The 144,179-nt window shown below is 42.6% G+C and overlaps 4 protein-coding genes, 3 long non-coding RNA genes and 1 pseudogene across 9 annotated transcripts; 4 read left to right on the top strand and 4 right to left on the bottom strand.

The window, feature by feature from the left end:
• Positions 1-26,418: 26,418 nt before the first annotated feature.
• Positions 26,419-36,071, bottom strand: LOC115142770 (rac GTPase-activating protein 1-like). Its single transcript, XM_029682487.2, has 17 exons — positions 35,916-36,071; positions 35,545-35,632; positions 35,093-35,295; positions 34,384-34,544; positions 33,358-33,427; positions 32,389-32,436; positions 32,104-32,181; positions 31,739-31,853; positions 31,326-31,477; positions 30,951-31,118; positions 30,609-30,707; positions 30,220-30,418; positions 29,924-30,029; positions 29,545-29,680; positions 29,208-29,331; positions 28,908-29,013; positions 26,419-28,482 (listed from the first exon to the last, which is right to left on the bottom strand). Exons 2-17 carry the CDS (start codon positions 35,627-35,629, stop codon positions 28,407-28,409), a joined length of 1,926 nt encoding a protein of 641 aa, XP_029538347.2. The 5' UTR covers positions 35,630-35,632; positions 35,916-36,071; the 3' UTR covers positions 26,419-28,406.
• A 3,765-nt stretch (positions 36,072-39,836) lies between these two features.
• LOC115143610 (major intrinsically disordered Notch2-binding receptor 1-like) lies at positions 39,837-44,535 on the bottom strand (annotated as a pseudogene).
• Positions 44,536-51,121: 6,586 nt separating this feature from the next.
• Positions 51,122-52,857, top strand: LOC115143609 (uncharacterized). Its single transcript, XR_003865665.1, has 3 exons — positions 51,122-51,188; positions 51,787-51,845; positions 52,006-52,857. It is a non-coding gene; the product is annotated as an uncharacterized LOC115143609 (long non-coding RNA).
• Positions 52,858-63,953: 11,096 nt separating this feature from the next.
• On the bottom strand, positions 63,954-64,356 carry LOC115143608 (uncharacterized). The gene is made up of 2 exons (XR_003865664.2): positions 64,224-64,356; positions 63,954-64,135 (listed from the first exon to the last, which is right to left on the bottom strand). It is a non-coding gene; the product is annotated as an uncharacterized LOC115143608 (long non-coding RNA).
• A 172-nt stretch (positions 64,357-64,528) lies between these two features.
• Positions 64,529-68,207, top strand: LOC115143607 (uncharacterized). Of its 2 annotated transcripts, none has more exons than XR_003865663.2 (5): positions 64,529-64,804; positions 65,324-65,464; positions 66,156-66,227; positions 66,521-66,723; positions 67,680-68,207. It is a non-coding gene; the product is annotated as an uncharacterized LOC115143607 (long non-coding RNA). The 2 variants fall into 2 exon arrangements; XR_003865662.2 differs by having other exon boundaries at positions 66,493-66,723.
• Positions 68,208-78,207: 10,000 nt separating this feature from the next.
• LOC115142769 (evC complex member EVC) lies at positions 78,208-101,967 on the bottom strand. The gene is made up of 20 exons (XM_029682486.2): positions 101,518-101,967; positions 101,140-101,253; positions 100,690-100,776; positions 100,085-100,308; positions 99,832-99,916; positions 99,465-99,563; positions 99,206-99,343; positions 98,785-98,946; positions 98,183-98,399; positions 92,603-92,751; positions 92,268-92,366; positions 91,962-92,174; positions 86,175-86,284; positions 85,707-85,920; positions 85,129-85,344; positions 84,614-84,749; positions 84,208-84,310; positions 83,712-83,838; positions 83,145-83,235; positions 78,208-80,603 (listed from the first exon to the last, which is right to left on the bottom strand). Exons 1-20 carry the CDS (start codon positions 101,701-101,703, stop codon positions 80,503-80,505), a joined length of 2,871 nt encoding a protein of 956 aa, XP_029538346.1. The 5' UTR covers positions 101,704-101,967; the 3' UTR covers positions 78,208-80,502.
• On the top strand, positions 101,853-129,504 carry LOC115142768 (limbin). 2 transcript variants are annotated; one of them, XM_029682484.2, is made up of 23 exons: positions 101,853-102,545; positions 102,668-102,737; positions 103,083-103,273; positions 103,406-103,462; positions 103,594-103,780; positions 104,112-104,212; positions 104,370-104,435; positions 104,665-104,799; positions 105,151-105,290; positions 112,812-113,136; positions 113,472-113,711; positions 114,153-114,328; positions 114,502-114,661; positions 118,150-118,338; positions 118,802-119,094; positions 119,307-119,499; positions 122,410-122,550; positions 123,177-123,404; positions 123,611-123,843; positions 123,989-124,076; positions 124,242-124,417; positions 128,007-128,105; positions 128,523-129,504. In XM_029682484.2, exons 1-23 carry the CDS (start codon positions 102,282-102,284, stop codon positions 128,959-128,961), a joined length of 4,191 nt encoding a protein of 1,396 aa, XP_029538344.1. In that variant the 5' UTR covers positions 101,853-102,281; the 3' UTR covers positions 128,962-129,504. The 2 variants fall into 2 exon arrangements, with proteins under 2 accessions (XP_029538344.1, XP_029538343.1); XM_029682483.2 differs by having other exon boundaries at positions 122,407-122,550.
• A 918-nt stretch (positions 129,505-130,422) lies between these two features.
• LOC115143606 (cytokine-like protein 1) lies at positions 130,423-132,521 on the top strand. Its single transcript, XM_029684104.2, has 4 exons — positions 130,423-130,726; positions 130,821-130,865; positions 131,232-131,378; positions 131,746-132,521. The coding sequence occupies exons 1-4, from the start codon at positions 130,586-130,588 to the stop codon at positions 131,848-131,850; spliced, it is 438 nt and encodes a 145-aa protein (XP_029539964.1). The 5' UTR covers positions 130,423-130,585; the 3' UTR covers positions 131,851-132,521.
• The last annotated feature ends 11,658 nt before the right edge of the window (positions 132,522-144,179 follow it).

Below are 144,179 nucleotides of genomic sequence, written 5' to 3'. Positions count from 1 at the left end.
TACAGTCGGTTCAAACCTTTATGGTTGAGCTCAGCTCCATAGACGATTTGGCCTACATGTCTTTTTTTATATGTTCAACTGTTATTACTAATGACCTTCAGCAACAACCACTATGACAGCGTTTTAGAACGCGAAATGAAGGTAAACAAAACAATGGAATTGAATGGAATTATAATGTAGGCTATAGCCTACCAAATGAAAGGAATTAAAAGTACATTGGCAGCTGAATATGTGTGGATATTAGTCCCTACTGAGGGTCGATACTGATAGTGGCTCATCTTTAACGTGATAGAAATAGGAAACAGAAAGTCTATAATTAAGCCAGTCGAGTTTGCTCATCCCTGCAAGTTAAAAGGTTGTACAATCTCAATTCTGAGTAATGGAACAGCATTACATAGACATTCCTATGGGAAAGATATGTTGATTTGCTTCAGTTTGCCGCCCTATGACTGGTTTCACATTTGCCTCCTCCAGCGAGTATAACCTCAAATAGATCTGAAACAACCGTCATATTTACAATTCCCTTATCCAAACGGATTGCCCATTTACTTAGCTCTTATCAAGTTGTAAACTACCGTGCTTGTAGAATGGTGTCATTTCGATCAGAATAAGTAGATGCTTTTTCCGCTTGGAACTGGTAGGTTCGTGAGACCTTATTCATGGTTTCCTAGTAAGTAAAAGTGTTGGAATTAACAGGGAATAATTCCAGATCCGAATACAGTATATCTGTAGACACGTCTCAGCCACTTTCATTTATGAGAACTCCATCCTAAATGAAGAGTGGGTGAATAGAATGCTATTCTCATGCTTAAAGGGACATTTCAGATATATTAAAATAAATATTCATTCATCTCCAGCAGTGTTTCCAGTGACATCATTAAATTAGTAGGCAATGGCCTACTCATAATTGGTTAAAATCACGTGATACACATCGATGTCGTCATTGGAAACACTTATCTTCCTCTATCGTTTTTTTTACTACGAAACAAAGAAACGCAACATTTTCACATATGTTGATGTTGATTTCCCAGAACATGCATAGAGAGAATAGTGCAGAAAAGGTGAATTATGTTCCATTTACGTGCTCTTAACTCGGGTCGGAATTCCCCCCTAAGCCATGGAGCAGGAGGGGAGGGCCCAGACGGTCAGGAGAAAAGGGGACAGTGAGAGTCATTGGATGCGGAAATGGAGGAGAGTAGGGTCGAAGAGGCAGAATCAGTATGAAGGAAGTTAGTTCCGCGAGCCAATGCTAGTCTCACTCTGTCTTCCTCCTCCCTGGGCCTGCTGTTTCAACACACTGTAGCACCAAGAACTTGTCTGACTCCCGGCCTGTCTGCCTGTCTCCCTCTTTACTCGCACTCTTTACACTTTGTAGTGAACCTGCACAATGTTATTACATTATTTCAATACATTGTAAACAATGCAGTATTTTCCCACACTCTACCCCAGCCAACTGGTCACTGTGTTCCGCAGCAGACTGCGGTAGGAGGTACAGACAGAGTTGGCCAGCCGTGAGGACAACCTGCCACTCGACCAGCACATCAGCATGGCGATGCGGTTGGACAACCTCCTGCTGTCCCAACGAAGACCTGCGCGAAATCCGGGTGCCCATGGCTACACCTGCTCCGTGGCCAGAGCCGATGGAGAGGGCTCTGCACGTTTGCACATGGAGAAAGGGATCATTTCTCCCCGTCCTGCCCTCTATCCACTAATAGGCGAGGAGGTGACAAGCCAGGGAATTCCCCTGCTCCAACCCAGGCATGATGCATGATCTCCCCTCCTTTTCTGTCAACTCAACCAGTGTGTTTTCCCATCAAATTCCCTGAATACCCTAGCCTCTCACTCCTGTTAGCTTTGATTGATTCCGGAGCCGCTAGGAATCTTTTAGATAGCGCACTGGCCACTGCTTTACGCATTTCTTTGGTTCCCCTACAGTCATCCATTCCGGTTCAATTCCTGGATAATCGTCCAATGGGGACAGGGCTCGTACATCACATCACTGTTCCCATTTCTCTGCTGACCCATAACACTCATTTAGAGCAGATCACCTTTTTGATTATCGACACCCCCACGCACCCCATTGTTTTAGGTCTCTTCTTGTGATGTTGGCATAACCCTGTTATTTCCTGGTCCGAGATGAGACTGCTGGGTTGGTCGCAGGAGTGTCAAGGGAGGTGTCTCGCGGTGTCTGTCAACAACAAGGTGGAAAGTCCGGACCACGCCCCTCAAGTGGATTTACCGGAGGAGTACCAGGATCTGCACCGGGTTTTCTCTAAGACCCAGGGTACACGCCTGGCTCCTCATCGCCCCTGGGACTGTGTCATTGACCTGCTGTCTGACGCAGACTTCCTGAGAGAACACGTCTTTCTCCTCTCCTATGCAGAGATCGAGGCCATGGAGACCACATACAAGAGAGCCTCCAGCAGGGTTTTATCTGCCCCTCTATGTCACCAGCCTCCTCAAGCATCTTTTTTGTTAAGAAGAAAGATAGGGGACTGTGCCCCTGCATTGATTATCAAACACTGAATATAGCCACCATTAAGTTCAGCTATCCTTTACCCCTCATCCCAACCATCATCAAACAAATGCACGGGGCACAGTACTTCACAAAACTGGATTTGAGGAGCGCCTACAATCTGGTGCGCATTCTCGCAGGCGACGAATGGAAAATGCTTCTTCAGTCTTCCAGGCCTTTATTAACGAAGTGTTTCGGGACATGCTGGGACGGGGCGTCTATTTGGTCTATTCTGTTGACTGCGCCCAGCATGTCTCATTAGTCAGGTCTGCGCTTGGAAGACTGTTGGAGAAGGATCTATATGTTAAACAAGAGAAATGTTTGTTTTTCAAGCAGTCCATGTCCTTTTTGGGCTACCTCATATCCACGGATGGAGTGGAGATGGAGCAACACGTCAGTGTAGTCAGGTCATGGCCCATCCCCAACTCCGTGAAAGCAGTCCAGCGATTCCTGGGGTTTGACAACTACTTCCGAAGGTTCATCCGGGGCTTCAGCACAGTGGTCTCGCCTCTTACCTTCCTACTGAGAGGAGGTCCCCAGCGGCTTCGTTGGACAGAGGAGACGGAGAGGACATTTGAGACACTGAAGGCACGCTTCACCACTGCTCCCGTGCTGGCACATCCCGACCCCTCACTCCCCTTCATCGTTGAGGTGGAGGCCCCCGAAGTAGGAGTCGGGACAGTGCTGTCCCAGTTCACCGGAACCCCTCCAAAGCTGCGACCCTGCACCTTCTACTCCAAGCAGCTGAACCCCGCCCAGAGAACTACAACGTAGGGGACCAGGAACTCCTGGAGGTCAAGAAGGCTCTGAAGGCATGGAGGAACTGGCTGGAGGGGTCCAAACACTCTTCCCTGGTGTGGACGCTTGGAAAATTCCAGAAAATGATGTCATGGCTTTATTATGGCTAATTGACATAATTTGAGTCAATTGGAGATAAACCTGTGGATGTATTTCAAGGCATACCTTCAAACCCAGTGTCTCTTTGCTTGACATCATGGGAAAATCAAAAGAAATCAGCCAAGACCTCAGAAAATAAACTGTAGGCCTCCACAAGTCGGGTTCATCCTTGGGAGCAATTTCCAAACGCCTGAAGGTACAACATTCATCTGTACAAACAATAGTAAGCAAATATAAACAACATGGGACCACACAGCAGTCCTACCTTTCAGGAAGGAGACGCGTTCTGTCTCCTCGAGATTAATGTACTTTGTTGCGAAAAGTGCAAATCAATCCCAGAACCACAGCAAAGGACCTTGTGAAGATGCTGGAGGAAACAGGTACAAAAGTATCTATATCTGTTACAACTTCTAAGAATGGTGAGTGGAGGAGTCAAGCGCAGAGAGCAGGTAATTCAGTACGTGGATATTTATTCCATAGACTGTGGAGCCACGACATGCAAAACACCAGGGCGCATGAAACAACCCGTCCCAAAATACAACGGACTAAAACTGTCCGGAAAAATACTGATAACACTCATACACTAGATAACAGAAAACAAGCCCGCACAATTACCCACGAGGCCTAGTGCCCTTAAATAGCCTACACACAAACACTAACTCAAAACAGGTGTACCCAATTAAACCCAATAAACAGAAACAAACGGAAAGGGAATCGATGGCAGCTAATAGGCCGGCGACGACGACCGCCGAGCGCCGCCCGAACAGGAAGAGGCACCATCTTCGGCGAGATTCGTGACAATATCCACAATACAACGAGTCCTATATCGACATAACCTTGAAAGGCTGCTCAGCAAGGAAGAAGCCACTGCTCCAAAACTGCCATAAAAAATCAAACTATGGTTTGCAACTGCACATGGGGACAAAGATAGTAATTTTTGGAGAAATGTCCTCTAGTTTGATGAACAAAAATATAACTGTTTGGCTATAATGACCATCGTTATGTTTGAAGGAAAAAGGGGGAGGCTTGCAAGCCGAAGAACACCATCCCAACCGTGAAGCACGGAGGTGGCAGCATCATGTTATGGGGATGCTTTGCTGCAGGAGGGCCTGGTGCACTACACAAAATAGATGGCATCATGAGGCAGGGAAATTATGTGGATATATAGAAGCAACATCTCAAGACATCAGTCAGGTTAAAGCTTGTTCGCAAATGGGTCTTCCGAATGGACAATGACCCCAAGCATACTTCCAAAGTTGTGGCAAAATGGCTTAAGGACAACAAAGTCAAGGTATTGGAGTGGCCATCACAAAGCCATGACCTCAATCCTATAGAAAATGTGTGTGCAGAACTGAAAAAGCTTGTGCGAACAAGGAGGCCTACAAACCTGGCTCAGTTACACCAGCTCTGTCAGGAGGAATGGGCCAAAATTCACCCAACTTATTGTGGGAAGCTTGTGGAAGGCTACCCAAAACGTTTGACCCAAGTTAAACATTTGAAGGCAATGCTACCAATTACAAATTGAGTGTACGTAAACTTCTGACGCACTGGGAATGTGATGAAAGAAATGAAAGCTGAAATAAATCATTCTCTCTACTATTATTCTGACATTTCACATTCTTAAAATAAAGTGGTGATCCTACCTGACCTAAGACAGGGAATTTTTGCTAGGATTAAATGTCAAGAATTGTGAAAAACTGAGTTTAAATGTATTTGGCTAAGGTGTATGTAAATTTCCGACTTCAACTGTAGACACGGCTGTGACAATAACCGAGGATAGTTTTCTTGGGAGATAATTCCGTTGGCATTTGATTGTGAGGATTTCTAGGTCAGGTGAACAAAAGGACTTGAGTTCTTGTATGTTGTTACAATTACACCATGAGTTGTTAATCATGAAACTTACACCCCCGTCCTTCTTCTTACCAGAGAGATGTTTGAAAATCCTATTGGCTGTACGGACTCCGACAGCATGACCCCAGCTAACCATGTCTCCGTGAGTGCAGGAACATTGGGTGAATAACAAAAACATGAACACCACACAAGGGTTAAAGGTCTAGCAAAACAGCAAAACAACAAATGGGGCGAAGTCTCAAACAGTCTTGCAACTGTCTGTAACCACGTTTTTCATGTTCTCCATGTTGTATTTCCATTGTCTTTTTTCCGTAGTGCCAAAGATCCGCGTTAACGCTTGGTTAAACTTTACAGAGAATTTCCGATTGAGCCAAAATATGCAACGTGAATGCAGTCTCCGTGAATGCAGTCTCCGTGAATGCAGTCTCCGTGAGCGCAGGAACATTGCCTTTAGATCTTTATTGCGCTACAGCTCGGATCTTCAGCGCTAAGGATTAAATATAGGCCTTACTGTTAATGAGGTAAATGTATGGGTAACTTCATATATATATATGGAGGCTCAGTGGGTTCCGTGATAACCGACAGACATTATAGATTCTGAATATTTTGAGAGAAATAACGATTTTCAATTGTGCAGCGGCCTACATGTGTTTGCGACAAAATTCTCACCTCATTGACATTTCAATGGTTCTAGACTTTAATTCACTTTTTAAATCTAGTGATTCTGTGCTACTTTTTTATATGATGTATCACTTCAAAAAAGCTATAACTGTAAGTGGGACAAAATGATTAATTAGGTAAACAACATGGTTCTATTTTGAGCGTGAGAGGGCAGAGGAAGACCAAAGGCAGTAACACAATCTCGCAGGAACACAGATGTCTGTAACAACAAAGCTAGGAATTGTAATTGGCTATGATTATTTTAATGTCTCTAGTCTCTATGGATTTTTTTTCCACAGCATGTGAAATTGTTGATTAGTTGGGGGCTTTTTATCCGTTTGATACGATTCCATATCACAGCTCACATAGCACAGCTCATTATGTCAATGTCACATAGGTGTACTTTTAAAACATTTATTTACAACCATGTGACCATTTTATTTGTATTCTTAGTCTATTTCTGCTTCATTGTCAACTCCTGTTAACACATTTCATTGCCGGGTAATTTTCTCACACTCAAATGGGCATGTGTTACAAAAATATAGGATAGGTAGGTGCAGAACAGGGTTGTGAGATGCAAAATGTTCCAGGATTTTTCTTTTGAGAGAGAGAAAGAGAGAGAGAGAGAGAGATGCTATCATAAACCATGCACATTTGTATCCATTGTCATTCAAGTGTTGAGTATCCAACAAAACAAAGAACATGCTGAATAACTCCAAACAGAATCCTCTCCTTTCTTCAACATGAAAGCTCCTGCCCGCCGTTTGCCGAGTGCCATTTCCCATGCGATGCAGGTTGTCTTTGATACCGGGAGAGAATAGAAAAATCTCATTTTATAATTCAAATGAATCAATTAAGGTTAGCATAATAACAACCTCTCTGGCTATTATGTATGCAGGTTTTCTTTTTGGGAGCCCCATGGTTGTTGAATTAAAACCATTCGGGTCAGACCCGCATTCAATCTATCTCAACTCATTGAGTGGGATCAGAGGAGGCAGGTCGGTTAATGAGAAAGAGTTTTCCCCCCCCCTCCTTTGATAACAGAGTGGCCTGTGAGAGGAAGTATCTGTGTGGAAGCAGTGTTTTGAAGGCAAAAAGTGGACATATTATTTTCTGCTGAAGGTGAACGGCAACAAGGCAGGGTTGGGTTACTTCAATTTGTTTTGGCCCTAGAAAGCTGATCTTAGGTTTGTGTTGGATGATGATAAGCTGACCCTAGATCTGTGCCTATAAGCAATTTCTACCCGGCTCTAGATCTACACTACCAGTCAAAACTTTTAGAACACCTATTCATTCAAGGGTTTTTATTTATTTTTACTATTTTCTACATTGTAGAATAATAGTGAAGACATCAAAACTATGAAATAACACAACCAAAATAAGTGTTAAACTAATCTAAATATATTTGAGCTTTGAGATTCTTCAAATAGCCACACTTTGACTTGATGACAGATTTGCACACTCTTGGCATTCTCTCAACCAGCTTCACCTGGATTACTTTTTCAACAGTCTTCAAGGAGTTCCCACATATGCTGAGCACTTGTTGGCTGCTTCTCCTTTACAATGCGGTCTGACTCATCCCAAACCATCTCAATTTGTTGAGGTCAGGGGATTGTAGAGGCTGATGCAGCATTCCATCACTCTCCTTGGTCAAATAGCCCTTACACAGCCTGGAGGTGTGTTGGGTCATTGTCCTGTTGAAAAACAAATGAAGGTCCCACGAAGCCCAAACCAGATGGGACGGTGTATCGCTGCAGAATGCTGTGGTTGCCATGCTGGTTAAGTGTGCCTTGAATTCTAAATAAATCACAGACAGTGTCACCAGCAAAGCCCCATCACACCTCCTCCTCCATGCTTTATGGTGGGAAATACACATGCGGAGATCATCCGTTCACCCACACCGAGTCTCACAAACACATGGCGGTTGGAACCATAAATCTCCAGTTTGGACTCCAGACAAATTTCCTCCAGTCTAATGTTCATTGCTCATGTTTCTTGGCCCAAGCAAGTCTCTTCTTATTATTGGTGTCCTTTAGTACTGGTTTCTTTGCAGTAATTTGACCATGAAGGCCTGATTCATACAGTCAACTCTGAACAGTTGATGTTGAGATGTGTCTGTTACTTGAATTCTCTGAAGCATTTATTTGGGCTGCAATTCCTGAGGCTGGAAACTCTAATGAACTTATCCTCTGCAGCAGAGATAACTCTGGGTCTTCCATTCCTGTGATGTTCCTTGTGAGTGCCAGTTTCATCATAGAGCTTGATGTTTTTCTCCACAGCACTTGAGAACCTTTCAAAGTTCCTGAAATGTTCCTTATTGACTGACCTTCATGTCTTAAATTAATGATGGACTGTTGTTTCTCTTTGCTTATTTGAGCTGTTCTTGACATAATATGGACTTGGTCTTTTACCAAATAGGTCTATCTTCTGTATAACCCCCCTACCTTGTCACAACACAACTGATTGGCTCAAACACATTAAGAAGGAAAGAAATTCCACAAATTCACTTTTAACAAGGCACACCTGTTAATTGAAATGCATTCCAGGTGACTACCTCATGAAGCTGGTTGAGGGAATGCCAAGAGTGTGCAAAGCTGTCATCAAGTTAAAGGGTGGCTACTGAAGAATCTCAAATATAAAATATTTGATTTGTTTAACACTTTTTTGGTTACTACATGATTCCATATGTGTTATTTAATAGTTCTGATGTCTTCACTATTATTCTACAATGTAGAAAATAGTAAACAATAAAGAAAAACCCTTGAATGAGAGGTTGTTCTAAAACTTTTGACTGGTACATATATATATATATATATATATACACTTACAGTATCACCACACCCTACCATAGTTCTATGGGACTTAAATTCATTTGTTTATTTGTTGGTCATTTTACAGACACAAGTGAAGTACATTTCTCCGTACATCAGTAATTGACTACAAATGTATCATTTACATTTTTTTTACTGCTATAGCGTGAATAAGCTTGAAAGTGAGAAAGTTAGATGGGTGAAGATGAGACTGGGATTTTTGTAAAAAGAAGCAAAACATTGTCAATCGTCTCGAAAACATCAGTGTGCTCATTCCCAATTATATTCTAAAATGACAAGTCAGTAAAAAAATCTTTCTTGCTTTCCAACGTCTTGATTGAAATAGTTTAATTAGTTGAAATACTGTCTGAAAAGCACATTTCCTCACAAGCCATTTTATTCAACGAGATAAAAGCCTTTTTCGTTAGATGTAAATTCTCCATTGCTTCAAGTCAGCCCTGCTATTTGCTTATCTCCGTAATGCCTTTTCTTTGTCACTCATTTTTCAACTAGAATTCCAAGTTCAGCTTAATCATCCTAAAATGGTACATTATTTTGCATTCAGTAAAAAGTATAAAATAAAATTGTATTGGTCGCTACACATATTTAGCAGGTGGATGTAGCGAAATGCTTGTGTTCCTAGCTCCAACAATGCAGTAATATCTAACAATACACAGCAATACACACAAATGTAAAAAGTAACAGGATGGAATTAAGAAATATAGAAATACTACGACATATATATATATATATATATATATATATATATATATATACACACACACACACAGTGCATTTGAAAGTATTCAGAATTTATAAAATGCATTAGGAAATAATTCATTAATAACAAAACATTGTGTATATCATCACCAGTCTACACACAATACCCAATAAGGACAAAGTGAAAACAAGTGTTTAAAAATGTTTGCAAATTAATGAAAGATTAAAAAAACAGAAATATCTTATTTATATAAGTATTCAGACCCTTTGCTATGGAACTCGAAATTGAGTTTAGGTGCATCCTGTTTCCATTGATCATCCTTGAGATGATTCTAAAACTGGATTTGAGTCCTCCTGTGGTCAATTCAATTGATTGGACATGATTTGGAAAGGCTCACACTTGTCTATATAAGGTCCTACAGTTGACAGTGCATGTCAGAGCAAAAACCAAGCCATGAGGTCAAAGAAATTGTCCGTAGAGCTCTGAGACAGGATTGTGTCGAGGCACAGATCTGGGGAAGGGTACCAAAAAATGTCTGCAACATTGAAGGTCCCAAAGAACAAATTGGCCTCAATCATTGTTAAATGGAAGAAGTTCGGAACCGCCAAGACTCTTCCTAGAGCTGGCCGCCCAGTCAAACTGAGCAATCGGGGAGAATGGACTTTGTTAGGGAGGTGACCAAGAACCCGATGGTCACTCTGACAGAGCTCCAGAGTTCCTCTGTGGAGATGGGAGAACCTTCCAGAAGGACAACCATCTCTGCAGCACTCCACCAATCAAGCCTTTATGGTGGTAAAAGGCACATGCCAGCCCGCTTGGAGTTTGCCAAATGGAACCTAAAGGAAACAAGATTATCTGGTCTGATGAAAACAAGATTGGTTTCACAACGGTGAAGCATGGTGGTGGATGCATCATGGTGTGGGGATGTTTTTCAGCGGCAGGGACTGGGAGACTAGTCAGTATCGAAGGACAGAACTTGAGAGTCTTCACTATTATTCTACAATGGTAGAAAATAGTAAAAATAAATAAAAACCCTTTAATGAGTAGGTGTGTCCAGACTTGACTTGTACTGTACGTGTGATGGGATGTATTGACTTTATGGACAGTATATGGATAGAATATGTAGCATATCTGAAGAATACATAGGATAGAATATTATATGTACAGCAATAGTTTAATAGGAATACAGTATATACATACAGTATGAAGTAGGTAAAACCGTATGTAAACATTATTCAATTAATCAGTGTTCCATTATTAAAGTGACCAGTGTCTATATATATATAGGGCAGCAGCCTCTAAGGTGCAAGGTTGAGTAACTTGGTGGTAGCTGGCTAGTGACAGTGACTAAAGTTCAGGGCCGGGTACTGGGCAAAGGCCAGCTAGTGGTAACTATTTAACAGTCTGAAGGCCTTCAGTCTTTCGGTCCCAGCTTTGATGCACATGGACTGACCTCACCTTCTTGATGGTAGAGGGTTGAACAGACCGTGGCTCAGGTGGCTGGTGTCCTTGATGAGCTTCTTAACCTTCCTGTGACACCTGGAGGGCAGGCAGTGTGCCCCCGTTGATGCGTGGGACGGACTGCACCACCTTCTGGAGAGCCCTGCGGTTGCGGACGTTGCAGTTACCGTACCAGGCGGTGATACCGCCCGATAGGATGCTCTCAATGGTGCATCTATAAAAGTTTTTGAGGGTCTTAGGGGCCAAGCCGAATTTCTTCAGCCTCCTGAGGTTGAAGAAGCGCAGTCTGTTTGGGTGGACCATTTCAGATTGTCAGTGATGTGTACGGCGAGGAACTTTTCACCATTTCAACTGTGGCCCCTGTGGCCCTCAATGTGGATGAGGGCGTTCTATGTCTGCTGTCTCCTGAAGTCCCCGATCAGCTCTTTCATTTTGTTGACTTTGAGGTAGAGCTTATTTTCCTGGCACCATTCCGCCAGGGCCCTCACCTCCTCCCTGTAAGTCTGTCTCGTCGCTGTTGGTAATCAAGCCTACCACTGTAGTGTCATCTGCAAACTTGATGTTTGAGTTGGAGGTGTGCATGGCCACGCAGTCATGGGTGAACTGGGAGTACAGGAGAGGGCTGAGAATGCATCCTTGTGGGGCCCCAGTGTTGAGGATCAGCGGAGTGGAGATACCTTCACCACCTGGGGGCTGCCGTCAGGAAGTCCAGGACCCAGTTGCACAGCGCAGGGTTCAGACCCAGGGCCCCAAGCTTAATGATGAGCTTGGAGGGTACTATGTTGTTGAAGGCTGAGCTGTAGTCAATGAACAGAATTCTTACATAGGTATCCCTCTTGTCCAGATGGGATAGGGCAGTTTTCAGTGCGATGCTGATTGTGTCATCCTGGGATCTATAGGGGCGATATGCAAATTGCAATGGGTCTAGGGTGTCAGGTAAGGTGGAAGTGATTTGATCCTTAACTAGCCTCTCAAAGAACTTCCTGATTACAGAAGTGAGTGCTACGGGGCTATAGTAATTTAGTTCAGTTACCTTCACTTTCTTGGGTACAGGAACAATGGTGGACATCTTGAAGCAAGTGGGGACAGCAGACTGGAATAGTGAGAGATTGAATATGCCTGTAAACACTCCAGCCAGCTGGTCTGAGCATGCTCTGAGGACGTGGCTATGGATGCCATCTGGGCCTTGCGAGGGTTAACACGCTAAAATGTTTTCCTCATGTCAGTTACGGAGAATGAGAGCTCACAGTACTCGGGAGCGGCAGCCCGCAGCAGTGGCCCGCAGAGGTGGCCCACAGAGGTGGCCCACAGAGGTGGCCCGCAGAGGTGGCCCGCGTCGGGAGCATTGTGTTTTCCTCTAAGCTGGCAAAGAACGTGTTCAGCTTGTCTGGGAGCAAGACGTCGGTGTCCATGACATGGCTGGGTTTTCCTTTATAATCCGTGATTGTCTGGAGTCCCTGCCACATACACGGGATGTCTCAGCCGTTGAATTGCGACTCCACTTTGTCTCTGTACTGACGTTTGTCTGTTTGATTGCCTTACGGAAGGCATAACTGGGCTGTTTACATTTTTTCAGTATTGTGTGAATGCTGACATCTATCCATGTTTTTTTTTGTTTGGATAGGTTTTAATAGTCACAGTGGGAACAACATCCGCTATACACTTCCTGATGAACTCAGTCACCATGTCAGTGTATATGTCAATGTTATTCTCAGAGGCCAACCCGGAACATATCCCAGCCTGCTTCCACTATGCTCAAGCAATTAACAGGAAATGAATCAAAAATGGATGCCAACCAAGTAGATCTGAATATAGTGAAAGGGAGGAAGCATTTCTATTGTCTTTGCTTCTATGTAAAAAGCTATTTTCTCCATGCTGTGGGGGATTGTCAGCGTGAGCTGTGTATGTAAGAAAATGGTCAGAAGCTAGGAGATACACTGGAGGCTATTATGCCCATTTGTATCAATTGGTATCTAATTCATAACAGGAGACATTTATGTGCGAATGAGGAATCTCTGGGGTTCATTAGCATATGCCAAAGTCATTGAGAAATCGGTGCACAGCTTGCCCTTACGAATTGCCCTATGCTGGAGAGGAGACCAGTTTATTACACAGCCTTGAACTAAATTGTCACAATCTTGTGGTAATTGATCTGTAATCGTGACCAGTGGATTTTGTCCAGGGCAATAGTCAATGGTTTGTGACCAATTTTACAAACAAAATTCTTTTTTTTCTTACCTTGGCAGGTTTTTTTGTTGAGAACCTGCAAGTGCCACCTGGGTTGTGTCTGTTAAGACATGCAATAGAAAACATTTGAAAACATTGGTAGCCCCTTCCTTCTTCAGTCTGTTTTGTTTCCGTTTGGTGCATAGCAAATGAACCTGACACTGGCTTTCAAGATTTGGACACTGTGCTGACAAACCTCCAAACGAGCTTCAATGCCATACAACACTCCTTCCGTGGCCTCCAACTGCTTTTAAATGCTAATAAAACTAAGTGCATGCTCTTCAACCGATTGCTGTCCACACCCGCCCACCTGACTAGCATCAACACTCTGGACGGTTCTGACTTAGAATATGTGGACAACTACAAATACCTGGGTGTCTGGTTAGACTGTAAACTCACCTTCCAGACTCACATTAAGCATCTCCAATCCAAAAATAAATCTAGAACCAGCTTCCTATTTCGCAAAATAGCCTCCTTCACTCATGCTGTCAAACATACCCTCGTAAAACTGACTATCCTACCAATTCTTGACTTTGGCAATGTCATTTACAAAATGGCCTCCAACACTCTACTCAGCAAACTGGATGTAGTCTATCACAGTGCCATCCATTTTGTCACCAAATCCCCATATGCTACCCACCACTGCCACCTATATGCTCTTGCTGGCTGGCCCCCACTACATATTCGTCGCCAAACCCACTGGCTCCAGGTCATCTATAAGTCTTCGCTAGGTAAATCCCTGCCTTGTCTCAGCTCACTGGTCACCATAGCAACACCCACCCGTAGCACACGCTCCAGCAGGTATATTTCACTGGTCATCCCCAAAGCCAACACTTCCTTTGGCCGCCTTTCCTTCCAGTTCTCTGCTGCCAATGACTGGAACGAATTGCATAAATCACTGAAGCTGAAGTCTTATATCTCCCTCTCTAACTTGAAGCCTCAGCTGTCAGAGCAGCTTACTGATCACTGTACCTGTACACAGCCAATCTGTAAATAGCACACCCAACTACCTCATCCCCATATTGTTATTTATCCTCTTGCTCTTTTGCATCCCAATATCTCTACTTGCACATCATCATCTGCACATCTATCACTCCAGTGTTAATGCTAAATTGTTATTATTTTCCCTCTATGGCCTATTTATTGCCTTTACCTCCCTACTCTTCTACATTTGCACACACTGTACATAGATGTTTCTATTGTGTTATTGACTGTACATTTGTTTATGTGTAACTCTGTGTTGTTGTTTTTGTCACACTGCTTTGCTTTATCTTGGCCAGGTCGCAGCTGTACATGAGAACTTGTTCTCAACTGGCCTACCTATAGATGAAATAAACATAAATACATTTTTTATAAAAGACTTAAGCTATAGCAACCAGATGCTAATGTTTGCATCGATTAACCCAAAACGATGAGCATGAGTTTTGCCTAAAATGTTTTATGTTGGGTACAGATATATAAAGCAATTCTGCTACAGATCTCAAGGAAGCATATCCAGATATGTGTGTGGTCCATATTTTCAACAACGGTCTCTGCAGTCTGCCGCCATCTGCCTTCTCCAATCACAAGAGAGCGATCCTGAGGTTCATCCACCTGTTGGATCGCATTTGGGCCAAGAACATTAGAAAGCCTTGGTGCAACAATAACTTCATAGACATTTACAGTAAATGGCCTCATATATGAACCTTTCATCCAAAACAGGTTTGTCTTCAGCAAGAAATATTTATTAAATTGTTGCCCACCTGTGCGATGCACATTTGAGGACATTCCTAATCCCTATGACAAAAGCCCGTCTCCCCACTCTATTTCTGTGTTCCTAAACAGAGGTTGTTGCAAAATCTGCCACAGAGGGATAGCATTATTACTGCGTTAGTCAGTGCTGTGGCATCTCACATCATGTTGATCAGAGACTATTTGTCTGAAGTTCACTGTGGTTTAATTTGACATCATTCACCCGCCGTGACCTTTGATCAAGGGTGATAATGAGGCCATGCTTCCTACCTTTGTTCTTCTGAGTAGATCAATCCCGAACATACACATGAAGAACATGTTTAATGAGGTACATAGTTACCTCGATGCCGATTGAATATGTATTTATGTATCCACCTTGCACAATATTGACCCTGGGGGTTTCAACCAAGACAAGAGGTTCTTAACAATGGAAATATAATATATTTAATGTATTCTATCCCTACGATACTAATATATGTAATCTGACTCTGAGTAAGTGCATTAGGGTTTGCCAACATAGCAACCCTCCTCTTGGAGAGTTTACAGGCTTTTGTTCCATCCCTGCTTGAACTCGCCATATTCACTAAATCAAGGTCCAGTTAAGCTGCTGATTGGTAGAACCAGGGTTGTTTTTTTTTATTTTTTTATTTTACCTTTATTTAACCAGGCAAGTCAGTTAAGAACAGATTCTTATTTTTAATGACGGCCTAGGAACAGTGGGTTAACTGCCTGTTCAGGGGCAGAACGACAGATTTGTACCTTGTCAGCTCGGGGGTTTGAACTTGCAACCTTCCGGTTACTAGTCCAACGCTCTAACCACTAGGATACCCTGTTAAAGAAGGGTTGGAAGAAAGAAGGGTTGGAAGAAAGAAGGGTTGGAACAAAGGTCCGGTAGCACTCCATGAGGAGGGTAGGGAAGTTGGCAACCTACGCAGTAGGCAACATGTACCCTTGGATTTGGCTAAATGATAAGGCAAGAACGTAGGTATTTACTCTAAACCATTGACAACAATAGGGAAAAGGTACCTGAAATGAGCAGGTGCACTAGGAAAAGACTATGTGTTCGTGCCAGGCTCAGTGAGACGAGAGAGGAATAAACCCACTGAGAACAGTTTCTATTCCACGTTAGTTCAACGTCATTTTGTTGAAATGACGTGGAAACAACATTGATTCAACCAGCGTGTGCCCAGTGGGAACTGTCAGCTGTTTGTATGATCGATTACATAATAGTGCAACACTACCCCCTAGTGAACAATATGTGGAATGACCTATGTGGTGACTAAATCGATTTTCTTTAACCTTATCGCTTAGTTACACAACTATCCAATAGCGATAGTGATGGATGGGTGTCTGTGGACTATGGTCTCTCTCTTCCCACGTGAGCCTCTTTTCTCCCAACCCCACCCCCCGGTGAGTCCAAAGATAAGAGCGAGAGAGGAGAGAGACAGAGACAAATGGGCTGATCTCCACAGCAGGGTTACTGATGATTAGTCCATGGCCAGGATGTATCGCAATGCTTATGTATATTTTTGTATTTTACAAAAACACAAACGTCAACATAAATGACACTGACAAATTCAAAAATTAATTTTAGGAAGATTAATTTAAAGGTAACCACACTTGAATAACACAGGCAGCTAGGCAGCTCACTTGGAAGAAACTGATTTAATCAATGTTGTTTCCATGTCATTTCAACCCCCAAAAATATATGAGATGTCGTTGAATCAACGTGGGAAACTAATTGGACTTGCAAAAAGTAATCAAATGTTAACCTAAATCCAATGACTTGGTGAATGTTTTTGTTTTTTGTTGATTTCACGTTGAATTTGCGTTAGCTGACAACTCAACCAAATGTAAATCATAACCAGTGGGCACCGACTGAGAGGTAACTATTACAACAATAAGGCAGATACATGAAGACAAACAAAAAAAAAACTATACAACCTGGTAGAATTCTGTTATTACATTCTAGTGTGTGTGTGTGTGTGTGTGTGTGTGTGTGTGTGTGTGTGTGTGTGTGTGTGTGTGTGTGTGTGTGTGTGTGTGTGTGTGTGTGTGTGTGTGTGTGTGTGTGTGTGTGTGTGTGTGTGTGTGTGTGTGTGTGTGTGTGTGTGTGTGTGTGTGTGTGTGTGTGTGTGTGTGTGTGTGTGTGTGTGTGTGTGTGTGTGTGTGTGTGTGTGTGTGTGTGTGTGTGTGTGTGTGTGTGTGTGTGTGTGTGTGTGTGTGTGTGTGTGTGTGTGTGTGTGTGTGTGTGTGTGTGTGTGTGTGTGCTGTCATATTCACAGGGAAACATATCCCAGCATGTCACAGTTTTATTAACAGGAACACAGGAGACTATTTTATCCGGCACAGAGAAACCGAGGAGTCAACATCCCAAAGCATAAACCCTGGGAAGAGGGGCTCAGTGAATATGGTCTGGAATGTGTGCTGTAGGAGTTCAGAGTGCCAGCCGCCAGATACACTCCTACTCTGGAGGAGCTGAAGGGGAAGAAGGGGACAAGTATGTCAGTCTTCTTATCATTGTGTCTGGCAGTGTAACAGTTACTATATGTGCTCAGGCACCACGACTTGTCATTGTGTCTGGCAGTGTAACAGTTACTATATGTGCTCAGGCACCACGACTTGTCATTGTGTCTGGCAGTGTAACAGTTACTATATGTGCTCAGGCACCACGACTTGTCATTGTGTCTGGCAGTGTAACAGTTACTATATGTGCTCAGGCACCACGACTTGTCATTGTGTCTGGCAGTGTAACAGTTACTATATGTGCTCAGGCACCACGACTTGTCATTGTGTCTGGCAGTGTAACAGTTACTATATGTGCTCAGGCACCACGACTTGTCATTGCACCCAAGAAAACTGTCAAAACCCATTCTTCTCCTATTTCCTCTATATGTCACTCCTATACCAGTCTTTACATGCTCCACTCTGCTTCCCGGTAACAGCGCCCAGTCAGACCCTGTCTACACAGGAGCTGTAGTCAAATCTCTCTGGGTGATCAGGATACGGCTGCTCCTCTATCACCCGTGTCACCTTTCTGTTCTTTTCAGACAGAACGAGCTTTCTGTCTGTTGTGTTTCAATCTAGTGTGAGCTCACTGGCATCTTTTTAGTTGATCCTATCACATCAATAGAGTCAACCAACCCTGTTCATTTCTCTACTGTCATGTAATCACGTCAGGAGGGATTAGAAGATGTCTTATATGAATTGTCAAATCAAATGCATTCGTTCATTCACTTACAAGTCTTGATTTTACAACGACTCTTTTGGGGAAAAAAATACAAAAAATGACCATGATTCCATATTTCAGTATCGCGCGCACACATTCACGGTCAATGTCACATGAATACAGTTTGACACAAACCCTCAACATATTTCAGTTTCTCAAGTTTTTGGTGAGGATCCAGCAGACCAGTGGAAAGCAGCATCACTTCTTGAGTCTCCTGGGTGATTGTAACTCGGTTCCATCTCTCCCAGGTGGGAAGGGTTTGACCTTCTGCTGAGACCAGGAAGCCTGACAGCCTGCAGAGAGCTTATTACATGGCACTATACACCTGGTACGGGGGAAAGTATAAAAATCTATGCACTGTATCCAAGTCGCTCTGGATAAGAGCGTCTGCTAAATGACTCAAATGTCAAAATGTCAAATGTCATTCACACGTTTACAACAGAATGAAAAGTGTAATTATAAAGATGCCAACTTTCTCTGTGAGGTTACACCCATTCAACCTAAATGAAATGTAGAAATATGCAATGTTCAGGGATTGTGTGTAGCATCTCATTTGAGAAAAATTGGTAATTGTAGTTTTCATGTTTTATTTTGATATACTGTATATGAATATTCTGTCTGTTTTTAACATGTACCTACAGAGCTGTATTGAATGTTTTGACCACTGGCAGAACCCTCTATCACGTTTCAGGTAAGACCAAGTGCAGACTGTGTTGAAGTCACAATGTTTATTGCAACAACAGGGGCAGAGAAACGACAGGTCAAGGCAGGCAGGGGTCGATAATCCAGAGTAGCGGCAAAGGTACAGGACGGCAGGTGGGCTCAGAGTCAGAACAGGCAGAGGTCAAGACCAGAAGGTCAAGGTAAAAGAGAGACTGGGGAAAAACAGGATCTGACAAACCGCTGGTTGACTTGAGACAAACAAGACAAACTGGCACAAACAGACAGAGAACACAGGTATAAATACCAAGGGGATATGTGGGGAAGATGGGCGACACCTGGAGGGTGTTGGAGACGAGCACAAAGACGGGTGAAACAGATCAGGGCGTGACACCCTCAGAAGCCCCTTCTGTGATTTGGAGAATATTTTCAGGTCAAACACATCCAGCTCCTCTTTTGAAGTCAGCAACACAAAGACCAGAGATGACCACTGAGCAGGTGAGAGGTTGGCCTCTGAGAGACATTCTGCATGTAGCGTTTGACCAAGAGAATGGTCATTCAGCTCATTCAGACAGTGGAACAGATTGAAGCATCTCCCTGAGGGTATGTCCCTGATATTCTCCTTGATGTATTCCACTATCCTCATATTGGTCTGTGTGCTGCTTCTTGTCTGTGTCAGAAGGCCTCTGAGTCGAGTGTGACTGGACTCCAGCGAGAGGCCGAGAAGGAAGCTGAGAAACAGGTCCAGGTGCCCACTCTCACTCCGTAAGGCCTTCTCCACGGCACACTTATGTCGGCTAATTTCAGAATTCTCATCTTGACTAAAGGTTGATTTGTGGTTCATCCAAAAGGTTAACATTGCCGTTGTCGAATGTGAGAAACACATAAAGCAGCCAGAAAATTCATCCACCTCTGGCCTGCTCGCCTCCCTACCACTGAGGAAGTACAGTTCCCGCTCAGCCCAGTCAAAACTGTTCGCTGCTCTGGCCCCCCAATGGTGGAACAAACTCCCTCACGACGCCAGGACAGCGGAGTCAATCACCACCTTCCGGAGACACCTGAAACCCCACCTCTTTAAGGAATACCTAGGATAGGATAAAGTAATCCTTCTCCCCTCCCCCCTTAAAAGACCTAGATGCACTATTGTAAAGTGGCTGTTCCACTGGATGTCATAAGGTGAAAGCACCAATTTGTAAGTCGCTCTGGATAAGAGCGTCTGCTAAATGACTTAAATGTAAATGTAATGAACACTTTCTCCTGGTACAGCATACACTCCTCTCTAAAGATCTGTGTGCACACTCCTGAGAACACGGACGCTTCTCTGACATCAATGCCACACTCTCTCAGGTCCTCATAGAAAATCTGATTCCCTTTCTACAGCTGTTTGAAAGCCAGTTTTCCCAGGGTCTTGACTCTCTTTATTCCAGTGTGGATCTGGCTCATCTTTCCCATGATACAGCGCCTTGCAAACGTGTTCACCCCCTTTGGAGTTTTTCCTATTTTGTTGCATTACAGCCCGTCATTTAAATAGATTTGTAATTGGATGTCATGTCATGGACATACACAAACTAGTCCAAATTGGTGAAAAATAACTTGTTTTTAAAAAATTCTAAAGAATACAAAACAAAAATGTGGTGCGTGCATATTTACCCTTCAGAAGTCACATAGTTACTTAAATAAAGTCCACCTGTGTGCAATGTCACATGATCTGTCACATGATCTCAGTATATATACACCAGTTCTGAAAGGCCTCAGAGTCTGCAACACCACAAAGCAAGGGACACCACCAAACAAGCGGACCAAGGAGCTCTCCAAACAGGTCACGGACAAAGTTGTGGAGAAGTACAGATCACGGTTGGGTTATAAATAAATATCAGAAACTTTGAACATTAAACCCATTATAAAAAAATGTAAAGACTATGGCACCACAACACACCTGCCAAGAGAGGGCCGCCCACCAAAACTCATGGACCAGGCAAGGAGGGTGTTAATCAAAGAGGCAATAAAGAGACCAAAGATAACCCTGAAGGAGCTGCAAAGCGGAGATTGGAGTATCTGTCCATAGGATCACTTTAAGCTGTACACTCCACAGAGCTGGGCTTTACGGAAGAGTGGCCAGAAAAAAAGCCATTGGTTAAAAAAAAAAAAAAACACGTTTGGTGTTCGTCAAAAGGCATGTGGGAGACTCCCCAAACATAACCAGGTCTCTCTTGGAAAAGAGATATTATCTCAATGAGAAAAACCTGTATAAATAAAGGTAAAATAAAAATATATAAAATATGTAAGGAGGTACTCTGGTCAGATGAGACTAAAATGTAGCTTTTTGGCCATCAAGGAAAAATCTATGTCTGGCGCAAACCCAACACCTCTCATCACCCCGAGAAACTCATGCCCACAGTGGAGCATGGTGGTGGCAGCATCATGCTGTGGGGATGTTTTTCATCAGCAGGGACTGGGAAACTGGTTTGAATTGAAGGACTGATGGTGCTAAATACAGGACAATTCGAGGGAAACCTGTTTCAGTCTTCCAGAGATTTGAGACTGGGACGGAGGTTCACCTTCCAGCAGAACAATGACCCTAAGCATACTGCCAAAGCAACACTTGAGTGGTTTAAGGAGAACATTTAAATGTCTTGGAATGGCCTAGTCAAAGCCCAGACCTCAATCCAATTAAGAATCTGTGGTATGACTTAATGACTGCTGTAGACCATTGGAACACATCCAACTTGAAGGAGCTAAAGCAGTATTGCCTTGAAGAATGGGAAAAAATCCCAAATGGCTAGATGTACCAAGCGTATAGAGACATACCCCAAGAGACTTGCAGCAGTAATTGCTGCAAAAGGTGGCTCTACAAAGTATTGAATTTTGGTGTTGGGGGGGTGAATAGTTATGCATGCTCAAGTTGTCTGTTTTCTTGTTTGTTTCGCAAACAAATATATTTTGCATCTTCAAGGTGGTAGACATGTTGTGTAAATAAAATGATACAAACCTCCCCCCAAAAAAATCTGTTTAAATTCCAGGTTGTAAGGCAACAAAATAGGAAAAATGCCAAGGGGGTGAATACTTTCGCAAGCCACTGTACCTCATGTTCATTATTGACCTCTCTACTTCCACCCTCGGTGATATAGAGCTCTGTGTAGATCTTGTTGAGAAGTGTTGTGTTTCCTAGTTTAGATATTCCCTCAATTAGACTTTCAAACTTCTTCTTCAGATGAGATTTAAGTTTTTGTTGGCACCTCTTGGCAAGTGTATCTAAAAAATATATATTTTTGGTACTTTTACCCCAGTTTCGTAATATACAATTGGTACAGTCTTGTCCCATCGCTGCAACTCCCGTACTGACTCGGGAAAGGTGAAGGTTGAGAGCCATGCATCCTCCAAAACACAACCCTGCCAAGCTGCACTGCTTCTTGACACACTGCTCGCTTAACCCAGAAGCCAGCCACACCAACGTGTCGGAGGAAACACAGTACAACTGCCATCAAATTGTGCACCACCTCATGGGTTTTCCCATTCACAGCCAGCTGTAACACAAGCTGGGCTCAAACCTGGGGCTGTAGTGGCACCTAATGTGATGCAGTGCCTTAGACAGCTGTGCCACTTCGAGGCCAAAAACAGAACATTTAACCTTTTTTTTGGTACTTTAAAAAAATTGTATTCAGGATTTCAAGCTGAAAGTCTATGTGCAACAGATGTTTTTAATTATCTACAGAGGTAAGCCTCCACTATACTAAGGTATTTACTTTGTTTGGTATATACTGTGTATTTCATGAATTTAGCATTAAACCTAGAGACTACATGCAAATTCATGTTTAACTGCACAATCTGATTGCACTAACGGGCTTTTTAAGCTAACACATTTTGTTTGGCTCATATTATATAAAGTGTATTAAAATATTATTTAAATATTTCTTAGTTCTATATAGTTCGTTAGCGAGCTCATTCTGGTTCATGTTCCCCAGGGCGTGCAGTGTGCCCTCTCTGGCACTGCTCAGCTGATCCTCATTGTGTTCCCCCCTTCCTCATCCTCCCTTTGACCTCCAAAGCATTCTGGGAGATCTGGAATCCTTTTTATCCTCTACAGTTCTTTCTTCACAAACTTGATGATATTGTCTTCAAGTAACTGAACACACACAATTAAAAAGATGAGATCAAAAGAATATCAATGTATTTGAACATATGAAACTGTTCATTTATATCAGGGGTTTTCAACCAGGAGTCCGCGGCCGGTACTGCAGGGGGTCCGCGAAAATATATTTAAAAGAAAGTCAAATATTTGTTTTATTTCAACGTTTCTATGAATATCGCTAGCAACAGAATAAACACATTTTCAATTACATACCTATAGTAGACAAGAGCAGAATATATATTTCTAATGATGTCAACTTAATTTCACTCATCACAATTACACTCACTGGAGTATCTGACATAGGCTTTGAAAAAGCACACTCAAATAGGCTACTAGTCGGTAAGTGCCTATGGCTGCTGGTAAGCTTTCTTGAATTGGACATACATTTTTGCCATCACATGGCTAAACAGCTGCTCTTGGCAACCATGTTTGGCATTACCTTTCTACCTAATAGACTATGTTAGAGTTTACACTTCCTCTTTCAACTACAATGTGGGGAGGTCAAAATAATGAAAAACGATCTAACAAATATATTCATTTTAAAATGTATGATGGGATATTGCCAGTTTGCCTGAAAGGGGGTCCCTGGGCAAGGAAAGGTTGAAGACCCCTGATTTATATACAGTGCCTTCAGAAAGTATTCACACCCCCAAAATACTCTGTGATGTCAAAGTGGAATAAAACTTTTTTTTTTTTTTTTACTATTTATAGAAAATAAAAAACTCAAATATCTTGATTAGATAAGTATTCAGGCCCTGTGAATTCATCTTCCAGTGTCTGGTGGAAAGCAGACAACCAGGTTTTCCTCTAGGATTTTTCCTGTGCTAAGCTGTATTCCGTTTATTTTTTTATCCTAAAAAACTCCAAGGTCCTTAATGATTACAAGCATGCCCATAACATGATGCAGCCACTACTGTGTTAAAAAAAATATGGAGAGTGGTACTCAGTATTGGATCTGCCCCAAACATAACACGTTGTTTTCAGGACAAAAAGTAAATTGACTTCCCACATTTTTTGCATTATTACTTTGGTGTTGCAAACAGGATGCATGTTTTGAAATTCTGTATTCTGTACAGGCTTCCTTCTTTTCACTCTGTCAATTAGGTTAGTATTGTAGAGTAACTAAAATGTTGTTGATCCATCCTTATTTTTCTCCAATCACAACCATTGAATTCTGTAACTGTTTAAGTGACCATTGGCCTCATGGTGAAATCCCTGAGCGGTTGTCTTCCTCTCCGGCCACTGAGTTAGGAAGGACACCTATCTTTGTAGTGGGTGCAGTATTACACCATCCAAAGTGTAATTAATAACTTCACCATGTTTAAAGGGATATTCAATGTCTGCTTTTTTTTTTACCCATCTACCAATAGCTGCCCTTCTCTGCGAGGCATCGGAAAACTTTCCTGGTCTTTGTGGTTGAATCTGTGTTTGAAATTCACTGCTCGACTGAAGTACCTTACAGATAATGGTATGTGTGAGGTACAGTTAATCTTTGGATACAATCATTTGTGATCTAATGTCAAAGTCTAATGTCATGTTGGCAGGTAAGGATTTGGTGTACAATAATATCACAATTTATTCATTAACCGAATAGTATTTTCTGAACATGTGTGTATGTGTGTCTGCCTGAGGTGCGATTCTAGCGTGTGTGTGTGCCGCCAGTCTCCGACAGCCATGAATAAAACATGCAAGAGGTGGTGGTGGAAGCTCCAAAGTCAGTGGTGTGTGTGCTTATGTGCTGCCGGCCCAGGCGACCCATGATGTCAGTCAGTTGGCAGGAACCTGTCACTGAAAACGTCCTTCTTCTTTGAAGGCCTGTCATTTCTAATGTACCAGAGCCAGAACTGTGGCAAAAGTAGTCTCGTTTGGCTTGCGTCGTGTGTGTGTGTGTGTGTATGTTTGTGTTTTGAGGGGAAACATTTTCAAATTAACATATCCACTGAACCTAACAGGAATCTCAGTCCATTTCCCTACTACACACATCAAGGTCTCCATACTCTCACTTTAGCAGTAATTTCTCCTGTATTTCAATAATGCCCTCAACCAAGTCAATTAATTTGAAATACTAATAAACCAGACTTATCCCAATTGCACTTGGTGTTCAAGGTCAAACGCACCACATCCTTGATAGATATTTGACATAATGTGACACATCTGGGATGCTCGCGATTCCTCATCTGGATAGTAGGATGCTGCCCCTTAATGAGAATGGACTGTGGAGTGAAAAATTGTCCAAGCTTTCCAACTTATTGTAACGTCACAGCAGTCATTGAGGGGAGGTATTGTCAGCTATAATAGAAATGTAACATTTAGAGAAAACGTGGTTCTGTATACCAGAAGAGACTTGATCAGCACCAAGCAAAGGCTCATTCAGACTTATATTTCTACGTGAAAAACTTAGGGAACTTTTTGCACCTTTAACCAGGTATGATATCTGTCCCTTGCAGCCACGACGGAAATAGAGACGGGCTTTCAATTAAGTGTCCGAGGCATTCTCTCAGGTGACAGGATAGGTGTTTATGCCAGGGTGGTGGGGGCTGATGGGTAGGCGGGCATGGTTGTATTTCTCTGCCCATTTGGCCCTGTAATGAGCCACTCTGACGAGCTTGTCTGACAGCAGCTGGTGAGAAAAAAATACAAACAGGAAACAGCCAGCCAGGGATGAGAAGAAGTGCAAATGAGAGCGAGGGAGGAGAGAAAGTGTGTAATGCATGCTGCTCTTAAGGCAGCAATAAATTCTATTTTAATGGGGCACCGCAGCAGTATCAGGCACTCAGCAGCCTGTTGTGTTTGATGCCAAATTGGGCAGAATAAACAGATTTGCTGTGCAGCTGGCCCAAACTCTATCATCCCCTCCCCCCATCACTCCTGCTCCCCCTTTCCTCCCCTCCAAACATCCCAGATGTGAATTGCACCATGCACACAGATTCCAGAATACACTTCAGGTCTGACAGAAGTACATTGATTTCAATGGGATGCAGTGCACACTATTGAGACTTTGCATGTCGTGATCATTGCAAGTGGCCTAAAAACTTGCCTCGAAAATATTTGCAGTCCTCAAAAACAGTTGATATAAAGAAAATAACTGGTTTCTAATCTCATCCTTTAATTTGGGATTGAGACATAGCCCTATATAGCCAGAATCTATACAACCGGCAGCATGAGACGTGAAGTAAACTTTACGTTAGCTATGTATTACTCCTGAAAACACTTGCAGTGAATTATCCCTTTTAAATTATGTCATGACAACTACAAAATGGTATATTCACATGATCAACTATTGTATTTCTTTAAAACTACCTTTTTTCTTATACTGTATACACAGTGTATTATGAGGGTGTCAAAAATGGTGCAATTGCACCCCCTTGTGGATCAAATAAAACTTCAGGTTGGAAAATAAATGAAAGGTGCACTGTGACACACACAAAAGGGAAATCACTACATAAATGTGATTGTATAGGAATCTTCAACATCTCCTTCCCATCAAGTTTTACAATTGGCATGATAATTGTGTATCAATAACAACACTTTTTGGTTAGAGAGTTTGTATTAGAAGGCAGAGAATCCTATAGGTTCTTTGGAAGCCATATGAAATACAACATAGAAACTTGAATTCAACCGCAAGGTACACATACAGCTACTCTGAGCACAAGGATGCCAAGATGCATATATGACTTACTATTCCTATTCAAATTCGTACAGAGATGGCCAGTAAGAGCCATTCTCGTGTTTTCGTCTTTGGTTAGAAAGTTTACATAATCCCCTTTCTATGTGTTACCTGATGAGGTTAGCATGATTATTTTACTGTAAAAGAAAAGTTAAATCGTCAAAGTAAAACAAATAATTGCATTCCAAAATGTAGATCACATTAACAGTTGCAGGACAAGCCCCAAATAGATTGCAACAAAATGTAGACCAAAAAAAAATAATGTATATTTTTTCTGGTTAGTGTACCACTAACTCTGTGATTACAATCACAGTATAAAAAGGAGACTCACTATCAATAGATAATGTATACACGATTAGGCTTTACACAACAGCATGTACTGTATAGTGAACGGTCAACTGATCAATTCACAGAAAAGTCAAAGGTCCTTGGTTTGAAGCAGCAAAGTCACATGGGTGGATATAGACTTTCATAAGTAGACAGATTTGACCATACTGATAAGTCATCATAACAGCCAGAATTCTTTGGGACCTTTATGAGGTATTTCCAGCATTGTCCACTAATGTTGCTGCGGGTAGGAAATGTGCTGTAATTGACACAAGCTGTTTCCAATCAAAATCAATCAATGTCTGGTTGTGCGTGTGTGGCGGGGGAGGCGTAGCTCTGCTAATCTTACAAATCGTATAAAACGGATTTGACAGGGAATACTATTTGTAGATCAGTGATTCTACACCTCACTTTGCTCATGCTGATCCTCTCCAGCACTCTCAGAAGTTAAAGCTTAAAAATGGATCAATTAGGGGCAGTTAAAAAGGGGAGAATCAATGACACCGGATAACCCCCCCAAGTTCATTACAATGTACTTCCATGGTTGGTTTCATTGTCTGGCAGCCCAATCTTTTGACCAATCACGTCAGATATTTTTTAAGACCTGATCTGATTGGTCAAAATACCAATTAGTGAAAACAAGACAAGAATTGGATGGCCTGTGTAAAAGCAGCCAAAGACCCTCCTTTAACTGACCCTAATTAAAAAATAAATGCAAAAATATCCGAGTCCATTGGAGAGGATTCGATCCACTTGAGAAAAATGAGGTGTAGAATCAATGATCTACAAATAGTATTCCCTGCCAAATAAAAGGCTTTGTGCAATTAAGATTCACAGCACTACGGCTCCCATGTCTAAGGCGATCCTCTCACCAAAACACACACGCACAACCCGACATTGATTGGAGACAGCTTGTGTCAACTGAATAACATTTCCTAGGATTTCCTATGTGCAGCAAACCTAGTGGATAATGCTGGAAATAAATGGTTAAAGCACAATACCACAAAAAGTGCCCCAAACTCCTGGCCCTAGTCATCACAACTACAAACATATTCCACAAAAGTGGAAATAAAAATTGTATAGCCTTAAAAAAAAAAAATCATTAAAAGAGAGTTTTAGTTTAAAGTTACATAAAGCAATTAGCAGCAGTTAGTTTAAAGCTAAATCAAGTCTTGCATGGTTCATAAAAGAGAGTCTAAAGGGTGTGATATAAAAGTATATGAAATACAGTACACTTAAGTAGATTATCTTATCCAGTGACATACAGGAGCAATTAGTGTTAAGTACCTTGCTCAAGGGCACGTTGACAGATGTTTCACCTAGTTGGCACGTGGATTCGAACCAGCAACCTTTCAGTTACTGGCCCTACACTCTTAACCGCTAGGCTACCTGCCACTTATATACAGTAGCTAAAGTTAAGAACAGATTTTTCTCCTTGACCACATTATTGGTTCTTTAGAAAAAGAGTATTAAAAAAATGGAGTAAAATTGTATCGTTTCCCTAAATACCGTGGCTTGACCCCTACTTCAGCTGAGGGGAGGCAAAAAAGCCTCCTTGGCGACTTGAGCTAGCAGATGCCTTGCTCTTGCTTCCAAATCTGTAAAATTACACAAGAAAAAAAAACATGAACCCCCATCACTCCAATACTAGGAAGAAATACAACAGACAGCTAAATACCCATTTAAGGACAGATAGAAGCACACATTCAGCGAATTAAGCACTGATGTAATCCAAGCTAGTGAGAATTATAATTTTTTTGGTTGACAAATGTATCACCCAAGAAACACACAGAAGGAACATTACTCAAAACTAAATCAAACATCGGGGTCATGTTAATTAGGACCCACAATAGAAAATGTTTTAGAATGTTAAACAATCATTAGAATTTTTTATTGGACCAGGTACTCCCTGTTTCAGTAAGTTTTCTTATTTGGCTCCTAATGGAACACAACCCATTTGAAATGTGCATTAAGATCTTGGGGGGGGGGGGGGGGGGGGCTATGTTTAGAGTGTGCTGCTTACATGGTGGTGTTTGACAGGGTCTTCTTCATTCGCTGGGACAGGGAGCTGGAGGAGGGAGTTTTGGTCATCTGGTGTTCTGGAGTGGTCACTGGCCCCAGCATGCTCACTGGTTGGGGGAGAATTAACACATTCAGGAGAATATTAGCTCAGACTGTGGAATTGTTTTCGCACATTACGGCCATAAAAACATTCAAGTTTGAGTTAAAAAAGGCCATGGCAATGATAAAGGATATGTTTTGTATTTAAACATTCCTTGACACTAGTCTATGGGCCGGGACAGACTGGCTCAGTGGTGTTTACCTTTGTGGTCAGGAGTGTTGTAGCAGTTAGCATTGCCCTTGACCATGTTGTCTGCGTGGGCCTGCTGCTCTACTGTGTACTGGCTCCAGTACTCATGAGGAAGGTCCAACAAGCGCTCCATCACCTGTTTACATCAATAGGAATCAAATACCCAAATAACACTCATTTCTGTATGGTGAGAATCATTCTTACTAAGTATTGAAAGAGTACTAAAATATAACACAAATTGTATGTTAAAAACTAGACAGTTGATAAACTAGTGTCCACATCCTTTAGAAAAAAAAAAGAAGAAAAAAAAGTACATTTAGCTGTCATATTTGTATTGTTCCATACATACCCTTGGTTGTCTGTTGGTATCCTGCAGGATGGTAATGGGGTCTGGTTCTGGGACGGCATGGCCTACCAGGGTGGGCCCGAACACTCTGGCCAAGTTGGTGACGTCCATCTTGGTATCTAGTACACACTGGGCCACCCTAAAAGCACCAGAAATCAACCATTTCAGAGAGACTCAACTCTGCAGTGCCTTGTGAAATCAGGACACTTAAACTTGCCTTTGATTATGGAGGGCAGTTACCACAGAATTTAAAATGACGATTACATTTACCAAACATCCACCACCACAGTTTACAAACAGAGGTAGGGGCAGCACTCTTCCCTGGAAATAGAAAGTGACAGATTTGCAAAGTGACCATGAAGGGGTGGAAGCGCTGCCGTACCTCTGCAGGTGGATGGCTAGATAGGCCAGAGTGTCTCTGTTGGGTTGGGGCAGCTCACTGATGGTCTGGTAGATCAGCGCCAGGCTTTTGTCATAGTCCTGAATTTCTGTGGACAAGACAAGAGTGATAGAGGCACTCCATAGAGTACTCACAAGGTAAGGAAACAAATGCGTAATTTTGTAATTTGGGTGAACTATCCCTTTAATGCATACCTGAATACACTTGAACCAGAATAACGTCTACGTCTTAAAATCTATTTAACCCCTTAAAGAGACAACCAACTGCCAAGGACGGACCTGCAGCCACCATGAAGGCGCGGTTGAGGCGGAAGGTGAGGAGGGGCTCAGGGAGGTTCCTCAGGAAGTCCTTGAGGAGGCCCGTGACACAGTGGATGTCATCCACCTTGGCCAGGGCCGGCACTGTCCTCCCCCGCAGGAACCTCTCCTTCAGCTCCTTCACTGTGCGCCCCTCGCCTGACACACGGTACAGACCCGTCTGAGAGGGGCGGTGGAGAGAGGAAAAAAAATAAATGGGCAGGAATGTTAACTGGCAATTAGGGACAGTTAAAAACAGGAATTATCAAGGTAAAAAATACATTCGCTATCAGAGCTAGTATCTGAAAATATGACTGATGTTCTTTCCTTTTATCAAAGTGAATTTTGTAAGTGCTAAAATGGCTGCTCACCTCATGTAAACCCCTGTGTTCGATCTCTTTGACACAGTGGACCACCAGGGCTGGGATCATGGGAGAGGAGGAGGGAGCGTAGTCTGCAAGGGTGCTTGGCTGCAACACAAGAGATACAGTTATGACATGCAAAGTTTGGAGAAGGCATTCGAAACAAAGATGGTACCAATACAAATTCATGAATGGTGTCCAGAATATACCAAACCATACGCAGGTAAAACCCTGAATCCGATATGAAGAAAAGAGCATAATGATCAGTTATTGCTGTATAAGCGCCAAGTGTTGCAAATATGAAGTCTTGTCAATCTAGGCATGTATAACTAACTACACAAGGTTCAGTACCTCTCTGGTCCTGACGGGTGTGCTGCCTGTGGAGACAGGGTTGCACGGCAGGGGGCAGCGATCACGGCACTCTGGGTGAGCCACAATCCTGCAGTCCTGGCACCTCAGGCAGAGCTTTCCAAACTTGGTCTTCCTTCCGCAGGGCACGCAGAACTCTGACTTGATAACCTGAGTTAGAAGAGGGGCAGAACAGAGACTAGGCTTGAACGTGTAGATGTTGGACAAATCATTAGATGGTAGATAAGATTACTCAATTTTAGACTTAACTGGGTCAACAACCTCAAGTTAATTATGTGACAAAAAAATTCAAAAATAATAATAATATGTAAATCCTAAAAACAAGGTACAAGCAAAAACAATAATGACAATGTGTACCGTTTTGGCGAGGAACTCATGCTTTCGGACCCCGCCTTTGGCTCTGGGTGTTATGAGTGGGAGTGGAGCCTCACTGCATGGGGTGGTGCTGGGTGCCTCGCTAGCCGTCTCTGATTGGTCAATAGTAGTGGTACTGTCCCAGCCCTGAGGATCTGGAAGAACAGATATACAGTTACAGATGTAGCAGGGAACTATTGTCATCTCCTTGAAATCTCGTGGCAGTTGCTGGGATTGACAAAAAAGTGGTGTTTATGCATGAAACGTTTTCAAACAAGGGAGGTAATCCCATTACCTAAACTTGTCCAATAATTTTCACTTTCCGTTTCAACAAGCTTCACTACGCTGTGCCCATTTGAACATGCCCCTGGCTGATGAAAATAAGGATGCATCTAGGCTTGCTAGTGTCATCTCACCAGTCCGGCTGCGTATCCAGTAGCCAGGCACTGTCTTGATGGTGGACACGGCCTCCACAGGACCTCCGTTGACGGGCACTGTGATGGTGGTTTTGGTCACTATGGAGTCATTAATCTGCAATAATACATACACATCTTGTGATTGACAGGAAATAATCATCAAAAAGGAGAACGCAAACACAGAAGCAACATCTATTTTTTTTATGTAAAGATACTGGTCTAGTGACCAAAATTCTATACATTGAATAGCAGTGTGCTGGAGTGCTATCCAAATCAAGTGAGACTAGGGTCAGAAATTAAGTCATTTTGTAGATGTTGCATCAGCTTCACCGGAGTTAGTTTCAGAAGCCTGCATTGAGTAGTACCCTCTCCGATGTTCGGCCACTGGACCGGGGTTTCTTCACCACCTGCTGGGGTGGCTCGGCAAGGTTTCTGGGAGAGCGCTGTGGAAACAAATAGGAACGACTTAGCTAACCAAACTTTCAAATGACTGAGCATTGTAGATAACCTGGCACTTATGACAACATTTCCACCCCATCCTTGACTACAGATCCTTTAGATAACATTTGAAAAAAAAAAAAAATGGAAAAAATAAAAAGACATGTACATTTCTATTGTGGATCTGAACTAAATAGTAACTCTCCACACACCCTTTTCTGGAGCTTCCTCAGTCGCACCGTCCTCATCACAGAGGAGTCCTAGAGGGAATAGAGAATGGTGACTCCACAGTTCATGTTTAGGAGAATATTAGATAGTATTAGTGTGGCTATATCTAAACTTAAAAATATAAAAACGCAACAATTTCAAATACTTTACTGAGTTAGTTATTTAAAGGAAATCAGTCAATTGAAATAAATAAATTAGGCCCTAATCTATGGATTTCACTTCTGGGAATACAAATATGCATCTGTTGGTGACAGATAGCTTTAAAAAAAAAAAAAAAAAATTAAAATGAAAGAGAGAACCAGTCAGTATCTGGTGTGACCAGCATGTGCCTCATGCAGCGTGACATCTCCTTTCCATAAAGATGATCAGGCTATTGATTGTGGCCTGTGGAATGTTTTCCCACTCCGCTTCAATGGCAGGTGAAGAAGCCGGATGTGAAGGTCCTGGGCTGGCGTGGTCTGCGGTTGTGAGGCTGGTTGGAAGTATTGCCAAATTCTCTAAAACGACGTTGGAGGCAGCTTATGGTAGAGAAATGAACACAAAATTCTCTGGCAACAGCTCTGGTGGACATTCCTGCAGTCAGCAGGCCAATTGCACAAGTCCTCAAAACTTGAGACATCTGTGGCATTGTGTTGTGTGACAAAACTGCACATTTTAGAGTGGCCTTTAATTGTCCCCAGCATAAGGTGCAGCTGTGTAATGATCATTCTATTTCATCAGCTTCTTGACAAAGGAGAAATGCTCACTAACAGGAATGTAAACAAATGTGCTTTTTTTGTATGTAAGATTTCTTGGATCTTCTATTTCAGCACATGGGACATGTTACGTTTATATTTTATTTGATCGCTTTTTCTATTTTGGCATATTGTATTCATGTATTTTTGTGATGGCGCACAACTACAATGTCCAAGACAAACAGCCCCTTGGGGAAAATGTAAAGCAGATATACTTACCATAGAGTCATCTGTTTTGTCATAGCTAATGTCAGACAACAAGGAAGCAGATTCATCTATGGTGGTTAACCTGAAAGACAAGACGGGAAGCTTGGTTATGATCACGGTTCTGAATCATAACAATCTGGGCCATATTCACGAAGGGCCCGATTCAGACTTGGGAAATGTACGCCCATCCTACACACTTCTCAGTAGTTGGTATTCCGACTTACCTTATGTAGGTGTGGTTCCCTTGCGTGCCCTGAATAAATGTCATCCAACTGCTGAAAACCCTCCCACTTGCTTGCCAACAGATTTCCTCATGGAGTTCTTTCAATAGGGGTTTCAGTACATTTATCTAAAGCCATTCCTTTAAAATTTGGTGTACCTTTAATTTGAATTCTCTCAACAGAATATAAGGGACCAATGAAAGAAAGCCATGTAAATACATGCATATTAATCTCATTTTCAGCACCAATTGGTCAATTTAAAAATACTCTGATCTTGTATGTCATTTAGAGTTAGGAAAGCCTTTATTATTGTTATTTTTTAATGGTTTGGAGAGCCTTTAAGCACTAAATATATCGGTGAATCAGAAATACAGTGGTTTGATTCATCCTGAAGGTTGCCATATTCAATTGTTCAATCCATGAAATATTCTAAGGTGAGAAAAGTGTAGAATAGGGGTTGAACATTAGTCCTATAAATCTACCCTCATAATCCTCACCAAGGATGGAACTGTATGACAACGGTCCAGTTGTCGTGAACCGTGCGCCAGGATCCAGGTTTATACTGCTACGTATGGTCTATATTGATTCAAAAAGGCTACATGTCCCAAATTACTGCACATTTGTAATATATTAGCCTATTATGATCCACTATTCCTAGAGATCATCAGGGGATTTACTCTCCATTTACGCCCCCTAAGCATTTAACTGAAGCAAACGGCCGAAAGGGGCTAAGAGTTTCTGAATTTGTTCAAAAACAAATGTTTCTTATTATTTTCCATTGCAAACTTTTTTTTCTCTCTAGAGGAGTGTACAGTACCTGCGGCTGGTGTTAAGGCTGGTGTTGTTCTTGGCGGCCTGTGCGGCCTGGGAATGGGCGTTGAGGAAGGCCAAGGCCGAGCGCTGCTCCTCGCTCAGGTGGAGGCTGCTGCTGGAACCATCCGCCACCAGCAGATCCCTGATCAGCTGGATCTGACGCTCCTACACACACACAGATCAGGACATTACCCCATGATGTCCTAGCCTTCCAAACAGTGTTCATACTAACTCATAGGCTTATTAAAATCAGGCTGTAATGCACAATGAATTGGTATAGACAGCCTGGTGTAAATGCTCCTTACAAGCCAGAATGTTTAATAAAGTTGCATTTGAACTTACTCTGACGGTTGGCCGTGGTGTTTGTCCATCTTATGCTCAGAAATTGGCGACAAAATATCTACAGGAAAGTATTGTTCACCTGACTTTTAAGAGCTGCCACAAGCACAAAACCATGTTGACTTCAGTTAGTATGTATGCTGAAGCCAGCAGGTGTTTACATGGTTTTGCACATGTGCCAGGTGATAGTAATGTCAACTTCAGTACCGACCCTCTAAAAAAATCAAAAAAATTGGGTAGTTTGTTGCAAATTTCAACCACCTGAAGGACCAACAACAACCGGTAGACTAAATTCAAATGTAATTAGAAGCCACCACAACTTTATGATGTACAACACGTTTAATGTACTGTAATTTTTCTATAACTGTACCAACCAGTTTCTCATAGTCAGACTCCGCCCGCTGGCGCCGTCTGATCTCCACGTCCACCTGGTTGCGCGCGTGCTTCAGCTTGACCTCCAGAGCCCCCCTCTCAGTCTCCGTTTTGGTCAGCACCTCCTTGCATGCCACAAGCTTCTCATCACACTGGAGCCACTTCTGCCTGCAGTCCTCGAAGTTCAGAGCCATCTGGATGAACTCTGGGCAGAAAAGCAAGAGGATGGTTATTGTTTAACAATCTTGCCTTTTCTCTACAGACCTGTTGTTTCCTTTGAAGTCAATCTCCCCCATTGTTTGGTTTTTCAGGTGAGGAGTGTGTGTGTGTGGGGGGGGGGGGGGGGATTAGATTTTCACCAGCCAGTGAGAAAACCTGCAATCTCTGATATGCAATGCCTGGAGAAACACTGATCGCCACCGTCAACCAACAGCATGCTCCACTAGTCACTTACGTGGTTCGATGCCCTCAATGAGAATCTCGGAGTGAGCAAGCAGACTCTGAAACTGGTTGTGCAGGTTCAACACGGTCGATTCCATGTCCTGATAAAGTATGGGTTAAAAAGGGGAAACAATCACGTGACAGAAACCCAGCAGGGGACTTGATAAAAGATCTTCTACTATATTCCTCTCTGACTTTATTTATTTGGTCGTTATAACGTTAGCTAGCAAACATTATAAATAATAGATGGGCTAGCCAGCGTAGGCTATTTTAACAGGTTGAAACGGACTGGCTTCCATTTCTTTTGCAAGCAGGCTAGCTATCTAAATTAGTTAAATTTAGTAAACAACACTGACAAGAAAACAAAAACAAACAGACACTTACGGGCGTCGGTCCTTCCTAGGACAGAGTCTCGCGGCTGATGTTTCCAGCTGATGTCAAAAGCAACTTTTATTGCGATTCTTGATAAACAAGCTACGTTGTGTTTCTAGCCACACCTGTATTATCTGGTCCCAAGCATTTCAAAACCAGGCGCCAAGGCAGAAGGCGTTTCTTTTGTATTATTGACGCAGTACTGCCCCCATCTGTGTTGGAGTGTAAATATGCCTACAATTGATAGGCCAAAATACATTAGTCCGGCTCTAGCGTTTAAGATGCCCTACACGTGGTATTGCAAATTTCCTGCAATACCACACATTTTGCCATGACGTATGCCATGTTAATGATATCTGAGTGAGTGTGACTAACAAAATCAATCGGGGTCCCTTGGAGGTCAAGGCCCCTGGGCACGTGCCCTGCATGCTCTGTCGGTATTAGGCCATGATACCTAAAAGTTTAGATAACTGTCTAGACTAACTTACCAGTCTAAAAATTGGTAGCTGACATGACTAATTTAGTGACTGTCAGTGACTGACAAAACAAGAGAAAAATTGCTGAAGTGCAACCAAATTTCAATCGTGCACCTGTATTCTGCTATTCTGGCTCTCAACAGTAAGTTGGGACCCCTACTGGGTCCCCCTAGTCACCTTGGGCCCTAAGCGACCGCTTATGACGTTCTTCGAGGCTCTGGGGTGTAAGACCCCGATGAGATAGGGAGGAATGCCTGTGAGTTTTCAAGCCTTTAGTCAGACACTGGAGCCTGTCCTCTTTCACTTGGTCTGTCACACATGGGACGTACCCCCGCAGCATCATTAATCAGCCCAGGCTGGCGTATCTGGGCCCTGCAGAAACTCTACTGTGTCATGTAATGAGAAGAACACACACTCGTATATAGAGAAACACACAAATAGTCCACTCACACACACACACAAACATGCAAATGCGCACTCGAATGTGGATGCACATGCAAACACAGTTAAAAACACTCATTACAGACACACTCATTTACACATCGCCTACTACATAGGCCTGCATGCAAATATGGACATCGGACACATTATCTAACAAACACATGCAAACCCTGAATACACTATACATCATTTACATGTAGGTTACTTAGGTAGATGCTCTTATGCAGAGTGACTTGTAGTCAGTGTGTTCAACTAAGGTAGATAAGCAACCACATGTCACATTCATTGCAATAAAAAAGATGCATGCAAAACACACACCTGTACACCACAGGATGCTGCTGAGGGGAGAAACGCTCACAATAATGTCCGGAACGGCGCAAATGGAACGGCATCAAATACCTGGAAACCATGTGTTGGATCTATTTGATACCATTCTACCACGAGCCCATTCTCCCCAATTAAGGTGCCACCAACCTCCTGTGCTGCACACACATACCACGAGCAACACCTATCAGCACATTCTACTTTGCTATGCAGTTCATTCACTCCTAATTGTCCATTTTGTGTTTACATTTCCCTTCCACTACTGCAGGTCCATTAGACTTGATTTGAGATAATTGGACCTGTCAGTCAATAATACTTTATCAATTATTCATGTAAAAGCAATAGGCCGTTCCCTGGCTCTGGAAAATGTTCCTCTTGTCAAGCATCATTTAACTGCCAGAACTCACTCTCTCTCTCTCTTCTCTAAACAGTTGCTTGTGTTGGACTGACTGGAGAACTTTTTGAGTTTCCTCTCCAGGAAGATTGGCATCAGTCTTATGAAGACTGTGATACGCAAAGAGAAAAAGGAATCACTTTGCCACTTTCACAGACAACCCAGTGAAGGCATTTTGGGAAATAAAGCCACCTACCATGCCAGTGAAGAGTTTTAACAACAGAATGCATTTAACACATTTCTATTAAAACACACATCTCCTTCCACCCTATGTCGTGGTTACATGACTTAAATCCAGGGGCATACTTTGTACACACACACTACTCAATCCACTTTAGCACTTTAACAAACAACAATCTTGCAATTCTAATGCATACTAGCCACACTGACTATCATGCTGCTAAGCCAGGGCCTCCCTCCCACCTGTCCATAGTTGTTGGAACTGTACTAAATTAGCTCATTTTATGAAACAAACAAACATTATATCTGTCAATTATGTCCCCTCCAAAAGGACCACAATGGAAATCAGCTTTTAAGCTTTATTGTGTTATCCTTGATGGTTTTCTTAAATTGCACGTGGAGGCGTCACCGGCTGATGCGCCCTTGTGTTTGTATTTGAAAAATGGTCGAATAAATTCAATCAATCAATCAAAGAGCGCACAGGAGAAAAGCCAACTCTACTATCAGGACCACTATCAAGGAGTCAGCAATACAAAACTATCAGGGTAACATCATTGTAACAAAAACAAGACTAACATGCAGATTGTTTATCGCAGAAAAATGTGTTGTGTACATGGGGTGGAACGCGTTTTGATAGTAATGTGCATTATGAGAAAATATGGTTGGTCACAGCGGACTCCTTTTGGCTCGTTCCTTAAAACTGGATACTTGCTTTCTTTATTTAGTGGGTCTCTAGAAAAGTCCTAAAGTTGTAGATGGGTCCTGAAAACTAAGTTTGGGATCTAGTGTTGTGGAGAAGTTCTGGGTCATTAGCATTACTGAATCCCCACAGGCTGGCAGCGTTGTGCTGAGTACATGGTTAGGGCTTTCCTGTGGCACCAACACAACAGCAGTAATGGATCTGCAACTAGACTCGAGGGGATCACTTAGTCGACACACATCCACTTAAGAGGAAGCAATGCATGGATCCGACCCCTCCCCCCAGCCCCACACAATGAACATCCTGTGTGTGTGTGGGTTGGTGAGGGCTCAGGGTTTGCTGCAATGCCAGCACAGCAAAACAAACTTTGGCCTTACATTTTCACATCACCCTCCAAAGCACTTTGACACTCAATCTCCATATTGTGAACCATCAGCCCTAACCCCAGGTGACCTCAGTACTAGTAGTACTAGTACATTCAACTACAACATAGACATTCTTCCCAAGTGAAATGTGACAGAACCAGTAAGACTGCATATCCCTTGACAATCACATCATAGGAATTTTGGCTGTGATTGTATGTAGTGTATGTGTCAATGTGATGTGTGTGTGTGGGTGCGCATTCATGCACGTGTGTGTTTGTGTGCGTGTGCATGCACATGCATATGTGTGTGTGTGTGTGTGTGTGTGTGTGTGTGTGTGTGTGTGTGTGTGTGTGTGTGTGTGTGTGTCTGTGTACATACAGTACACTAACATGGTAGAGTGGTATAACATAAATTAGATTACACAGAGAATCCTCAATTCACAAAGTGGTTCCTGGCAAAGGATTCCTTTTCCATATCCCTATGGCACCAAAACATCAACATCAACAAACAGAGGAGGTTTCTCATCAAAAGACTGCATTGACACATAGCCAGTAAAATATAGAGAGGGGAACGGCACCTCAGTACCTCCAGGCTCTGATCAGGCCCTACACCCAAACAAGGGCACTGCGTTCATCCACCTCTGGCCTGCTCGCCTCCCTACCACTGAGGAAGTACAGTTCCCGCGCAGCCCAGTCAAAACTGTTCGCTGCTCTGGCCCCCCAATGGTGGAACAAACTCCCTCACGACGCCAGGACAGCGGAGTCAATCACCACCTTCCGGAGACACCTGAAACCCCACCTCTTTCAGGAATACCTAGGATAGGATAAAGTAATCCTTCTCACCCCCTTGAAAGATTTAGATGCACTATTGTAAAGTGGCTGTTCCACTGGATGTCTTAAGGTGAACGCACCAATTTGTAAGTCGCTCTGGATAAGAGCGTCTGCTAAATGACTTAAATGTAAATGTAAATAGAGGAAATCACTGAGCGAAAACCATTATGACAAATAAATATTTTATTCAACATAACTTAATGAGAAATAATGGCAGACAGTAGGCCTACCTAAATGCTGTGCTTTTTACTGTTATGCATTTTTTTTAAAATTTGTGCTTGAATGAAATTAGCCCAGTAAGGTATGTGGGCAACAGGATAAGGCCATAACATATTGTAATAGCATGAAGCCAGATTCACAAAGAATTTGCATTCGTTTAGCTTGGTCTTTCCTTAAATACTCTCTCCTGAGTACACTGGTGCAAGAGCATGATAAATGTAGGGCACATTACTCCCATAAATGTAGGGCACAAAGTATCACATCAACACCACATTCAGAATCCCACCATCCCGTCGTCGCCAATCAACAAATCAAACCAGTATTTCTGTTTGGCGGTCTCCTGTCTGGCATGCATACAGAGCCTCAGGAGCTCATGGTGGCGATAGGGATGACGATGACGAGGATGATGGTGATGGAAGTGAAGATGAGCGCCCCCAGCTTGCAGGCTTTGGCTCTGCGCTGGTTGGCCTCTTTGCGCCTCAGCAGTGTGCTGTAACCTGGCGTGTAGATATCCTCCATCCAAAACTCCAGGTTATTAGGGTTTAGAGACTCCTGGGCCTACGAGACAAAACATAAGGTCACCACTCTATCATGCCAGTGAAGTAGATAACCGTTCCAGTTGTTCCATTAAAAGTATTATTCCCTGGGGCCTCCCGAGTGGCACAATGGTCTAAGGCACCGCATCGCATGCAAGGCTAAAGGTGTTACTACAGACCCGAGTTCATTCCCGGGCTGTGCCACGACCGGCCGTGACCGAGAGTCCCATAAGACAGTGCACAATTGGCCCAGCGTCGTCCGGGTTAGGGGAGGGTTTGGCCGGTGGGGCTTTTCTTGGCTCATCGTGCTCTAGCGACTCCTTGTGGCTGACCCCGGTCGCCAGTTGAAAAGTGTTTCCTCCGACACATTGGTGTGGCTGGCTTCCGGGTTAAGCTGGCGGGTGTTAAGGGGTACGGTTAGGCGTGCCATGTTTTGGAGGACGCATGACTTAACCTTCGCCTTCTGAGCCAGTTGGGGAGTTGCAGCGAGATCGAAAATTGGAGACCATTTTTATATAATTGGAAGTTCCTTTTGGATCCCAGTTCAGATATACATTTTACATTTTAGACATTTATCCAGATAGACTTACAGTAGTGAGTGATACATGTTCATACTGGTCCCCTGTGGGAATCAAACCCACAACCTTGGCATTGCAAGTGCCATGCTCTATCAACTGAGCCACACGTGATTCTATATTTTCTGAAGGTTCACTGACTAATCCTGGTTTGTATCATTTTGGGAGAAAGCTGAACTTTATTTAATGCATTGTAATGCAGTTATAGTGCATCAAAAGAAATGTCATATGTATAATGTATTAGTATAATCTCATAATGATCTTGACTAAATAACTAATTTGTTCAGTCTGTTGAACATTTACAGCATATAAGATTATAATAAGACATACGTGCTCATGTGCTTATGAAAAGCAATCAAACATTTCCTCTTGGAAAGCAGGGAGCTCGTACTGGCGGTCTGACAGGTCCCGTGAGGTGATTTAATGCGGCCCACAATTGTCGTTAAGTACTGCGCTACCAAAAGGTCAGCAAGGTCAAAATATACAGTACCTGTAGGTCCAGAGGGGACATTCTGGCCTCTCTCTCCTCCACGGTCCAGACCGGGGCTCCTCTCCCCTCAGCCAATCGGAGGTCAGAGGTCAAACCAGAGGTCAACCCAGAGGACAACCCTGGATTGGTCAAACCGCCACCCTTCTGATGGAAGAGAGAAGAGTTGGACACCTGCTCCACCAAGTGGGAGTGTTTTTGAGGAGGGAGTTTGTGACTCTGGGCAGAGCTGTTTGATTGGTCCGTCTGCATGGAGGGTGGGACAAAGATGTGAAAGAGGAAATGTGGATGGATGGGAGGAAGAGAGAAACATAAATCAAACATAATGGCAGGAACAAATATGGAATATATATGTGAACAAACTGGATACACACAAGCAAACCTGCTCTTGCATTTGTGTGGAGAAGTGTGGGGAATTACTGATTACTGAAAGGCAGTCTTGCATTGACAGTAAAAGAGCTATGGGAATAATTGACTAAGTAAACAACTGACCACCTAAACCACATAGTCTGACCAACAGGCCAGCTAATGTCTGACTCAATTTCTGCTTTAGGTTTTAGTCTCCGTATTAGTCTAGTTCTTTCAAATGTCTGCCTAAAACCCCCAAATCCACAGAGTTTATAATTCCTTATCCTCACACAACAAGACACTAGCCTTGCTAGATCCAAACAGCAACATACAACTATATGGAGCAGGTAACAGGTCAGACCCAGACCCTAAGACTGCTTTACAAGACACACACAGCTAAACTCCTGATTTAGCAACAAAATGAGCACACAAACACACTAAAACACACACACACATACTCACACTCGCACACACTATCACACTCACTCCAAACCAAATCCAAATCTCCAAAATGAATGCATGCATGCGTGCACATACACACACACACACACACACACACACACACACACACACACACACACTGACTAAGTTGGTACAGTACCTGTCCTGTTTTCCCGGGCTGGTCCTTCTCATCTTTACTTTTCGAGAAAGACACCGTCCAATCCCGTGCAGACAAGATGGAGATGATGCTTGGCCGCTTGGAGTCCACGCCATTCTTGCAAGAGGCCTGCCGAGAGAGCACCCCCTTCTTCCCCACTTTGGTTTCGCTCACACCTCTATTCTCCTCCATCTTCCCCCACCGGTTCCAGTCCAGGCTACCAAACGAATGCACAGATACAGACAGGGGCTGGGGCTCAGAGGAACCACCAGACCCAGGGCTGAGCGGATGGCTTAGCGCACCCAGGGAAGACTCACCGCCGCTGGGGGGTCCCAGCCCCCTACCTCCCCGCCTACCTCCCACGGCCTGCTCCTGCATCTTCTCGTCCAGCCGCTGGAGGAAGGAGAGCACCTGGGAAATCTCGGCCTTGACCTCGGACAGGGACTCCAGGCTCTGTTCGATCTGACCCATCCTCAGGAGGAGTTTACACACGCTTGCCTTGAGCCCGCCATCGTCACTGCCGTCCAGCGAATGGAAGAGCCTCTGGAGCTGGCCCAGGCGGCCGCGCCGCGCCTCCGGGGTGTCCTGGGCTGCTGAAGGGCCCCCGTCGGGGGGGCAGATGTACCCTGTGGAGCCGCACATGCTCATGTCATCCAGGAAGCGGAAGATGGTGCTGATGTCGTCCTCGCCTAGCATGTCGGGGTTGTCCATCGAGGTCATGAAGGACAGGTGGTCGGCGTGCACCAGGCTCCGCAGGTGCCGCGTGCCCGGCATGGTGTCTGTCTGGGTGCCCGTACTGCAGGCCATCCACCCTTCTCCTTCAGGTCTGGGACTGACGGTCCCTTCCCATCCCTTTGGAAGGGGCAACCACTCACCAGAGTTTGTGGTGGGGCTGGGAGCAAGTCTCCTCTGAAGGGAGCCCTCAGCCATCCAAGCCCACCAACCTGTCATCCAGACTGAGGCTCTTGTCCATCCATCCTAGCCTACGGGTCCTGGGGGGTTGGGGGTGGAGGGGGGACCATTCAGGAATAGTACCCCCTGGGCCAAAGTATGTGGAGTCCTGGAGGTCATCCAGGCTTTCATGCTTGACCTGGCGCTCCGGCGAAGGCCGCCCGACCGTGGGCGAAGGATACGGGTTGGAGAGCATCTCGAAGCTGCGATTGGTGAAAAGTTCCTGCCTCCCTCTTCCTCCTACTCCTACTCTCGGAGCCACGGTACTAATGGTCACCTCGGGAACGAGGTGCGACTGGTTGTGGAAGTCCATCTTGAAAATACCTCTCTTCTTCGTGCAGGAATGCCGCTCCGATCCCGGCTGCGATCCCGGCTCTGATCCGGGATCCCTGGGTGCCGAGTCTCCACTCAGGGAATCCTTTGAGGACTCGCTGTCTGTCTCCAGGGGGAGGTAGATGCTCTGCATGGCCTGGCCTGAGATGCTTCCACTGCCAGCGAACAGCGGGGTGTTGTGGCGCCAGTCGAAAGACACAGCCCTGGCACGGCCTGGAGGGGATGACGAGACCAGAGAGAGGGGATCAGGAGGGAGACTGGCACGCTTGCGGAACGAGTAATTTGATTTGGGCCAGAGCAAGCTCTGGTCGATAGGGCCTAAGAGGGTCTGAGAGTCTGACAGTGTGCGCACCCTATCGCGGCTGGAGAATCTCACCTCGTCAGCGATGGGCAAAGAAATTTGCAAAGAGGGCCCCGGGGATTGGTCGATATTGGGGCTGAGCTGAGCTTTCATTGGCTGGGCCACCTGGGCCTCTTCAGGAACCCCCCCTGTCATTTGAATGAGGTTGAATATTGTGACGATGTCAGCTGCCACGCCAATCGGGGATGTCCCCAGTCCCTTAGGGTTGACCCTGTCTCTGAAGAGGGTGGCGGGGAAACAGGGATCGCGGCAGGCTGCGGAGAACAGCAGGCTCCTAAGCTCTGTGAGGTGCTGCAGGTCGAAGCGGGTGCTGACCATTCTACACAGGTCCTGAAAGGAAAGCCAGGGGCGCATAGCAGCCAGCTCCTCCAGAATCCCCAGCAGGACCAGGGGGTACTCCTGCTGCAGACTGGCCATGACCCAATATCACCTTCAAATTAACAACAAAATCAACAGGGGATGTGGTTGGAAATAAATTGTAAGAAAATGTATGTATTACCACAAATGTATTACCACTTGAATAACACTGAGTAAAAAATTACACAATAACAAAGCTGCCACCCCTCCTCTGTTTTGGTAAACAGCTGATGGATAGGCCTGGAGAAATGTAACCACTCTCAAATTCATAGACAGAGCTATGGATGCAAGGACTGACCATCCATGATATAAAAATAATAGTTTTAACCATGCATGTTTTATGGCTATACAGTGTTGCTCTGGATAAGAGCGTCTGCTAAATGACTTAAATGTAAATGTAAATGTTTGTTACCATTTACATTGTTAACAAACACTGGAGTAAAACAAGTTTATATTTTGGGTTCTGATGGGGTGCAACAGATGAACTAAGCTCATGAGGCGTTTATACACTATATATACAAAAGTATGTGGACACCCCTTCAAATTAGTGGATTTGACTGTTTCAGCCACACCCGTTACTGACAGGTGTATAAAATATTAGGAGTAGAATGGCCTTACTGAAGAGCTCAGAGACTTTCAATGTGGCACCGTCATAGGATGCCTCCTTTCCAACAAGTCAATTCCCCAAATTTCTGCCCTGCTGGAACTGCTCCGGTCATCTGTAAGTGCTGTTATTGTGAAGTGGAAATGTCTAGGAGCAACAACGGATCAGCCTCGAAGTGGTAGGCCACACAAGCTCACAGAACGGGACTGCCAAGTGCTGAAGCGCGTATAAATCGAATGTCCTCGGTTGCAACACTCACTACCGAGTTCCAAACTGCCTCTGGAAGCAGCTTCAGCACAAGAACTGTTCGTAGGGAGCTTTATGAAATGGGTTTCCATAGACAAACAGACGTACGTACACAAGCCTAAGATCACCGTGCGTAATGCCAAGCGTCGGCCGGAGTGTTATAAAGCTCACTGTAATTGAACTATGGAGCAGTGGAAACGCGTTCTCTGGATGGATGAATCACACTTCAACAACTGGCAGTTCGATGGACGAAGCTGGGTTTGGCGGATGTCAGGAGAACGCTACCTGCCCGAATGCATCGTGCCAGCTGTAAAGTTTGGTGGTGGAGGAATAATGGTCTGGGGCTGTTTTTCATGGTTCGGGTTAGGCCCCTTAGTTCCAGTGAAGGAAAATCTTAATGCTACAGCATACAATGATATTCGAGACGACTCTGTACTTCTATCTTGTTCGCAACAGTTTGGAGAAGACCCTTTGCTGTTTCAGCATGACAAGTTCCCTGTGCACAAAGTGAGGTTCTTACAGAAATGGTTTGTTGAGACCGGTGTGGAAGAACTTGACTGGCCTGCACAGAGCCCTGACCTCAATCCCATCGAACACCTTTGGGATGAATTGGAATGCCTACTGCGAGCCAGGCTTAATCGCCCAACAGTGCCCAACCTTACTAATGCTCGTGGCTAAATGGAAGCAAGTGCCCGCAGCAATGTTCCAACACCTAGTGGAAAGGCTTCCCAGAAGAATGGAGGCTGTTAGCAGAGAAGGGGAACCAGCTCCATGTTAATGCCTGTGATTTTGGAATGAGATGTTCGACGAGCAGGTGTCCTCATACTTTTGTTCATGTAGTGCAAGTTATATTCTTCAAAAATTAATGGGTGTATATCATTAATTAATATGTCCAACAATGCATGTTGAAACTAAGGATTCTAGCTTTAGCATATTTTGAGGCGAGCATTGTAAGAGGCTACATTTATTGCACCCGTGAGTGAGAGTACTATACCAATTTAAAAGGTAGACTCAGCAAAATGACGTTGCTCGGAGCAGCACCACAGATATTGAGATGAACGAGATGCAAGACTTCGCTCTCACACAGTATCTCCGCATTTGTGCATGTGTGCACATTACGCTGTTCACCGAATGGTAGCCAGGGCACCAAAACAGCAGGGAAGTTGAACCTTGCGCTTCAGCGCTCTTAGTTGTTGCGGAAATTGATCCACTATGCTGTTTACTATCTGCATTAACTGTACGTCATATCTCTGAGTCTACCTTCAGGTGTGGGAGACGAGGAGGAGGATAATGGAGGTTACTATTACCAGCCACTAAACCAGGTTCCTGATGGACTAAATGCTGCACACGGGGATCAGCCCGAGGATATGCCCCCAGTAGCAGAGACTCTGCAAGAAGTCCAGGAGAGAATACAGTCGAAGGGCTTGAATCTGCCCCAGCCCCCTCCACTATACAGTGATCCATCCCCATGGATGAAGACCACGTGGAGCTGTTGAATTCCAGAGCCGACAAGGTGAACAAATCTATCAATATCCCTTGAGCAAGGCACTTAACCCTAATTTCTCCTGTAAGTCGCTCTGGATAAGAGCATCTGCTAAATGACAAAGATCTCAAATGTAATGTGGTAGTAGTACCGCAACAATTCAACGGGTATAGGGGACAGATTGGATTGGTAGCAAGTCTCAAACTTTTAATGGTTGAGTAAATGTCATGTCCTTGGTCTGTTTTCCCTGTAATCACTGCAAGTTTGGAAGCCTTTGTTAAGGTCTCTAGAAGTGGATGTGGTTCATACATACAGTATTTTGTATACACTGAGTGTACAAAACATTAAGAACACCTTCCTAATATTGAGTTGCACCCCCACCTTTTGCCCTCAGAACAGCCTCAATTCGCCGGGGCATGGACTCTACAAGGTGTCGAAAGCATTCCACAGAGATGGTGGCCCATGTTGACTCCAAGGTTTCCCACAGTTGTATCAAGTTGGCTGGATATCCTTTGGGTGGTGGACCATTCTTGATACACATGAGAAACTGTTGAACGTGGAAAACCCAGCAGCGTTGCAGTTCTTGCCACCACCCGTGTGCCTGGCACCTACTACCATACCCCATTCAAAGGCACTTAAATATTTTGTCTTGCCCATTCACCCTCTGAATGGCACACATACACAATCCATGTCTCAGTTGTCTCAAGCTTGAAAAATCCTTCTTTAACCTGTCTCCTCCCCTTCATCTACACTCATTGGAGTGGATTTAACAAGTGACATCAATAAGGTATCATAGCTTTCACCTGGTTTCACCTGGTCAGTCTATGTCATGGAAAGAGCAGGTGTTCCTAATGTTATGTATACTCAGTGTATATACTGTATATACAGTGATATTAAAGTACAGTGGGGCAAAAAACTATTTAGTCAGCCACCAGTTGTGCAAGTTCTCCCACTTAAAAAGATGAGAGAGGCCTGTAACTTCAACTATGACAGACAAAATGAGAAAAAAAATCCAGAAAATCATATTGTACAGAAAATCACACCAGGCTGGGAAGACTGAATCTGCAATAGGTAAGCAACTTGGTTTGAAGAAATCAAATGTGGGAGCAATTATTAGGAAATGGAAGACATACAAGACCACTGATAATCTCCCTCGATCTGGGGCTCCATGCAAGATCTCACCCCGTGGGGTCAAAATGATCACAAGAACAGTGAGCAAAAATCCCAGAACCACACGGGGGGACCAAAGCTGGGACCAAAGTAACAAAGCCTACCATCAGTAACACACTACGCCGCCAGGGACTCAAATCCTGCAGTGCCAGACGTGTCCCCCTGCTTAAGCCAGTACATGTCCAGGCCCGTCTGAAGTTTGCTAGAGAGCATTTGGATGATCCAGAAGAAGATTGGGAGAATGTCATATGGTCAGATGAAACCAAAATATAACTTTTTGGTAAAAACTCAACTCGTCGTGTTTGGAGGACAAAGAATGCTGAGTTGCATCCAAAGAACACCATACCTACTGTGAAGCATGGGGGTGGAAACATCATGCTTTGGGGCTGTTTTTCTGCAAAGGGACCAGGACGACTGATCCGTGTAAAGGAAAGAATAAATGGGGCCATGTATCGTGAGATTTTGAGTGAAAACCTCCATCCATCAGCAAGGGCTTTGAAGATGAAACGTGGTTGGGTCTTTCAGCATGACAATGATTCCAAACACACCGCACGGGCAACGAAGGAGTGACTTCGTAAGAAGCATTTCAAGGTCCTGGAGTGGCCTAGCCAGTCTCCAGATCTCAACCCCATAGAAAATCTTTGGAGGGAGTGTTGAAAGTCCGTGTTGCCCAGCAGTAGCCCCAAAACATCACTGCTCTAGAGGAGATCTGCATGGAGAAATGGGCCAAAATACCAGCAACAGTGTGTGAAAACCTTGTGAAGACTTATAGAAAACATTTGACCTCTGTCATTGCCAACAAAGGCTATATAACAAAGTATTGAGATAAACTTTTGTTATTGACCAAATACTTATTTTCCACCATAATTTGCTAATAAATTCATTAAAAATCCTACAATGTAATTTTCTGGATTTTTTCTCTCTCATTTTTGCCTGTCATAGTTGAAGTGTACCTATGATGAAAATTACAGGCCTCTCTCATCTTTTTTAAGTGGGAGAACTTGCACAATTGGTGGCTGACTAAATACTTTTTTGCACCACTGTATTCAAATACCTTGACTTATAATTTGTTGTTACAGCCTGAATTCAAAATGGATTAAATAGATTTTTTTTCACCCATATACACACAATACCCCATTATGACAAAGTGAAAAAACATGTTTTTTAGAAATGCTTGCAAATGTATTGAAAATAAAACACAAAAATATTAGATTTACATAAGAATTCACACCCTGAGTCAATACTTTTTAAAAGCACCTTTGATAGCAATTGCAGCTGTGAGTGTTTCTGGGTAATAGGCTGACCATACCGCATGCACTGCAAAATAATTGTAGAAATCTATGTTATTCAATTATTGCACCCACACTGCTCGCGTCTGCAATGCCAAGGGCTAAAATAGAACTCCTTTATATTTCTGACGCAGATCGCGCTGCAAGTCCTGCCTCTCCCATCTCCTCATTGGTTATACCCGCGTGGGTGATTGAAACACAAACTGTTTTGCCGGTTGTCGTGGTAATACCATGAAAGTGTAGATGTGATCACCATATAAATTAAAAGATGAAAAAGCCTGGAAGGAGGAGAGATGACTAGAAACGATTCGGGTGGCCGTTTTATGTGTGGATTAATTGTCAGAGTAGAGGACCTTGTGCATTTCAGGTAAAATAACAACTCAATGTTTATATCCCAGGACAAATTAGCAAGCAACAGCAAGCTAGCTAAAAAGGACAAATTAGCTAGCAAGTGCACGCTAACTAGCTAAATTGCCATACATGTTTAATGCTTTTCGACCTGTCCCAAATTAATGTCATTGGTTCAGAGTTTGTTTTGATATTTTAACCTGCTTGTCGTGATCGCGTTTGGTGTAGTGGGACAAAATACATTTATGCACGATAGAGCACGATGGCTCACGCGCCCAGCCGGTTTGGGTTCAGCGTAAAAGAGCTTTCCACACCTGGATTGTGCAACATTTGTCTATTATTCTTATCAAATCAAATCAAATCAAATTTATTTGTCACATACACATGGTTAGCAGATGTTAATGCGAGTGTAGCGAAATGCTTGTGCTTCTAGTTCCGACAATGCAGTAATAACCAACAAGTAACCTAGCTAACAATTCCAAAACTACTACCTTATAGACACAAGTGTAAGGGGATAAAGAATATGTACATAAAGATATATGAATGAGTGATGGTACAGAGCGGCATAGGCAAGATACAGTAGATGGTATCGAGTACAGTATATACATATGAGATGAGTATGTAAACAAAGTGGAACTCTTCAAGCTCAAATTGGTTGTTTATCATTGCTAGACAACCATTTTTGTGTCTTGCCATAGATTTTCAAGTATATTTAAATCAAAACTGTAACTCAGCCACTCAGGAATATTCACTGTTTTCTTGTTTACCAATAAGTGTCTAAGCCCTGTCTAAACCTGGGAAGGGGGGTTCTACTAAACTATATGGAATTGTTTGAAGAAGGTCATACCAAGGATCATTTAGCTATTTGATTTAGAATTTTAAGACTTCTTGAAGTATAAAAATATCTATAAAAAATAAAAAAATTCGCCTTCCTGCTATTAGTCCATACAAATACATTGAATAACAGATTCAATACATGGAACAACAGATGGTTCCTTTTGCTTTTTTCTGGGGGGACTTTGTTCTGAAGTGTCTGTCCTATATCTGAGAGATATAAGAAAGATCAGGAAACATTATCATTTATTTATTTTGACATGTATATTTAACCCCTTATTTTTATACAGTACTTCCATTCATTTTTTTAAATGGTATGGGATTATAATGATGAAAGAACTACGTGAGTTTGTATTTAGAATTTCATGGTCGCACATTCAGATTCGTGGTTGCAAGGACGATTCGCAAATGTGTCATTTAATTTTGCAAGCTTCTATCATGATGAGTGAAAGATTTAACAATGGTTGCAAACTTGTAACTTGAAATTTGAATATATATTATATTCAGAATGATTGAAAGTCAATTTAGTACTATGAATACTCTGCTGTGAATCTAAAATACACTTGCAGATTTTCAATTTGAGTGTGTTCGTTAGTTCTGTCATTGTTGTCACGTTGTAGAAAGGTTTGTAAATTTGTAGGGGTAAATTTACAAGTAAAATCTTGATTTTCGCTCTGGAGAAATGACCGTTCACTCCTGACCAATCAATTCCCCCTGCCAAAACCACAGCCGCCTAACCATTGGCTGGATCCTTCCATCAATCAAATATCAGGAAGTAGCTACCCACATGAGCAAGAGAGGATGAGGTCAAGAAAAACAAAATGGTCTACGTGATGGTAATTGTCTCTTATCTGTCTACATCGATTTTTTGTTGTTGTTGGTGAAAAGGCATGACAATAGTTTGCCTATCATTTGAAATATAATGGTACATTTCAGACGAACTCCAGACCAGCAATTAGCTATCTGGCCTCTGACATTCATCCTAGCTTTACCATCAACTTGCAAGTTTTATCAGGCAGTTTTAGATACGAGGGGAAAACAAATATTTGCTAGTTAACCATCTGATTGATAGCTAACGTTATTTGTATAAACTATCTAAATTAAAACTTCTAGGGGAAAGGTAGCTAGCTAACGCCCAACATCATCACAGCAGTTATTGTTAGCTTGGTTTCTAGAAAATAAAAACTTAATTACAGCTATGTTTTTAAGACTTTGAACACTTTTTGTCAAACTGACTCATTCCACTGCTTGTTTATTAATTAATTGGTGACTGAAAAAGTTGGCAATAAAAATTCCTCCCAATTTCACTGCAAATAGACTACTAGGCTGTTTTGGTAGGGTATGATTTGTGCACATTTTAGGTGAGTGTTTAATTACCCAAGTTACTGACTGACTAGGCGTAATGTTATTCATGTTTTTCTTGTTGCATTTCAGGTGCAGAGGGATTATCACTAGAAAGCAGCATGTTGCTAGACCACCGCAGGACCCTAGAAGTATTAGTCAATGCTTATGAATTTGATATTTTTTGTGAATTTCCCATTTAGATCCATGATAGTAACGAAATGGATGGATTGTTCAGCAACATGTGCAGTAAATGCTCACACTGCTTTGGTGATGAAAGGTACATAATGAATTTTGTCATCTCCCTATCAGGCCACTGCATGCTGTGATAAGGGGTTGGATGGTGGAACACATCTGCTTCAAGCTGCCTGACTGAATACGGGGGCCTTCAGTGATACCTTTGATTACAGCAAGAGCCTCCATCTCTGTCTCATAGCCATTTAACATGTACTGTATGTAACAACTCAAATTCACACGAACTGCTTCAAACACAAGAACTGACTTTATATTCACTTGTCCCTGGCTGTGTAGACTGGCAGCCCAATTCTGATCATTTTTCCTCTAATTGGTCTTTTGACCAATCACATCAGATAGGTTAAAATACAAATTAGTGGGGGAAAAAAGATCAGAATTGGGCTACCAGTCTACACGTAGCCTATTTGTCTTATTCTTCAGTCTTGTGTAGTGTACCGTTAAAAAAAAAATATTGCATAAGCAAACTGTCATGCCTTTTCACCAGAAAATGTATGTAGACAGATGGTTTTGGTTTTCTTTACCTCCTCCTCACTTGCTTATGTGGGTAGTTACTTCCTGATGATTGATGGAACAATCCAGCCAATGGTTAGGCAGCTGTGGTTTTGGCAGAGGGAATTGATTGGTCAGGAGTAAAAGGTCATTTCTCCAGAGCGCAAATCAAGATTTTACTTGCAAATTTCTTCCTACAAATTTACAAAACTTTCTACAGTGTGACAGAACTCTGAGCATGCGCAGATTCAAAATCTGCATGTGTATTTTTGATTCATAGCGGAATATTTATAGTTGTAAATGGACTTAATATATTATGTTTGCAAATCTTATTGAATGTATTCAAATGTCATGTTACAAGTTTGCAACTGTTGTTAAATCATGATACAAGCTTGTGAAATTAAAACCATTTCCAATGCATATTTTGTGATATGTACCATATTCTGAATCCAGATGTCTTTTAGACATACAGTACTAGTCAAATGTTGGGACACATTCTCTCAACCAGCTTCATGAGGTAATAACCTGGAATGCATTTCAATGAACAGGTGTGCCTTGTTAAAAGTACATTTGTGTAATTTCTTTCCTTCAATGTGTTTGAGCCAATCAGTTGTGTTTGGTAAGGAGATTTTACCTATTTGGTAAAAGACCAAGTCCATATTATGGCAGAACAGCTCAAATAAGCAAAGAGAAACGACGTCGGTTAGTTTGGCAGCTGGGGTGGAAGAGGAGCGATTATGATAGAGGAAACCAAGTCTAGATTTAATCTTAGCCTGCAGGTTTGATATGTGCTCAGAGAAGGACAGTGTACCATCTAGCCATACTCTTAAGCATGTGTATGAGGTGACTACCTCCAACTCTAAACCCTCAGAGGTAGCAATCACACCGGGGGGCATTCTTACCCTACCACGTGACCTTTGTTTTGGAGATCTTCAGAATAAGTTTAAGGTAAGAGAAAGCTTGTTGGACATTAAGAAAGCTTTGTTGTAGATCATTTAACACATTTGGGGAGATGCCAGCTGATTATAAGACTATCATCTGCATATAAATGGATGAGAGAGCTTCCTACTGCTTGAGCTATGTTGTTGATGCAAATTGAGAAGACTGTGGGGCCGAGGACTGAGCCTTGGGGTACTCCCTTGGTGACAAGCAGTGGCTGAGACAGCAGATGTTCTGAATGTATACACTGCACTCTTTGAGGTAGTTAGCAAATGAGGCCAAAGACCCCTTAGAGACACCAATTCTCCTTAGCCGGCCCACAAGAATGGAATGGTCTACCATATCAAAAGCTTTTGCCAAGTCAATATAATAAATAAATAGCAGCACAACATTGCTTTGAATCAAGGGCAATGGTGACACAATTTAAGACCTTTACGGTTGCAGTGACACATCCATAACCTAAGTGGAAACCAGATTGCATACCCGAGAGAATACTATAGACATCAAGAAAGCCAGTCAGTTGATTATTGACAAGTTTTTCCAACACTTGATAAACAGGGCAAAATAGAAATTGGCCTTTAACAGTTACAATCAGCTTGATCTCCCCCTTTAAATAAAGGACACACCGTGGCTTCCTTCCAAGCAATGGGAACCTCCCCAGAGACGTGAGACAGGCTCAGAAATGATAAGGGCAGCATCCTTAAAGAAAGGGTCTAAACCATCTGACCCAGCTGTTTTTTGGGGGTCAAGTTTAAGGAGCTCCTTTAGCATCTCGGACTCTGACTGCCTCCAGGGAGAAACTTTTTGGTGGGTCAGGGGAAAAAGAGGGAGGAGCATCGGGGATGGTCGCAATAGAAGGGGTGGGAGATGAGGAAATGTTGGATGGGCAAGGAGGCATGGCAGAGTCAAATAGGAATCCTGACTTAATGAAGTGGTGATTAAAGAGCTCAGCCATGTGCTCCTTGTCAGTAACAACCACATGATCAACATTAAGGGATATGGGCAGCTGTGAGGATGAGGGTTTATTCTCCAGATATTTAACTGTTTTCCAGAACTTCTTGGGGTTAGACCCACAGAGAGAGAACTGCTCCTTTAAGTAACTAACTTTGGCCTTCCGGATAGAATGAGTGTACTTATTTCATATTTGCCTGAACGAGAGCCAGTCAGCCTAAAGATGTGTGTGCCGAGCGAATGGAATTCTTGAACTGGAGTAACTCTGCCAGATCACGGGCGAACCAGGGGCTGAACCGGTTTTTAATTATTATTTTCTTTATGGGTGCGTATTTGTTAACTATACCACAAAAAAATATATTTTTTAAAGAAGGTCCAAGTGTCCTCGACAGAGGGGATAAAGCTGATTATATACCAATTTACAGAGACCAGGTCATAAAGGAAGCTACAGTATATTGATTTGAGATATGCTTGTCTTGGCTGAGGGCCAAATCCAGATCTTGGTATGCTTTTTGATATGCTGAAAAGACTGAAAATTGTTTAACACATGCTTATTGACTCATTAGATATCCTGTGATAGGCCTATATGGACATTTTATTTTCTCTTTATGATGACAAATACTGACAGTAGGCCTACACAGTATATTTTCTCATCACATACAATGCATATGCTCTTGACTGAGGTCCATATCAGGATCTTGATATACATGTTGATATGCTAAATAAAGGAACATTTCTGATGCTTATTTGAGTTTTGAAGACATGCTCAATAATTTGACAAATATTAAATCCATATAATTCTTTCAGACACTAGCTATAATTTTTTATATTCCCTCCGGATAAAGCTAAAAGCACTGTAACTGGTAGCCTAGCTAGAATCACATGTTTTCTGCTGATCCGTTCCAAAGGTCACTTTTTTAATATGGGCGCCACAATTAGTGTGTAAACGGTGTGTGTGTTCAAACTGACAACTGGAGAAACAAAAAAGTGAGAAGCTGTTCAGAAAATACTTCAAAGAAGTTAACGTTAAAGTGAGTAGCTAATTTGAGATGTTTTATTTATCTTAGTAAGTAGAATCAGGAACATTGGCTAATTTGGCTAGCAGCCAGTAGGACAAGCTAGCTAGCTAGGCTTGATAGGGGGGTAGAAGCTAACTTGTAGCCTAGCTAGCTAACAAGTAATGAAATTGCCTTCACTTCAGTGATTTTCTTTTTGGACCCCCAATCAAGCCTCAAGAAGACAGCTAATGTTTTAAAACGTTTAGACGTATTTTGTATTGGACCAGGTCTCGCTTGAAAAAAACATGTTATCTCAATGTGAAAAACCTGTATAAATAAAGGTTAAATAAAAAGTACAAAATTACTGATTAATAAAAGCTAGCTAGTTAACTAACATTGCTAACTATGTAACTAGCAACTTGGCTAGCTAGCTATCTTGGTCCAGTTAGTTTCCTCATCATGAATGAAGCAGGCAGAGTAGCTACCTTGGGGTATGGTTATGTGAAATGACAATATTTTCTTGCAATATCCACACAATTTTGATTCATGTCTTATGCATTGACAGTTTGGAGTGGATCACAGACCAACAATACCACCACATTGGGTCTGGACTAGAAGTTGACCAATGAATTGGAATGGCCGATTAATTTGGGCCGATTTCAAGTTTTCATAACAATCGGTAATCGTCATTTTTGGACATCGATTATGGCCGATTACATTGCACTCCACGAGGAGACTGCGTGACAGGCTGACTATGTGTTATGCGAGTGCAGCAAGGAGCCAAGGTAAGGTGCTAGCTAGCATTAAACTTATCTTATAAAAAAAACAATCAATCTTAACATAATCACTGGTTAACTACACATGGTTGATTATATTACCAGTTTTTCTAGCTTGTTCTGCGTTGCATATAATCGATGCGGTGCCTGTTAATTTATCATTGAATCACAGCCTACTTAGCCAAACGAGTGATTTAACAAGTGCATTTGCGAAAAAAGCACTGTCGTTGCACCAATGTGTACCTAACCATAAACATCAATGCCTTTCTTAATTAAAATCAATACACAAGTATATATTTTTACACCTGCATATTTAGTTAATATTGCCTGCAAACATTGAATTTCTTTTAACTAGGGAAATTGTGTCACTTCTCTTGCGTTCTGTGCAAGCAGAGTCGGGGTATATGCAGCAGTTTGGACTGCCTGGTTCGTTGCGAACTGTGTGAAGACCATTTCATTTCTTTCCTAACAAAGTCCGTAATTATTTTTCCTGAATTGTTCATAATTAGGACATTACATTGAAGGTTGTGCAATGTAACAGGAATATTTAGACTTAGGGATGCCTCCCGTTAGATAAAATACGGAACGTTTCCGCATTTCACTGAAATAATAAACGTTGTTTTCGAAATGATAGTTTCCGGATTTGACCATATTAATAACCTAAGGCTCGTATTTATGTGTGTTATTATATTATAATTAAGTCTATGATTTGATAGAGCAGTCTGACTGAGCAGTGGTAGGCAGCAGCAGGCTCGTAAGCATTCATTCAAACAGCACTTTCCTGCATTTGCCAGCAGCTCTTCGCTGTACTTCAAGCATTTATGTTTATGACTTCACGCCTATCAACTCCCGAGATTAGGCCGGCAATACTAAAGTACCTATTAGAACATCCAATAGTCAAAGGTATATGAAATACAAATGGTAGAGAGAGAAATAGTCCTATAATAACTACAACCTAAAACTTCTTACCTGGGAATATTGAAGACTCATATTAAAAGGAACCACCAGCTTTCATATGTTCTGAGCAAGGAATTTAAATGTTAGCTTTTACATGGCACATATTGCACTTTTACTTTCTTCTCCAACACTTTGTTTTTGCATTATTTAAACCAAATTGAACATGCTTCATTATTTATTTGAGACTAAATTGATTTTATTGATGTATTATGTTAAGTTAAAATAAGTGTTCATTCAGTATTGTTGTAATTGTCATTATCACAAATATATATATATATATATATATATATACAAATTGTCCGATTAATCGGTATCGGCTTTTTTTGGTCCTCCAATAATCGGTATTGGCATTGAAAAATCATAATCGGTTGACCTCTAGTCTGGACTGCGAGGGACTGCCACTGACGACCCAATCTGCACCCAATGCATCCATCGTCGATTACAAACAGGGCAGGCAGGGGTATTGAGGGTGTGCAACTTTTATTTTCTGTTAAATAAATAAAATACATTTTTTAGCAAAGATTGGCCTATTATTTTTTATTATTTTAACATTATGATAAAAAAAGTTTTGTTTATTTTTATTTTTCAATTGGTAGTTATAGTCTTGTCCCATTACTGCAACTTGGGAGAGGCGAAGGTCGAGAGCTGTGCGTCCTCCGAAACACAACCCCGCCAAGCCACACTGCTTCTTGACACACTACCCGCCTAACCCGGAAGCCAGCCGTAGCAATGTTTCGGAGGAAACACCGTACAACTGACAACCGAAGTCAGTGTGCAGGCGCCAGCTGCCACAAGGAGTCGCTAGAGTGCGATGGGACAAGGACATCCCAGCCGGTCAAACCCTCCCCTAACCTGGATGACACCGGGCCAATTTCTCCCTGCCTCATGGGTCTCCCGGTCGTGGCCGGCTACGACACAACCCGAGATAGAACCCGGATCTGTAGTGACGCCTACTGCACTGCAGTGCCTTAGACCGCTGCGCCTCTCGGGAGGCCCATGATGCATTTTCTTTCAGAAATAGCGGCGATGTGCTTTGGAAATAGAAACTTGGATTAAATATGACAATGTTTGCCTTTCCGTGCCTTATATAGCCTACTACTGAATATGGTGCAAATGTATAGATAAGTTAGCTGACAACGTTACGAAAACTATGCACATGCTTCAATGGGGCAGAAGTATGTGAGTTGTTGTGTTTCTGGATGTCCAGAAAGCTAGTAGGAATGACAAGAAACTGCCATGTGGGGAATTATAAGTGACTAATTTCAGCTAGTCAAATAAAATAAAAGCCCTTAACCAACAATGCAGTTTTAAGAAAAATAAGTATTAAGTTAAAAAAATAAAAGATGAATAAAAAATAAAAGTAACAAATAATTAAAGAGCAGCAGTAAAATAACAATAGCGAGGCTGTATACAGGGTGTACCGGTACAGAGTCAGTGTGCGGGGCACTGGTTAGCTGAGGTAATATGCACAGTACATGTTCTTGATACCATGTCTTATTTTTGTTGGTGTTTTGCCTGATTTCATGTCAATACTAATATGGCAAAAATAATTGCTAGCTAGCTAACCAACAACTGTAACGATGTATTTGAGAGACAACAAGTCATCATTGTGCAAGTGTATTTTTTTGTTTTCAATAAACATTGTAGAAGAAATGTAGTTTACATTTCGTCAACAATCTAAGCCCATTCCATCTGTAGTTGCTATTTATCCCATTTTCAATCAGACATACGAGGATAAATATTACATATCACGTAACGATGTATATTGAAATTATTAATTTGTTTAGAAATACAGATACATAAATGTCAGGTAATGACTACAGATATCATACATTTCTGAAAATATTTGGAGTCGTTCATGCCTAAGTATAAAGGCGTATCTATGTCAGCATGTTGACACATACATATTTGTAGAATATTCTAACGCCGCAAAGTGTAAGCGGGTGCACGCGCATCAGGTGTGTGTCTTGAACGTATCTCACCCTAGATATATCTCCTGGACTCATATGGTAGCAGGGAGATTTCTGAGGTTCGGATTGGATGCATGTAGAAACTGTCCCATCACGGAGAATGTCCGAGCTCCGTATATGAAATTAAGGACATGCGTATCTGGAGCATGTCTACTCCTTATATCTAATAAAGATATTCGAAAATATATAAAGATACAGTGCCTTCGATGAGTTTTCAGACCCCTTGACTTTGTCCACATTTGGTTACTTTACAGCCTTATTCTAAAATTGATTAAATAATTACAAATCTCAGCAATCTACTCACAATACCCCATAATGACAAGGCGAAAACTGTTTTTTAGAAATGTTTGCAAATGTATTACATTTTTTAAAACAGATACCTTATTTACATAAGTATTCAGACCTTTCGTTAAGAGACTCAACATTTTGCTTAGGTGTTTCCATTGATCGTCCTTTACATGTTTCTAAAACTTGATTGGAGTCGACCTGTGGTAAACTCAATTGATTGGACATGATTTCGAAAGGCACACACCTGTCTATATAAGGTCACACAGTTGACAGTGCAATGTCAGAGCAAAAACCAAGCCATGAGGTTGAAGGAATTGTCCATTGAGCTCAGAGACAGGATTATGTCGAGGCACAGATCTGGGGAAGGGTACCAAAAAATGTCTCCATCATTGAAGGTCCCCATGAACACAGTGGCCTCCATTATTCTTAAATGGAAGAAGTTTGGAACCCCCAAGACTCGTCCTAGAGCTGGCCACCCAGCCAAACTGAGCAATCGGGGGAGAAGGGCCTTGGTCAGAGAGGTGACCAAAAACATGATGGTCACTCTGACAGAGCTATAGATAATCCATCTACATAGGCGTACAGAGGCCCATTACTATCACTCCTGTGTTCCAATGGCACATTATGTTAGCTAAAGAAAAAGCCATTTCTGTCCAGTGTCTGTTTTCTTTTGCCCATCTTAATCTTTTCTTTTTATTAGTCAGTCTGAGATGTGGCTTTTTCTTCGCAACTCTGCCTAGAAGGCCAGCATCGCGGATTTGTCTTTGGTGTTTTGTGAGTACTATTTAATGAAGCTGCAAGTTGAGGACTTGTGAAGCGTCTGTTTCTCAAACTAGACACACTAATGTACTTGTCCTCTTGCTCAGTTGTGCACCGGGGCCTCCCACTCCTCCTTCCATTCTCGTTAGAGCCAGTTTGCGCTGTTCTGTGAAGGGAGTACTACACAGCGTTGTACGAGATCTTCAGTTTCTAAGCAATTTCTCACATGGAATAGCCTTCATTTCTAAGAACAAGAATAGACTCACGAGTTTCAGAATATAGGGATTTTCTTCTGGCCATTTGGAGCCTGTAATCGGACCCACAAATGCTGATGCTCCAGATACTCAACTAGTCTAAAGAAGGCCAGTTTTACTGCTTCTTTAAATCAGGACAACAATTTTCAGCTGTGCTAACAAAATGCAAAAGGGTTTTCTAATGATCAATTAGCCTTTTAAAATTATAAACTTGGATTAGCTAACACAATGTGCCATTAGAATACAGGAATGATGGCTGCTGATAATGGGCCTCTATATTCCATAAAGAATCTGCCGTTTCCAGCTACAATAGTCATTTACAACATTAACTATGTGTACACTATATTTCTGATCAATTTGATGTTATTTTAATGGACAAAAAAAATGCTTTTCTTTCAAAAACAAGGACATTTCTAAGTGACCCCAAACTTTTGAAACGTAGTGTATATATTTTATATGCTGTAATATGAAAGCACATTACCTAGCAGCCAACCTTATTGCACCAACCAGATGCAATTACAGTCAAGTAAACCCACCTCCCCTCAATGATTTTAATTAATTAATCCAGTCATTCATTACCATTACTGTAAAAAAATTACAGTAAGAATATTGGTACCATAAAACAGATTACGGTAACATGCTGTACTGTACATTTACAGCATTATACTGGCAGCAGAGTTGCCAGTAAATTACTGTAATTATATAATACAGCTGTGTTGCTGTAATGATTACAGTAGGCTCATTTACTGTATTGTAATTATGTTTTTCTTACTGTAAAACATTTTACAGCATCCCTGCTGTAAAATGAAAATACAGTATTTAGCTGGCAACTCTGCTGCCAGTATAATGCTGTACATTTACAAGGAAATGTTACCCCTATCATACACAGATAGATTCCACTAATTCACCATGCCTGTTTCTTTTTTACCTGCTTTTTGGTATGTCTTAAAGTGGTAAAAAATATAGCAAATTAAAAGCCACCTAAAGACCAACACTCTTAGAAAAAAATGGTTCCAAAAGGATTATTCTGCTGTCCCCATAGGATAACCCTTTTTGGTTCCAGGTACAACAATTTTGGATTCCAAGTAGTACCTTCTGCAGAAATGCTTCCACAAGAAACCACAGAAAGTTATGCCTGGATCCAAAAAGGGTTATTCAAACTGTTCTCTTATGGGGACAGCTGAATAACTCTTTTAGGGTCTAGATAGCACTTCTTTTTTTGCTAAGAGTATTGTCATTATTCCTGCATTTTCACAGACCCTGTGAAAAATACAGGTATTGGGTGTGTGTGAATGGTTCTCTGCTTTTTTGCAAGTAAATTCATGAACACTTCCATTGTTAAATACCTCACTAATTTGAAATGCAAACAGCTACCATGATTTAACAAAACTGCCCACTCCCTCCCCTATCAATTTGCAAGTTAACAACTGATGTGTATAAAAGGGGTAAACCTGCATGACAATGGTAAATAAGGGGCTGTTTGAACGGGGGGGGGTCATATAAACATTGCCTTATATTTATTACAGGTAATATATCACATATTCTGTCTGTAATGGGTAAGACAGAGGTGTGTTACTGAACAGGCACATTAATTAAACCATTTAAAACCATGAATTGAACCAGATTTAGGCCAAATGAAAAGCCGAACTCAAGTAGCGGGTGTTTTTAAATAGCCTACATCTTAAATAAATTAGATATGACATATGGTATCCTTTACTCTATTTATAGCTGATAATTTTGTCGTTTTACTAAGCCATCTCAGAAGCACGAAAACATAAGAGAATTAGAGGACAGAATACAAGGAATCACATTCGTTCCATTCAGTGTCAAATCTCTGCCATAAATCATTGTCACACGTGCTTGTTGCAAGGTCACTGTAGCCTACCACATAGCCTATTAAAAATATGTATATTTGATCAGCAGTCAGGTTTTAAATAACGGCCACACAAAGTAGGTGACTTACTTGTTATCTCTGGACAGAGAATCGTTGGATTTCCACAGCCACACCTGCACCCGTTAGAATAACAACATTGACTTAGAGAAGCGCAAAACGACCTCAGGTATACCTAATTATCTGTAGATGAATAAAATGACAATATTCCTTAGTAAAAAAAGAACCAATCCACCCGCACAGTTGATTCTCATCGGCTCGGATGGACTCTGTTAAAATGGGTAGCTACCAACAAGGCAGAGAAGAGAAAATTTAAACCAGGTCATCCTCTCACTGGTCCCTCCAGTCCCCAAGGGGACCTCGAAAAAGCAACCATTCAACTAAGCACTCTCTCCATATGGAATAGCTGCATGACACCTGAAATGTCAATATAAACTAGAGGCTATGTGTTAGCTATGGATCATAAGCTAGTCTATAATAAAGACATACCAGTTGGTACAATAAATATCTTATTGTGTTATCACATACATAAAACATGTGTGATGGAGTATAGGAGTGGTTTATCATTGTGTCAGATAACAAAAGTGTTTGTGTGTAAAGGAGAAAAAAATATAAAAAATGGATGCTTTCATAATTGAGGCTCCTCAACAACATCTAGCTTGACAGTATATCATAAGGCCTGAAGGACCTGCTAGCGTACACACACACACACACACTCCTGCCGATCAGTCCTCGTGGACCTGTCGCCATTACCGAACATTAGCATCCATAAATGTCCATACTTAAAATCCCATTAGACTGGGGAAAGAGGAAAGCTATCATCAGCACTTTGACCAGAATCAAACCCAACATCTAGGATGGTTTCACCCAGGGGCGGACTGAACATCTGGCATTTCAGGTAAATGTAGGCCCATTTTTAGTCCGGTGGGCAGTCTACTGGGTTTCTTTATATGCACAAAATGATAATTATCTGGCTAATAATGGTGGAAGGCCCAGCTCGGGGCATAAGCAACATAGGTGGTCGCCTAGGGCACCCGGGCCGCAAGGGGGCCCCGAAAAAGTAGAATACACACAATTTCTAAATTAGGTTGTGCATTAGCAGTTTTCCTCTTGCTATGTCAGTCACTGACCGTCAGTCTATTAGCCCAAGCAACCTTTTCTGGATTGGTAATCTAGTCTACCCAGATATCTGTTGTAATTACCGCAAGGGCACAAAGGGGCCCTGACCTCCAGGGGGCCCTTATTTATTTTGTTAGTCACTCTCACTCAGATATCATTGTAACATTGCATAAATCATGGCAACATGTGTAGAATTGCAGGAAATTAGCTGTAAAACTGCTTTTGTTTAAAAAAAACTTTGCTCCACCAATTTCATGTAATTAAATGGGGACCTTAGGGGGAAAATGGGCCAGTGTGGTGTCTCAAGGGAAAAATGGGCTGATTTCTGGTCCCAGTCCACCCCTGGTTTCACCTGTCAGCCATCATATGAAGAGGATGGAATCTCTTCCAATCCATAAAATGAATGAATGGTATAGGAAACTGTTTTTAGGTAGGATTTTTATTTTACAGTACATAAATTACTGTGTATGTATTTACCTAGAAATAACAGCTAATTTCTGGCAATTGTTTCCAAAAGCTGTGACGAGTGTAAGTCGGGTTGACGTTTCTTGCCCAGCTGCGATTTCTGCTAAATGGGCCAGCTGCAAAGTTTTACATGTAGATAATAAACCAGGTCAGGAGCCACCAACTGCTTTATTAAAGTAGATGTCTGTCCTAGTGAGTTACACATTGTGAGCCGACACGGCAATTCATCCACCAGAGGCAGCTGAGTGCCTTAACAGTTTGCAAAGATCGCCTTGCAAGGATGGGCGTTGGTGGTGGATGGCGGGCAACCGACAGCGTCATTGCATCAGTACTGCGGAATAAATTCTGCCGTCAAACTTTGTTCATTATGCATTTCATCATTTTAGTGGTTATGTGTGCAACAAAAGTTCAACACTCACCTTTTGTCACTATTTCTGGAAAGTCTACGCATACAATTTGACGCAAACGTTGGATAAATCCAATGTATACACCACATAGAAACCACTACAACTCAACTGTATGGTGTCAAATCCGATTATAAAAATCGAACGGGCGAGAGAAATCAGGAAGGAAACGTCATTGCTCAATCAAACACTTTTATCGAAAGAGAAATGTGGTCGAGCGAGCAGAGGACGTGTTCCGCGAGCGCAGGCAAACGTGGTGTGCGCAAATTAAACTTGAGGGCTTGCAAGTGTGACTGAGCGAGCCCAACGGCATTTTCCACACGCATGTATGCCGCTTCCACACACGGATGTGTTTTCATCCCACTCACACCAATTTTCCAGTTCGTTCTCCAAAACACATTTTGCTCTCGCAACTGCTTACTATAATTTTATAACGGGAAAATTCTAGCGATTGAACATTGCTGGTGCAGGCTACTGAAACGCAATTGGTCAGGTTTTTGGACCAATCACGGCTCGACTGCTCTCTCAACGGATTTTGACCATACAGATGAAAAGAGGACGGTGAAAGATGAACGATGACTGACAATAATATAGAGGTAAGTTTGATCGTTTTTCGGTAGAGAAACTAGCTAATCAACTAACTAGCTAATCTACTGTGATTTGAATATTGAAATGTACGTAGCTAGTTGTTTGGTCTTCTGTTATTAAAGCAGGCTATTGATGAGGCAAGCTAGCAGGGAACCATGTGGTTTAACCCAAAGCAAGGGGGTTTCGTTTTCTTTACCGTCTCCGATTTAAATAAGAGCATTGTATCTAAGTCGAGGAGTTTAGTAGAGGAGCATGACTAGGTGGCAGAAGAGGGGAGAGGGGTAGGGTGAGAACAGACAGGATGACCCTCAACAGGGAAAAGGTTAGTGATAGAGGAGGGGGAGCCAAGAGAGGTCAGTCTCTGAACCAAATAATAGTCAATATTGTAAACCGCTAACCACATACTTTGAGATACAATCTGATTTGAAATAAAGATGTGTTACTTTTTACTCTCAGTTTTTGTGCAGTTACAATAAATGAGAATGGCCTTAAACCATTTATTTCTCTCCATCCCTCTTTCCATGCAGGTCTACTGTCACTAGTGTGTGGTGGTGAAGTTGTTCTCTGCTCAGCTGACAGACAGGAGATACAGAGACAGGAGTCCATTCTGTTCCAAGTAGGTCACCTTGGCTCTCCTCTATGCACAGCACTCCAGGGACTTCCTGCAGGTAAAGATGTTATCCACCAATCCCCCCGTAACCGAATCATTAGTGGTACTACTGCGAGTTCCTCTCAATTCTTTGACTCTGTATGAAGACATTGTGCATAGGACATTTGTCACGTAGATTGGATAATGACCAGATGCTGGCTAATGGTTAGAAAGATGGTTCCATACTGAATGTATGTGATAGTCATTGCTAAACAATATGAGGGGTGTAGGTAAGGGAAGAAGTGGAAACCTATAGGAGGATAGCTCATCACAAGGTGGGTTGGGCATGAAATAACAGCAGGCTGTTCAATACTGAGCCTTTCTGACTGACAAGTGGTGTATTTTAGTACCGGGCAATTCCACAGTAACAGAGTGATGTTGAGTCAGATTTTTCACTTTAAAATGTATGTCAAACAAACCAACGATTGTAAATTGTTTAAAGTCGTCCTTGTGCACACGGTTGCATACATTTTTAAAGTGAAAAATCTTGAGTATCGGCGTCACTCTGTACCGTGGAATTGCCCTACAGCTTGGCTCAGTCTCACATAATGTGTTATCACTTATTTGGCTAAATGATTATCCATAGTTGCCGCTACAGCCACAGCAGTCTTGAAATGGACTGTTGCCTTGAATGCAACATTAAGATGTTAAAAAATTTCAATTCCAACTCTGTCTGTGATATTTCCTGACGTCAATGCATGTGTGACCAGGTGGAGTCAGGCTTCTACTTCATCGCCCTGGACCACGACACGAACGAGCCAGAAGACGCTAAGTTTGGACCAGTGAGTCACCAACTCATCTTATGCCTTACACAACTCTGCACATATGTATCTTTCCACTTTCCTCAAACTCCAGTGCCCTACTTTTGTTTACCTTTTTACCAATGTCTGGGTTGTACAAGGATTTTAAGTTGGGACTTCGACCATACTAAATCTAATTCCATCTCCTGTATTGTTCTGCCCTCTCTATAGAGGAATGGAATAAATGGAACGGAGTGAAACACGTGATTTTCATACGTTTGATACTGTTCCATTGATTCCATTCCAGCCATTACAATGAGCCTGTCCTCCTATAGCTCCTCCCACCAGCCTCCACTGCTCTTTTAATTATGGTGATGCCCCAACTGTAAGAACCTGGAGATCTCTACTGATTTTGAGGGAGGTGACATTGCCACAAACAGTGCCTGGGGCACCTTCCAGCGCGACCGCTGTCTGGAAAACAGCCAGAGGGTGGTCTGCTGCAACAGTGTGTCAGCTCGGCTGCACCTGGGAACTAAAGGTATGGCACCTCACACCCAACAGTCATGTATGCTCAAACATACTTGTATGATCATTTATGTGTTTCTTAAAGTGACAATCAGCAGTCGAAACAATAACAGAGCATTCTCCCTGCCCCTGTTTCGGTAAAAAGCTGAGGGATGGGGCTTGGGAAATGTAACCACTCTCAAATTCATAGACCGAGCTATGGATGCAAGGATTGACCATCGCACCTCCTTCTGAAACCTCATTGGAGGAGACGACCCAAAGGTTCCTCGCCTCAGACCTCCAATGGGTTTCGAGAAGGACGCGAGTAGAGAGGAAGTGAGGAGTTGAGCAGAGATGAATTAGGACAGAGATCATGTCATTGTTTTAGGTGGAATCTTATGTTTAATAATACATTTATTCTGTTTGCACTTCTATCTTGGTTCTACTTGTGCTCTTTCCACCGATGGCTCTGGCTTACTTATAACATCTGATATGATAAGACTCCCTATGCGATTTGACTCGGGTATTACTGACTGTATTCAATACAACTTCCAATGCCAAATTTAGTATAATTTGAGATTCTGTAACTGATAGACAATGGTAGCTCTCAATCAGACAATTACTATAAAACAAATCTGTTTTCCTCAGTGCAATGTCTGGTGAATTTTTGAAAACCTTTATTTAACCAACCAAGTCAGTTAAGAACAAATTTTTATTTACAATGACGGGCCTACACCGGCCAAACCTGGACGACGCTGGGCCAATTGTGTGCCGCCCTATGGGACTCCCAATCACGGTCGGTTGTGATACAGCCTGGATTCGAACCAGAGTGTCTGTAGTGGCGCCTCTAGCACTGAGATCCAGTGGCTTAGACTGCTGCGTCACTCTGGAGTCGTCATGAATGCATGGTGTTGTTTTGTCCTCAGTGCTCCTTTGAATGAATGATTCAGTTCTAAACGTCCATCCTCACCACCTCCATCACTTCAACAGATTGTCTGGGTCTGCTGAGAGGGTCATTGGCTGCCACCTGCCCTCCATTGAGGTCCTGCACGACTCCAGGGCAAGGAAGCATGCATGAAAGATCATCACCGACCACTTCCACCCTTTCTTCCACAGACTCCCATCTGGCAAACGGTTCAAGTCAATCACGACCAAAACTTCCCGCCACCTGAACCGTTTCTTCCCCCGTGCCATGGCCCTCACCAACCGGCCACCTGGTCCACAATGATCCTCTCATCCATGGACTCTGCGCTTTCATCCAGACTCTGCACCGTGCACTATCATCTTACATTCATAATTTATAATGTAGCTTAATGGTGCTGCCACAATAAACAGACCAAAAATATATATATGCAGAATTTCCATAGATACACATTCAGTATATTCATACTGAATGTGTATTTATGGAAATTCTGCATATATATTTTTTTTGTCTGTTTATTGTGGCAGCACCATTTCACAGAGTCAAATTTCTGTATATGCAAATGTTTGGTGAATAAAGCTGATTCTAATTCTAAAGCTGGTTTATCATATGTCAGTTTAGATTTTACGTGATAATGCCAGAGAAGCCGGTGTTTGGAGGATATATTGGCACTGGTGTTGTTATGCCCGAGACAAAGTCTAAATGTTCCTTTGCCATACTGGCTGGCAATGTTATTTTTCCTTGCTTGCTAACTAGCCAACTACAGCTAATTTACAATCACGTCAAACAGTGCAGCCAGAATAACAGCAGCATTTGCATTTGTTTAAGGTGTTTTCTAGTGACATTTATTTGGATACATCCATAACAATGAGCTAATGAGGCGAGATTTCGACAGGAATAGAAAAAGTGCTCTCTCGTCAGAACGCTTGTTCAGAGGAGCTAACCAAGAACATATCTAACACAATCACTTCAAACTGAAGCTGGAAAGACCGCAAACTAGCTACACTTAATTTCATTAACTTTTTTTCAATTGACATTTCTTTGTATATATCCATAAATATTATGCCAGCTGATTCACGATTTCGACTGGCTGAGAAACGCTGCCTGCCTGTTCTGTCTCGTCCCGACATGTTCATTACTATGGGACAGCTGGAGATCGAATTTGAATATTGAAACAATGCTGCAAATGTTGGAGAGACACAAAACAGGTTTGTACAAATCTCTGCTGTTAAAAACTAAATGTTAGTCTAAAAGAAACATGAGAATGTCTAGATGCTTTTTATAGTGGAGATCAAGTGTATAAATTGCCTGGCTGAGCTGATGAGACGGTGGATAGCGCAGTCAAATGGAACAAGAGTAAATAGGCATTTTAATGTCATAGATTTAGCCAGTGGTAACTTGTGGAATAGACACAAACGAATGTGGTTTTAACTAATCATCATTCAGGATTAGAACCACTCGTATAATCTATTGTTATAAACTGGGTGGTTTGAACCCTGAATGCTGATTGGCTGACAGCTGTGGTATATCAGACCGTAAAGCATGGTTATGAAAAACATTTATTTTTAATGCTCTAATTACATTGGTAACCAGTTTATTATAGCAATAAGACACCTCTGGGGGTTGTGGTATATTGCCAGTATGCCACGACTAAGGGCTGTATCCATTGGCCATATACCACACCCCCTTGAGCCTTATTGCTTAATTTGGGACTGGTTATGTACTGGATGAACTGTAGCAGATTTTCCACTTTGTCTTCATATAATTCAAATGTGAGAGAGAAATGTGGCCTGAACAAGCTTCTTTCTAGCCATAAGCAAGAAGCAAGCCTTATTACGAAAATAAAAACCCAATTTTTCACAAGATTATCCACATGAACTTTAAAGGACAACTTGTCATCCAACCAAATACCTAGGTATTTGTAGGATGACACTTTTTCAATGGATAAGCCACCAGATGTGACAATGCTAATGTTCTCTGGCAGAGTTTTAGCTCTGGTAAAGGTCATGAATGTAGTTTTTGTACATTCAAGACCAGTTTGAGACCATAAAGGGAGGCCTGCAGTGACTGAAAATCAGTCTGGAGCTCTTCAATAGTCTGAACCAGAGAAGCAGCACATGAATATATAACTGTATCATCTGCATATAGATGTAACTTTGCTGGTTGCATCCCATTTCCCACATCATTAATAAGAATTGAGAACAACACAGGAGCTACAATGGAACCCTGGGGCACATCTCTATTCATCAAAAGAAAGCTAGATGTTCTACTCTGTCAAAGTCACACTTGCAAGCTTTCACATTTACTCGAACAATGACGTTTCAATGGCGTGCGAGGTCAACTTTTGGATCTGATTTGACACCGTACAACTAACTGCCTCTGCAACGCAATGCTGCAAGACAAACGCAGCATTTCATTGGAAATGAATGGACTTCTGGTATACAACACACTCATTCATCATTACAAAATGTAAGCACGCTAGTTACAGTGCCTCACAGATTATCTGTCATGCAGAGTGTGCAGCTCTCAAACAGCTGGTTGTTGGTGGAGAGAAGACCGACAGTGGTAGGGGTAGGAAAGCAGTAGGAATGATGTTACAAGTTATGATATCTACCAGTATGTGCACATAGCAGTATTCATACCTTGGTTTTTGTGGTAAATGTGAATAAAAAAAACTTAACTTTTGATCTTTTTTAATACAAATACCTTGTCCATAATGTAGAGGCCTCTGGGTTTTCCATTGTGTAGGAAAGGGAGGAAGGGGGAGGAAAATCTGATATCAACTTTGGAGGGGACAATTACATGAAATTTTCTCAAGAGCAATTCCTGAGGGGACACCAAAAGTAATGCTGTAACACATAGCCTACGTTGTAATATGTTAATGTACATTTAGTCAGCCACCAATTGTGCAAGTTCTCCCACTTAAAAAGATAAGAGAGGCCTGTAATTTTCATCATAGGTACACTTCACCTATGCCAGACAAAATTAGGGGAAAAAATCCAGAAAATCACATTGTAGGATTTTTAATGAATTTATTTGCAAATGATGGTGGAAAATAAGTATTTTGTCACCTACAAACAAGGAAGATTTCTGGCTCTCACAGACCAGTAAATTCTTCTTTAAGAGGCTCATCTGTCCTCAACTCGTTACCTGTATTAATGGCACCTGTTTGAACTTGTTATCAGTATAAAAGACACCTGTCCACAACCTCAAACAGTCACACTCCAAATTCCACTATGGCCAAGACCAAAGAGCTGTCAAAGGACACCAGAAACAAAATTGTAGACCTGCACCAGGCTGGGAAGACTGAATCTGCAATAGGTAAGCAGCTTGGTTTGAAGAAATCAACTGTGGGAGCAATTATTAGGAAATGGAAGACATACAAGACCACTGATAATCTCCCTCGATCTGGGGCTCCACGCAAGATCTCACCCCGTGGGGTCAAAATGATCACAAGAACGGTGAGCAAAAATCCCAGAACCACACGGGGGGACCTAGTGAATGACCTGCAGAGAGCTGGGACCAAAGTAACAAAGCCTACCATCAGTAACACACTACGCCGCCAGGGACTCAAATCCTGCAGTGTCAGACGTGTCCCCCTGCTTAAGCCAGTACATGTCCAGGCCCGTCTGAAGTTTGCTAGAGAGCATGTGGATGATCCAGAAGAAGATTGGGAGAATGTCATATGGTCAGATGAAACCAAAATATAACTTTTTGGTAAAAACTCAACTTGTCGTGTTTGGAGGACAAAGAATGCTGAGTTGCATCCAGTGTATGAAAACCTTGTGAAGACTTACAGAAAACGTTTGACCTCTGTCATTGCCAACAAAGGGTATATAACAAAGTATTGAGATAAACTTTTGTTATTGACCAAGTACTTATTTTCCACTATAATTTGCAAATAAATTCATTAAAAATCCTACAATGTGATTTTCTGGATTTTTTTTCTAATTTTGTCTGTCATAGTTGAAGTGTACCTATGATGAAAATTACAGGCCTCTCTCATCTTTTTAAGTGTGAGAACTTGCACAATTGGTGGGTGACTAAATACTTTTTTGCCCCACTATATAGTCATGTAACATATATAGTCATTAAATATGTGCCACTGGTTTGAGTCTATTACAACATCTTTACAAGAACAAAACGTTCAGAATAAGTACAATTCTAAAAGAAAAATAACTACTTCAATGAAAAACCCAAACAAATCAACCAAAATATCCTTCAGAAATACTTAGTTATTGTTCAGTCAGTGTCTCAACTCTTCAAACAACAGCTATGGACAAGTATGTCACACAAAGTATGCAATTTTAAATTAAATAAATCATTAGTAAGTGTACTGTCATGTACTAAAAACTACTAAACAAAATAACAAATATCATACTATACACCAGGGGTTCTCAAACAGGGTATGTGGACCCCTAGGGGTCCCTGGTGTAATGGCAAGGGGTCCATGAAATAAAAAAGGGTCATGAACGTATTCAGCAGCACAAGGATTCCACTAACTTTACATATAATATAGAGGGTGTGGAGGTCCCTGAGGACCACTCAAAACCTTGCCTGCCTTTCCTCAAAATATGCAGGGGTTCCAGTACTAAAAAAGGTTGAGAACCACTGCTATACACACTACTGAACAAAAGAACCGAACATATGTTTGAGGGTTTCAATGGATCCAACAAATTGCTGGCAGATATTTTCCCTCAAGACTGTCCAGCCTGTCTTTATGTACATTACAGACAAAATTCTAATCAGCACCTTAACTTGGTCAACCAACCCCCGCACCTCCACTGGAAGCCTCCTGAGGACCTCTGCTGCCTCTTAACTGCTGCTACACGGGTATTTGTTGCGAAAGAGAGGCAACTGCACTGAATGAGAATCTATGTTCAGCTCAGGGTACTGATCTAGAGACTCATCCAACTCCCCTGTGAGAAGCACTCTTTCCAACTTTTGCAGAATGTTTTGACTATCCTGGTCAAAACGGTCGCCAAACTGAACCTCCACACAATCCAACACTTAAAAAAAATTCTGCCCTATAGTGATCCACTGCTTTGCCAGCAAATCGTATTGAGTGTCTCAATGAATTCAATCAATGTTGTTGCTTTCTCATACAGTGCAAGGTAGCTTTCGTCATTTCTGCTGTTTAACTGGATAACTGGACACTGATTGGATTTAGCTGGTGTGCTGTTACAGTTACACAGTGGCGGTGGGTTTGGCAGTTTTGATGTGCTGTTACAGTTACACAGTGGCGGTGGGTTTGGCAGTTTTGATGTGCTGTTACAGTTACACAGTGGCGGTGGGTTTGGCGGTTTTGATGTGCTGTGAATTTTACAATGGCTTTTCTCCAGTTCCTAAATCCTGCACTAATGAAGGCAGCATCTGTTCTTTGGCCAAAAGATGGATGGCTTGAAAACCCTTGGCTACAGTGAAAACACAACACTCCTTTTATTGATGGATTATAATGTAGCCAGGGGAAATCGCGAAACCATCTCTCTTGGAAACGTCAACACTCTGTTGGCAAGAGTTTGCGGTTCTATAAATTGTGGGTGTGGCTGATATGGTTTTGTGCCATCACTGAGGTAACTGGACAATGCTGTGCCACTGTCCCCTATACTGGTGCAGCTGGCAACATGGTTGACACCTGGTCCTGCCGTGGCTGTGCCACTGTCCCCTATACTGGTGCTGCTGGCAACAAGGTTGACACCTGGTCCTGCCGTGGCTGTGACACTGTCCCCTATACTGGTGCTGCTGGCAACAAGGTTGACACCTGGTCCTGCCGTGGCTGTGCCACTGTCCCCTATACTGGTGCTGCTGGCAACAAGGTTGATACCTGGTCCTGCCGTAGCTGTGACACGTTCCCCTATACTGGTGCTGCTGGCAACAAGGTTGACACCTGGTCCTGCCGTGGCTGTGACACTGTCCCCTATACTGGTGCAGCTGGCAACAAGGTTGACACCTGGTCCTGCCGTGGCTGTGACACTGTCCCCTATACTGGTGCTGTTGGCAACAAGGTTGACACCTGGTCCTGCCGTGGCTGTGACACTGTCCCCTATACTGGTGCTGCTGGCAACAAGGTTGACACCTGGTCCTGCCGTGGCTGTGACACTGTCCCCTATACTGGTGCTGCTGGCAACAAGGTTGACACCTGGTCCTGCCGTGGCTGTGACACTGTCCCCTATACTGGTGCTGCTGGCAACAAGGTTGACACCTGGTCCTGCCGTGGCTGTGACACTGTCCCCTATACTGGTGCAGCTGGCAACAAGGTTGACACCTGGTCCTGCCGTGGCTGTGACACTGTCTCCTATACTGGTGCTGTTGGCAACAAGGTTGACACCTGGTCCTGCCGTGGCTGTGACACTGTCCCCTATACTGGTGCTGCTGGCAACAAGGTTGACACCTGGTCCTGCCGTGGCTGTGACACTGTCCCCTATACTGGTGCTGCTGGCAACAAGGTTGACACCTGGTCCTGCCGTGGCTGTGACACTGTCCCCTATACTGGTGCTGCTGGCAACAAGGTTGACACCTGGTCCTGCCGTGGCTGTGACAATGTCCCCTATACTGGTGCTGCTGGCAACAAGGTTGATACCTGGTCCTGCCGTGGCTGTGACACTGTCCCCTATACTGGTGCTGCTGGCAACAAGGTTGACACCTGGTCCTGCCGTGGCTGTGACACTGTCCTCTGAAGTCTCTCTCCTTGGCTATTTCCCTTTCACCACCCTCACAGTCAGTCTCCTAGAAAAGAAATAAGGTGTTTGCCGTACTCCTAACTACCAGTACCCAGAACTACACAATTAATCACAATAGCAATACCATTGCCTTAAACAAATCTTAGTTCAGTCACCAGTTTAAGTTGAGAGTGAGGGTATCCATGGCATTTTCCAATTATGTCCCTATTTTACAAGTCCAAAAAATGAGAACCTTTCATAATGTTGCCAAACAAATGACTCAACCAACCTACCTGAGACTCCCTATCTCTGCCAGTCTGTCCCCAGCTCTGCTGTCTGTGTGCCCTCTGTTGCCTGATCTGCCTAATGACATCATTGTGAAACATTTCCATTAGCATTTCACTTCTTTCTAATGAACATTTTATCAACTAGTCTTAGGCTACTAGGGTTCTTGCTTTGCGTTTTGGTGTACTGAAAAATACTCTGATGTCTGTCTTTTTACCTTTTTCTGACATTTTTCTACCTGGCATGCTGGCTAGCTGCACAAACACACACACACACACACACACACACACACACACAACAACACAACATATGCTGCAACCTTTTGTCATTTTAATATAGTTTGTTTCATATTGGCTGGCTTCCAACAATAGCTGAATTTGCAAAGCTAGTGAGCACCAATTGGCAACAAGGTTGACACCTGGTCCTGCCGTGGCTGTGACACTGTCCCCTATACCGGTGCTGCTGGCAACAAGGTTGATACCTGGTCCTGCCGTGGCTGTGACACTGTCCCCTATACTGGTGCAGCTGGCAACAAGGTTGATACCTGGTCCTGCCGTGGCTGTGACACTGTCCCCTATACTGGTGCAGCTGGCAACAAGGTTGACACCTGGTCCTGCCGTGGCTGTGACACTGTCCCCTATACTGGTGCAGCTGGCAACAAGGTTGATACCTGGTCCTGCCGTGGCTGTGACACTGTCCCCTATACTGGTGCAGCTGGCAACAAGGTTGATACCTGGTCCTGCCGTGGCTGTGACACTGTCCCCTATACTGGTGCTGCTGGCAACAAGGTTGATACCTGGTCCTGCCGTGGCTGTGACACTGTACCCTATACTGGTGCAGCTGGCAACAAGGTTGATACCTGGTCCTGCCGTGGCTGTGACACTGTCCCCTATACTGGTGCTGCTGGCAACAAGGTTGATACCTGGTCCTGCCGTGGCTGTGACACTGTCCCCTATACTGGTGCAGCTGGCAACAAGGTTGATACCTGGTCCTGATTGCTATAATCTTTGCTATCGTCAGTTTACTCCAAGATCAGCACACGTGCTTCAAAGTCCCTTAGCGACAATTTAGCTTTTGCAACGAGACAATTATAGATAATTAAGACAATGGTAGAAGAGAGTGTAGTTCTGTTCAGTTGGGAGTTCAGTTTATCGCTAACCTTATCACAGGGACTTTGAAGCACTACAGCTGCATGTTGATCTTGGAATAAATTGACGATAGCAAAGATTCCATCTTAGACGAGGCCACATAAATGGAATAGGTACTAACTAGCTTGATAGTTAATGTTTGCCAGCTTCCTCTGAAAATTCAGCTAGTGTGTGTGTGTGTGTAAACCCTGCCAATAAAATAAAATAAACATTGCTATGGCGCGAATTACTGGTCCTCAACATCTCAAACAGCAAGACTGACTATCTACAACATGGATAAACTTCATTAATGTGTTTGTGTCGGGAGCATGCTATCTATTTAGTCAGGCAATGCCCATATTATTCTGACATATTTTAGAATGTAATAACAATGCCAATGCATAATGCCATTGGGTAGCCCCCCCCCCCCCCAAAAAAAAAAGCTATATTCTTTTTTTAAAAATCCATCAGTTTTTGTCTAAAGGCTATTACAACAATTACATATAAAATGTATGTCCTTGAAAAGTACAATGAAGTGCTTGAAAAAGTCTTTGAAAGTACTTGAATTTGACTTGCCAATGTCTGTATGAACCCTGCATAGTCTACTTGCTCAGCCTGCAAATGAATCAAATCAAATCCAATTTTATTTGTCACATACACATGGTTAGCAGATGTTAATGCGAGTGTAGCGAAATGCTTGTGCTTCTAGTTCCGACAATGCAGTAATAACCAACAAGTAATCTAACTAACAATTCCAAAACTACTGTCTTATACACACAAGGGTAGGGGGATAAAGAATATGTACATAAAGATATATGAATGAGTGATGGTACAGTGCGGCATAGGCAAGATACAGTAGATGGTATCGAGTACAGTACATACATATGAGATGAGTATGTAAACAAAGTGGCATAGTTAAAGTGGCTAGTGATACATGTATTATGTAAATGTAAATGTAAATGTATTACATAAAGATGCAGTAGATGATATATACAGTATATACGTATACATATGAGATGAATAATGTAGGGTATGTAAACATTATATTCGGTAGCATTGTTTAAAGTGGCTAGTGATATATTTTACATCATTTCCCATTATTAAAGTGGCTGGAGTTGAGTCAGTGTGTTGGCAGCAGCCACTCAATGTTAGTGGTGGCTGTTTAACAGTCTGATGGCCTTGAGATAGAAGCTGTTTTTCAGTCTCTCGGTCCCAGCTTTGATGCACCTGTACTGACCTCACCTTCTGGATGATAGCGGGGTGAACAGGCAGTGGCTCGGGTGGTTGTTGTCCTTGATGATCTTTATGGCCTTCCTGTAACATCGGGTGGTGTAGGTGTCCTGGAGGGCAGGTAGTTTGCCCCCGGTGATGCGTTGTGCAGACCTCACTACCCTCTGGAGAGCCTTACGGTTGTGGGCGGAGCAGTTGCCGTACCAGGCGGTGATACAGCCCGCCAGGATGCTCTCGATTGTGCATCTGTAGAAGTTTGTGAGTGCTTTTGGTGACAAGCCGAATTTCTTCAGCCTCCTGAGGTTGAAGAGGCGCTGCTGCGCCTTCTTCATGATGCTGTCTGTGTGGGTGGACCAATTCAGTTTGTCTGTGATGTGTATGCTGAGGAACTTAAAACTTACTACCCTCTCCACTACTGTTCCATCGATGTGGATAGGGGGGTGTTCCCTCTGCTGTTTCCTGAAGTCCACAATCATCTCCTTAGTTTTGTTGACGTTGAGTGTGAGGTTATTTTCCTGACACCACACTCCGAGGGCCCTCACCTCCTCTCTGTAGGCCGTCTCGTCGTTGTTGGTAATCAAGCCTACCACTGTTGTGTCGTCCGCAAACTTGATTATTGAGTTGGAGGCGTGCGTGGCCACGCAGTCGTGGGTGAACAGGGAGTACAGGAGAGGGCTCAGAACGCACCCTTGTGGGGCCCCAGTGTTGAGGATCAGCGGGGTGGAGATGTTGTTGCCTACCCTCACCACCTGGATAAAATGAACTGCTACTGAAATTATGCAAGCATCATTCCCTTTCCTGTCAGATCACATCCATTTCCTTCAGGTAATTATAATGCCTTGATACAGGTGATATGGAAATAATAGAATAGATACTTTACTATCCATTCTATGAGAAACTCGCTTATTGGCAGTGGCAGTAGACCAGCAGCCGTCCGATTGACAGTTAAGATGTAAATATATAGCAATAGTAAATAAGAGTCAAAGACGGGTTAGCGATCTGACTCCTGGTATTGCCCTGATTTGGTTGTTGCTCTGCTATTATCAAAGATAGGGTAGATACAGTATCTGACTTTATGGATTGGTTTCCCCTCCAGTGGCGACCCGTCATTCAGGGCAGGTGGGGCAGAGCCTGTTTTGAGCTCCACCTGTTTATCGGTTTTGCATGTTATTTTGTCATTAATAAGTGTCACATCAGTTTCCAAACAATGTAAAAAAATATATATAAATAATAATTGAGTTAATAAATACATTAGAAGTGCCCATCCAAGAAAGCTCAAGGTCATTGGCCACAGATAAAATCAAATAGAATTTTATTTGTCACATATGCCGAATACAACCTTACCGTAAAACGCTTACTTACAAGCCCTTAACCAACAAAGCAGTTCAAGAACTAGAGTTAAGAAAATATTTACTAAATATACTAAAGTAAAAAAAATATTTTAAAAAGTAACACAATAAGATTACATAACAATAACGAGGCTATATACAGGGGATACCGGTACCGAGTCTGTGTGCAGGGTATGGTGGCAAAATTGAAAGATAATGTTATAATGCTTTTATTGCATCAAATGGTTGTTTTATTCAACAGAATAGAGTATTCTGTTAACTATTGTGTGTGTGTTCTACTGAGGATGGGCCTCTGGGAGATAACTCTGACTTGGGCCTCTGGGAGATAACTCTGACTTGGGCCTCTGGGAGATAACTCTGACTTGTGTGATAAGTTTGTCTCTCCTCATTTGATAGTAAAGAAATGAACCACCATATTTGGCGACAAGGATGTGATGTGAATACCTGGTTAAACCCTATTGGAAGAAGGACCTCATTCTGAAAAGTGTCTGTGTGACTGTCCAAGTGACGCTCAGAAGTGGTGAATTCCAATTATTTTAAATGTGCTAGCCAGGTATGCCCTGGGTTTGGTAATTTAGTGTTAAATATCTCGAATCTGTGTGAACTAGTTTTGGCCATTTCATTTTAAAACATCCGGAATCTATGTGAACTAGTTAAGACCAAGGAGCTGAGGAGCTGTACTTGTTTTAAACCTGTAATTGTTTGAAACCTGTACCCCCTTTTAGAAGTATTGAAAAAATGCAAATGTATAAGTTGCATTATCCTAGGAACTAATCATGAGATAGAAATGAGAAAATATTCCTGCAAGTTAAAATATTGTTGATAAACAACTAATTGATTAGGTATGTTTGAGAATAGCATTGTGTGACTGTGATATGGGAGTTGTGTGAATATGGAAATTAGTCTTCATCTGACGTTTGGATATTAACATATAGAAATATGCTTAATCAGATGATTGAAAGGTGGACAATAAACTTTGATATAACGTTATTTTGGGGTTCTGTTCCTTCACTGCCTGTCATAGAATATCACAGGGTGGTACTGAGAGCGAGATGATATTTTAGAAAGCAGCGGAAGGTCTATAGTTCCTGAGAGGCTTGATTTTGCCGTGATCTCTGGGAGGTTAGAGAACCGTTGAGGATCCCATGGTCATTGTCCGGGAAACAAAAGTAGTTTTTTGGTTCTGCTGGGAGTATGTTTAGAGAGCTGCGTCGTAGCTGTGGAGAGTCCTTGAAAAAAAGCAAATGGAATGGTTGTCGTGAGTACCTAAGGTTTTCTTACGTTTTATATGGATTCTGTGAATATAGGAAAATATGCTAAATTGTATGTGTGTATAATCGATTACTAGAGATTTGATAAAGTTGTCACGACTTCCGCCGAAGTTGGCTCCCCTGCCTGTTCGGGCGGTGCTCGGCAGTCGTCGTCACCGGCCTACTAGCCGCCACCGATCCCTTTTTTAGTTTTCTGTTTGTTTTGTCTTATTAGTTGCACCTGTGTCTATTTGGGCCTCTGGGAGATAACTCTGACTTGTGTGATAAGTTTGTCTCCCCTCATTTGATAGTAACTAAATGAACCACCACAAGGGGTACAGGTTAGTCGAGGTAATTTGTACATGTAGGTACTTTATCAGGACCCTGTCTTTCAAAGATAGTTTGTAAAAATCCAAATAACTTCACAGATCTTCATTGTAAAGGGTTTAAACACTGTTTCCCATGCTTGTTCAATGAACCATAAACAATTAACATTTTCCTGTGGAACGTTCGATAAGACACTAACAGCTTACAGACAGTAGGCAATTAAGGTCACAGTTATGAAAACTAAAGAGCCCTTTCTACTGACTCTGAAAAACACCAAAGAAAGGTGCCCAGGGTCCCTGCTCATCTGTGTGAACGTGCCTTAGACATGCTGCAATCAACTGGCAAATCCTTTTCAATCCTTGTCATATGAAGATAAATTATAGATAAAACGAATCGGTGATCATTGGCCATTTGACATGGACTTTACACAACAAGTTGGAAATCGTAATTCCACAATGAGGGGTTTGGAAGGAATCGGTGGCTAACTGCAAGCGTTGCAAAGCAATCACTAGCCTGCTTTCAGTGGACATAAAGAGGATTAAAAAGGGTTATATTACATGTGAAAACAGCCAAAAATGCCCAGTACAACCCCCCCCCCGTCAGGTGTAATAAACATAGTTGTGTTCCAATTTTCTACCCTAATCCTAAAGTTGCACACTCCCTGTCATGAAAATAAAAGTGTTGGATTGGTGAGCAGAGTTTCATGCTCCCGCCTCTCTCGCCTCTTCCACAATGTTGGATTCAATGTTGGACTCTCCTCCTCCCCTGTAAAAATGTGACATTGATGATGCAATTCATGTTCACAAACACTCTTATTTGAAAACTATGGTAGGATATTCATAATCATAAAATAAACAAGAAAACTGTGATAGCTTCTATTTTCAGTAGCAAATATAATGGGCTGTATACCAAGTATGCGTCCGAAATGGTACTACTGCACTACTTTGGCTCTGGTCTAAAGGAATGCATTATACTGGGAAAAGGGTGTCATTTCAAAGCCCTGTTCACTAGTAGAGGTCGACCGATTAATCGGAATGGCCGATTAATTGGGGCCGATTTCAAGTTTTCATAACAATCGTAAATCTGTATTTTTGGACACCAATTTTTTTTTTTCACCTTTATTTAATCTTTATTTAACTAGGCAAGTCAGTTAAGAACACATTCTTATTTTCAATGACTGCCTAGGAACGGTGGGTTAACTGCCTCGTTCAGAGGCAGAACGACAGATTTTTACCTTGTCAGCACAGGGGATTCAATCTTGCAACCTTACAGTTAACTAGTCCAACGCTCTAACCACCTGCCTCTCATTGCACTCCACGAGGAGACTGCCTGTTATGCGAATGCAGTAAGCCAAAGTAAGTTGCTAGCTAGCAATAAACTTATCTTATAAAAAACAATCAATCAGTCATAATCACTAGTTAACTACACATGGTTGATGATATTACTAGTTTATCTAGCGTGTCCTGCGTTGCATATAATCGATGCGGTGTGTATCGTTGCTCCAATGTGTACCTAACCATAAACATCAATGCCTTTCTTAAAATCAATACACAGAAGTATATATTTTAAAAAATTGCATATTTAGCTAAAAATAAATCCAGGTTTGCAGGCAATATTAACCAGGTGAAATTGTGTCACTTCTCTTGTGTTCATTGCACGCAGAGTTTACATTTACATTTAAGTCATTTAAGTCATTTAGCAGACGCTCTTATCCAGAGCGACTTACAAATTGGTGCGTTCACCTTAAGACATCCAGTGGAACAGCCACTTTACAATAGTGCATCTAAATCTTTTAAGGGGGGTGAGAAGGATTACTTTATCCTATCCTAGGTATTCCTGAAAGAGGTGGGGTTTCAGGTGTCTCCGGAAGGTGGTGATTGACTCCGCTGTCCTGGCGTCGTGAGGGAGTTTGTTCCACCATTGGGGGGCCAGAGCAGCGAACAGTTTTGACTGGGCTGCGCAGGAACTGTACTTCCTCAGTGGTAGGGAGGCGAGCAGGCCAGAGGTGGATGAACGCAGTGCCCTTGTTTGGGTGTAGGGCCTGATCAGAGCCTGGAGGTACTGAGGTGCCGTTCCCCTCACAGCTCCGTAGGCAAGCACCATGGTCTTGTAGCGGATGCGAGCTTCAACTGGAAGCCAGTGGAGAGAGCGGAGGAGCGGGGTGACGAGTTAGTGTATATGCAACAGTTTGGGCCGCCTAATTTGCCAGAATTTTACGTAATTATGACATAACATTGAAGTTTCTGCAATGTAACAGGAATATTTAGACTTATGGATGCTACCCTTTAGATAAAATACGGAACGGTTCCGTATTTCACTGAAAATTTCACTGAAAGAATAAACATCTTGTTTTCGAGATGATAGTTTCCGGATTCAACATGTTATCATGTTATAACTAAGTCTATGATTTGATACAGCAGTCTGACTGAGCGGTGGTAGGCACCAGCAGGCTCGTAAGCATTCATTCAAACAGCACTTTCGTGCTTTTGCCAGCAGCTGTTTATGACTTCAAGCCTATCAACTCCCGAGATTAGGCTCATGTAACCGATGTGAAATGGCTAGCTAGTTAGCGGGGTGCGCATTAATAGCGTTTCAAACGTCACTCGCTCTGAGACTTGGAGTGGTTGTTCCCCTTGCTCTGCAAGGGCTGTGGCATTTGTGGAGCGATGGGTAACGCTGCTTCGAGGGTGGCTGTTGTCATTGTGTTCCTGGTTCGAGCCCAGGTAGGAGCGAGGAGAGTGACGGAAGCTATACTGTTACACTGGCAATACTAAAGTGCCTATAAGAACATCCAATAGTCAAAGGTTAATGAAATACAAATGGTATAGAGAGAAATAGTCCTATAATAACTACAACCTAAAACTTCTTACCTGGGAATATTGAAGACTCATGTTAAAAGGAACCACCAGCTTTCATATGTTCTCGTGTTCTGAGCAACGAACTTAAACGTTAGCTTTCTTACATGGCACATATTGCACTTTTACTTTCTTCTCCAACACTTTGTTTTTGCATTATTTAAACCAAATTGAACATGTTTGATTATTTATTTGAGGCTAAATTGATTTTATTGATGTATTATATTAAGTTAAAATAAGTGTTCATTCAGTATTGTTGTAATTGTCATTATTACAAATAAATCAAAAAGAATCGGCCGATTAATCGGTAGCGGGTTTTTTGTGGATCCTCCAATAATCGGTATCAGTATCGCCTTTGAAAAATAATAATCGGTCGACCTCTAGTCACTAGTACTATTACTACTAATACTGCTAGTGTGCCATTTCAGATACAGCCCTTGAAAATCCTTACCTATGATGTCATCCTCAGTGTTGAGCTCTTTGTCGGGTAATGGGATCCGAGCTAAGGCAGATAGTTTAGCTATGAAGGCCTCTTCTGCCTCCTGATGGAGCAAACACAGAAATACAATATACAAAATTAATACAAATGTATTTTTTATTTCATAAAATATTTATTAAAACAATCTTTAATATATAAATCATGAACAACAGGCATTATCCATGAATTTACTTATATTAGCTGAACAAACTATGTAGTGATATTTACACATAAGACTGAAGAAATGTTTGCCAACTCTCCCACGGATTCATGGAAGTTAAAACTAAACTATTTTCTGCTTTCACATCATCATGATAATTTTATTTTACTAGGCAAGCCAGCTAAGAACAAATTCTTATTTTCAACGACAGCTTATGAACAGTGGGTTAACTGCCTGTTCAGGGGCAGAACGACAGGTTTGTACCTTGTCAGCTCAGGGATTTGAACTTGCAACCTTCCGGTTACTAGTCCAACACTAAACACTAGGCTACCCTGCCCTGATGAACCATTGTGAATTAGCATTTACAAGCTGGCTGTTACCTGTAACTGTCCTTTGATTCGCTCCATGGTTTGTTCCTGGGCTAACTTCCTTCTCCTCAGAGTTTCACATGCGACCTCCTGCTCCAAGTCATACTGTTCCAACATCCTCTTCTTCTGCAGTTCAACCCTATTAGCATGGTGGGTAGTGTACAATGAAAAAGAGTGAGCTCTTCTCTGTATAATACCGTTACAATATTAGACATGGGTTCATATAGTATTTGTTTTCTTTCATACTTCAGCTGCACTTGATTGAGCCTGCCTGGCTCAAAAGAACCAATGAAATAGTCAGAAAAGTACAAAACCCATCCATCTGACACTCCAGGCAGGCTCAATCAAACGCTCAATTTGAACCCAGGTTTGTACATACATAATTTGCTTTAGACAACTTTATGCCGTGTTCATTAGTTGCCATGCCAAGTCATAGGAGAGAACGACAGGGAATCAAATGTATAGTATAAATAACCGTCAATTAGTTAGTAGAGAAAGTAAACAGTACCTCTGATGAAACTCGGTGGACATGGGCTTCCTCCCCCAGTTGGCCAGCTCCTTTAGCATGTCCTTGTTCATCTGAGAGCTGCTCTCTCGTCGTTCACACTCCTCTGGGGAGGGGACAGACACAACACCACAGTGATAGTTATATTACTAACTTTGGCCCCCAATTCAATCAATTGAAGATTTATGTGAAGGTTTGAGATAGCGCACAGCTCCCTGCAAAAAAACAATACACCAATCAATTGCAACATTGCACATAAACAGCCCACGATTCTGCCAGTAGAACCGAAAGACTTTCTAGTGTAGTTTTTCAGTGAACAGATTGTAAGGTACCTCACACATTCATAGTATCTGTAGTTTTACTATAGAATTAGCACTAATGGACCAAAATCACCACCTGTTCATCTCACCTCTGGCCTTGTTAGGGTGTTGCTGCTGAAGGCCCTTGGTGATGTCCTGGATCTGCGAGTAGTAGCTGGTGACCAGAGCACTGAGGGAATCCCGGGTCACGTACACACTCTCTGACGCTACCTCCGTCAACTGGCTCTACCATCCCCAAATAAATAACAATTAGAATAGATAGAAAATAGATCAAAAAGGAGGGGGGCTATTTAAAAATAATACATAGGCCTAGGTGAGTGGATGCTGGTGAGGGGAGGATGGCTCATAATAGTGGCTGGAATAGAGTCAATGGAATGGTATCAAACGTGGTTTTCATGTGGTTGACACCATTCCATTGACTCCGTTCCAGACTTTACTATGAGCCGTCCTCCCCTCAGCCGCCTCCACTGTCATAGATCCACTATAATTTATACTTGGTTTTTGTCATTATCTAAAATTATCACATTAGCCCTAGTTTGCCCATGTCTGTCTTAGGGGGAAAGGCCTAGAGGTTGTTTATGAATGAGGCCAGTCGCTCCATTACCTTCCTGCCGTGGTCAGGCTGGGGCCTAGTGGGAGGGGCCTGGTCCATCTGCTGCCAGAGGCTCTGGCTGAGGGCGTGGCCCACTAGCTGCTGGGCGTTGGCCTGCAGGAGCTCCGCTCCCGTCTCTAGCTCTGACAGGAACTCCTGCTGGAAGCTGTGGCCAATCAGCAGTGTCTCCGGGCCCAGGTGCCTCTCGGCAACACTGGCACTGGATTCCTGTGGGCAGTCCAAGACACAGAGGGAGGTGATTGACAGACCACAGTGACAAGGTGACATATTGATAGTCTAAAAAAAGAGCCGTAGATGGAGCAAGAAGGACAGGTAGGGGTCTCTATATACTATATTCCTTTTAAAGTAGTTTCTCTTCATTTCTAGGGGGAATCACAAGTGTGCACTTTTTTGGTTCTAGCTCTGCACAAACACTTGATTCAACTAATCAAGGGTTTGGTGATTAGTTGATCAGTTGAATCAGGCATGTTTCTACTGGGCCGTAACAAATGTCAAAACAAGCCTCATTTTCTCACTTTGTAGATTGTATAATAACATGTAATGTAATGTTAGTGAATGTGTGACTGAACCTGCTGCTGGGCTTTGGGGAGCGTTGGTCTGACTGTGGTCTGGGTGTGGTCCTCTAGAGCCAGCAGGGCCCTGAAGTCACTCTGAGACAGCACCTTGAGCTTGGACAACCTCATCTCCTTCAAGACCCTCAGACAGAAGTGTCTGGCCACAAAGTGCCTCTGCACCGCCACCAGCAGGAGGTGCTGTTTCTTCTCAATCAACATCCCCACATGGCTGGGATAGAATAGGGATTGGTCGTTGGTTGAGTCAAATGTGTTAGTTCTGGGCTGGAACAAAAGCCTGCACATCCTATTTTTACAGTATCAGGCATGATAAGCACTGTGCCACTTTAAACCATGCTTTTGCTTGTCAGATGTGCTAGAGTGTATAAAATGTTTACGATTGAAAATCAAATAGATTTCAGATCATATATGAAATACTGTATTTTTTAAATGTATTTCCATCTGCCAGAGGTCCCCCTGCTTCACCTGTTAAGCATGTAGCTCTGTCTGACCACCATGCCTCTAAGGATCTTCAGCTGCTGTTCACCTAGGTGTCTGAGGCAGGCCAGCACCAGGGCCGCTTCCACACACCATACCTAGAGCAGGACAAACATACAGAAATACAGTATTAAAAATGGGCGTAGTCATTAGCAAAACATTTCAAAACTGAAAGCAAAAACAATCGGTTGTAACTGGACCAGATCTAGTAGTACTACCTCCACATTTCCTAAAGTTTTCTTCCATTTAGTGCCTAACGAATATGACCCAGGAGTGTAACCTGGTGCTTATCCAGAAGAGTGCAACATTACAGAAGGTCCAGATAAAGATGCATTGAGTAGAACAGATATGATGTCTGTCATGTAGAATAGGGAATCGAGTCAGCTCTATTCATTACATTTTTGGGTCCGGCAGCATGTATACAGTATAGAGGTCGACCAATTAATCGGAATGGCCGATAAACTAGGGCCGATATCAAGTTTTCATAACATTTGGAAATCGGTATTTTTGGATACCGATTTGGCTGATTTGTAAACATTTTTTATTGATTATTATTTCTTTTTTTACACCTTTATTTAATCTTTATTTAACTAGGCAAGTCAGTTAAGAACAACTTTTCAATGATGGCCTAGGAACAGTGGGTTAACTGCCTTGTTCAGGGGCAGAACGACATATTTTTACCTTGTCAGCTCGGGGATTCAATCTTGCAGCCTTACAGTTAACTAGTCCAACACTCTAACCACCTGCCTCTCATTGCACTCCACGAGGAGCCTGCCTGTTACGCGAATGCAGTAAGCCAAAGTAAGTTGCTAGCTAGCATTAAATTTATCTTGTAAAAAACAATCAATCAATCAATCATAATCACTAGTTAACTACACATGGTTGATGATATTCCTAGTTTATCTAGCGTGTCCTGCGTTGCATATAATCGATGCGGTGCGTATTCGCAAAAAAGGACTGTCGTTGCTCCAAAATGTACCTAACCATAAACATCAATGCCTTTCTTAAAATCAATACACAGAAGTATATATTTTTAAACCTGCATATTTAGCTAAAAGAAATCCAGGTTAGCAGGCAATATTAACCAGGTGAAATTGTGTCACTTGGCTTTGGTTCATTGCATGCAGTTAGGGTATATGCAACAGTTTGGGCCGCCTAATTTGCCAGAATGTTACGTAATTATGACATAACATTGAAGGTTGTGCAATGTAACAGGAATATTTAGACTTATGGATGCCACCCGTTAGATAAAATACGGAACGGTTCCGTATTTCACTGAAAGAATAAATGTCTTGCTTTCGAGATGATCATTTTCGGATTCGACCATATTAATGACCTAAGGCTCGTATTTCTGTGTGTTATTATGTTATAATTAAGTATATGATTTGATAGAGCAGTCTGACTGAGCGATGGTAGGCACCAGCAGGCTCGTAAGCATTCATTCAAACAGCACTTTCGTGCGTTTTCCCAGCAGCTCTTTGCTGTGCTTCAAGCATTGCGCTGTTTATGATTTCAAGCCCATCAACACCTGAGATTAGGCTGGTGTAACCGATGTGAAATGGCTAGCTAGTTAGCGGGGTGTGCGCTAATAGTGTTTCAAACGTCACTCGATCTGAGACTTGGAGTAGTTATTCCCCTTGCTCTGCATGGGTAACGCTGCTTCGAGGGTGGCTATTGTCGATGTGTTCCTGGTTCGAACCCAGGTAGGGGCGAGGAGAGGGACGGAAGCTATACTGTTACACTGGCAATACTAAAGTGCCTATAAGCACATACAATAGTCAAAGGTATATGAAATACATTACATTTACATTTACATTTAAGTCATTTAGCAGACGCTCTTATCCAGAGCGACTTACAAATTGGTGCTTTCACCTTATGACATCCAGTGGAACAGCCACTTTACAATAGTGCATCTAGGTCTTTTAAGGGGGGAGGGGAGAAGGATTACTTTATCCTATCCTAGGTATTCCTTAAAGAGGTGGGGTTTCAGGTGTCTCCGGAAGGTGGTGATTGACTCCGCTGCAGGGAGTTTGTTCCACCATTGGGGGCCAGAGCAGCGAACAGTTTTGACTGGGCTGAGCGGGAACTGTACTTCCTCAGTGGTAGCAGGCCAGAGGTGGATGAACGCAGTGCCCTTGTTTGGGTGTAGGGCCTGATCAGAGCCTGGAGGTAGTGAGGTGCCGTTCCCTCACAGCTCCGTGAAAGGCAAGCACCATGGTCTTTAGCGGATGCGAGCTTCAACTGGAAGCCAGTGGAGAGAGCGGAGGAGCGGGGTGACGTGAGAGAACTTGGGAAGGTTGAACACCAGACGGGCTGCGGCGTTCTGGATGAGTTGTAGGGGTTTAATGGCACAGGCAGGAGCCCAGCCAACAGCGATGCAGTAATCCAGACGGGAGATGACAAGTGCCTGGATTAGGACCTGCGCCGCTTCCTGTGTGAGGCAGGGTCGTACTCTGCGGATGTTGTAGAGCATGAACCTACAGGAACGGGCCACCGCCTTGATGTTATTTTAATCCAGGATCACGCCAAGGTTCTTAGCGCTCTGGGACGAGGACACAATGGAGTTGTCAACCGTGATGGCGAGATCATGGAACGGGCAGTCCTTCCCCGGGAGGAAGAGCAGCTCCGTCTTGCCGAGGTTCAGCTTGAGGTGATGATCCGTCATCCACACTGATATGTCTGCCAGACATGCAGAGATGCGATTCGCCACCTGGTCGTCAGAAGGGGGAAAGGAGAAGATTAATTGTGTGTCGTCTGCATAGCAATGATAGGAGAGACCATGTGAGGTTATGACAGAGCCAAGTGACTTGGTGTATAGCGAGAATAGGAGAGGGCCTAGAACAGAGCCCTGGGGGACACCAGTGGTGAGAGCACGTGGTGAGGAGACGGATTCTCGCCACGCCACCTGGTAGGAGCGACCTGTCAGGTAGGACGCAATCCAAGCGTGGGCCGCGCCGGAGATGCCCAACTCGGAGAGGGTGGAGAGGAGGATCTGATGGTTCACAGTATCGAAGGCAGCCGATAGGTCTAGAAGGATGAGAGCAGAGGAGAGAGAGTTAGCTTTTGCGGAGCGCCTCCGTGATACAGAGAAGAGCAGTCTCAGTTGAATGACTAGTCTTGAAACCTGACTGATTTGGATCAAGAAGGTCATTCTGAGAGAGATAGCGGGAGAGCTGGCCAAGGACGGCACGTTCAAGAGTTTTGGAGAGAAAGAAAGAAGGGATACTGGTCTGTAGTTGTTGACATCGGAGGGATCGAGTGTAGGTTTTTTCAGAAGGGGTGCAATCTTGAAGACGGGAGGGACGAGCCAGCGGTCAGGGATGAGTTGATGAGCGAGGTGAGGTTCACCGGAGATGGTCTGGAGAAGAGAGGAGGGGATAGGGTAACCAAGACGTGAGATGTCATCTGGTCAGAGCACAGGGTAGGGCAGTGTGAGCAGAACCAGCGGTGTCGTTTGACTTAGCAAACGAGGATCGGATGTCGTCGACCTTCTTTTCAAAATGGTTGAGAAGTCATCTGCAGAGAGGGGAGGAGGGGGAGGGGGAGGAGGATTCAAGAGGGAGGAGAAGGTGGCAAAGAGCTTCCTAGGGTTAGAGGCAGATGCTTGGAATTTAGAGTGGTAGAAAGTGGCTTTAGCAGCAGACAGAGGAGGAAAATTGAAAGGATGCCAGGTCTGCAGGGAGGCGAGTTTTCCTCCATTTCCGCTCGGCTGCCCGGAGCCCTGTTCTGTGAGCTCGCAATGAGTCGTCGAGCCACGGAGCGGGAGGGGAGGACCGAGCCGGCCTGGAGGATAGGGACATAGAGAGTCAAAGGATGCAGAGAGGGAGGAGAGGAGGGTTGAGGAGGCAGAATCAGGAGATAGGTTGGAGAAGGTTTGAGCAGAGGGAAGAGATGATAGGATTAGCGGGGAGAGAGAGCTGGGACGGCGCGTTCCGAGTAGGGGCAGTGTGGGAAGTGTTGGATGAGAGCGAGAGGGAAAAGGATACAAGGTAGTGGTCGGAGACTTGGAGGGGAGTTGCAATGAGGTTAGTGGAGGAACAGCATCTAGTAAAGATGAGGTCAGCGTATTGCCTGCCTTGTGAGTAGGGGGGAAGGTGAGAGGGTGAGGTCAAAAGAGGAGAGGAGTGGAAAGAAGGAGGCAGAGAGGAATGAGTCAAAGGTAGACGGGGAGGTTAAAGTCGCCCAGAACTGTGAGAGGTGATCAGGAAAGGAGCTTATCAAGGCATCAAGCTCATTGATGAACTCTCCGAGGGAACCTGGAGGCGATAAATGATAAGGATGTTAAGCTTGAAAGGGCTGGTAACTGTGACAGCATGGAAACCTAAATGACCACTTGGGAGAGATTCTTACGGTGTTGTCTGTGGTGATCCATGTTTCCGTCAGAGCCAAGAATCGAGGGACTTGCTGAGATGAACTCTGCCTTGTTGGCCGCAGATCGGCAGTTCCAGAGGCTACCGAGACCTGGAACTCCACGTGGGTCGTGCGCGCTGGGACCACCAGATTAGGGTGGCTTCTGGAGCGTTTGTATGGTCTGTGCAAGAGAGAACAGGGAGACAGACACATAGTTGAAATGCTAATGCAGAGGAGATTGAATACGTCTCGAATGTTATATGGCAAGAATCTAATTGACTAAAATGATAAAAATGATTTACTGCTGGGGTCTTGACACTACCCTAAACACTTTGTTTCTACAATTTTATGAATTAGCTTAAAACCAGCAGTGTTGGTTACGTTTATGAGGAGAACGACAATAGCTGGCTAACTAACCTAGAAAAATCGCTCTAGACTACACAATTATCTTTGAAACAAAGACGGCTATGTAGCTAGCTATGTAGCTAGCTACGATTACCGTTGGGACTGTAATGAAATGAAGTGAAAAAGTGATACTACCTGTGGAGCGACGCGGAATGCGACCGGGATGCGAAAGTTCTATTCAGTAGACGTTGGCTGGCTGTTGGCTAGCTAAGTGTCTCCTACGTTAAGGGACGACAAAATAGCTGGCTAGCTAACCTCGGTGAATTAAGATAATCACTCTAAGACTACACACTCTAAACTACATACGAAGACAGCAAAGACAACTATGTAGCTATCTAATACTACACTAATCAAGTCGTTCGGTTGAGTGTGATAGTTACTTAGCCGGTGAACGTATGCTAGCTGCTAGGCAGATAGGAGGGCGACGAAATACAATAATAACGCAATTATCACTCTAAGACTCCACACTCTAAGCTACACAATTATCTTGGAAACGAAGACAGCAAAGACAACTATGTAGCTAGCTATGTAGCTAGCTAACACTACACTAATCAAGACGTTCAGTTGAGTGTGATAGTAAATACAAATGGTATAGAGAGAAATAGTCCTATAATTCCCATAATAACTACAACCTAAAACTTCTTACCTGGGAATATTGGAGACTCATGTTAAAAGGAACCACCAGCTTTCATATGTTCTCATGTTCTGAGCAAGGAACTTAAATGTTAGCTTTCTTATATGGCACATATTGCACTTTTACTTTCTTCTCCAACACTTTGTTTTTGAATTATTTAAACCAAATTGAACATGTTTCATTATTTATTTGAGGCTAAATTGATTTTATTGATGTATTATATTAAGTTAAAATAAGTGTTCATTCAGTATTGTTGTAATTGTCATTATTAGAAATAAATAAATAAAAATCGGCCGATTAATCGGTACCAGGTTTTTTTTTTGGGGTCCTCCAATAATCGGTATCGGCGTTGAAAAATCATAATCGGTCAACCTCTAATGCAGTACCTGTCCATCTCGCTCCAATTGAGCCTGTACACCCTCCAGTTGCCGTTTGGTATTGGACTCTGCCTGCTGCAGCAGTGCAACCAGGTCACCATCTAGATCCAGCCATAGCCTCTGGCCTTGGTTTGTGGACAACTGGGGCTGAGCAGGGAGAGCAGATAGGAAGATGTCTTTGGCCAGCTCTCCCAGCTTCTTGGACCAGGTGGCATGATGCCTCTGGAGACACAAAAGCATGGGTTATTTTCTATTAGAAAATAAGTTGAATTAGCACTGCACAGATTTTGGTGAAATGCCATAATTACGACCTACCCTCCAAAGATCACACACTGCCTCTGCCACTCTCCCATCCTGCTGCAGCTCCAAGTCACTGCTCTGCTTCCTCTGCTTCAGAAGCAGCTCCTGATACACCTGGAGAAGAGAATTGAACTGCTAAACCGGAGCATACAGTTATAAGGAGCAATTAACAATGTAATGTAATGGGACTGGAAAACCATAATACACAGAGTTTGTACTTATCCAAATTCGATTTTATAGTGAAGTGAGTGAATAGAGAAGTAGTTTAGCAGTACCGCTACTACTACTATTGTTATGGCACTGGACACACGACAGGGAACGAATGAGCCTACTAAAAGAGAGATACTGACCTTCACAAATTCCTGTAGGTCGCTGTGCGTCTGTGCAGAATCCAGTACACGGCTTCTCTCCTTTGCGTGAGTCCTCAGGAGTTTATTTTTCTTGGAGTCTATCTTCTTGCACTTTTCATAGACAATCTCATTGGTCTTTATCCTGCATTCTGTATAAAAAAATGTAATTACATGTACATTTACATTTAAGTCATTTAGCAGATAGTTTTGATTTATTGACATCATTATATGTAAATTACAATGTTACTACACTAAGTTGCTGATTTGGCACAGAATTTGACCAGTTTTCTTTTAACACAATTCACTTAATTCTTCTGTGTGTCATTCCGCATTTATCATTTAGAGTTGAGTATTAAACTACATTACTACAAAATGTACTTATATCAAAATTAAAGGTCGACCGATTAATCGGAATGGCAGATTAATTAGGGCTGATTTCAAGTTTTCATAACAATTGGAAATCTGTATTTTTGGACACCGATTTTGACTATTTTATTTTTTACACCTTTATTTAATCTTTATTTTACTAGGCAAGTCAGTTAAGAACACATTCTTATTTTAATGACGGCCTAGGAACGGTGGGTTAACTGCCTCGTTCAGGGGCAGAACGACAGATTTTCACCTTGTCAGCTCGGGGGATCCAATCTTGCAACCTTACAGTTAACTAGTCCAACGCAATAACGACCATTGCACTCCACAAGGAGACTGACTGCCTGTTACACGAATGCAGTAAGCCAAGGTAAGTTGCTAGCTAGCATTAAACTTATCTTATAAAAAACTATCAATCAATCATAATCACTAGTTAACTACACGTGGTTGATGATATTACTAGATATTATCTAGCGTGTCCTGCTTTGCGTATAATCTGACTGAGGCTGGTGTAACCGATGTGAAATGGCCTACTAGTTAGCGCGAGCTAGTAGCGTTTCAAACGTCACTCGCTCTGAGCCTTGGAGTGGTTGTTTCCCTTGCTCTGCATGGGTAACGCTGCTTCGAGGGTGGCTGTTGTCGTTGTGTTCCTGGTTCGAGCCGAGAGAGGAGCGAGGAGAGGGACAGAAGCTATACTGTTACACTGGCAATACTAAAGTGCCTATAAGAACATCCAATAGTCAAAGGTTAATGAAATACAAATGGTATAGAGGGAAATAGTCCTATAATTCCTATAATAACTACAACCTAAAACTTCTTACCTGGGAATATTGAAGACTCATGTTAAAAGGAACCACCAGCTTTCATATGTTCTCATGTTCTGAGCAAGGAACTTAAACGTTAGCTTTCTTACATAGCACATATTGCACTTTTACTTTCTTCTCCAACACTTTGTTTTTGCATTATTTAAACCAAATTGAACATGTTTCATTATTTATTTGAGGCTAAATTGATTTTATTGATGTATTATATTAAGTTCAAATAAGTGTTCATTCAGTATTGTTGTAATTGTCATTATTACAAATACAATTTTTTTTTTTAAATCATCCGATTAATCGGTATCGGCTTTTTTGGTCCTCCGATAATCGGTATCGGCGTTGAAAAATCATAGTTGGTCGACCTCTAATCAAAATGGTATAACTATACAATTATATTTTATTGTCACCACAGTGTGGTTCGCATTGGTTATAACAGTGCACTCAATGAATAATCAATATTCATTTTCTTGATTTACTCTTTTTGGTAATGGAGAAAGGGCACTGAACATTTTAAGAAGCCAGTTAATTTAAGATGAGGAACTAGGCCACATAATACTGAAACATTACCACCATATTCCTCAGGGGGGAAGTTCAGCAGGGTACTAGATAATTACACAACTTCCCAGTGGGCACAACTGGTTACAAAGACGTCATTATGACGTCATGTGCCAAATTGTGCCCTCTGGGTACTCATTTCACATGAAATAGAATGTTAATCTAGGTTCGTAAATTCACCCTGGCAATCTACTACGGTATCAGAGCACTCTGGTTTGAGAGTGCCAGAGCGGGGAATAATTCATGAATTTATGAAAGACCTAGCACCAGTGGCCTGTGTCAGTAAACATTGGGTAAAAAAATCAATGTAATTGTTGCCAGTACAGTGGTTAACCCAGTAGATAACATGAAAACAGTATGACCAGCTCTGCAAGTAAAATGGTCAGAGTGAGGTGTTCTCTCATTTGTGTCTGAAAGTAGCTAGAAAGTAGCTAGAAAGCAACATTAGCCAGTTAGCTTGACTGTCGTGGTAAGGTCAAAACGCATTGATCAACCCTTCTCTTGAATGATCTTCATTTAAGAATGTCCCAGAGCGCACTCTGAGACACCGGGGGCAATTTAAGAACGAACTCCTAATGTCTATGATTTGACCTGATACTGAATTCAGAGAGGTCACTTTTGAACACAAACCAGATTCTTCGTTTCAGCGGTTGGCTATTTGCATGCGGCAGCAATAATGTGTGTCAGGCCAATGACGTGGTCTCTGACACAAAATGTTAGAGGCTCTAGTATTTGCCGCAGAGACAACATTTTGCTATTTTAAAGCAAACTTCCTGCAATTCTACACATTATGCCATGGGGCTGAGAGGTAATGTGCTGAGGGTAGGTAGCAACACATCTGCCACGCTGATCCTCAACACTGGAGCCCCTCAGGGGTGGGTGGTGCTCAGTCCCCTCCTGTACTCCCTGTTCACCCACGACTGCATGGCCAGGCACGACTCCAACACCATCATTAAGTTTGCAGACGACACAACAGTGGTAGGCCTGATCACCGACAACGACGAGACAGCCTAGACTAAGGAGATGATTGTGGACTACAGGAAAAGGAGGACTGAGCACGCCCCATTTTTATCGACAGGGCTGCTGTGGAGCAGGTTGAGAGCTTCAAGTTCCTTGGTGTTCACATCACCAACAAACTGGATTGGTCCAACACACCAAGACAGTCAAAGACTATTTCCCCTCAGGAAACTAAAAAGATTTGGCATGGGTCCTCAGATCCTCAAAAGGTTCTACAGCTGCATCACTGCCTGCTCAGCCTCCGACCACAAGGCACTACAGAGGGTAGTGCGTACGGCCCAGTACATCAGCAGCTGCCTGCCATCCAGGACCTCTACACCAGGTGGTGTCAGAGGAAGGCCCTAAAAATTGTCAAAGACCCCAGCCACAGACTGTTCTCTCTACTACCGCATGGCAAGCGGTACCGGAGTGCCAAGTCTAGGACAAAAAGGCTTCTCAACAGTTTTTACCTCCAAGCCACTCCTGAACAGGTAATCAAATGGCTACCCGGAATATTTGCATTGTGTGTCGCCCCCAACCCCTATTTTATGCTGCTGCTACTCTGTTTATCACGTATGCATAGTCACTTTAACTATACATTCATGTACATACTAGCTCAATTGGTCGGACCAACCAGTGCCCCCGCACATTGGCTAACCGGGCTATCAGCATTGTGTCCCACCACCCGCCAACCCCTCTTTTACGCTGCTGCTAATCTCTGTTTATCATATATGCATAGCCACTTTAACCATATCTACATGTACATACTACCTCAATCAGCCCGACTAACCGGTGCCTGTATATAGCCTTGCTACTGTTATAGCCTCGCTGCTGTATATAGCCTCGCTACTGTTTTTTCACTGTCTTTTTTACTGTTGTTTTTATTTCTTTACTTACCTATTGTTCACCTAATACCTTTTTTGCACTGTTGGTTAGAGCCTGTAAGTAAGCATTTCACTGTTAGCTCTACACCTGTTGTATTCGGTGCACGTGACAAATAAACTTTGATTTTATTTGATTTTTACAATGGCTTATGTCGTGTTCTTATGCTATTTGGGTGACTCAAACATTATAACAAAATCAATGGGGGCCCCATTCCATGACATATTTGGAATTTTAGATTCTCTCTGACTGTCTAGTTTTTATTTTGGTCGTTGTTAGTTCTCAAAGATGATCTTATTTAAAAAATATATAACTCCGTTATCTTTCCTACATACTTTATATCTGGTTTTAGTAATTTAACCTGTTTGGGATAGGGGGCAGCACTTTCACTTTTGGATGAAAAGCGTGCCCAGAGTAAACTGCCTGCTACTCAGTCCCAGTTGCTAGTATATGCATATTATTAGTATATTTGGATAGAAAATACTCTGAAGTTTCTAAAACTGTTTTAATGATGTCTGTGAGTATAACAGAACTCATATGGCAGGCGAAAACCTGAGAAAAATCCAACCAGGAAGTGGGAAATCTGAGGTGGGTCAAATTGCACTTCCTAAGGCTTCCACTAGATGTCAACAGTCTTTAGAAACTTGTTTGATGCTTCTACTGTAAAGGAGGGGCTCATAAGGGCTCTTTGAGTCAGTGGTCTGGCAGAGTGCCACAAGCTTGTGACGCTCGTTCACGTGAGAGGTAGCTCGCATTCCATTGCTTTTCTACAGACAAAGGAATTCTCCGGTTGGAACATTATTGAATATTTATGTTAAAAACATAAAGATTGATTCTATACATCGTTTGACATGTTTCTACGGACTGTAACAGAAATTTTGGACTTTTCGTCTGGACCTAGTGCTCACGCCTCATGAAGATGGATTACTGGGCTGAACGCGCTAACAACAAGGAGGAATTTGGACAAATTATTAACTTTATCGAACAAATAAAACATTTATTGTGGAACTGGGATTCCTGGGAGTGCATTCTGATGAAGATCATCAAAGGTAAGTGAATATTTATAATGCTATTTCTGACTAATGTTGACTCCACAACATGGCGGATATTTCTTTGGCTGGTTTGGTCTCTGAACGCCGTACTCAGATTATTGCATGGTGTGCTTTTTCCGTAAAGTTTTTTTTAAATCTGACACAGCGGTTGCATTAAGGAGAAGTTTATCTTTAATTCTGTGAATAACACTTGTATCTTTTTATCAAGGTTTATTATGAGTATTTCTGGAAATTGATGTGGCTCTCTGCAAAATCACTGGATGTTTGGGAAGCAAAACATTACTGAACGTAACGCGCCAATGTAAACCAAGATTTTTTTATATAAATATGCACTTTATCGAACAAAACATACATGTATTGTGTAACATGATGTCCTACAAGTGTCATCTGATGAAGATCATCAAAGTTTAGTGATTAATTTTATCTTTATTTCTGCTTTTTGTGACTCCTCTCTTTGGCTGGAAAAATGGCTGTGTGTTTTTGCAACTTGGCTCTGACTTGGCTGTAAAGCCTTTTTGAAATCGGACACTATGGGTAGATTAACAAGAAGTTTATCTTTCATTTGGTGTATTGCACTTGTTAATGTGTGAAAGTTACATATTTCAAAAAAATATTTTTGAATTTCGCTGCCTTTTCAGCGGAATGTTGTCGAGGGGTGCCGCTAGCGAAACCCATAGCCGTAAGAATGAAGTGTATACTGAAAAGGTTTCACCATCCCAAAAAGTAATTAACTTTTTTTTATTGAGTGGCGGCAACGATTTATGAATATAGGGGAACACTACTTATAGATGATCTAAGAATGTAGGTGGTGTGTGTGTGTGTGCGTATGTGCATGTGTGTGTGTGTGCATGCGTCTGTGTATGTCCATGCTCGTGCATGCATGCATGTTTGTCTGCAACATGACTCACCTTCGCTGCAGTGCTGCAGCCCCTCGGTCAGGGCAGTCTGCAGCTCACCCAGGGTCTTCTCCATGGTGGCGAATGTCAGGTGGCCATCACTGGTCAGCTGCTCCAGGCCTCGGGCCACCAGGTCCTGTCTGAGGGACACCTCCTGCTGGAGCAGGGCTGGCTTGGCCTGCAGCACACCCCTCAGCTCCTCCCACCACAGCAGCTTCTCCTGGGTCCTCTGGGAGAGAGCCAGGGGAAAGAGAGAGATGGATGCAGGCCCTCATCAATAAATAGACCCTATCGGCCATGAAGATTAGATAGGTGTAAGAAGTATGACAATAATTCCTTCCTATAATTTTTTTATGTGTTACATTTTTATGTCTTTTCTATGTTGTAAGTAAAAAAATTACAAAAATTATAGGAAGGAATTATTGTCATACTTCTTACACCTATCTAATCTTCACGTGTAATGCATCCATGTAGAACAGCGGCCATGCATGGAACCTCATTAAAGGTACAAAGGTTTGGGTGCAAATGGAGAAGTTATGAAAAAGCCTTACTTGTATGTAAAAAATAACTTCTTTGTCCTGTATCCTTAAATGTTTCTTGTTCTTATATCTCACCTTCATGTCTGCTGCCTGAGTCTCAGTTAGCTGGTTTTCGACCAATAGGAGACATTGGATAAGGGTGTGGATGACATCCTGGGCCTCATCTCTGGGGAGAACACTGGACCTGCCCAGGAGGCTTTGGCAGAAGGCCTCCACCTGCTTGCTAAAGCCCTTGGTCTGTGGAGATAGACATACTTCAAGTTTGTCCACAAACATCCAAGTTTTTAAAGAAAACGTTTCCCCATAAACATCTAAGATTTTTTTCCATCAAACTGGCAATTGCATTGTCGGGGAAATCATGTTACTTTGCTAGAGCAGACAATATGGTTCAATGTTGGCGGTTCAATTTGTATAATGTGAATTACACACTATGTGGTTCAAAGGTTTGGTCGTGCTTTTTGATCTAGTCGACTTGGTTACCATTTGAAGCGCGTACCATTTGAAGCGCGTGCTCCAGTAGATCTTTCTGAGTTCTTTCAATCTCCTCCAGGGTACAAGGATCTGAACTTAGATCTTTGTTTCTCTCACATGAAAACAGGCTGGCTGACAGTTCTTTCTTTAATAAACCCAGTTCCTACAAAGAGATGAGAAAATCAATAAAGATCAGAATCCTTACTTGAGAATTTAAAAGCAGGTTTGTGGGAAATCATGATACGCATGCACATCTCATGCTAGGATTTGGATTAAGATTGTACCTTTTCTTGCAGGAGAAGAACACTGGTGAAAAAAGCTGAATCCTTTTTATCCTTGGGAAAACGACTGCTGAGTATAATTCTGATAATTTGGAGAAAGAGCTACAACAAGGAAATGGGAGAGGTAAGGGAGATATCTTCTTGAGATTTGGACCCACCAATATGTTACACAACATTTAAGCAAACTAGTACGGTTGTCATATTATCAATGGAAATGTTCTTAAAAACAAACATACAGTATATAAAGTCTTGATATTGCAATATGAGGAGATAATAGGCCATATAAGTGCATTCATAATGCATTAATTGGCTCATGGAATGTGCTACCCAATTGTTTGCTACTGTGTGGTGAAAGAAAGAGGTCACCCACCACACATTTCTCGTCCAGGACCTGTGAACAGTGTATCTGCACGTCCTGCAGAGCCAGACAATACAGGCTGATCCTGCCCTCAAAACTACAGTGGTAACAGAATTACATTAGAAACACAGCTTGCATCTACAGTACAGAACAGTAAAGGGAGACTCAGCAATATGACATCCTCATACACAGACAAATAATAGTAGTGTTCCATGGTGAAGCAAGCACTTTAATGAACTGAAATATCTGTTCCTCATCATCTCACCCTGTTTGAGAGAGCGTGTGGGGGTAGAGGGCCACCCTGGTGAAGCTCTCGTTCTGCAGACTCTTGGGGACCAGTGAGGAGGAGATGAACTGGCTGCTGTCGTCGTTGTCCTGGTCCTGGCTCAGTGAATCCCCGCTACAGCCCGACGAGGACTCTCCATTGGGGAGGACAGGCAGCTTGGAGTGCTCGTGCAGTGAGGGGTTGGAGGCTCCATCCGCTAAGGGCTGACGTTGGGATGTGACGTTAAAGGGCCAGTTCACCTCAAAGTCAACGTTTGCCAGATGTTTCAGCAGAATATGTAGTGGCCATTTTTTTTTTACCACACTCCTGGATGCTCCTCACCTCCGTTTCATCAACAAAACAAACACAATAACAAAGTCTTTGGTGCCAGTGGCACTGTTACGCCTAATGCAGATTAGATCTTTAAAGGGGTAGTTCAGCCATAGACTGCTTTTATTAAAGGGTACAGAACAAATATCTAAATATGTTTTTGTGCTGAACTATCAGAATAAAGGCAAAGTTACATTGCAATTAGTGTTCCAATTTGGATAGATTTGGTTACATGTGGTATGAAGGCTGTAATATAAACAGATAGATGATCTTACTCTGTATTTCTGGTTGATGGGGTACACCACCTTTGCCCGTGATGCAAAAGCAGCCACATCACTGTTCACGGGTGGCTGCTTCTTTTCCTGGTAAAGGAATAAACAAAAGTGAATTGTTAGGGAAAATGTTAATGAAGTCAGGTGAATGTTAATGAAAGCCAAATCAGCTTTTCTTTACACATACTGTACACTCTTAGAAAAAAAGTTGCTATCTAGAACCTAAAAGAGTTCTTTGGCTGTCCCCCATGGGATAACCCTTTTTGGTTCCAGGTAGAACCGTTTTCCCAGAGGGTTCTACATGGAACCCAAAATAGTTCGAACTGGAACCAAAAGGGGTTATACTTGGGAACAGCTGAAGAGTGTACCTACCTTGCAATATATCTATCACACTAAGGCACTTTTATGGTGCTCAAATATTCTATATCTATAACTAAAATACAATATATTTACTTTTTCATTGGTAGTGGCACTTTGGACACCCTTCTTGCTGTTGCTGACACAGTCACTGTGGTTGTTCTCCCTATCCTGGTCGTCTCCCTCAAACAGTCTTCTGGCATCATAGCCCTGGTGGAAAGGAATGGAAGACAGTATCATTTTGAATTGGGTTTATTCAAAAGGACTATACACCTCAGTTATTAAACAGTTATAAATCGTGTTAATGGTATCCTGACGCTTGCCAAATAGTGAGCTGATGACTGCAGAGTTATTGATTATTGCTGTTATTATTGCCAATGAGGTCATGCAGGTGGCTAAGCTATTTGCCTATCCAAACAACGAGTTATAACACTAACTAATACAAGCCTATAATAAACACCTTTACAAACTTACTTGTCGAGTTAGAAGCATAGGCTTCAGGCAAAAGACATACAGAACGGCTGCAGCTATGATTCCTGAAAAAAACCCACATACAGTGGCCACTGTCAATAATCCTGTAAATATGTGCAGCGATTCTGCAAAGTGAACCAAGACATCATTTGAGCAATCGGGATGCCTAATCGTTTCGTGGTCGTTCATTTTGGATAATTCCCGGGTGCAAAGGAAGAAAATAGGCGACAAATGCGCATTTCTTCTACGCCTGAAAGAAAGAATCAGGACAACAACTCAAACTGGTCATGGACAAAGACCGTAAACCATTAAGCTACCGAAAACAACCGTAAAAGTTACTTAAAAAATAAAACGTGTGGTGGAAAAGTAATAACTTGAGGTATGACACCGTAACTAACAAAACACTTTTTTTGTAGCGGTCAGATTCGATGTTTCACAGACGGACTATTCAACCAATCATTGAACAGATTGGATGTAACGCAAGGCATTTAGGGGTGGAGCTTGTCCTTTTCTTCATAGTTTTGGGAAAGTCTTCGAGGAAGTTTGGATGACCCATTTCCATGACCTATATTTTCACAGTCGACAAAAATCTGTTTCGCCCGTTATTCTTGTTTGTTTCTTTTGCATGACATGTTTTTAAGACATATTGTAACACAATTTCGTGTTATCAGAGAACAATGACAATGTTTCCTTTGTCTAATAGAGTAACAAGAGGATGCAAAATGTAACGGATTTCGGGAAAGTAGTGAAAGTTTTAGAACAAACGAATGCTTCAGGTACATTTCCTCGTGGAAGTAGTCACTGTATGCACTATTTTCTTCTGTTTTCAACAAGAGTATAGGCCTGTATTTTGGAGACGTCTACAGCACCGCCCTTTTCATTCGTATGGGTTCAATAATGTAAGCCATCATGAGAATCCATGCCATTCCGCTATCATGGGGGACAGCAACCATGTACATCCCGCATTCTGTTACATCTCTGTACTATCATGGGGAACTCGACAGAACTCATTTGGAAATGGTCGACCTAGAGTGAGTCCAATTCCCTTATTTCTGTGCCTGTCCTATTTCAAGGGCTGTACATCTATATCTGTATGTCTGCTATGCAGTTGTTGGAACAGGTTTTGTTTTTCACTATGTTTCCCATTCAACAGGACTCTCTTAGACCATTTCAGCATGACCCTGGTGGAAAATCAGCAGAGCTGAGCTCGAAGAAGATGGATGGTTTGTTATTTTATGTGTTCTGCAACATTTATTATCATCCCTAGGGTAACGATAAGGGTATACTGTCAAAAGAGACTTGGCCTTCTCAACTGAAAGTAGCCTATGACAGTAATTCCACCAGTTAACTGTTAAATCTTCTCAAACCCACTGTGTCATTTGGTATTTTTTGTATCTTATTAGCTGTTGCAAAAGCAGCAGCTACTCTTCCTGGGGTCCACACAAAACATAAAACATGACATAATATAGAACATTAATAGACAAGAACAGCTCCAGGACATAACTACATACGGAACTATGTGTACTGTTACTGTACACTATTGTATGTTAACTAATGTTACTTCACAGGACAACCAGGGCCATGTGGGCCCATGGCTTTCTGTGCTGAAGAGGGTCCTCTTCGTTCTGTGGCCCCAGCCGGCCCCGGGGGCCAGTCCCTCTACACCTCCTTAAGCCACCTGGCCAACATCATGCAGCATAAGGCCCGGAGCCGCAGGAGCAGTCTCACCAGATACATCACTGGTCACACTCTGCCTCAGGTAAGTACACAAACAGAGACATAGTCCAGGGGTTGTGGTCAAAAGCCATAATGGAACATAAAGGGACAAGTTTCCATCCATGCTTTTCTGAAACAGAAAAACTTGTTGTGTTTACTTTGTACTTTCTTTCAGATTCAAAGTGCTGCACAGCCATCAGCATTTGGACTCACATTTCAGAAATGTGCCCAGGTAAGTAATGTAGACTCTGTAGAGGATGGTCTTGCTTTGCTCGTTACTGTTCGGCTAGGCTCGGGATATAGAAGTGTATGTACAAAGTGCCCTCATATACCATGTGTTCTCTACGATCCTTTGGGACACAGGTGGAGGCAGGTACCGAGTTCCCCCATCTGACGTTCTTCCTGCTCATCAACAACACTGGGCCTCCAGGGGACAGCAACCTTTCCCAGCTGGCCATCAGGGACTCCGTCTCTGGGATAGCAGCCCTGCAGAGTGGGGGGAGGGTGGTGGAGAAAGGCTTCCAGACCTTCACCATCGACTCACTGCCAGGTACACAAGAGTCATGAGAAATCGGTTTCATCAGTCTGTCAATCAGTCAGATCACCAGGGTTGTGTTCAGTATGCACAAAATGAGAAAATAGCCTACATTTGAAACGGGGAGATACTACCTGAACTTGTGTAATAATAAGCACTGATTTTCAGTTTGTTTTGCTACAGTGTACCTCACTGAACATGACCCAGGCTCCATGCTACAGAAGGCTGTGCCACCTGAACCTATCCAATTGGAGTTATGAACATTGTTAAAATGATTGTATTAGCTTTTTACTCCATATTTCCGACCGTAGTTAATATCATTGTTGTTTTGGTTGTGTTTCTGCAGCAGGATCTCAGTACGTTGTGACGTACACTGCCCTCATCAAGGGTCACAAGAGTGAAATTCTGGACCTGCCTGCCTTCCTTACCTTCTCCAATGCTTCACTGGTACTGCAATCACCTCATGACATAATATAGAACATTAATAGACACTTTGTCCCTTTTTCTCTTTTGCTCTGATTATATTGCCAAAGCAGCAACACTTTACATTGCTGTACATAGGTCCTATTCCAGGGTAATTTATACTGTTATTCTCGCTCTACAGAATGACGTCAATATGTTTGGTCCAATGGTGGCTAATTTGACTCTGAGGCTTAACTCCACGAACAAGGTAACCTTGAAGCCTTCGTTTCTTACTTCTTCGTTTATCAATGTGATGTCGGTTGATAGTCGTGCTCAACGTAATGCTTGGTTTACAATGCTAAACCTTACATACAACCTTACTTACGTACATTTCATCATAGTAATCAGATTACAGCATTGTCCGTGCCCCTGATAGTAATTTCTTTCTCTTTATCAAATATTGATGAATATGACCTACTCTCTCAATACACTTTCAGATTTACCCCAATCACTATGTCCATTTTGCTGGGTTTATTGGTGGATTCTTTCTGTCCTTGTTGCTGCTTTCCCTGGGATTTCTGGCCATGAACCTAATATGTGCCCGAGCAAGGAAAAACTCCCTAGAGCGAAGGGTAAGACGTTGTTACTGTAACCTCACCTCTATTAGCTTACCTGAGTTCCAGATCTGGTTGTGATGTCCTGCCAACTCCATTGCTGTGTGACAATGACAGCAATGAAGTTGGCAAGACAGCACAAACAGGTCTGTATACTTGTTAGCCACCCAGCCGTGGCAAAAAGAAAAACAACGACACCGATACAAAGTCAACAAGTTGACTCTCTTATTGTATTTTATTTTTGAACTATTGTTTGAAAGATATTTCTCCCATTTGTTCGTTGACTATGATTGTTTTTATTCTATTTGAAAGCAATCCACAGTAAAGGGATGGTTACTGTTTCTCTTTGTATGTCTGTCATTCCTAAAGAAAAAGCGAGGCGCTTCAGACCCTGAGTATGCGGTATGCAACATGAGTGAGACGGCCAAAGAAGAGGCAGCATTCGAGGACAAGATGGTGGACATCATGGTGCTGGAAGACCCTCAGAACATGTATCAAGCTCTGGAGAAGTGAGTATGGAAATGCCAAAGGATATAAGGCTTTATTACTTGTCGTTATGGTTTATGATGTCTTATGCTCTATGAGTAGGAACTGTGTTTCAAAGATGCTACCGAGTTACAGTTCATATAATGAAATCAGTCAATTGAACTAAATCAATCAAATTTATTTATAAAGCCCTTCTTACATCAGCTGATGTCACAAAGTGCTGGACAGAAACCCAGCCTAAACCCCCAAACAGCAAGCAATGCAGGTGTAGAAGCATGGTGGCTAGGAAAAACTCCCTAGAAAGACCAGAACCTAGGAAGAAACCTAGAGAGGAACCAGGCTATGAGGGGTGGCCAGTCATCTTCTGGCTGTGCCGGGTGGAGATTATAACAGAACGTGGCCAAGATGTTCAAATGTTCACAGGTGACCGTGTCAGCGTGCACTGCGCCCGGCCCACCACAGGAGTCGCTAGAGCGAGATGGGACAAGGACATCCCTGACAGCCAAACCCTCCCCTAACCCGGAAGACCCTTGACCAATTGTGCACTGCCCCATGGGTCTCCCGGTTGCGACAGAGCCTGGACTCAAACCCAGAATCTCTAGTGGCACAGCTAGCAATGCCGTGTCTTAGACCACTGTGCCACTCGGGAGGCACCGTAGTGTATATCTGCCCATACCATAACTCCACATCAGCAAACCACTTGCCCACGCAACGCCATACATGCTCTCTGCCATCTGCACTGTACAGTTGAAACCAGGATTCATCCATGAAGACCACACATCTCCAGTGTGTCAGTGGCCATCGAAGGAGAGTGTTTGCCAACTGACGTTGATTACAACGCCGAGCACACAGATCAAATCAAATCAAATTGATTTATATAGCCCTTCGTACATCAGCTGATATCTCAAAGTGCTGTACAGAAACCCAGCCTAAAACCCCAAACAGCAAGCAATGCAGGCGTAGAAGCACGGTGGCTAGGAAAAACTCCCTAGAAAGGCCAAAACCTAGGAAGAAACATAGAGAGGAACCAGGCTATGTGGGGTGGCCAGTCCTCTTCTGGCTGTGCCGGGTGGAGATTATAACAGAACATGGCCAAGATGTTCAAATGTTCATAAATGACCAGCATGGTCGAATAATAATAAGGCAGAACAGTTGAAACTGGAGCAGCAGCACGGTCAGGTGGACTGGGGACAGCAAGGAGTCATCATGTCAGGTAGTCCTGGGGCATGGTCCTAGGGCTCAGGTCCTCCGAGAGAGGGAAAGAAAGAGAGAATTAGAGAGAGCATATGTGGGGTGGCCAGTCCTCTTCTGGCTGTGCCGGGTGGAGATTATAACAGAACATAGCCAAGATGTTCAAAAATGACCAGCATGGTCGAATAATAATAAAGCAGAACAGTTGAAACTGGAGCAGCAGCACGGCCAGGTGGACTGGGGACAGCAAGGAGTCATCATGTCAGGTAGTCCTGGGGCATGGTCCTAGGGCTCAGGTCCTCCGAGAGAGAGAAAGAAGGAGAGAATTAGAGAACGCACACTTAGATTCCCACAGGACACCGAATAGGACAGGAGAAGTACTCCAGATATAACAAACTGACCCTAGCCCCCGACACATAAACTACTGCAGCATAAATACTGGAGGCTGAGACAGGAGGCATGAGAGAGCCCCAGTAAGCCAGTGACTCAGCCCCTGTAATAGGGTTAGAGGCAGATAATCCCAGTGGAAAGAGGGGAACCGGCCAGGCAGAGACAGCAAGGGCGGTTCATGCTCCAGAGCCTTTCCGTTCACCTTTCCACTCCTGGGCCAGACTACACTCAATCATATGACCCACTGAAGAGATGAGTCTTCAGTAAAGACTTAAAGGTTGAGACCGAGTTTGCGTCTCTGACATGGGTAGGCAGACCGTTCCATAAAAATGGAGCTCTATAGGAGAAAGCCCTGCCTCCAGCTGTTTGCTTAGAAATTCTAGGGACAATTAGGAGGCCTGCGTCTTGTGACCATAGCGTACGTGTAGGTATGTACGGCAGGACCAAATCAAAGAGATGGGTAGGAGCAAGCCCATGTAATGCTTTGTAGGTTAGCAGTAAAACCTTGAAATCAGCCCTTGCTTTGACAGGAAGCCAGTGTAGAGAGGCTAGCACTGGAGTAATATGATCAAATTTTGGGGTTCTAGTCAGGATTCTAGCAGCCGTATTTAGCACTAACTGAAGTTTATTTGGTGCTTTATCCGGGCAGCCGGAAAGTAGAGCATTGCAGTAGTCTAACCTAGAAGTGACAAAAGCATGGATTAATTTTTCTGCATCATTTTTGGACATAAAGTTTCTGATTTTTGCAATGTTACGTAGATGGAAAAAAGCTGTCGTTGAAATGGTCTTGATATGTTCTTCAAAAGAGAGATCAGGGTCCAGAGTAACGCCGAGGTCCTTCACAGTTTTATTTGAGACGACTGTACAACCATTAAGATTAATTGTCAGATTCAACAGAAGATCTCTTTGTTTCTTGGGACCTAGAACAAGCATCTCTGTTTTGTCCGAGTTTAAAAGTAGAAAGTTTGCAGCCATCCACTTCCTTATGTCTGAAACACATGCTTCTAGCAAGGGCAATTTTGGGGCTTCACCATGTTTCATTGAAATGTACAGCTGTGTGTCATCCGCATAGCAGTGAAAGTTAACATTATGTTTTCGAATAACATCCCCAAGAGGTAAAATATATAGTGAAAACAATAGTGGTCCTAAAACGGAACTTTGGGGAACACCAAAATTTACAGTTGATTTGTCAGAGGACAAACCATTCACAGAGACAAACTGATATCTTTCCGACAGATAAGATCTAAACCAGGCCAGAACTTGTCCGTGTAGACCAATTTGGGTTTCCAATCTCTCCAAAAGAATGTGGTGATCGATGGTATCAAAAGCAGCACTAAGGTCTAGGAGCACGAGGACAGATGCAGAGCCTGTCCGATGACATTAAAATGTTGTTTACCACCTTCACAAGTGCCGTCTCAGTGCTATGATGGGGTCTAAAACCAGACTGAAGCATTTTGTATACATTGTTTGTCTTCAGGAAGGCAGTGAGTTGCTGCGCAACAGCCTTTTCAAAAAAAATTGAGAGGAATGGAAGATTCGATATAGGCCGATAGTTTTTTATATTTTCTGGGTCAAGGTTTGGCTTTTTCAAGAGAGGCTTTATTACTGCCACTTTTAGTGAGTTTGGTACACATCCGGTGGATAGAGAGCCGTTTATTATGTTCAACATAGGAGGGCCAAGCACAGGAAGCAGCTCTTTCAGTAGTTTAGTTGGAATATGGTCCAGTATGCAGCTTGAAGGTTTAGAGGCCATGATTATTTTCATCATTGTGTCAAGAGATATAGTACTAAAACACTTGAGCGTCTCTCTTGATCCTAGGTCCTGGCAGAGTTGTGCAGACTCAGGACAACTGAGCTTTGAAGGAATACTCAGATTTAAAGAGGAGTCCGTAATTTGCTTTCTAATAATCATAATCTTTTCCTCAAAGAAGTTCATGAATTTATCACTGCTAAAGTGAAAGTCATCCTCTCTTGGGGAATGCTGCTTTTTAGTTAGCTTTGCGACAGTATCAAAAAGGAATTTCGGATTGTTCTTATTTTCCTCAATTAAATTAGAAAAATAGGATGATCGAGCAGCAGTAAGGGCTTTTCGGTACTGCACGGTACTGTCTTTCCAAGCTAGTCGGAAGACTTCCAGTTTGGTGTGGCGCCATTTCCGTTCCAATTTTCTGGAAGCTTGCTTCAGAGCTCGGGTATTTTCTGTGTACCAGGGAGCTAGTTTCTTATGAGAAATGTTTTTAGTTTTTAGGGGTGCAACTGCATCTAGTGTATTGCGCAAGGTTAAATTGAGTTTCTCAGTTAGGTGGTTAACTGATTTTTGTCCTCTGGCGTCCTTGGGTAGACAGAGGGAATCTGGAAGGACATCAATGAATCTTTGTGTTGTCTGTGAATTTATAGCACGACTTTTGATGTTCCTTGGTTGGGGTCTGAGCAGATTATTTGTTGCAATTGCAAACGTAATAAAATGGTGGTCCGATAGTCCAGGATTATGAGGAAAAACATTAAGATCCACAACATTTATTCCATGGGACAAAACTAGGTCCAGAGTATGACTGTGACAGTGAGTGGGTCCAGAGACATGTTGGACAAAACCCACTGAGTCGATGATGGCTCCGAAAGCCTTTTGGAGTGGGTCTGTGGACTTTTCCATGTGAATATTAAAGTCACCAAAGATTAGAATATTATCTGCTATGACTACAAGGTCCGATAGGAATTCAGGGAACTCAGTGAGGAACGCTGAGATGAGCTTCCCTGAGACGGTTTCTTATAGTTTTCATCAGCTGTTTGGATGGCTGGTCTCAGACAATCCCGCAGGTGAAGAAACCAAATGTGAAGGTCCTGGGCTGGCATGGTTACACGTGTTTTGCTGTTGTGAGGCCGAATTGACGTGCTGCTAAATTCTCTAAAACAAATTTATGGTAGAGAAATTAACATTAAATTCTCTGGTAACATCTGGTGGGCATTCCTACAGTCAGCATGACAATTGCACACTACCTCAAAACTTGAGACATTTGTGGCATTGTGTTGTGTGACAAAACTGCAGATTTTAGAGTACCCTATTATTGTCCCCTAGCACAAGGTGCACCTGTGTAATGATCATGCTGTTTAATCAGCTTCTTGATATGCAACACCTGTCAGGTGGATGCTCACTAACAGGAATGTAAACAAATTTGTGCACAAAATTTGAGAGCTTTATGTGCATATGGAAACATTCTACACTCTTTTATTTCAGCTCATGAAACATGGAACCAACAGAGACAAGTAATAGAGTCATTTTGGTTGCATTATCAAAAAAGGATGTTGCATTTATATTATCATTCGGTGTATTTATATTCTTGCTAGACTGAAAGTATCTGTTATTTGGTCATTATGAGAAGTCGCTAAGGCTTTATAAGGGGGCCGGCCATACATGCATATAATTATTGAGGCATCATGTTGCATTCCGTGTCTCCCCTATAATTTTTTCCAGCAGCGGTGACAAAATTAGCGTGGGGCTTGGCCAATGGCGTGGTTTTTGACCTTCCTCATGGCCGCACCTGCTGTAATTTGTTTTTCCATTTTAAAGCTAATTTCCTGCAAATCTACACATTTTGCCATGGGTTGAAGAGAAAATGTAACAGTTTTAAAGCTAATTTCCTGCAAATCTACACATTTTGCCATGGGTTGAAGAGAAAATGTAACAGTTTTAAAGCTAATTTCCTGCAAATCTACACATTTTGCCATGGGTTGAAGAGAAAATGTAACAGTTTTAAAGCTAGTTTCCTGCAATTCAAAACATTTTGTCACGGGGCAAAAAAAAAGTTTTAATGCAAATTTCCTGCAATTCTACACATTTTAATGGCTTATGCCTTGTTCTTATGCTATCTGAGTGACTCAAACACTATAAGACAATCAATGGGGGCCCCATGCCATAACATTTTGGGACATTTTTACTCTCCCTGACTGTCTATTTTTTTATTCTGGTGGTTGTTAGTTCTCAAACATGATCTTATTTAAAAATATACAACTCTGTTATCTTTTCTACATACTTTATATCTGGTTTTAGTCATTTAAGTTTATACTGAAAATGACTTACCATCCCTGAAAGTATTATTTTTTAGTAGTGCTCACGTTTTAGTAATGGTGGCCCGCCACTGCTAAATGAATATTGGGTTAACACTGACATTATACCTGTCTGCATTAAACTTGTACTGCAGTGGGCTAAATCTGGGTTACACAGAGTGTTTCTTTGTACAAATCAACTTTGAAACAAAAGTATACACCTAACATATTGTTATAGTCTTAAAAAAAAGAAGACACCTGTACCATGTCAGATATAGAGTAGAAATGTACTCAATTTTGAGTTTGCATCCCAATATTACGCTTTACATACATCACATAGTACTGAATTTTAACAAAACAGTTTGACATAGAAACACCGAATTTTCAACAACAACAAAAAATATATGTTTGTTAATTCTGAAAATATGAAGATTTTTTTTATAATGTTCCACCCATGAGGCCACTAGAGGGCTGTTTGGTTATTTGACTGCCGGAAACTACGTGTTGATGAACGATAAAGTATAAAGTCAGACAAAGCTGTATAATATACAGTACCAGTCAAAAGTTTGGACACACCTACTCATTCAAGGGTTTTTCTTTATTTGGACTATTTTCTACATATTGTAGAATAATAGTGAAGACATCAAAACTATGAAATAATACATATGGAATCATGTAGTAACTAAAAAAGTGTTAAACAAATCTAAATTGATTTTATATTTGAGATTCTTCAAAGTAGCCACCCTTTGCCTTAATGTCAACTTTGCACACTCTTAGCATTCTCTCAACCAGCTTCATGAGGTAGTCACCTGGAATGCATTTAAATTAACAGGTGTGCCTTGTTAAAAGTTCATTTGTGGAATTTCTTTCGTTAATGCGTATGAGCCAATCAGTTGTGTTGTGACAAGGTAGGGGTGGTATACAGAAGATAGCCCTATTTGGTAAAATACCAAGTCCATATTATGGCAAGAACAGCTCAAATAAGCAAAGAGAAAAGACAGTCCATCATTACTTTAAGACATGAAGGTCAGTCAATTACGAACTTTGAAAGTTTCTTTAAGTGTGGTTGCAAAACATCAAGCGCTATGATGAAACTGGCTCTCATGAGGACCGCCACAGGAAGGGTAGACCCAGAGTTACCTCTGCTGCAGAGGATAAGTTACCAGCCTCAGAAATTGCAGCCCAAATAAATACCTCACAGAGTTCAAGTAATAGGCACATCTCAACATCAACTGTTGAGAGAAGACTGCGTGAATCAGGTCTTCATGGTCGAATTGCTGCAAAGAAACCACTACTAAAGGACATCAGTAAGAAGAAGAGACTTGCTTGGCCAAGAAACACGAGCAATGAACATTAGACCAGTAGAAATCTGTCCTTTGGTCTGATGAGTCCAAATGTGATATTTTTGGTTCCAACCGCTATGTCTTTGTGAGACGCCGGGTAGGTGAACGGATGATCATCAGGACAATGACCTAAAACACACCTCCAGGCTGTGTAAGTTATATTTGACCAAGTAGGAGAGTGATGGAGGGATGCATCAGATGACGTGGACCCCACAATCACCCAACCTCAACCCAATTGAGATGGTTTGGGGTGAGTTGGACCGCAGACTGAAGGAAAAGCAGCCAACAAGTGCTTCGCATATGTGGGAACTCCTTCAAGACTGTTGGAAAAGCATTCTTCATGAAGCTGGTTGAGAGAATGCCAAAATTGTGCAAAGCTGTCATCAAGTCAAAGGATGGCAGCTTTGAAGATTCTAAAATATAAAATATATTTTGATTTGTTTAACACTTTTTTTGTCTTCACTAATTTTCTATAATGTAGAAAATAGTTTAAAAATATATATATATAAAAAAATAAACCTTGAATGAGTAGGTGTGTCCAAACTTTTGACTGGTACTGTATATCTGACATCCTCACAGCCTGGAGATGTCCAGCCTGCTGCGAGCCACTTCCAGCCTGGAGAGCAGTCGGGTCCAGATGTACAAAGATGTGATCGCAGCCCTGCTGGCCGCACTGCGCTCCCAGAACCACATGTCCCAGCAGGCCGAGCAGCGGCTACTGAGCGTGCTCCACGGCCAGTTGATGGGCATGGAGGGCAAGCTGAAGGAGGAGCACTTGGCACGCATGGCAACCCTGGCGGCCCAGTGCAACCTGGAGACCCGGGAGCAGATGGAGGCGGAGCATCGCAGAGAGGCCCAGGAGAAGGCCCGGGCAGAGGTGCTGTTTCAGCACTCTGACGAACAGGTACTGTAGTGGCTATTATCAATCAAAAACCATTGGCGGAGGTAGAGAGCAATGTGACTTGTGCATAAATAATTAGTTAAACATGCCAGAAATGGCTCCTATGGGCACAGATGGAGAAGCAACTCCAGCCCTGTGCTTAAATACCTGATTTAGCTAATTATGGTCAAGACTATGGTTAGGTGATTATTTGAAGCAGGTGTATTAGTGGTGGGCTGTAGCAAAAGCCTGCACACCCAGTAGCTCTCCATGGCACTGGATAGACTAAATCAAGTGCACTTCAAGTATATCACACTTATATTTAACACAGATCTGGTTGATTCTGGTTGATTCTCCAGGAGCTCCACCAATGCAGTGTCCTCCTGGAGAAGCTCCACAAGCTGAACCAGAGTCACCTCCAGCGCACCCTGCTGGTGAGACACGAGGAGGCCTCAGCCAAGGTCCAAAGGCAGATAGTGGAGTGGAGAAGAGTGGAGCTGCACAAGATCTTCTCAGAGGAGCTGGAGGAAGCCACCAGGATGTGCGAGCTGGAGAAGACCCAGGCCAGGAGTCTCCTGCATGACTACTTTGCCTATCAGGTGAGCTAGTGAAGATGGTCCCGTTCAGTAGGAACAGATGGGAGGAAACACTTTGAAACAGCCAATGTAAATGTTCAGGTAGGAGCTACTTCAGCAATAGTTTTCAGCAATGTTTCGCTGTATGTATCACTGAAAGTTGTTTTGGACTAAATGGGAAAGTCAAGGGGAAATACTGTGCTCTCAACTAATCTCTTCACATATCTTGTCTCATCTATCACATCTAATTTCTTCTCATCTCTTACCATCTCTTCTCATCTTATCTAATTGACATTCACATTTTAGTCATTTAGCAGATTCTCTTATCCAGAGCGACTTACAGTTAGTGCATTCATGTTGAGATAGCTAGGTGAGACAACCACATATCATGTCTCATCGCATGTCTTCTCAGTTCATCTTATCTCATCTCATTTTATTTGATCTCATCACATCTCATCTCTCTAGAATCAACTGGAGGAGGTGCTGGATGTGGTCCTGGCTAACCAACGTTGCATGCTGGGAGAGCGCCACGCCCAGAGGAGGTTCCTGGTGCACAGCCTCCACAGCCTGAAGGGCCTCATCTCCGAGACCTTCTCCAGGACCTCCAGCCAGATAGAGAACTGCTTCAGCCAGCATAGGAGGTTTGTGCTATGACTCTCTACATGTGTTATACTGTATGTCAGGTTTTATAGCACCTGTTGTCTTCTACCTACTTGTCCTTAAGCCATTGTAGACTACTAAGGGTTCGGGAAACTTGTATAACGTAGATGTAGCCTACATTCCTAAAAATGCAACCTTGCCTGTGTTCCAACAGGGGGAGCGATGTGTCTGAAGAGCAGGTGGAGCTGCTGCTAGACAAGGCTCAGAAGGAGCTGGTGCTGGTGAGGCAGGGCCTGGATGAGGCTCTGAACCAGGAGAGGAGGGCCATGCACTGTGGCCTGGTCAAGAAGAGGAGGGACCTCATCTCTGACATGGTGAGATGATTGACAGTGCGTTGTTTAAGTCAAACTTCACAGTGTTGCTCTCAGGCAATACATTTGCACATCTTAATTAGATAATTAATTAGATAAATAATGAATTAGCACTTATTTGAGAAATACTCCCAAATAAGATAATATTTTTTCAAGAAAATATCTCAATCAATTCACAACTCCTGTGCATTTACTCATTTACTAATAACATAAAGCTGTGAATTATTCTGGGTAATGGAGAAACCACAAATATTACAAATACATACTGTGTCTTGACTTTTTCCACATTTTGTTACGTTACAGCCTTATTCTGAAATGGAGAAGAAGAAAAAAAAATCTCAGCAATCTACACACAATAACCCATAATGACAAAGCGAAAAAAGGTTTTTAGAAATACTGAAATATCTTATTAACATAACTAAATTTTTAGAAAAACTGAAATATTTACATAAGTATTCAGACCCTTTGCTATAAGATACGAAATTGAGCTCAGGTGCATCCTGTTTCCATTGATTATCCGTGAGACGTTTCTACAACTTGATTTGAGTCCACCTGTGGTAAATACAATTGATTGGACATGATTTGGAAAGGCACACACCTGTCTATATAAGGTCCCACAGTTGACAGTGCATGTCAGATCAAAAACCAAGCCATGTGGTCAAAGGAATTGTCCATAGAGCTCCGAGATAGGATTGTGTCGAGGCACATATCTGGGGAAGGGTACCAGAAAATGTCTGCAGCATTGAAGATCCCCAAGAACACAGTGGCCTCCATTATTCTTAAATGAAAGAAGTTTGGAACCACCAAGACTCTTCTTAGAGCTGGCCGCTTGGCCAAACTGAGCAATCGGGGGAGAAGGGCCTTGGTCAGAGAGGTCAACAGGAACCCCATGGTGGAGATGGGAGAACCTTCCAGAAGGACAACCGTCTCTGCATCACCCCACCAATCAAACCAGGCGGAAGCCATTCCTCAGTAAAAGGCACATGACAGCCCACGTGGAGTTTGCCAAAAGGCACCTAAAGGACTCAGACCATGAGAAACAAGATTCTCTTGTCTGATCAAACCAAGATTTAACTTTTTGGCCTGAATGCCAAGTGTCACGTCTGGAGGTGCTTCTACAAGTAAAGGATCTGAATACTTAAAGGATACTGAATACTTATGTAAATACAATATTTCTGTTTTTTATTTTTAATGAATGAGCTAAAATTCTAAAAACCTGTCTTTGCTTTTCCATTATTGGGTATTGTGTGTACATTGATGAAGGAAAAAACAATTGAATACGGCTGTAACCTCCCAAAATGTGGAAAGAGTCGGAATACTTTCTGAAGTCACTATGTACAGTGGGGCAAACAAGTATTTAGTCAGCCACCAATTGTGCAAGTTCTCCCACTTAAAAAGATGAGAGAGGCCTGTAATTTTCATCATAGGTACACTTCAACTATGACAGACAAAATGAGGGGGGAAAATCCGGAAAATCACATTTTAGGATTTTTAATGAATTTATTTGCAAATGATGGTGGAAAATAAGTATTTGGTCAATAACAAAAGTTTATCTCAATACTTTGTTATATACCCTTTGTTGGCAATGACAGAGGTCAAACGTTTTCTGTAAGTCTTCACAAGGTTTTCACACACTGTTGCTGGTTTTTTGGCCCATTCCTCCATGCAGATCTCCTCTAGAGCAGTGATGTTTTGGGGCTGTTGCTGGGCAACACGGACTTTCAACTCCCTCCAAAGATTTTCTATGGGGTTGAGATCTGGAGACTGGCTAGGCCACTTCAGGACCTTGAAATGCTTCTTACGAAGCCACTCCTTCGTTGCCCGGGCGGTGTGTATGGGATCATTGTCATGCTGAAAGACCCAGCCACGTTTCATCTTCAATGCCCTTGCTGATGGAAAAATCTCACAATACATGGCCCCATTCATTGTTTCCTTTACATGGATCAGTCATCCTGGTCCCCAAAGCATGATGTTTCCACCCCCATGCTTCACAGTAGGTATGGTGTTCTTTGGATGCAACTCAGCATTCTTTGTCCTCCAAACACGACGAGTTGAGTTTTTACCAAAAAGTTATATTTTGGTTTCATCTGACCATATGACATTCTCCCAATCTTCTTCTGGATCATCCAAATGCTCTCTAGCAAACTTCAGACGGGCCTGGACATGTACTGGCTTAAGCAGGTGGACACGTCTGGCACTGCAGGATTTGAGTCCCTTGCGGCATAGTGTGTTACTGATGGTAGGCTTTGTTACTTTGGTCCCAGCTCTCTGCAGGTCATTCACTAGGTTCCCCCGTGTTCTGGGATTTTTGCTGACCGTTCTTGTGATCATTTTGACCCCACGGGGTGAGATCTTGCGTGGAGCCCCAGATCGAGGGAGATTATCAGTGGTCTTGTATGTCTTCCATTTCCTAATAATTGCTCCCACAGTTGATTTCTTCAAACCAAGCCGCTTACCTATTGCAGATTCATTCTACCCAGCCTGGTGCAGGTCTACAATTTTGTTTCTGGTGTCCTTTGACAGCTCTTTGGTCTTGGCCATAGTGGAGTTTGGAGTGTGACTGTTTGAGGTTCTGGACAGGTGTCTTTTATACTGATAACAAGTTCAAACAGGTGCCATTAATACAGGTAACAAGTGGAGGACAGAGGAGCCTCCTAAAGAAGAAGTTACAGGTCTGTGAGAGACAGAAATCTTGCTTGTTTGTAGGTGACCAAATACTTATTTTCCACCATCATTTGCAAATAAATTCATTAAAAATCCTACAATGTGATTTTCTGGATTTTTTCTCTCATTTTGTCTGTCATAGTTGAAGTGTACCTATGATGAAAATTACAGGCCTCTCTCATATTTTTAAGTGGGAGAACTTGCACAATTGGTGGCTGACTAAATACTTTTTTGCCCCACTGTATATGATTGCTATAGCCGAAGGACATCCCATGACCGTTAATTCCCTGAAGTATTTACATTGTATATAACTTACAAGTAATACATAGTGTAACCATCATCCATGTATATTTTGTTGTTGATTAGCCATTCTTTCTTTTATATAATCATATTTTTATTTAATGAAATCTATCGACCGAAGATTACACAATACAACAGCAGTAGTGTTGTTCCTGTATACATGATTATATGTGCTATTATTAATACTGCTGAAATTAACTGTATTCATTACCCTCTTTGCATTGTACTGTATTTACTCAAATGCTGTACCACTATACTGCTTTGGCAATATCTACAAATTGTATATCATGCCAATAAAGCAATCTGAATTTGAATTGAAATAGGTAACAGCTAGGTTTTGTTCTGTTCAGCAGGGCAAAACATAGTGGAATATTCAGATGAATATATATTGAACCAACATCAGCTCTGTTCTTGCCATTTCTATCTGCAACGTTTTACATTTGCCGACTGAACATGCTCAAGGAGTGCCTGTAGGGGCCAGGGCTCGATTTTAAGCTTTTCAACCTCGTCTTTTTCTCTTCATCCAGCTGCAGGGCCACAAGCAGAGGCAGAAGGAGCTGTCAGCCCTGTCCCGAGGGGGCCTGGAGGAGGACAGGATGGAGGTGGAGCCGGCCCAGCACCTCCGCTGCTGGCAGAGCCTGCTGACCGCCCAGTGCCTGGAGCTTGGGGAGCTCATCAACAACCTGGACGAGGAGGCCGCTGCAGACATCCGTAAGGTAACTCAAAATGACACAACACCAGCCTCTCTCCTTATATACAACGGCTGGATTAGGTAAATGGTGGCTATAACTTGCACAACACATGTTGCCATTTTCAAATCGCTAGCTAGTTAGCAGTGTGCTAGTAGCATCCATTGTGCAAGTGACAGCACTCGCTCTCTAAGACTTAAAGTAGTTGTTTCCCTTGCTCTGCCAGGGCCATGGCTTTTGTGGAGCAATAGGTAATGCTGCTTTGTGAGTGCAAAGTGTTGGTCTGCAGAAGGTCCCCAGTTCGAGACCATTGACGGACAAGACTTACTTTGTTACAAGTACACAACTTGAAAAAGCGATTGTTAGACAGCAAATGAACATCATACATGATTATACATACATAGTTACATGGATTGTTAACTAACCAAGCAAGTAGTTTCACTTTCTCTGACTTTCTATTGACTGGAGATTCACCTTTGACCTCCCCCAGGTCACCATGCGTGTGATCCACAGCGCCATGGCGGAGGTGAAGGCCATCCAGCCTGCTGTCGCCCAGGCTCTGCTGGCCCTGGGGAACCCCCGTGACCCCCTCCAGCAGCCAGAATCGGGGTCCCCCATAGGGGCCAGCAGCAGCGCCCTGTCCCAGGCCCAGGAGAGGCTCCATCTGGAGGGCAAGGCGGCAGTGAGGACCCTCCAGGCCTCCAGGGACTCGCTGCACCAGGGCATGGAGAGGGAGCTGCAGGAGCAGCAGGAGCTGAGGTCCAGGGGACAGGTCTTCTTCAGGTGAGCAGATGTTTATTTTCCAATCACTTTTTCAGGTCAGTCCGTTGCGCTACAGAGAAGATGGTCACGTTGGTACACATTTCAGAATACTTGTGAAAGGGGGCAAAAAATAAACCTCTGGGGTATCTTAATGCAAATATTAGCACTTTGTGCTAATTATGTGTGTGTGGCCATCTGTGTGTGTGTTTGCGTGTATTTTCTATCCTTCCAAGGTCTCTGTGCTCGTCACAGCTCACCTTATCGGACGAGGAGCTCCTACACATGAAGCTGGAGTTCCAGAACTGTCTGTCCAGGATGGACCACTGCCTGATGCTGCCCCACGCCCTCTCCCGCTCCAAACTGCAGGCCGCTCTGTCCACCTGGAGGAAGGAGATGGAGGAGCAGGTTGAACATCCACAGCAAGAGGTAGGTGGAGTATCTGATACATACAGTTTGTAGTGCCAAAATGATAATACCGCCCTCTGCTGGTTCCTTAGCTGTAACATACTGTAACATACAGTTGACAAAGATCACTTGGACATGTTGCATTACAGTGCCTTGCGAAAGTATTCGGCCGCCTTGAACTTTGCGACCTTTTGCCACATTTCAGGCTTCAAACATAAAGATATAAAACTGTATTTTTTTGTGAAGATTCAACAACAAGTGGGACACAATCATGAAGTGGAACGACATTTATTGGATATTTCAAACTTTTTTAACAAATCAAAAACTGAAAAATTGGGCGTGCAAAATTATTCAGCCCCCTTAAGTTAATACTTTGTAGCGCCACCTTTTGCTGCGATTACAGCTGTAAGTCGCTTGGGGTATGTGTCTATCAGTTTTGCACATCGAGAGACTGACATTTTTTCCCATTCCTCCTTGCAAAACAGCTCGAGCTCAGTGAGGTTGGATGGAGAGCATTTGTGAACAGCTGTTTTCAGTTCTTTCCACAGATTCTCGATTGGATTCAGGTCTGGACTTTGACTTGGCCATTCTAACACCTGGATATGTTTATTTTTGAACCATTCCATTGTAGATTTTGCTTTATGTTTTGGATCATTGTCTTGTTGGAAGACAAATCTCCGTCCCAGTCTCAGGTCTTTTGCAGACTCCATCAGGTTTTCTTCCAGAATGGTCCTGTATTTGGCTCCATCCATCTTCCCCATCAATTTTAACCACCTTCCCTGTCCCTGCTGAAGAAAAGCAGGCCCAAACCATGATGCTGCCACCACCATGTTTGACAGTGGGGATGGTGTGTTCAGGGTGATGGGCAGTGTTGCTTTTACGCCAAACATAACGTTTTGCATTGTTGCCAAAAAGTTCAATTTTGGTTTCATCTGACCAGAGCACCTTCTTCCACATGTTTGGTGTGTCTCCCAGGTGGCTTGTGGCAAACTTTAAACAACACTTTATATACACTGCTCAAAAAAAGAAAGGGAACACTAAAATAACACATCCTAGATCTGAATAAATGAAATATTCTTATTAAATACTTTTTTCTTTACATAGTTGAATGTGCTGACAACAAAATCACACAAAAATTATCAATGGAAATCAAATTTATCAACCCATGGAGGTCTGGATTTGGAGTCACACTCAAAATTAATGTGGAAAACCACACTACAGGCTGATCCAACTTTGATGTAATGTCCTTAAAACAAGTCAAAATGAGGCTCAGTAGTGTGTGTGGCCTCCACGTGCCTGTATGACCTCCCTACAACGCCTGGGCAAGCTCCTGATAAGGTGGCGGATGGTCTCCTGAGGGATCTCCTCCCAGACCTGGACTAAAGCATCCTCCAACTCCTGGACAGTCTGTGGCGTTGGTGGATGGAGCGAGACATGATGTCCCAGATGTGCTCAATTGGATTCAGGTCTGCGGAACGGACGGGCCGGTCCATAGCATCAATGCCTACCTCTTGCAGGAACTGCTGACACACTCCAGCCACATGAGGTCTAGCATTGTCTTGCATTAGGAGGAACCCAGGGCAAACCGCACCAGCATATGGTCTCACAAGGGGTCTGAGGATCTCATCTCGGTACATAATGGCAGTCAGGCTACCTCTGGCGAGCACGTGGAGGGCTGTGCGGCCCCCCAAAGAAATGCCACCCCACACCATGACTGACCCACCGCCAAACCGGTCATGCTGGAGGATGTTGCAGGCAGCAGAACGTTCTCCACGGCGTCTCCAGACTCTCACATCTGTCACGTGCTCAGTGCGAACCTGCTTTCATCTGTGAAGAGCACAGGGCGCCAGTGGAGAATTTGCCAATCTTGGTGTTCTCTGGCAAATGCCAAACGTCCTGCACGGTGTTGGGCTGTAAGCACAGTGGACGTCGGGCCCTCATACCACCCTCATGGAGTCTGTTTCTGACCGTTTGAGCAGACACATGCACATTTGTGGCCTGCTGGAGGTCATTTTGCTCCTCCTGCTCCTCCTTACACAAAGGTGGGGGTAGCGGTCCTGCTGTTGGGTTGTTGCCCTCCTACGGCCTCCTCCACGTCTCCTGATGTACTGGCCTGTCTCCTGGTAGCGTCTCCATGCTCTGGACACTACGCTGACAGACACAGCAAACCTTCTTGCCACAGCTCGCATTGATGTGCCATCCTGGAAGAGCTGCACTACCTGAGCCACTTGTGTGGGTTGTAGACTCCGTCTCATTCTACCAATAGAGTGAAAGCACCGCCAGCATTCAAAAGTGACCAAAACATCAGCCAGGAAGCATAGGAACTGAGAAGTGGTCTGTGGTTATCACCTGCAGAACCACTCCTTTATTGGGGGTGTCTTGCTAATTGCCTATAATTTCCACCTGTTGTCTATTCCATTTGCACAACAGCATGTGAAATTTATTGTCAATCAGTGTTGCTTCCTAAGTGGACAGTTTGATTTCACAGAAGTGTGATTGACTTGGAGTTACATTGTGTTATTTAAGTGTTCCCTTTATTTTTTTGAGCAGTGTATATACACTACCGTTCAAAAGTTTGGGGTCACTTAGAATGTCCTTGTTTTTGAAAGAAAAGCACATTTTTTTTGTCCATTAAAATAACATCAAATTGCGGATATGGCAGTGAAGTCACTGGTGATGGCCGTCCTATTTCAAACTCATCCCCTCTCTTCCAACTGACGCCAGAACTTCTACAGACATGTAAGCTGGAGCATTGGCACATTGTGGGAACGTATGAAAGTATTGACAAAAACACCTAGGCTATATCCACAGTGGTCAATGGTAAAACAAATAGCAACTAATGCTAAACAGACTAGATGAAATGACAGTAGGCTATGCTATGGAGATGTTTCCCTCACCATCTCACTAACCATCTTGTGTGTTTTCCAGAAGAAGACGAGGACTAAAGAGAAATCCACTGAGGGCAGACAGCAAGCAGACCCCTCAGAACTGCTGCTCTTCCAGAAGAAGATGGAGGACAGGATACAGCTGTTTGAGAAAGAAAAAGAAATGGAGCGCACTGTGAGGGAGAAGGTTCGGTGGAATTCAGTTCACTGAAAACTTTATTTGTCCCGAGGGGCAGTTATAAAATGGAGGAGAGGGCTTTTATATTGCGCATATCCTCTTTTGTCGCATTCACTCACTTTTTGGTCCTTTGACACTTTCTCACACTTCCAGCTGGAACGAGATGGGAATATAGCAGAGGCGGGTAAAGGGGATATTCCCGGACGGACTCCGAAACCTTTAGAGTTTCTCAGACCTAGATTAAGCCTACTCCTGGACTAAAATCCACACTCTGTAAATGATCTCGTTGAACGTCCTTTTTAGTCTAGGAATAGTCATCATCAAATTCAGAAAAACTGTCCCTTAGCGTTTGCTGCCAGTGTTATGAAACCTGTTAGTCAGCCTACTGATAAACCTGCTCTTGCTATGACTAGAGTTCCTAGGGCTGCCTAATTGGTCCATAACCTATTATAAAATGTGCCCATTTAACACAAAATAAGAGTAAGCACACAGGGTGTTTGATGTATGTCTCACCAGTGTCCAGGGAGAGCTTAGTTGAGTAACTGTGACCTAATCACTTAACCTAACTCATTTCCTACAACTTTAGCTAAACCCCTTCGTTCCCTGACGCCTCCAACATCTTTCTCTCTCTCTAGGTCCTGGAGGAGATGCGTAGCGTGAGGGAATCGGAGCTCCGGAACCAGGCAGACGGCCTGGCCGTGCAGATGGCCGCCCTCCACTACCAGAAGGCTGAGAGGAGGACCAGGGTCCTGGAGACCTCCAGAGCTCTGCTCACCATCCAGAGCCTGCTCACAGAAGAACTGCGAGCCAGCAGGAGCCTGGGGGCAGCCCCCATAGCCCAGAGCATCCAGAACCACTGTCTGGTAGGATAGGACATTGTGGCATGTTGGATGCTTTAGCATGTACTGTAGCCTGATTCATACTTTAGCTGTGAAATATTACATTGTTGGCTCAATTTGATCAAATCCGCCTGAGCAATTTGGTTACACACACACAGATACAGGATAAGATATATCCTCAGTGGATAAAGGTTTTGTGAAGAGCGTGATCCCTTGGCGTGTGACTACAGGGTTTGGAGGAAGCGGAGCTCCAGCTCCAGAGAGAGCATGCAGAGTTGGAGAGTCTGGAGTCTGGACCCTCCAAACACAGACCACCCAAAGACCCACACTACTCTGATGAGGAAGAGGAGGAAGAGGAAGGGCAAAGGAGGCTGTTTCATATAGAGCGTGACAGCCGCATGGCCACCATCCTTCACGAGGCCCTGTACACGTGTGATCAGGTCATTGTTCTGCAGACAGAGAGGTGGGCTTTTTGGAGCTATTATTCTGCCTAAAACAAATGTACAATTGAGAAATATTCTTACACAAATGCACCATGAAGCGTAACACAGAACAGCTCCAAGTGCGAACAGAATAATTCTGAATATTTTATCCTTTTTTTCCCCCAGGATGCAAGAGGCCAACGCTAGGAATCAAGCCATGGAGGATCTCAAGGAGCAGCTGGAGCTGAAGAGACTCTACACAAACTGTGACCAGGTGATCTAGCCATCATATAATTGTAATTCTCCAATTGCTTTTTAGTTGCTTTTTAGCCTGGAAGTAGGCTTCATCTGGGTCTGAGTCACTATTTTGTAGACAGCCCAAGCCCAAGGAGACAGTTTTATTTCCCTCTGTCCCTCTTTTTCGTCCATCCCTCCCCAGGATCTGGAGTTTGCGGCCAGGTTGGTGAGGCAGAGCCAAGTCTCCACCGAGGTTCTCCTAGAGGCTCTCCGCCTCCTCCTCCCAACCCTCCCCGAGTCGGAGCTGCTCTCCCTCATTGATGCCCTCTGCCCCAAGCTATCGGTCTTTCCAGCGTCCGCAGAGCAGGAAAGCACAGCGTAAGAACTACTGAAGCTCCTTCGTCTAGCAATAGTTTTATTGGTAGTGGATTGGAGTGTTTTCTTCAGAATTGGCATTTAGGCATTTAGGCCAGCATTGCTATTGTACCTGTAGACTTCCAGTCATTGCGCTAAAGCTAGTTAGTATTGGTTCGCGAAACGTCTGCTAACTTCCTTCATACTGCACGCAGAAACATAAAAATTGTATCTACGAGTTCATTTGACTCTGGGTAAGTAGAACATGGCCAGAATCTCGCAGTAGACATTTAAAGGTAGAGTCTGCAATATGACATCATCAACATAGCAGGGCGACTTCCTGCTTTACAACAGCAACAGACTTCAAATCTGCAGCAACAGAGCTTAAAGGTAGAGTTGTCAGCATGACATCACCATACACACTGTGGCATGTTCCTGTTTACAGATATTAACAACAACAAAGTTCAAATCTTCCATTGCCAATATTGGATGTTCCCAAGGGAGGGTGAAGATTGGGAACAGCAAAAAGTAGCAGTCTTGGGCCTCCCGGGTGGCGCAGTGGTCTAAGGCACTGCATCGCAGTGCTAGCTGCCCATGGGGCGGCGCACAATTTGCCCAGCGTCGTCCGGGTTAAGAAGGGTTTGGCCGGCAGGGATATCCTTGTCTCATCGTGCACTAGCGACTCCTGTGGCGGGCTGGGTGCAGTGCACGCTGACCAGGTGTACGGTGTTTCCTCCTACACATTGGTGCGGCTGGCTTCCGGGTTGGATGTGCATTGTGTCAAGAAGCAGTGCGGCTTGGTTGGGTTGTGTTTCGGAGGATGCATGGCTCTCGACCTTCGCCTCTCCTGAGTCCGTACAGGAGTTGCAGCGATGAGACAAGACAGTAACTACTACCCATTGGATACCAGAAGCGGGGGGTTAAGTAGCAGTCTTGGCAGAAAAGAAGTCTGAGACATAAACTCTCTGCCTGGCCATTGAAAACTCAGGGTAAACTTTAGTCAAGTTGGTAATCTGACAGCTTGCACATCTTTGGTGTCTGACGCCAGTTTTAACATAGGCTCCAAAATACCAATTCCACTAGAGAATAGAACTCTCGGAGCAGTTTGTGCCGGGTACCAGATGTTTAGGCCGGTGTCTATGAGTGACTCACACCAGCACAATGTGTTACTTGTCAGTAACCGCTGGATTCAGTTTGTTTCCCATCTTAAAAGCTTATAAGACATATTCATCATGTGTCAATTTAAGAATTTAATTTGTCTCCTATTAACTTCACTGTGAAAATGTCCCTTCTTGCCATTGTAACAACTGACGACGCGCACACCCCCGCAGTTCCCGCAAGTGGTCCCCCCGGAGGTTGGGCCCCCCAGATAGCATATCAACACGTCATAAGCCATTCTTTATTTTTTATTACAGGAAATTTGCTTTCAAACTACAGGGTGGGCTCCGCGAAACTGCGCTATGGCACTAATTGTAAGCACCTGTCACACACAAATATACTACCACAAAAAGTAGAACTAAAAGCAATTTCAAGTAGATTCCAAAGTAGAACAAAAAGGAACTACAAGAAAATGGTTCAACATTTCAGCATTCATGTAGGGAATTAATAGCAAGCTAAGATTTATGTGATCATACAGGGGACGCGTTTCAGTTCACATGAGAACTTCTGACAGAACCTGCGAAAAGATCAAGTCAAAATAAAGTCTTTGCGTTTCGTAAACTACAGGTGTGGACTAACAGTCAAATGCTTACTTCCGAGTCCTTTTTCGAGTTAAAGATACAAATGTAATAGTGTCACGAGGAATGAATACACAGTAAATAACGAATAACAATGACGAGTATATAATATCAAATCAAATTTTATTGGTCGCATACACATATTGCGGATGTTATTGTAGATGCAGCGAAATGCTTATGGTTCTAGCTCCAACGGTTTGTAATACCTAACAATACAAAACAATGCACACAACCCCCCAAATAACATGGCTATATACAGGGAGTACCAGTGTCGAGTTGATGTGCAGAGGCATGAGGTAATTAAGATAACCATTTACATATAGGTAGGGTTAAAGTGACTAGGCAACAGGATAGATAGACAGTAGCAGCAGTGGGTAGCCATTGATGAGCTATTTAGCTGTCTTGTTTAGCAGTCTTATGGCTTGGGGGTAGAATCTGTTCACAGTTCTGCTGGTTCCAGAGAGAACAGTCTATGGCTTGGGAGGCTGGAGTCTTTGACAATTCTTTGGGACCTTCCTCGGATTTACTTGGTGTGTAAAATGTTAGTTGTAACCGCATTCTTACAGCACTGTCGAAGTAGTGAGACTAATCAATGTGATCTCTCTGAGGAGGAAAGAATAGTCATTCAAATCAAATCCCATTTTATTTGTCACATGCGCCGAATACAACTGGTGTGGACTTTACTGTGAAATGCTTGCTTACAAACCTTTCACAACGATGCAGAGTAAAAAAATATATATTTTAAAAAAATAAACAGTAACTAACTCAAGAGGAGTAAAATAAAATACACAAGAATGGGGCTCTATACAGGGAGTACCAGTACCAGATCAATGTGCAGAAGTACGAGTTATTTGAGGTAGATATGTACATGAAGGCAGGGTAAAGTGACTAGGCGTCCGGTTAGATAATAATAAATACAAATATTAGCAGCAGCAAATGATGCGTGTAAAAGTGAGTGTGTGTGAGTGTATGTTTGTTTGTGTTGTGTGTGCATATTTAGTGTTTGAATGTGTGAGGGATATGTGTGGGAGTGACAGTGTAGTGTGTGTATATGGTGTGTATATAAAGTCTAGTGAGTGTGTGTAGGGTCAGTGCAGATAGTTTGGGTACCATTAATTTACTATTTAGCAGTCTGGCTATTATGGCTTGGGTGTAGAAGCTGTCTCGGAGTCTGTTGGTCCAGGAGCCGATGCTCCGGTAACGTTTGCTGGATGGTAGGAGAGTGAACAGTCCATGGCTTGGGTGGCAGGAGTCTTTGTCAATTTTTGGGCCTTGCTCTGACGCCGCCTGGTATAGAGGTCCTGGATGGCAGGGAGCTCAGCTCCAGTGATGTACTGGGCTGTCCTCACCACCCTTTGTATCGCTTTGCGGTCAAGGGCGGTGCAATTGCTATACCAAGCGGTGATGCAGCCAGTCAAGATGCTCTCAATGGTGCAGCTGTAGAACTTTTTTATGATCTGAGGGCCCATATCAATTCTTTTCAGCCTCCTGAGAGGGAAGAGGTACTGTCGTGCCCTCTTCACTACTGTGCAGGTGTGTGTTGACCATGTTAAGTCCTTAGTGATGTGGATCATACCTTCCCATCTGCCCATGATACATTGGCTGGGAGCTTGGAACACTTACTGTCAATGTCCTGTCTGGGCTGGCCAACACTCTGTTTGGACTCTGTTGCTTGTGTGAATAATGCTCTTTGTATGAGGACACCTGGGACTTGGCCTGTCTAGCCAGGAAAAGAGGGAAGTTACTGAGAAAGTTAACTTCAATCGAACAAAATGCATCATTTTGTGGAGTCTCCATCTGCTTAATTCGCTTGTCCCCCGCGTGAATAATTTTCTTTATCGCCAGATAAACACATTCTGGCTGTGTTTTTTTCTCAGGTGGCCAGAGGGAGCAGGAAAATCTCTGCTGGTCAGACTGAGGCAGGAAATGGTGGGGAGGAATGTCTCAGCCCACAGCACGGACAAGGACAGAAACCAGTGAGTGCAAGACAAAGAGCCTCAACTTTTTTCTGGAGCTTTTATTTTATTTTATTTTACACTTTCAGGTCCTAATTCAGTCAGTTCTCATCAACTCAGAATGTTGACAATGTAATGTTGACAACAAGGACAGGTGGGTCTGTGCCAATTTTAAAAGGTTACTACCTTGATAACGATAAAGCATAAACATTGATTGTGAGTCAACCTGCAGTGCTGTTTTTCTTTATCGGTGATTGAATTGGAGCCCAAGGATACTTTTACGAAGTACTAGGAAATAACTTGGGAGAGACAATATTTGGCACATAGCAACATAGAGTGGTAGATGCATTTTGGTCCCACTTTTGTCAAATACTATATATACTGTAGATGCTTCAGAAATCATAATCAAATGTCATACTCTTCCTCTTCATTTTCCAGGTTCCAGGAGAAGAGACAGAGCCTGCTGGAGAGGTTGTTTCTCAATCCCAGACCCGAGGCTCGCAGGGACGTCATGCAAGTGTTGGTCCAGGAAAAGGGGAGGGAGGGAGTTGTTGCCATTCCCAAACCAGTCGCGACTGGAACGAGCCAAACCATATCCTCGGAACAGCTCCAAGACTCTGTTCAGATTTCAGTGGGAGGAGGAGGAGAGGTGGACAGTGAAACTGTGTTTGTCTCCACTACCGCAGCAGTACCCTCCACTTCTGGCTTGGCCAACAATGCAGTAGTACTAGACATCCCCACTATGGGGGAGAGGGTGTTTGTGTTCCGCGTTCTGCCGGAGCCCCAGAACACGGCAGGGTCCACCAACAGGAAGAGGAAGAAAAGGAACTTTCTTAATCTGAAGAAGGGATCAGTGGCCCCCACAGACCAACCCTGAGCTTGCTGGTGGTTTCAAGAGGGTCTACTGTAGACACAGACTTGCCATTAGATTCCTACTGGTCCTATACTGAACCACTAGCCTGGTCCCAGGTCTGTTTGACTGAAGGAGTTGGCAAAACAGAACAAACAGATCTGAGACCAGGCTAGGGGAACATGTGCCCTGTTAGACTCTGTTATGTGCTTTAAAATGTCCCACCTTTATGGTACTCAATGATGGTATTATGGTAACAATGAGCAAAATTCTATGTATTAACGTTTAATTAAGTAGTCTCAAGGTACTGTAAAATAGCCATATAGTTGCAAGCTTTGTCTGTAGACAGCTAGTTTTTCTGATAATGAATGATTTGCACGTCTTGGCATATACATAAACCACATCACCATTATCAATATTTTAACAAATTGTATAAATACAATTATGATAAATAAGTACAAATGTTATATAAAAAATTGTATCGTAGTGTGTTCCTATCCATTGTATGTTAAAACACCTGCAATGGTCATTTTTTTGGCAAGCTTCAAAATAACAATCCCACAAGTTCAACCAATGTGTTACAACTGTTTTTTTTACAAATTCATAAACGATCAATAAATGAATAATGATCAGTTTAGCTATATAAACTCAGTTTATTAACTAGGCCTACCTATAGCTCTGTAAATCGTTTCATTAACAGCCATACAAATGTTACCAACATGCAGTGATGTAAATTACTTAAGTAAAAAATACTTTAAAGTACTACTGAAGTAGTTTTTGGGGGGGTATCTGTACTTTACTATTTAAATTTCTGACAACTTTCACTTTTACTTCACAACATTCCTAAAGACAATTATGTACTTTTACTTCATACATTTTCCCTGACACCCAAAAGTACTCGTTACATTTTGAATTCATAGCAGGACAGAAAATAGTCAAATTCACACACTTATCAAGAGAACATCCCTGGTCATCCTACCGTCTCTGATTTGGCGAACTCACTAAACACAAACGCTTTGTTTGTAAATGATGTCTGAATGTTGGAGTATGACCCTGGCTCAACTTGATATGGAAAAAAACAAGAACATTGCGCCATCTGGTTTGCTTAATATAATGAATGTTTTATTATTCACATTTTTACTTTTGATACATAAGTATATTTTAGCAACTACACGTATTTTTATACTGAAGTATATTTAAAACCAAAAACCTTTATACTTTTACTCAAGTAGTATATTACTGGGTGACTTTCACTTTTACTTGAGTCATTTTCTAATAATGTATATTTACTTTTACTACAGTATGACAATTGGGTACTTTTTCCACCACTGCCAACATGTGCTTCAATTCATTTTGATAGTGACATGTGGATTGTTACAGCATGGGATGATACACTTTGTTGTCATCCTGAAGGATGTTGATAGCTGGAAGAAATGTCACGTTTCCAAAATGCACAGGAGCGCGTAATAAGTTCAATTTCCAGTTATGTTGCGTTGAGTGAATCTTCGACGTCACCATCTCTTTTTTTGTCACTCCCAACTACAAACTGCAAAGTTGCTCGACAAAAAGAACACACTCGTTTTGTAAAGCCCAAGCGTAGTTGCCTCTACAGAATAATACTTTTTTAACCGACGCAACAACGGGTCGAAAGATGAGACTCGCACCTTTCTTGTGTTTCTTCAGTTTTATTTGGTTGGCAGATGGTGCACCACCGACATGCTATTCCCGAGTGCTTGGCTTGAGCAAGGAAATAATGGACCTTTTGGAAAAACTACACAATTATCATCTCACGGTGAGCTATTTCAATTTCGTTTTTTGATAATAAAAAAAACAGTTATTTTCTTATGTATCCAAATGTTTTCTCATTTAAACGTTTTATTCCGTAGAAAACCTGCGTGGAGATTCTGCCCAAGATGTTTCTGGATGTGCACGTACGTTTAACACCATGTAATTTATCTGAACAAAATATTGATTCTCAGACGTCATACCAGTCAGTATTGAAGAAAAGGTCGACAGAGGGAACCAGAATCTGATTTGACGTCTCATTGGGTTATATCGCATTAACTGTAACGTGTTGGTGATGCAATATGCATGTTTGATGTAGATGAGAAGACGCATGCATTCCGTAATGTGATTGGATGCCGATATCAAAGTTGAACAATATAACCTGCCAATCAATTTAATCTAAAACAGTTGTACACCAGTATCTGAAACTGTTTCTGTGTAACTTTTGAATCAATATATTATAATATTCATTGAGCTATAGGTCATACAATGTCTTTATTATTTCCCTGTAGAATTCGTGCATCGTGACCAAGCTCCGTGACTTCCTCTATGTTGTGGAGAACCTTCCTACACAGTACTGCAGAGAGCGTCCCAGGATCGCGTTGTTGAAGCGCAAAGTCAACAACCTGTACACAATTATCAACCGAATCTGTTATCGGGTATGTGTGTGCTTAGCTATGCAGAAGAATGAACCATGCTGTCTCTCATAGCCAGAGTAGTATTAAAATAAAATATCTGTCATAGCCTATTCTGTATGTGGTACAGGAAATTACTAGTCTGTTTCCAGATCTGTTCTGCCATGCCAACCCTTATAATGACAATGACATGAGTTGAAGAGATGGCATTTCTGGAACCAAGCTAGGGAATTACAGCCCAGAGTTCAATTCAATATAAAAGATAATATGATTACTTCTGCTCATTTAGTTTGTCTGCCGACGTTTCGCCAGTTTTGCTCATCCTTTCACCCACTTTCTGCAGCTGAAGATGTTGTGTATGCCGAGGTCTGACTGTTTGACCTCCCCACAGGACCTAGTGTATTTCACAGATGACTGTGAGGCCATTGAGACTGGACAGAGTACCCCTCGCTACGGAGAGGACAGGCTCCAGCTGCTGGTGGAAGAGAAGAGATGAGCCCATCCAGAGACAAACACACTCACGCTCACATGTGCAAACAGCGCACGTCTCACACACACACAGGAATGGATGTGTGAGGGTATGTAAACCTTGTTTCACTAAAAATCACACACACACACACACATACATAACATCACACACAACTCTAGTGGAAAAACATGCCAACGCTGTTTATTTTCTAACCAATGTAGTGGTGGCCTACAGAGTTGATGTTAGTTGGCATGTGTCTGGTTACATTCCACCAAGTGGTGGAGAACTTTCCACAGGAAATTTGCTGAATACCAGCCATTCCAATGAAAACCTTACAATAATAAACCAATAAGAAATGTTTGTGAGCCTCGCTTACCGCTGCTTACTTACCATACTGTTTGAAAGGGAATGCCTAATTAATCCAAATATGTTGTATGTTTCCATAACCCTTCGTATTACTAAGCTGTCTTGAGGCTTACACATACCTAGTTCCCAGCCTGTACACCCCTGAGAAAATAATGATTACCTCATGCTGATTGTTTGATTGTATGAATAGGCCTACTCTTTAACCTTTAGTTATGTATCTTGTTTTGATGTAGGCTAAACTGAATCATTATCGCATTTTCTATGTAATTGGTACAATATACATTTGTGTAGTGTATTACTTATATGTATGTAATAAAACAACTATATCTCTTTTTGGTGCCTATGAGTTTTCAAATGTGGTGTGTGAGCAGCAAGCACAAATGCAATTGATTTTCATTTAGTATTGCAAGACAGTCGAGTGAGTTTTGATATTGAATTCACATTGTGAGTGAAAACAGGAAATGCCGTGCAAGGATGTTGGCTGGGGGTGGCAGTGGGCGTAACATGCGGGACTGGTAATCTGTGATTGGCAGTGGCAGTTTCAATCCAGGTGTGTTTTTGTTTTTGCAACATGCAACAATTTCGAAGGTTTTACTGAGTTACAGTTAATATTAGGGAATCAGTCAGTTGAATACATTCATTAGGCCCTAATCTATGGATTTCACATGACTGGGAATACAGATGTGCATCTGTTGGTCACAGAGATCTTTTAAAAAAAAGGCCTCAGGATTTTGTCACGGTATCTTTGTGCGTTCAAATTGCCATCGATAAAATGTAATTGTGTTTGTTGTCGGTAGCTTATGCCTGCCCATACCATAACCCCACCGCCACGATGTGGTACTCTGTTCACAACGTTGACATCAGCAAACCACTCGCCCACACGACACCATACACATGATCTGCGGTTGCGAGGCCGGTTGGACGAACTGCCAAATTTTCAAAAATGACGTTGGAGGCGGCTTATGGTAGAGAAATGAACATTCAATTCTCTGGCAACAGCTCTGGTGGACATTCCTACAGTCAGCATGCCAATTGTACACTCCCTCAAAACTTGATACATCTGTGGCATTGTGTTGTGTGACAAAACTGCACAATTTAGGGTGGCCTTTTATTGTCTTTAGCACAAGGTGCACCTGTGTAATGATCATGCTGTTTAATCAGCTTCTTGATATGCCACACCTTACAGGTGGATGGATTATCTTGGCAAATAAGAAATGCTCACTGACAGCGATGTGAGCAAAATAACTTTTTGTGCATATGTAAAATTTCTGAGATCTTTTATTTCAGCTCATGAAACATGGGACCAACACTTTACATGTTGTGTTTGTATTTTTGTTCAGAGTAGTTTACTTAACTGAAGTAGCTTTGAAAAAGTAGATCACTACATCCAAATTATTTCGTGAAAATTGTTCATAAACTATGTACATCTGAAATGTCATAGACTACAACTTTCAAGACACATCACTTTCAAGTCAAATGTCAACAGAATATGTAAATTAGCCTATTAAACACAAAAACTGTTTCAAGTGAGACTTAGGCAGGTCTGATGCCGAAGAATAAAGGAAATTATTGCCCAGTACAGTAGTTAGCTACACGGCAAAGAAATGTAGTTAACTATTGAAAACACTATCTAGATTCAATTTTAGTTCAACTACCACCAAGCTACTGCAAAATGTAGTTAAGTACGGAAAGCACTAGCTAGATTAAACTGTAGTTCAACTACCACCAAACTACTGCAAAATGTAGTTAACAATTTTTTAATTTTTTTTATTTAACCTTTATTTAACCAGGTATTCTAGTTGAGAATAAGTTCTCATTTACAACTGCGACCTGGCAAAGATCAAGCAAAGCAGTGCAACACAAACAACAACACAGAGTTACACATGGAGTAAACGAGCGTATTGTCAATAACACAATAGAAAAAAAGAAAGTCTATATACAGTGTGTGCAAATGGCGGTAAGGTAAGGAGGTAAGGCAATAAATAGGCCAATAGTAGCAAGTAATTACAAGTTAGCAAATTAACACTGGAGTGATAGATGTGCAGATGATGATGTGCAAGTAGAAATACTGGTGTGCAAAAGAGCAGAAAAGTAAATAAAAAACAATATGGGGATGAGGTAGATAGATTGAATGGGCTATTTACAGATGGGCTATGTACAGCTGCAGCGATTGGTTAGCTGCTCAGATAGCTGATGTTTAAAGTTAGTCAGGGAAATATAAGGCTTCAGCGATTTTTGCAATTCGTTCCAGTTATTGGCAGCAGACTAATGGAAGGAAAGGTGGCAAAAGGAGGAGTTGGCTTTGGGGATGACCAGGAAATGATTGCCCAGTACAGTAGTTAGCTACAAGGCAAAGAAATGTAGTTAACTATTGAAAACACTATCTAGATTCATGCTGTGGGTGGGTGCTGCTATGGTGACCAGTGAGCTGAGATAAGGCAGAGCTTTACCTAGCACAGACTTATAGATGACCTGGAGCCAGTGGGTCTGGCAACGAATATGTAGCGAGGGCCAGCCGACTAGAGCATACAGGTCGCAGTGGTGGGTGGTATATGGGGCTTTGTTGACAAAACAGATGGCACTGTGATAGACTACATCCAGTTTGCTGAGTAGAGTGTTGGAGGCTATTTTGTAAATGACATCGCCAAAGTCGAGGTGCGGGCAGTGAACAGTTGAAAAACATGCATTTAGTTTTACTAGCATTTAAGAGCAGTTGGAGGCCACGGAAGGAGTGATGTATAGCATTGAAGCTCGTTTGGAGGTTTGTTAACACAGTGTCGTGTCTTTACTGTCATTAACTGAAGACTTGTAGTTTTTATCAAAGATTCTCTGTAATTAAGTATTACGCGATTAGACTGATTAATCATGTAACCGTAATTATTAGGAAGTCGGGGCACCAAGGAAAAATATTCAGATTACAAAGTTATCATTTCCTAAAATAACTTTTCAGATATTGTATCTGATCAATTAGTCTTTGAATTAATGAATTATTTACTTTACCTCTCGTTCATCTCATTCCAAACGTCGTAAATTGTTGGTTATCTGCACGAACCCAAACTTCACTATGAGTCATCCATACATCAATTGTCTTAAATCATTTATATATTACTAACTAAGTAGTTCACAGAAATGCATAAACAAACAAGGTAAATGTGGTTACATGAAATGATAGGAGAATGTGCCCTAGGGGGCTAAACCGGCTTGTTAGACAAAAGGGGAAGTGGGGGTCGACTAAGAAGTCACTACAGAGAGATAATTATAACAATTGAAGTACTAATCCTTTGCACATGAATGCTCACTCATTCGGGAACAATTGCAATCAGTATATATATTTATGCTCAGTGTGTCGTCTTGATCGCTGGTGAAAAGTTAATTTATTTTGTAGAATTGTCCGTCTCTCTCCAGCTCTCTCTTGGTTGTGGTTAGAGGGGATTGTTCAGAGTGACATTCGTTATAGAATGGATGTTTCGCAGTTGTCGTTCTTCGCGTTCAATGATACCGAATTCCTAGCTGCAGACTAGTAATTAATATCAAAGACTTGTTCTTATTCTGTCGGTATCGATAGTCTAAGAGTTTAACCACGTGGTATGGTTAAAAGATTGAGCAATGGTTTACAACCTTTGTCCTAATGGAGAAAAACATGGTCTGCAACCTTTAGCCATCTCGTAATTGAGGTAAGCTCGGTCTGCTGATCGAAAACCCGAGTGGGGGTTTTATTCGGAAGGGTCAAAGAGGGCTGTCCCAGGATGTTTGACCCTAACTGGGCTCAGGGGCAATCCTCTGATTTAGTTCAAATCAAAAGGGAATTGTATTTTTCATCATTAAACAGTCCAAAATCATATTACACAATTATACAAACAGTATCATACTCACTCATTCATCTTATACAACAATTAGATGTAAACCTCATATCTGAGGCTATTATATAAACAGCGTTATGCTAATGTGGCCACACCGTCTCCCATGAGCTTCCCCAAGTTGTGACAAACGAACCGGTTCGTAGCTGGATTCTTCACCGATCTTTTATACTTTCTCCGGAACATGAAATTTGTTTGTACCTCAAGTTCTGTGAGGTGGAAGGATTTCCTTTGTCCTCTATGAAAATTTACTCTCTAATATGTGGCCATGTGGCAGGGTCTTCTCAGGAATTTACGACCTCTGACCACAGCAGCCTAGTTGAAGGAGGCAAGGGGGAGGCAGGGAGAGGGGGATGGGGTTGCTATACCCAAAGAGGCCAACGTCATGACAACAGTGTCCAAAGAAGGGCCAGATGTATACAGAATGGTGTCGTCTGAGTAGAGGTGGATCAGGGAATCACCCGTAGCAAGAGCGACATCGTTGATATATACAGAGAAAAGAGTCGGCCCGAGAATTGAACCCTGTGGCACCCCCATAGAGACTGCTAGAGGTCCGGACAACATACCCTCCGATTTGACACAGTGAACTCTGTCTGAGAAGTAGTTGGTGAACCAGGTGAGGCAGTCATTTGAGAACCAAGGTTGTTGAGTCTGCCGATAAGAATACGTTGATTGACAGAGTCGAAAGACTTGGCCAAGTCGATGAAGACGGCTGCACAGTACAATCTTTTATCAATGACTACTGGAAACTATTTATTAGACTATTATTAGACTTTTGTTCAACTACCACCAAGCTACTGAAAAATGTAGTTAACTACTGGAAACACTACCTAGATTTCAGTTCAACTACACCAAGCTACTGCAAAATATAGTTAAATTACTATTTGTAGTTTACTGCTCCCCAACACTGGAAATCTAGATCTTATGCAAACCATCAGGGGCATCACTTACCCCAATGTGGGGGGGCGAAAAGTACGTCATAATTTCTGGGGGGGTCTGGAGGGTCTCTGCCCCTGTCCTTAAATTGGAGAACTTCGCATTTTTCCAAAGCCTCCAAATGCTTTTTCCCGAAATCTAGAGCAATAATCATTATGCTTAATTCTATGTAAAATAAAACAAAAATAGATAATTTTTTCTGCATATCTAAACATACCTCTTGAGCTGTCTGTATCTTTCTGGCTGGTGGTTATTGTTTTTAAAGAAACTAAGTATGCTTCTCCGCATCTCTGCTAAAATCTAGATAAATGATTGAAAGGAATGTGAGTCTCATTCAGTACATTTAGTTATTGCTTTGCTTTTCTAAACTCTACCAATCTTGCCAGCAGGCATGCCAGCTAAGATAGTTAAACAAGCTATCTACTCTAACGTGATTAATAGCCTGAAATGGCTTCTTGGTATCTAATGGCTGGTAGTATGTTTTGTATTTGATTTTTTAAAACAGGACAAATCTGAGGGGGCACGTGCCCCTGTGCCTAATATGGGCATGATATCTCTGCAAACCGTAACCTCTTGCTCATTCTCTTTCTTGCTAGTCCCTTGAAATCTAGGTGATTTTGTAAACTGATATTGCTTGTCAGCTGTTGTAAAGCAAAATCCACTGTATCTTCTTTACCAGTTGCATATTACATTTGTTCCAAAGGGAAACTGGGCAAATGTATGATACTTTTTTGACATATTTGATACTTAAGAGTACATAAATCTTGCCCATGAATAAGTATTGAGGAAGACTCAAGCAGCACAATTGAAAGTGAAGATGAGGAACTATAGATAAAATTATAATTCACAAATAGATACATTCATACTTCAAACACAGACACCCAGTTTTACAACCCGTAATGGCTTTCTCCACCATTCAAAATATTTTGATTATGCTGCCCTACCCTCTGCTGGGAAGCTGACGTATTACAGTATTTGACTATACAATGTTGTTAGTAGAGTTGTCTAATTACAGTATCACCTGTACTACACCGAGAAGTAAACTGGCCATCTGGCATTTCGGACAAATTCCAGATGAGCTGGTCAGCATTTTTAGTCCAGTGGGCCTGTCTAACTTGTTTTTTTTTGCGCAAAATCATCATTATCTGGCTAATAAAACGTGCTTCAAGGAAAGAAATGGACCGTGTGTGGGGACTTCGAGGAAGAAAATTGGTCGGTTAAAGTTGGGTCTTGGGATAGAGCTATTGGAATAGGTTGTGGCAAGATAGATTGCTTCTTCTTCTTCTATTTCTCAAAGGACCCTAGTTGGGGTGGGATAGGTAGAAAAAATATATTTTTTTAAACTGACCTGTGCAGGTGTGCTTTATTCTGAACGTCATATGTTGTGTATGCTGTGTCTTTGCTGCACAGTTGTACTTCTTTGAGGATAACCATTTTGTGACCATGCAGAGAAGGTACAGTATGTGTGTTGAGTTTGGTTATCAGTGTTTTTATATTTGACAATGAAGTTCACAAATGTTTTTGTAAAGTTATGCCTCTACTGTAATGCCGTTTTGATTTCAATTGTTTTCAGATCGTTTATGTTTGGAGAGGCTTTGGGGGTCCAAGGCGACCACCAAGTAACTTCACCAATGTAGTATTTCTAAAATACTTACTGTTTGTTTAAATGCAGTGGCTAACTTTTCTTTTATTTCTTTCTCCATTGACGTAGGCTACTGTTTGTCATCGTTTTTGGTTAGTTTTTGTGTAAATCGGTCTGCAACAAGGATCTACAGTTGAAGTCGGAAGTTTACATACACTTAGGTTGGAGTCGTTAAAACTTGTTTTTCAACCACTCCACAAATTTCTTGTTAACTTCTTTGGCATACTGGTTTTTGGTCGGAATTTCAGATGACTGACGTGCCCAAAGTAAACTGCCTGTTACTCAGGCCCAGAAGCTAGGATATGCATATACTTGGTAGCATTGGATAGAAAACCATCTGAAATTTCTAACACTGTTAATATAATGTCCGTGAGTATAACAGAACTAATATGGCAGGCAAAAACCAGAGGAAAATCCATCCAGGAAGTGGGATTTTTTTGATGTGAGTGGTTTTTAAATGCCTATTGAGTGGTTTTTGAATGCCTATTGTCTATGTAATTGGTTAGGGCCCAGATTGCAGTTCCTATGGCTTCCACTAGATGTCAACAATCTTTAGACATGGTTTCAGGCTTGTTTTCTGAAAAATTACGAAGAAAAATACCTTTTGGTCAGGGGTCTATGGAATCATGCAGTACAGGTTTTCGTGCCCTTCGTTCTTTGTCCTTTCTATTGAATACGCTATTGTCAGGTTGAAATATTATCGATTATTGACACCCTGAGATTAGTTCTGAACATCATTTGACATGTTTCGACGAACTTTACTATTAGTATGTATTCGTCTGCATGTTTTGACCGCCTTTGAGCCAGTGGATTACTGAACAAAACACTTCAACAAAACAGAGTTTTTGGGATATAAAGAAGGACTTTATCGAACAAAAGGACCATTTGTTATGTAGCTGGGACCTTTGTGATTGCAACCAGATGAAGATCTTCAAAGGTAAGTGATTTATTTTATTGCTATTTCTGACTTTTGTGACTCCTCTGCTTGGTTGGAAAATGTAGGTATGCTTTTGTGTGCGGGGCGCTGTCCTCAGAAAATTGCAAGTTATGCTTTCACCGTAAAGCCTTTTTGAAATCTGACAAATTGGCTGGATTAACAAGAAGTTAATCTTTTAACTGATGTATAACACTTGTATTTTCATGAATGTTTATTATTACTATTTCTGTCATTTGAATTTGGCGCTCTGCAATTTCACCGGATGTTGTTGAGGTGGGTCGCTAGCCAAAGTGGTTTTAACAAACTGCGGTTTGGCAAGTCGGTTAGGACATCTACTTTGTGCATGACACAAGTGATTTTTCCAACAATTGTTTACAGACAGATTATTTCACTTATAATTCACTGTATCACAATTCCAGTGGGTCAGAAGTTTACATACACATCATTTGATTCCGTTGGAGGTGTACCTGTGGATGTATTTCAAGGCCTAACTTCAAACTCAGTCGCTCTTTGTTTAACATCATGGGAGTACCAAAAGAAATCAGCCAAGACATCAGAAAGAAAATTGTAGACCTCCACAAGTCTGGTTCAACCTTGGGAGCAATAGTACGCAAGTATAAACACCATGGGACCACGCAGTCGTCATTACCGCTCAGGAAGGAGAAGCGTTCTGTCTCCTAGAGATGAACGTACTTTGGTGCGAAAAGTGCAAATCAATCCCAGAACCACAGCAAAGGACCTTGTGAAGATGCTGGAGGAAACAGGTACAAAAGTATCTATATCCACAGTAAAACAAGTCCTATATCGAAATAACCTGAAAGGCCGCTCAGCAAGGAAGAAGCCACTGCTCCTAAACCACCATAAAAAAGCCAGTCTATGGTTTGCAACTGCACATGGGGACAAAGATCGTACATTTTGGTCTGATGAAACAAAAATAGAACTGTTTGGCCATAATGACCATCATTATGTTTGTAGGAAAAAGGGGGAGGCTTGCAAGCCGAAGAACACCATCCCAACAGTGAAGCACGGGGTGGCATCATCTTGTTGTGGGGGTACTTTGCTGCAGGAGGGGACTGGTGCACTTCACAAAATAGATGGCAGCAGGAGGAAGGGAAATGTGGATATACAGTGCCTTGCGAAAGTATTCGGCCCCCTTGAACTTTGCGACCTTTAGCCACATTTCAGGCTTCAAACATAAAGATATAAAACTGTATTTTTTTGTGAAGAATCAACAACAAGTGGGACACAATCATGAAGTGGAACGACATTTATTGGATATTTCAAACTTTTTTAACAAATCAAAAACTGAAAAATTGGGCGTGCAAAATTATTCAGCCCCTTTACTTTCAGTGCAGCAAACTCTCTCCAGAAGTTCAGTGAGGATCTCTGAATGATCCAATGTTGACCTAAATGACTAGTGATGATAAATACAATCCACCTGTGTGTAATCAAGTCTCCGTATAAATGCACCTGCACTGTGATAGTCTCAGAGGTCCGTTAAAAGCGCAGAGAGCATCATGAAGAACAAGGAACACACCAGGCAGGTCCGAGATACTGTTGTGAAGAAGTTTAAAGCCGGATTTGGATACAAAAAGATTTCCCAAGCTTTAAACATCACAAGGAGCACTGTGCAAGCGATAATATTGAAATGGAAGGAGTATCAGACCACTGGAAATCTACCAAGACCTGGCCGTCCTTCTAAACGTTCAGCTCATACAAGGAGAAGACTGATCAGAGATGCAGCCAAGAGGCCCATGATCACTCTGGATGAACTGCAGAGATCTACAGCTGAGGTGGGAGACTCTGTCCATAGGACAACAATCAGTCGTATATTGCACAAATCTGGCCTTTATGGAAGAGTGGCAAGAAGAAAGCCATTTCTTAAAGATATCCATAAAAAGTGTTGTTTAAAGTTTGCCACAAGCCACCTGGGAGACACACCAAACATGTGGAAGAAGGTGCTCTGGTCAGATGAAACCAAAATTGAACTTTTTGGCAACAATGCAAAACGTTATGTTTGGCGTAAAAGCAACACAGCTCATCACCCTGAACACACCATCCCCACTGTCAAACATGGTGGTGGCAGCATCATGGTTTGGGCAGGGACAGGGAAGATGGTTAAAATTGATGGGAAGATGGATGGAGCCAAATACAGGAAAGAACTGAAAACTGCTGTTCACAAATGCTCTCCATCCAACCTCACTGAGCTCGAGCTGTTTTGCAAGGAGGAATGGGAAAACATTTCAGTCTCTCGATGTGCAAAACTGATAGAGACATACCCCAAGCGACTTACAGCTGTAATCACAGCAAAAGGTGGCGCTACAAAGTATTAACTTAAGGGGGCTGAATAATTTTGCATGCCCAATTTTTCAGTTTTTGATTTGTTAACAAAGTTTGAAATATCCAATAAATGTCGTTCCACTTCATGATTGTGTCCCACTTGTTGTTGATTCTTCAAAAAAAAATACAGTTTTATATCTTTATGTTTGAAGCCTGAAATGTGGCAAAAGGTCGCAAAGTTCAAGGGGGCCAAGTCAAATACTTTCAAGGCACTGTATTGAGCTACATCTCAAGACATCAGTTGAGAGCAAATGGGTCTTCCAAATGGACAGTGACCCCAAGTATGCTTCCAAAGTTGTGGGAAAATGGCTTAAGGACAACAAAGTCAAGGTATTGGAGTGGCCATCACAAAGCCCTGACCTCAATCCCATAGAAAATTTGTGGGCAGAACTGAAAAAGTGTGTGTTTCATTGTGTGAGACATTTCAGTCTCTCGATGTGCAAAACTGATAGAGACATACCCCAAGCGACTTACAGCTGTAATCACAGCAAAAGGTGGCGCTACAAAGTATTAACTTAAGGGGGCTGAATAATTTTGCATGCCCAATTTTTCAGTTTTTGATTTGTTAACAAAGTTTGAAATATCCAATAAATGTCGTTCCACTTCATGATTGTGTCCCACTTGTTGTTGATTCTTCAAAAAAAAATACAGTTTTATATCTTTATGTTTGAAGCCTGAAATGTGGCAAAAGGTCGCAAAGTTCAAGGGGGCCGAATACTTTCGCAAGGCACTGTATTGAAGCTACATCTCAAGACATCAGTTGAGAGCAAATGGGTCTTCCAAATGGACAGTGACCCCAAGTATGCTTCCAAAGTTGTGGGAAAATGGCTTAAGGACAACAAAGTCAAGGTATTGGAGTGGCCATCACAAAGCCCTGACCTCAATCCCATAGAAAATTTGTGGGCAGAACTGAAAAAGTGTGTGTGAGCAAGGAGGCTCACAAACCTGACTCAGTTACACCGGCTCTGTCAGGAGGAATGGGCCAAAATTCCCCCAACGTATTGTGGGAAGCTTGTGGAAGGCTACCCAAAACATTTGACCCAAGTTAAACAATTTGAAGGCAATGCTACCAAATACTAATTGAGTGTATGTAAACTTCTGACCCACTGGGAATGTGCTGAAATAAATTATTCTCTGTACTATTATTCTGACATTTCACATTCTTAAAATAAAGTGGTGATCCTAACTGACCTAAGACAGGGAATTCTTACTGGGATTGAATGTCAGCAATTGTGAAAAGCTGAGTTGTATTTGTAAATGTATTTGGGTAAGGTGAATGTAAACTTCTGACTTCAACTGTATATGATTGGTTGATTGTTGTTCCCCTATTTGCCTTTGCAGATATGTGATTGATTAATAGATACATGGTGAAAACTCCTTTAAGGTAGACATCCAGTGGAGCTGAGGCATGGTTGGAGCTACAGTGCATTCAGAAAGTATTCAGACCCCTTCCCTTTTTCTACATTTTTGTTACGTTACAGCCTTATTCTGAAATGGATTTAAAAAATAATAATCTCATCAATCTACACACAATACCCATAATGTCAAAGCAAAAACATGTGTAGAATTTTTAGCAAATTTATTAACATTTAAAACAGAAATACCTTATTTGCATAAGTATTCCCGAAAGTTTGCTGGATCGAATCCCAGAGCTGACATGGTGAAAACCACAGTTGGATTGTGTCGAGGCACAGATCTGAGGAAGTGTACCAAAATATTTATGCAGCATTGAAGGTCCCCAAGAACACAGTGGCCTCCATCATTCTTAAATGCCAGAAGTTTGGAACCACCAAGAGTCTTCCTAGAGCTGGACGTGTAGCCAAACTGAGCAATCAGGGTAAAAGGGCCTTGGTTAGGGAGGTGACCAAGTACTCGATGGTCACTCTGACAGAGCTCCAGAGTTCCTCTGTGTAGATGCGAGAACCTTCCAGAATGCCAAGTGTCACGTCTGGAGGAAACATGGCACCACCCCTAAGGGGGAAGCATGGTTATGGCAGCATCATGCTGTGGGGATGTTTTTCAGCGGCAGGGACTGGGAGACTAGTCAGGATCGAGGGAAAGATGAACAGAGCAAAGTACAGAGAGATCCTTGATGAAAACCTGCTCCAGAGTGCTTAGGACCTGACTGAGGCGAAGGTTCACCTTCCTACAGGACAATGACCCTAAGCACTCAGCCAAGACAACACAGGAGTGGCTTCGGGACAAGTCACTGAATGTCCTTTACTGGCCCAGCCAGAGCTCGGATCGAACATCTCTGGAGAGACCTGAAAATAGCTGT

Source organism: Oncorhynchus nerka, linkage group LG15 (assembly GCF_034236695.1).
Source record: "Oncorhynchus nerka isolate Pitt River linkage group LG15, Oner_Uvic_2.0, whole genome shotgun sequence".
NCBI classification, from domain to species: domain Eukaryota; kingdom Metazoa; phylum Chordata; class Actinopteri; order Salmoniformes; family Salmonidae; genus Oncorhynchus; species Oncorhynchus nerka.
This window is presented reverse-complemented; position numbering and strand designations above follow the sequence as displayed.

Bases quoted from the DNA above. Each gene is read 5' to 3' on its own strand.
- LOC115142770 (XM_029682487.2), bottom strand. From the start codon at position 35,629: ATGGAATCGACCGTGTTGAACCTGCACAACCAGTTTCAGAGTCTGCTT. The intron at 35,296-35,544 runs GTAAGTGACTAG...TTTTCTGCCCAG, and splicing joins CATTGAGGGCATCGAACCAC to AGTTCATCCAGATGGCTCTG. The intron at 31,854-32,103 runs GTACTACTCAAT...GTATTATTGCAG, and splicing joins GTGGCCGAACATCGGAGAGG to ATTAATGACTCCATAGTGAC.
- LOC115143606 (XM_029684104.2), top strand. From the start codon at position 130,586: ATGAGACTCGCACCTTTCTTGTGTTTCTTCAGTTTTATTTGGTTGGCA. The intron at 130,727-130,820 runs GTGAGCTATTTC...TTTATTCCGTAG, and splicing joins TACACAATTATCATCTCACG to AAAACCTGCGTGGAGATTCT. The intron at 131,379-131,745 runs GTATGTGTGTGC...ACCTCCCCACAG, and splicing joins TCAACCGAATCTGTTATCGG to GACCTAGTGTATTTCACAGA.
- LOC115142769 (XM_029682486.2), bottom strand. From the start codon at position 101,703: ATGAACGACCACGAAACGATTAGGCATCCCGATTGCTCAAATGATGTC. The intron at 86,285-91,961 runs GTACTGCATTAG...GTCCTGCTCTAG, and splicing joins AATTGGAGCGAGATGGACAG to GTATGGTGTGTGGAAGCGGC. The intron at 80,604-83,144 runs GTAAGGATTTTC...ACATTTTTACAG, and splicing joins CACTGAGGATGACATCATAG to GGGAGGAGGAGAGTCCAACA.
- LOC115142768 (XM_029682483.2), top strand. From the start codon at position 102,282: ATGCTTCAGGTACATTTCCTCGTGGAAGTAGTCACTGTATGCACTATT. The intron at 119,500-122,406 runs GTAGGTGGAGTA...TGTGTTTTCCAG, and splicing joins TTGAACATCCACAGCAAGAG to AAGAAGACGAGGACTAAAGA. The intron at 123,844-123,988 runs GTGGGCTTTTTG...TTTTTCCCCCAG, and splicing joins ATTGTTCTGCAGACAGAGAG to GATGCAAGAGGCCAACGCTA.